Source organism: Ranitomeya variabilis, chromosome 2 (genome assembly GCF_051348905.1).
Source record: "Ranitomeya variabilis isolate aRanVar5 chromosome 2, aRanVar5.hap1, whole genome shotgun sequence".
Classification (NCBI taxonomy): Eukaryota; Metazoa; Chordata; class Amphibia; order Anura; family Dendrobatidae; genus Ranitomeya; species Ranitomeya variabilis.
In genome coordinates this window covers 719,087,273-719,231,451 of record NC_135233.1, presented here as the reverse complement: position 1 = coordinate 719,231,451, position 144,179 = coordinate 719,087,273, and the positions used below count along the sequence as shown (strand labels likewise).

The window sequence follows — 144,179 nt, the reverse complement described above, 5'->3', positions numbered from 1 at the left end:
TTGGACCTTTTATTTCAACACTTTCCTTCCACTCAACTTTCCATTGATATGCTAGTATACAGCACTCTGTGAACAGCCAGCTTCTTTAGCAATTACCTTTTGTGGCTTACCCTCCTTGTGGAGTGCGTCAATCACTGCTTTCTGGACATCTGTCAAGACAGCAGTCTTTTCCATGATTGTGGAGCCTACTGAAACAACTAAGAGACCTTTTTAAATGCTTAGGAAGCCTTTGCAGGTGTTTATGTGAATTATTCTAATTTACTGAGATAATGACTTTTGGGTTTTCATTGGCTGTAAGCCATAATTATCATCATTAACAGAAATAAAAACTTGAAACAGATCACTCTGTTTGTAATGACTCTATATAATATATGTATTTCACTTTCTGTACTGAAGAACTGAAATTTACTTTTGTAATATTCTAATTTTGTGAGAAGCACCTGTATATAGGTTTTGTGTTTATTTATAAAAAAAATATCAGGAATTTGACAAAAATTTGAAAAATTAGCAATTTTCAAACTTTTAAAGATTGTCCCTTTAATCCAGATATTCATACCACACAGAAAAAAACATTAATAAATAACATTTCCGTCATGCCTTCTTTACATAAGCACAAGTTGTAAAATGTTGTTTCATTTTGTCAACATTTTAAAAGATTTAAAAATGTAGCAGCATTTTTTCATTTTTTTTTCAAGGAAATGTACAAAGCTTATTTTTTTAGGGGCCAATTCAGTTTTGAAATGATTTTGGGGGTCCAATATATTTGAATTCCCCAAAGTGATGCCATTTTAAAAACAGGACCCCTCAATTTACTCAAAATTGCTTTCAGGTAGTTTATTAGCCCTTCAGGTGCTTTTCAGGAATTAATGCAAAAGTGACATAACAGGATTGAAGAAATGTATTTTTACCATCTAAGTGTTTCTCACTTTTGAACAGACCACTATAGGTAGAAGACTTTAAGTCCATTATTTGGCCGTGAATTGCCATTGCAAGCATCAGGACCACACAATGAAGATCTCAGGTGCTGATAGGGTTAAAGAGGGAGCCACCATACTCTGTTAACCATCTAGATGCTGTAGTCACTATTTACAGCAGTATTTAAGGGGTTAAACGGCCATGGTCGGTGTCAACACTGATCATGGTTGATGCAGCAAGTTGTCAGCTATAGTGTACAGGTGACAGCTGGTGGATTGTCCCCCTTTGGGGGATGGTATTCTCTTATATCGCAGGTCAGTTTTAAGTAGTATTGGTGGTCATTAAGGGGTTAATAAAAAGAGGCCCAAGTGATATTATTACTTTGATGAAAGTCAGAAGGAACAATATCAGTACTAGACCCCCACCCTCCTATCTGTGGAAAAGGAGGCACTAAGAATTTCAGTCTTAATCCATCCCTGGGTACATTACACTCTTGATGGCTTTTAAGGCTAGGTTTACATTTATCCTGTGCTCTATGCTGAGCACTCAAGTCGGGGTTTCCACTTAAATCCCCTAAAAGCATGATTCAGACAAAACCCCCAAAGTAACCATCGGTTTAATGATTTAAATGGAGACACATTGGACTCCGTCTCGCTTCTGTTTCAGTGGTTTCCGTCTTTATAGGTATATTTTTATTGCACAAAATGTGGTTGATCACTGCTATGTGCACGCCTATGATGGGACACGACCGGAACAGTAGCCAGTTGAATGAATTACTTTGTCAGGAGTTTCATCTCAACCATGTGTTTTGAGGGATTTGCATAAAACCCCTAACAAGTGCTCAATGCAGAGCACAGGATATAAGTGAATCGAGTCTCAGACCTTCTTCACAAGTACGTTTTTTATGTCCGTATAAGGTCCTTTTTTTAAGAGGCCGCAAATATGGACATACTCACATCAATTGTGTTCAATGGTGGTGCGCACATGTGAGGTTTTTCACATGGACAGTGTGTCCATGTGAAAAACCCTCAGACATGTCAGGTCTTTTTTGCGCAGCACTAACAAAATGCGTGCTGCACAAGCGCACACTGATGACTTGTGGATGACATCCGTGTATCCTCAGCGTGACACGTACCGGTGCCTGGGAAGAAGCGGTAAAGTTTGCACTGATTCCTAGCGCCAGCCGGCTGATGAAGGCTTCTCTCTTCATTGTCTCCTGCTAGCACTGATACAGTGCCTTGCGAAAGTATTCAGCCCCCTGGAACTTTCCAACCTTTTCCCACATATCATGCTTAAAACATAAATATACCAAATGTAAATTTTTGGTGAAGAATCAACAAGAAGTGGAACACAATTGTGAAGTTGAACTAAATTTATTGGTTATTTAAAATTTTTGTGGAAATTCAAAAACTGAAAATATTATTCGGTCACTAACTTAATACTTTGTCGCGCCACCTTTTGCTGCGATTACAGCTGCAAGTCACTTGGGGCATGTCTCTATCAGTTTTGTACATCGAGAGACTGAAATTCTTGCCCATTCTTCCTTGGCAAACAGCTCGAGCTCAGTCAGGTTTGATGGAGATCGTTTGTGAACAGCAGTTTTCAGCTCTTTCCACAGATTCTTGATTGGATTGAGGTCTGGACTTTGACTTGGCCAAATCTAACACCTGGATACATTTATTTGTGAACCATTCGATTGTAGATTTTGCTTTATGTTTGGGATCATTGTCTTCTTGGAAGACAAATCTCCGTCCCAGTTTGAGGTCTTTTGCAGACTCCAACAGGTTTTCTTCAAGAATGGTCCTGTATTTGGCTCCATCCATCTTTCAATCAATTTTAACCATCTTCCCTGTCCCTGCTGAAGAAAAGCAGGCCCAAACCATGAAGCTGCCACCACCATGTTTGACAGTGGGGATGGTGTGTTCAGGGTGATGAGCTGTGTTGCCTTTACGCCAAACATATTGTTTGGCATTGTTGCCAAAAAGTTCGATTTTGGTTTCATCTGACCAGAGCACCTTCTTCCACATGTTTGGTGTGTCTCCCAGGTGGCTTGTTGCAAACTGCAAATGACACTTTTTATGGATATCTTTGAGAAATGGCTTTCTTCTTGCCACTCTTCCATAAAGGCCAGATTTGTGCAGTGTATGACTGATTGTTGTGCTATGGACAGACTGTCCCACCTCAGCTGTAGATCTCTGCAGTTCATCCAGAGTGATCATGGCCTCTTGGCTGCATCTCTGATCAGTCCTCTCCTTGTTTGAGATGGAAGTTTAGTGGGACGACCGGGTCTTGGTAGATTTGCAGTGGTATGATACTCCTTCCATTTCAATATGATCGCTTGCACAGTGCTCCTTGGGATGTTTAAAGTTTTCAAAATAATTTTGTATCCAAATCTGGCTTTAAACTTCTCCACAACAATATCACGGACCTGCTTGTTGTGTTCCTTGGTCTTCATGATGCTCTCTGTGCTTCAAACAGAACCCTGAGACTATCACAGAGCAGGTGCATTTATACGGAGACTAGATTACACACAGGTGGATTATATTTATCATCATTATGCATTTAGGACAACATTGGATTAGGGTTGAGCGACTTACTTTTTTGGGGTCGAGTCGGGTTTTGCGAAACCCAACTTTGTCAAAAGTCGAGTCGAGTGAAATCGGCCGATCTTCTTGAAAAGTCGGGGTCGTTGTTCAGCCGAAACACGAAACCCAATGCAAGTCAATGGGGAAGCATAGTCGGCAGTGAGTGGGGGACAGGAAAACACCTACAGTGCCTATTTTAATGCCAAAAACATCAATTCCTGTTACTTAAGCTTGTCAATCTTAATTTAGCTTGCAATAATAGGTAGCCATTGAAAATTGGGGGGTCATTTGGCTAAAGTTGTGGGGGGTAGGGCTGGTTCAAGTTTTTAGTGGGCCCAGGAAACGTGGACTACGTCACGGCGGTGGAGCAGTTAGAGGTAAGTATTGCATCGTTGCAAGTGCTGTGATCCTGAGCAAGCAGGGGGTCCCGCTCGTTCGCATTGGCACTGGCACAGGGCCCCTCACAGTACGGCGGTGTGTTTGCACGGCGGGGGCGCCTCCCACCGGCAGCGACACTTTTGCGTACTATGAGGGGCCCTGTGCCAGTGACGTCGCCAACGAGTGGGCCCCCCCACCTGATGAAGGAACCTGCACTTTCACCTGCACCTTCCTCTTTGTCCCTGTGTAAGGTGGTATAGTATGCGGGAACAGGAACCAGACTTTCAACAGGGTCAGATTCTGGCTGTGTAGAGTGCAAGGGGAATGTAGTGGTCTGGGTCAATGTACCAGCGGGCTAATCTAGCAGTGGCTGGGCAATGGGCAGGATGAGGAGGAAACACAGATCTAGGCCCAAATAATAAAAGTGGCCTAAATGCAGTTCAAAATTGGTAACAGGACTAACCAGGCGGCATTGCTTTGTTCAGTGGAGGACAACTGTAATGAGAGGCTGACACAGTGAGTAGGGCCAAATAAGTAACTAGGCTAAATGCAGTTCTAAATTGATAACAGTAGGAAACAGGCGGCACTGCTTTGTTCAGTGGAGGAGAACACCAAGCAGCGGCAGACACCGTTACTAGGCCCCAACCCAAGTAGTAGGGCAACTGCAGTGTTACATTTAAAAATACTTAATGAGAGCCTGAAGGTTGAAGCTCAGCTTTTTCAGTGGAGGACAGCGTGATTTAGTGGCGCAGACAGACAAAGGTAGTATGTGTTAACTAAAAAAGTTGGCTCTATGCAGTATTAAATTGGTTACAGGGGTACACAGGCAGCATTGGTGTGGTCAGTGGAGGACAATTGGAAGGAGGGACCGCAGACAGACTTCCTAGGCCTAAAATAATAAAATAGGCTCTATGCAGCTTAAATTTGGTAACAGGGGTACACAGGCAGCATTGGTGTGGTCAGTGGAGGACAATTGGAAGGAGGGACCGCAGACAGACTTCCTAGGCCTAAAATAATAAAATAGGCTCTATGCAGCTTAAATTTGGCAACAGGGGTACACAGGCAGCATTGGTGTGGTTAGTGGAGGACAATTGGAAGGAGGGACCGCAGACAGACTTCCTAGGCCTAAAATAATAAAATAGGCTCTATGCAGTAGTAGGGCAACTGCAGTGTTACATTTAAAAATACTTAATGAGAGCCTGAAGGTTGAAGCTCAGCTTTTTCAGTGGAGGACAGCGTGATTTAGTGGCGCAGACAGACAAAGGTAGTATGTGTTAACTAAAAAAGTTGGCTCTATGCAGTTTTAAATTGGTAACAGGGGTACACAGGCAGCATTGGTGTGGTCAGCGGAGGACAATTGGAAGGAGTGTCTGACACAGTACGTACTCCGAGTCCCAAAACATAAATTGATGTTAATGTATCTGGAGCGCCCCCACACCGCCGCAGGGCCGAGGGGTACCCGGAGCCGGGCCTCTAGTTCTCAGTCTCAGGGTTGTCACGGTGGCTAGACCCGGTCCGTGGCCCTGTCCGTCAGTGGGGGACGTCCGGTGTAGTAGGTGGTAGTAATGGTAGCGATGTAGCGGTGCGGTTGTGGGGTGTAAGTCACGGTAAATAACGAGGACACCAGGTTGCAGTCTCTTTACCTCTTTACTGGAGATCTCTGAGTCCTCAGTCCAGAATACGGTTCACCAGGCTGCGCAAGTCCGGCCGGTCCAATGGCACCTCCAGAGTTCTCCTCTCAGGTGGAAATCTGTGCCTTCCTTCTAGCGCTATGTGTTGTAGTCCTTCCCTGCTGTGCTCACGGAAAGTAACCCCACAACGGTTGTGTCTGTTTCTTAAGTTCCCTCACAACTCGATTTGATGTTCCTCTGTAATTCACCCCTTCCCTGTATTCAGGTTGGAATGGCACCCGTTTGTCAGGTAGGACTGGAGTTCTTCCGGGACCCTAGAGTCGCCCCTCTCCCGCAATTGCCCCCCAAGACTTCATAGGTGATATGTGGTAGACAGCCCGCCTGAGACCGACTGTCCTGCCGCTGTTTGGAGTATGGCTTGAAGCTGTATTCTAATCCACTCCCTCGGCGTTCCGGCCACCGGTATTGCGCCTCAGCAAGGTGCTGCCTCTTTCAACAAAACCCCTGCTGGTATTCTCCTTCTGCTTGATCTCGTTTCTCACTCAGCACAATCTATCTCGCTTCTAGTCCTTTCTTGAGTCCCGCCGCTTCCAGGAGCCTGCGCGGACCCGTTACGTTCTTTCCATGCCAAGCCTCTGCCAGGATCCCACCCCTGGCAGAGACCCTACAGTCTCTCCCTTCACAACACCCTCTGCCACAGGGTGTTGCTCCGTTCAATCCCGTCAGCGTTCTCTCTCTAACTTCCTGCCTGACCCCCAGTTTACCCACTATGGTGGGGAGTGGCCTAATGAATAGCACCCTTAGCTCCCCCCGGAGGCCCTGCTGTGAAACATATTGGTGTCTGTGATACCTGATTGGAGGAACTCCTTCGGTGCCATCGAACGTACCATGGCTCCCCTTAGTGGCGGAGCCACAGTACTGCAACGACCAGGACTCTGGGGCGCTGCACTCCCCCCTGGTTAAACACAGTACTCCGGGACTGGGAAGAAAAACAACAATACAGATTAGCAAACAGACATACAATTTTGTTGAGTGCAAAACAATAAGTATACTTGAACAAGCTTCCCTTTATGGGAGGTGAGGACACTTTTAACGTTACAAACATAGTCAACATTATAAATTACAGGCTATACATAACTCCTGTTACCCAACCGGGTATTCTACTTAGTGCAAACTCTGGAACAATAAATTAACATTGCCTTGAAGAAACACACACTCTTAGTTTACCAAAGGCCTTCCTATAATCACATTACAGGGTAAGATAACTTCACATTCTCCTACTTTGAACCTGCAGGACCGCCTGTCCCTATGGCACCAGACCTACTGCCAGGGGCGTAACGACCGCGGTCGCAGCGGTCGCCATTGCGACCGGGCCCCGCAGGTCAGGGGCCCCGGGCCGGCAGGTCAGGGCAGGGCCGGGCTGGACATCGGGCACTTCTGGCAAATGCCAGAAGAGCCGATGCCAGTAGTGGGCCGCTGCACTGTTTCCCCCCCCCCCCCGCCGCCGCCGCCGCCGCCGCCGCCGCATTTAACTATACCGGCGTCTATGACACCGGTATAGTTCAATGCAATGATGGAGGAGAGCGTCACCTGACACTCCCTCTCCCATCATTCCCCGCTCTGCCTCTGACAGTAAACTGCGGGTGCGCGATGACGTCATATCATCGCGCACCTGCAGTGTCCTGGGCAGACTGCAGCCACCAGGAGCAGCGCGGGCAAAAGGAAAGGTGAGGAGAGTTTTTTTTTTCTTTTTCACCGGACTGTGGGGCCATTATCGGGGGGGGGGGAGATGAGATGCGGGCTGTGCTCTATATACCCCTGTGCTGGCTGTGCTCTATATACCCCTGTGCGGGCTGTGCTCTATATACCCCTGTGCGGGCTCTGCTGTATATACCCCTGTGCGGGCTCTGCTGTATATACCCCTGTGCGGGCTGTGCTCTATATACCCCTGTGCGGGCTGTGCTCTATATACCCCTGTGCTGGCTGTGCTGCATATACCCCTGTGCGGGCTCTGCTGTATATACCCCTGTGCGGGCTCTGCTGTATATACCCCTGTGCGGGCTGTGCTGTATATACCCCTGTGCGGGCTGTGCTCTATATACCCCTGTGCGGGCTGTGCTCTATATACCCCTGTGCTGGCTGTGCTCTATATACCCCTGTGCCGGCTGTGCTGTATATACCCCTGTGCCGGCTGTGCTGTATATACCCCTGTGCGGGCTTTGCTGTATATACCCCTGTGCGGGCTCTGCTGTATATACCCCTGTGCGGGCTTTGCTGTATATACCCCTGTGCGGGCTGTGCTGTATATACCCCTGTGCGGGCTGTGCTGTATATACCCCTGTGCGGGCTGTGCTCTATATACCCCTGTGCTGGCTGTACTGTATATACCCCTGTGCGGGCTCTGCTGTATATACCCCTGTGCGGGCTGTGCTGTATATACCCCTGTGCGGGCTGTGCTGTATATACCCCTGTGTGGGCTGTGCTGGATATACCCCTGTGCGGGCTGTGCTGTATATACCCCTGTGCGGGCTGTGCTGTATATACCCCTGTGCGGGCTGTGCTGTATATACCCCTGTGCGGGCTGTGCTGTATATACCCCTGTGCGGGCTGTGCTGTATATACCCCTGTGCGGGCTGTGCTGTATTTACCCCTGTGCGGGCTGTGCTGTATATACCACTGTGCGGGCTGTGCTGTATATACCACTGTGCGGGCTGTGCTGTACATACCACTGTGCGGGCTGTGCTGGATATACCACTGTGCGGGCTGTGCTGGATATACCACTGTGCGGGCTGTGCTGGATATACCACTGTGCGGGCTGTGCTGGATATACCACTGTGCGGGCTGTGCTGGATATACCACTGTGTGGGCTGTGCTGGATATACCACTGTGCGGGCTGTGCTGGCACCCAACACCATGTTGCAGTGCAGGAGATTCCTGCAACAGTCCGAGGCGTATCTAGGGGAAGGGGGTGGGGGGGCGTCACGGAGGTAGGGGGGGGGGCCCCATTTGGAAGTTCGCACCGGGGCCCATAACTTTGTAGTTACGCCACTGCCTACTGCCTCTCCTTTCTTTTACAGGACCGCCCCGTTCAGCCAGGGCCTACTGCCTTTCGCTACTATACATAGTATAGACATAACATTCCTTTCATTTAAAGAACTCTGAGCCCGCTCTACTCGGCTCCTTTAAGGACTCACTCTCTAACCCCTACGGGTTCACTTTCTGTCCTTAGTAACAAAGTAACTTTCTATGGGGACGCAGGGTTGACCTTCTATCCTCACCTTCATCATTACTTCCTTACTTTCAGCTATGCAGATCTCTACATCTACCCCTACGGGCTCTCTGCACCTTTCAAAACATTATTCAGGTTTCACATTTCAAACAAATTGAACACATTTAACTTTTCATGGAAAACAGTTACATTCTTTTCAAGCATCATTATAGCTTTACTGTTCTGCAACAGTATCTCTCTCAAGTTCAATTCTTCACATCCCCTTTAAGAGGGGACCAAGTCTTTCTGAGGTAGCTCGTTCTCTCAGCCTACCAGTCCATGCAAAGGTTCCAGCATTGATATCTTCGCAAAGTGTCTTTGGCTAAAACCAGTAGGAAAAGTATCTTCGCAAAGTGTCTTTGGCTAAAACCAGTAGGAAACACCTTTAAGAAGGTGCAAACTATTTACATGAACGTTCGAATCATGCACAGTCCATGATTACTGCAGTTTGTATAACTTTGTGCAAAAACTTCAGAAAAAGGAAAACAAACAAAGGGGATCCCGGGTCAACAGAGGGATCCATTAACCCTGGGCGGGTTTAGCAGCAACAGGAACAAAAGAACAATAAAGTAGCAACTATTTACATTTTCATCAACATTGAAATCTTACTCTTCTTTCAGAAGTTTCCATGAGGCGCCACCTGGCGGGCGGACCCCTGCAATTCAGGTTTCAGGTCCACTCCCGCAGCCAGATACACCCCATGGGTTCGGGTCTGTTGCACGACCAGGTCGTGCGCGGCGATAAAGGTCTGTGTCCCCACTTCTCTTCGTGCTGGTACATCAGGGACATTGATCACCCGAAGAGGAACTTCTTTAGCCACTACGGTGGTTGCGGCGATCGGGCGGCAGATCGCAAGTTCTGTGGTTGGGCAGGTGGAGGCGACCAGGGTGGTTACAGGTCGGTCACACGGTGGCACTTTGGCTACAGGGGCTGGTTTCTCTTTCTTGTAGACGTTCAGGGCGAACCACCCCTTTTCCCCAAAATGCCGGGTGTAAGTAACACTGTCCCCCGGATAGAGGTCTCGATCGGGGTGACCCTCTCTCAGGTGTGACTCGACATCCCGTCGGTTAACAAAGACCTCCGCGTATAGCCCCGGTTCTTTAATGAAGCCCCAGCCTCCTTGGAGTTTAAAGACAGTGACGATGCCCTGCCTGCGCGGGGCCTGGTGAGTGGTGGGGTCCTTACGGGCCCGGTCCTTGACCGCCAAATCTTTTCGATGGTAGGCCTCCCGTTTAGCCTGATGTGCTTTCTCTTCCTCTCGCCACCGCTGTTCTAGCTGGATCTGGTATTCTTCCCAGCTTAGGGCCTGTACCATTTCTCCCTTCTGGGTCTCCACCCCGGGGAACCCCATGAGATTGGATCCAGGGTTCACCCAGCGGCACACCGTGCGCTCCGCGCTGACCTCACACGGCAAGGGAGTAGGGGTGATTGGGGCTCGCATACGGTGTTCCATGCCCGTGGCTTCCTCCCATGGTAACAGGCGCTGAAGTCTATGGGTCCCCGGGAGAGGTGGTGCTGCTACGGGACCCACTAACACACCCTCTGCTGGTGGGGCAGGATCGGCGGACTCACCCACTGGTACGATTCCACTTTCCGCAACAGGTCCCGCTGGTTCTTCCGATGTCCGGAAATCCGCTGCCGGCACCACCTGATGCGGGGCCTGGACTCTTACATTCAATTGGAGGAGCTGGTTATATAAATCCTCCATCTCGGCTTTCAGGAATTTGGTGCTATCCACAGAGGACAGGCTGCTGGGCTCGTCCGGGTAGTCAGGGGAGACTTCCACTTCAACCCCGCTGTCGGGTTCGGAGCTGCTGGCCATAGCGTCCTCCACGTGGGTCGCTTCCTGGTCTTTTTCCCGCTCTCTCCTGCGTGAACAGTTTCGTTTTCTCTGCCTCCGCCCCCCATTAAGGATTAGGAGGCGGATCTCCGCTGCTGACGGACACGTCCTCACTGCACAGAAATATTTAGACTGGGCGGCCATTATTCTTCGCGCTCTCCAGCTCGTCTACGCCCACTCCACGCCCCTCTTCTCTTCCGGCGCTCTCCTCAGCGCTGCAATGGCGGCGGATTTTGGCGGCAAATGGCGCAGCACACAGTCTTGCAATAAAGTACAGTCCAAGCACAGTAAATCACAGTTCCAAGGCACACATGACCCGATTCTTCAGGCTTAAGTAGATCCTGTTCGTGACGCCAAGTTTGGAGCGCCCCCACACCGCCGCAGGGCCGAGGGGTACCCGGAGCCGGGCCTCTAGTTCTCAGTCTCAGGGTTGTCACGGTGGCTAGACCCGGTCCGTGGCCCTGTCCGTCAGTGGGGGACGTCCGGTGTAGTAGGTGGTAGTAATGGTAGCGATGTAGCGGTGCGGTTGTGGGGTGTAAGTCACAGTAAATAACGAGGACACCAGGTTGCAGTCTCTTTACCTCTTTACTGGAGATCTCTGAGTCCTCAGTCCAGAATACGGTTCACCAGGCTGCGCAAGTCCGGCCGGTCCAATGGCACCTCCAGAGTTCTCCTCTCAGGTGGAAATCTGTGCCTTCCTTCTAGCGCTATGTGTTGTAGTCCTTCCCTGCTGTGCTCACGGAAAGTAACCCCACAACGGTTGTGTCTGTTTCTTAAGTTCCCTCACAACTCGATTTGATGTTCCTCTGTAATCCACCCCTTCCCTGTATTCAGGTTGGAATGGCACCCGTTTGTCAGGTAGGCCTGGAGTTCTTCCGGGACCCTAGAGTCGCCCCTCTCCCGCAATTGCCCCCCAAGACTTCATAGGTGATATGTGGTAGACAGCCCGCCTGAGACCGACTGTCCTGCCGCTGTTTGGAGTATGGCTTGAAGCTGTATTCTAATCCACTCCCTCGGCGTTCCGGCCACCGGTATTGCGCCTCAGCAAGGTGCTGCCTCTTTCAACAAAACCCCTGCTGGTATTCTCCTTCTGCTTGATCTCGTTTCTCACTCAGCACAATCTGCCTCGCTTCTAGTCCTTTCTTGAGTCCCGCCGCTTCCAGGAGCCTGCGCGGACCCGTTACGTTCTTTCCATGCCAAGCCTCTGCCAGGATCCCACCCCTGGCAGAGACCCTACATTCTCTCCCTTCACAACACCCTCTGCCACAGGGTGTTGCTCCGTTCAATCCCGTCAGCGTTCTCTCTCTAACTTCCTGCCTGACCCCCAGTTTACCCACTATGGTGGGGAGTGGCCTAATGAATAGCACCCTTAGCTCCCCCCGGAGGCCCTGCTGTGAAACATATTGGTGTCTGTGATACCTGATTGGAGGAACTCCTTCGGTGCCATCGAACGTACCATGGCTCCCCTTAGTGGCGGAGCCACAGTACTGCAACGACCAGGACTCTGGGGCGCTGCATATCCCAAACAAAACCAAAACCAAAAAATAAAAGGGTGGCATACTTAGGTACAGGGGTGTGCTCCTATGCTGACTTTCAGACATTGTAATTAGGCGCTAAGTATTTACTGGTGTAAATGTAGGACAGGGCCCCTGACTATTTTAACTAGCATCATACATGTCAACAAATTGTTATTGTCTGTGCCAGGCATGGAAGGATTTCAGCGCATAGACTAAACAGTGGTGGAGCAGCGAGAGATTTTTGCAAGTGGTAGAGCACTGTTTGACCTTGGGGGGGACACTCTCTCCTGGCCGGCGGTACAAGCCCAGGGCCCCTCATGTTACAACGGTGTGTCTGACGTTGGGTGCGCGCCACCACCGCCAGAGACACTTCATTGTACTATGAGGGACCCAGCGCCAGTGCAGTCAACCAAAAGTGGGTACACGCACCTCTTCAGACAAACGGCACTCTGACGGGTGCTTGCTCCAAGTGGCGACACCACGGCCCCGTGGGGGGAGTTACGCCATTTAGGGAGGTGTAAACATGTCGTATGCTGGACAAACAGCAGCTGCAAATTAAGAGATTGGAACAGTCAGTAACACCAGTCCCAAAGCAAGACCTTTTTACAGGAAAGCTAGGTGTCAGCCGGGAAAGATGGGGCAAAATAATTTGAAATCCATGAGTGGTTCATTTTAATGAAGGTTAGATCATCAACATTTTGGGTAGCCAGACGAGTCCTTTTTTCGGTCAGTATTGAACCAGCAGCACTGAATACTCTTTCTGATAGCACACTAGCTGCTGGGCAAGCAAGCTCCTGCAATGCATATTCAGCCAATTCAGGCCAGGTGTCTATTTTGGATGCCCAGTAATCAAAGGGGAATGACGGTTGAGGGAGAACATCGGTAATGGAGGAAAAATAGTTAGTAACCATACTGGACAAATGTTGTCTCCTGTCACTTTGAATGGATGCTGCTGTACCTGTCGTGTCTGCGGTCATTGCAAAATCACTCCACAACCTGGTCAGAAAACCACTCTGTCCTACGCCACTTCTGATTTGTGCACCTCTAACACCTCTGCCCTGTTGCCCCCTGCAGCTCGTGTGAGAACCATCACCGGCGCTGTGTGCTGGGAATGCCTGAATCAAACGGTCTACAAGAGTAGCTTGTTTGGTTGCCAATATCTGTTCGAGGTTCTCATGTGGCATGATATTTTGCAATTTGCCTTTATAGCGAGGATCAATGAGGCAGGCCAACCAGTAATCGTCATCTGTCATCATTTTTATAATGCGTGGGTCCCTTTTGAGGATACGCAAGGCATAATAATAATAATAATCTTTATTTTTATAGCGCCAACATATTCCGCAGCGCTTTACAGTCCGCCATGTGGGCCAATGTTCCAGTTGTCAAGTCAGTGCATATGCTGGGTTGAGGAGCACTTTCTGGCAAATCAACATCACTTGTCTCCCTCAAAAACCCTGAACCCGGCCTTGCACCGCCAGCAGTTTCTATTGCCCCCTGAGAAGCTTCCTCATCCAAAAAAATAGTCATCCCCATCATCCTCCTCGTCCTCCTCCTCTTCGCCCACCACCTCGTCCTGTAGACTTCCCTGAGCAGACAATGGCTGACTTTCATCAAGGCTTCCCTCCTCCTCGGCTGCAGACGCCTGTTCCTTTATGTGCGTCAAACTTTGCATCAGCAGACGCATTAGGGGGATGCTCATGCTTATTACGGCGTTGTCTGCACTAACCAGCCGTGTGCATTCCTCAAAACACTGAAGGACTTGAAACAGGTCTTGGAGCTTCGACCACTGCACAGCTGACAACTCCATGTCTGCCATCCAACTGCCTGCCCGTGTATGTGTATCCTCCCACAAATACATAACAGCACGCCTCTGTTCACACAGTCTATGAAGCATGTGCAGTGTGGAGTTCCACCTTGTTGCAACGTCGATGATTAGGCGATGCTGGGGAAGGTTCAAAGACAGCTGATGGTTCTGCATACGGCTGGAGTGTACGGGCGTATGGCGGATGTGAGAGCAAAGTCTGCGCACTTTGAGCAGCAGGCCGGGTAACCCCGGATAACTTTTCAGGAAGCACTGCACCACCAGGTTTAAGGTGTGAGCCAGGCAAGGAATGTGTTTCAGTTGTGAAAGGGCTATGGCAGCCATAAAATTCCTTCCATTATCACTCACTACCTTGCCTGCTTCAAGATGTACAGTGCCCAGCCGTGACCGAGTTTCTTGCTGCAAGAACTCGGACAGAACTTCCACGGTGTGTCTGTTGTCGCCCAAACACTTCATTGCCAATACAGCCTGCTGACGCTTGCCACTAGTTGTTCCATAATTGGACACCTCGTGTGCAACAGTGGCAGCTGCGGATGGAGTGGTCATGCGACTGAGGTCTGTGGACGAGCTCTCGCTTCTGCTGGAGGATGAGGAGGAGGAGGGGGGACGAACGCTTACAGCCAACTGTTTCCTAGACCGTGGGCTAGGCAGAACTGTCCCAATATTACTGTCCCCTGTGGACCCTGCATCCACCACATTAACCCAGTGTGCCGTGATGGAGACGTAACGCCCCTGGCCATGCCTACTGGTCCATGCATCTGTTGTGAGGTGCACCTTTCTACTCACAGATTGCCTGAGCGCATGGACAATGCGGTCTTTTACATGCTGGTGGAGGGCTGGGATGGCTTTTCTCGAAAAGAAGTGTCGACTGGGTAGCTTGTAGCGTGGTACAGCGTAGTCCATCAGGGCTTTGAAAGCTTCGGTTTCAACTAACCGGTAGGGCATCATCTCTAACGAGATTAGTCTAGCAATGTGGGCGTTCAAACCCTGTGTACGCGGATGCGAGGATGAGTACTTCCTTTTCCTAAAGAGAGTCTCATGTAGGGTGAGCCGGACTGGAGAGCTGCATACGGTGGAACTAGCGGGGGTGCCGGTGGACATGGGTGACAGAGAGGGTTGGTGATGGTATTCTTGATGGTGCCCTACATACAGTTTTTCCGACCACGAACCTGGTGATTCCCTGACTGCTTTGGCCTTGCGACGAAATAGGGGTGTTGGCAGGGAGCACGGTTGTTTGTTGTGTGTATCTGTGGTTGTTTTTCATGGTTTTAAGGATATTTATTAAAAGTTGTGTTTTATCTGGTATATCTTTTAGTATGAAGGTCGCTTGTTTACAGTCTGGATTTTCCTGACCTTTAGCAAATAATTAGCTTTGGTCTTGCGACGAAACCGCAACATTACCTGCAGGTGGTGTGGTAAACGGTGGGCTTACAGTGAGGGAAGGGATGTCGCCTTGCTGACTAGCTTCATTGTGAGAGGGTGCTACAACGTTAAGGGACGTTTGGTAGTTTGGTAGTTTGTCCAGGCTTGCAAGTGCATGGTGGTTAAATGTCTATGCATGCAACTTGTATTTAAATTTTTAACATTCTGACCTCTGCTGAAGGTCCTTGAGCATTTCGTACAGATGACTTTGCGCTGATCATTGGGATCTTGGTTAAAAAAATTCCAGACTGCACTCTTCCTATCGGATACCTTTTCAGGCATTGCACACTGAGCTACTTTAACCTGATGGCCACCCTGTCCTACAACTGGTTTTGGTTTTGCCACACGTTTTGGGCCAGATACGGGCCTGCCAGATGGAACCTGTTGCGATGTTGATGCCTGCTGCGGTTCCTCCTCCTCTTCAGAGCTACTGCCGCCTGCACCCTGTTCCCCCAATGGCTGCCAATTGGGGTCAACAACTGGGTCATCTATGACCTCCTCTTCTATGTTCTGTGCACCTTCCTCTGGGTCACCGTGTAAGACGGTGCTATAGCGTTCATGACGGGGCTCCATAGTCTCATCGGGGTCAGATTCTGGATCAGTACCCTGCGAGGGCAATGTTCTGATCTGAGTCAAAGGAACAGCATAATAATCTGGCTGTGGCTGTGCATCTGTGCACTCCATGTCCGATTCATCTTGTAATGGGCATGGCCTGTTAACAATTTCCCTTTCTAACCCAGGCACGGTATGTGTAAAGAGCTCCATGGAGTAACCAGTTGTGTCGCCTGACGCATCCTTCACTGTTGTTCTGGGTGAAGGACACAAGGAAGCGACTTGTTCCTGACCGGGAGCATCCACTGACGACGCACTGCTCTGACATTTGGCACTTTCCGAGGAGGAGGCGAAAGAGCTAGAGGCAGAGTCAGCAATGAAAGCCAATACTTGTTCCTGCTGCTCCGGCTTCAAAACCGGTTTTCCTACTCCCAGAAAAGGGAGCCTTCGAGGCCTTGTGCAGCCAGACGATGACGCTGGGTCAACAACTCGAGACTTAGGGGCTATACTGCTTTTCCCACGACCACCTGATGCTCCACGACCACCACCACTACCATCATTACCAGCTGCCAATGACCGCCCACGGCCACGACCTCTTCCACCAGACTTCCTCATTCTTGGAAAAATGTAACCAAACCAACAACCGTTATGTGGTTCTGTAAAACCAGGTACAAGGTGTGCGTGAACTTGTTGGGAATGTAAATCTCCCTTTTTTATGTGTGGGAGAATGCAGTGAAAAATGAGGCCCACTGTATTACACTAGGCAGTTTGATTGGCAGAAAGAGGCTGGCAGATATGGCACTAACAGGATTGACGCAGATAAAAACACTGGCAATAGAAATGTCCCTCTTTGTGTGTGGGAGAATGCAGTGAAAAATCAGGCCCACTGTATTACACAACAACACAGTTTGATTAGCAGAAAGAGGCTGGCAGATATGGCACTAACAGGATTGACGCAGATAAAAACAATGGTAATAGAAATGTCCCTCTTTATGTGTGGGAGAATGCAGGGAAAAATCAGGCCCACTATATCACGGTATAGTTCCTGTGGCACAAAATGACTGACAGATACCACAGACAGCACTCGCACACATGCACAGGTTTGACAAGATTATTCTCCCTTTATTTTAATTTTTTGGGGGGATATGTGAGACAAGTGATTTAATCTGGCCCACTGTTACACAGTAGGTTTTCTGTGGCAGAAAAAAAATAAATAAATGCCACACACAGGACTGGCACTAATGCAGATTTGCCAGTCTTAATCTCCCCCTTTTTTTTTTGTTTTATGGGAGAATTAGGAAGAAATCAGGCACATTGTTATACAGTAGGTTTTCTGTGGCAGAAAGTGGCTTGAAGAGATATAACAAAAAAAAACAAAAAAAGTACTACAATTACTATCTCCCTACAGTAATCTCAGAAAAGTGTGGCAGGCAGCAATAAAAAGGAGTGCTGCACACAAAAGTCAAAAGTGTGGACAAACAAACAAGATAGCTGTGCAGAAAGGAAGGAGCAACAGGATTTGTGCTTTGAAAAAAGCAGTTGGTTTGCACAGCGGCGTACACACAGCAACGCAGCTATCAGGGAGCCTTATAACCTACAGAGCTGATGAAGAGAAATCTAGCCTCCACTGTCCCTGCAAAGAAAAGGTGGTGTTGGAAAGTGGAAATCGCTACAGCACAAGCGGTTTTGGGGTCAATTTACCCTGCCTAACGCTATCCTTGCTTCTGACGAAGCGACAGCATCCTCTCCCTACGCTCTGATCAGCAGCAGTAAGATGGCGGTCGGCGGGAATGCCCCTTTATAGCCCCTGTGACGCCGCAGAAAGCAAGCCAATCACTGCAATGCCCTTCTCTAAGATGGGGGGGACCAGGACCTATGTCATCACGCTGCCCACACTCTGCGTGCACCTTCATTGGCTGAAAAATGGCGCTTCAAGCGTCATATGAAACGCGACTTTGGCGCGAAGATCGTGTACTGCATGGCCGATCCCACGCTGGGATTGGGTTTCATGAAACCCGACTTTGCCAAAAGTCGGCGAGTTATGAAAATGACCGATCCGTTTTGCTCAACCCTACATTGGATCATTCAGAGATCCACAATGAACTTCTGGAGTGAGTTTGCTGCACTGAAAGTAAAGGGGCCGAATAATATTGCACGCCGCACTTTTCAGTTTTTGAATTTCCACAAAAATTTTAAATAACCAATAAATTTTGTTCAACTTCACAATTGTGTTCCACTTGTTGTTGATTCTTCACCAAAAATGTACATTTGGTATCTTTATGTTTGAAGCATGATATGTGGGAAAAGGTCGAAAAGTTCCAGGAGGCCGAATACTTTCGCAAGACACTATCAGTACGACCAGGAGACAATGTTGGGAGTTGTATTCGGCAGCAGCTGTGTAACTCCTGTGTAAAATAAATTATTAAATTAAAAAAACAATGTGGGCTCTTGCACAATTCTCAGATCAAGTAGAGGGAAAGCCCACGGCTGAGGGCTGATGTTAGTAACCTGGGACAAGGACAATAACCCATAAGGTTCCCAGGCTATTAACAGCTCACAGCTGTTTGCTAAGCCTTTCCTGGTGAATCTATGGGGGACCCCAGAAAAAAAATGACATACGGTCCCCCTATGAATTCAAACCAGCAAAGGCTAAATAGACACCTCTATAAGACGCCTCTCCACTACTAACCACCTAATCATATTGTAAAAAAGACACAGCCAGACTAAAGTCTTTTATTTGAGATAAAAATCAACACCCTGATACTGATGTCACTCTCCATAAGGAGAAACAATACCCCTTAGACCCCAGTCCAGAGCCTCTCACCTAGCCAAATCAGTTCTCATGCTTCGCACTGACGAGGGCCAACAGCCCGAAACACCGTGTCTGCGAATTGAGATACTGATTTGGCTTTTATCCTAAGTTATATTGCACGACTCGTTAGAGGGTTGATTGTGACTTGTAGGATCGCTACTTTCAACAGGTGGCGCTATAGAGTCAAGTCCTCTTTTTCTCAGAAGAGGCAATTTGCATATTTAATTTCCCAGAGGAGCATTGTACGGCAAATAAGCCTCCTTACCTTGACAAGCCAGAGATAGTATGTCACTCTCCATAAGGAGAAATGATACCCCTTAGACCCCAGTCCAGAGCCTCTCACCTAGGCAAATCAGTTCTCATGCTTCGCACTGACGAGGGCCAACAGCCCGAAACACCATGTCTGCGAATTGAGATACTGATTTGGCTTTTATCCTAAGTCATATTGCACGACTCGTTAGAGGGTTGATTGTGACTTGTAGGATCGCTACTTCCAACAGGTGGCGCTATAGAGTCAAGTCCTCTTTTTCTCAGAAGAGGCAATTTGCACACCCTGATATAGACATTTATTTAAAAATAACAAATACAATTATACTCACCATGCGCCTATTCCATTGAAACCCCTATCCACTGTAAAGTAGAAAATAATAAGCAAAAATACTCAACTTACGCCTAATCCACCAATGCCCGAGTCCCCTGTAAAAAAAAAACTAAAAGTCCGAAGTGCAGATAAGCCATACTGTTCCACTCCGTGGAGAGAGAGAGAGACCCTAGAATGGAAGATGTGCATGATTTGAATGGAGAATGCATGATTCGGAGGCCGGATTCATGATTTCACATCTCAGTTTCATACATTTTTCTCCGGATCAGTCGCTGGGCTTTTTTTGCCGGACAGAACAAAATGTTCCTCTGTACATTTTCTCCGTCCACTGGAAAAAGCTTTTTTGACAGATCCAGCAAAAATCAGATGAAACGTTTGGCCATGAGGCACAATCCAGCGCTGATACAACTCTATGAGAAAAAAAACATATCCGTTTTTTTCTCAAATTGCCGGATTGTGCCTGACGGCAAAAACCTGATGTGTGAAAGTAGCCTAACTCTTCCAGTATTATCACTTGCATAATTAAACCTTGACTCTGTGCCTGCAGGGATTATTCTTGGGCAATAAATTGTCTACTTACTTTCTTTTTCTTGCAGCTCATATAGAGTTGTTTCTTTGTGGATTATCCCCATCTTTATGAGACTATGATTACACATGATTGTGTACTATTTATAGCACTTTATAGCTGTGATTGGTTTACATGCGATTTCAGCTCCATCCACTATGTGGTGCTACTACTCTAGATATTTGAAAACCGAAGAAATAGAGTAGTGGATAGTGGCTTACGGGTGGTGAATAGTGGCGATAGGCAGCTCGTCTAACGCGGTGTCTTCTGCTAGTTAGATAGAAGCAATCGCCCCCGTGTGTCTGGAAAGCCACTATCCACTATGGACGTTTATCTACCATTCTTTATGCAAGCTTATTTATCTATGCTATGGTGTGTTGCAGATATGAATATACAGAGCCCTACATATTACTAGACAGACTACTGGTAAGACACTTTCTATCAGTATGCATTATCACTTTATTAAATTTGTGGGTTACTTAAAATGTCACTTACTTTTAGACCACCTGATCCAGCTGAACCCGGACTATTAATCACATACTATCATTATTTTAGATACTGTTTATCAATCAATATGATACCTAAGGGTGTCCCCCCCACCCCTTTTTTCCACCTTCACTATTTATTTAACAAAAAAAAAAAAAATGTTCCAAAATCGTGCTGATGTAAAGTAGACATGTGGGAAATGTTATTTATTAACTGTTTTGTGTGATATAACTTTCTTATTTAAGGGCATAAAAATTAAAAGTTTAAAAATTTGCGAAATTTTCGCCAAATTTCCATTTTTTTCACAAATAAATGCAAGTCATATCGAAGAAATTTTACTGCTATAATAACGTACTGTATGTCACAAGAAAACAGTCTTAGGCCGGCGTCACACTAGCGAGTTTTACGGACGTATGAGCGCATAAACTACGTCCGTAAAATACGCATAACACACGGCCCAATGATTCCCTATGTCCCAGCTCCTATCAGCCGTATTTTACTGATCTGTATTATACGGTCTTGTACGGCCATAGAAAATCGCAGCATGCTACGTTTGTCACCGTATTGCGCAAAAAAAAATAAATAAATAAATAAATAGCCAATGAAAGTCTATGGGGGCGATAAAAATACGGATTCCACATGGACCAGCAGTGTGACTTGCGAGAAATACGCACCGGTGTTAGTGAAAAGCCGGTAATTCAATTGACGGCTTTTCATTTCTCCTTCCCAAACCCGACAGGATATGAGACATGGTTTACATACAGTAAACCATCTCATATCGCCTTTTTTTTTTGCATATTCCACACTACTAATGTTAGTAGTGTGTATGTGCAAAATTTGGGCGCTGTAGCTGCTAAAATAAAGGGTTAAAAGGCTGAAAAAATTGGCGTGGGCTCCTTGGAAAAGTTCCCACGCTCGAGTTCATATGAGGACATCCAGCAGAGGGCGCATCACCGCAACTCAAGGTAAGTACAGATCATCCTGCTTTCCTTTCAGAACCCGGGGTTTACAGGCACTAGAGAGTGCTTTATCACAGCTCCTGGCTGTAAAATGATTTAACCCCTTCAGTTGGATTTACTTCGTGGGACGTGACAGATCATCTGAAGGTATGTATATTGTTGGTTTATTATTGTTCAGAGCGAGGGTCTTTAGGTGGATTGAGAGAGCAATAAAATATTAAAACAACCTGTGGTGTTTATTTCATTAAAATACTTTTTAATAATGTGTGTGTGTTTTTTTTAACCATTTCATACAATTTGATTAATAATGGATAGGTGTCATAATTGACGCCTCTCCATTATTAATCTGGCTTAATGTCACCTTACAATAGCAAGGTGACATTAACCCTTCATTACCCCATATCCCACCACTACAGGTGAGTGGGAAGAGAGTGGCCAAGTGCCAGAATAGGCGCATCTTCCAGATGTGCCTTTTCTGGGGTGGCTTGGGGCAGATGTTTGTAGCCAGGGGGGGCCAATAACCATGGACCCTCTCTAGGCTATTAATATCTGCCCTCAGTCACTGGCTTTACCACTCTGGCGGAGAAAATTGCGCGGGAGCCCACACCAATTTTTTCCACCATTTAACCCTTTATTTTAGCAGCTACAGTGCCCAAATTTTGCACATACACACTACTAACATTAGTAGTGTGGAATATGCAAAAAAAAGGGGATATGAGATGGTTTACTGTATGTAAACCATGTCTCATATCCTGTCGGGTTTGGGAAGGAGAAATAAAAAGCCGGCAATTGAATTACCGGCTTTTCACATATATCGCGCTGAATTAAATATAAACACAGAATATATATATGTATATGTGTCTCAATGACATATATATATACTGTATATATGTTGTAACGAACATTTGAGCACATAAATCCATTAGATGTCGGTTTTGCAAGCCTGCGAGAAAATATCGCAGTACGGATGCCATACGGATTACATACGGAGGATGCCATACGCAAAATACGCTGACACACCCTGCCTACAGATGACATACGGATCACTATTTTGGGAACATTTCTCCGCATTACGGCCATAAAAAATGGACCGTATTGTCTTACGCTGAGTGTGACGCCGGCCTAAGAATCATCAGGGTCCATTGAAGCATTCCAGAGTTATTGTATCATAAAGTGACAGTGATCAGCATTGTTAAAACTGGCCCGGTCACAAAGGCAAAAACAGGCTCTGCCACAAAAGGGTTAAATAAAAGCCTTCCACCCTTTTTCATCCTTTTATTCTCAAAAGGTAAAAAGAAATAAGTTATACTCACCTTTCCACCAATAATCCATTGATGTCCATGTCCCACTGTAAAAGACAAAAAACAATAAAACACCATATTTCTCACCTGTCCAGTTATAATTCATCGATGCTCATATCCCACTGTAAAAGACAAAAAATAATAAAATATCATATTCTTCACCTGTCCAACGGTAATCTATTAATTGTCATGTCCCACAATGATAGAGATGATTTGGAGAACTGTCACATCAGTGATGCGACTGCATTACGCTTCTGCAGTGTGTAGTGCTGACATGAGAAAGGTCGCTGGAGTTCATAGCTGATGAACCCTGGTCACCTCACCACTCGCTGTGTGAGAATTTTCACAGTGTGAGACTTTATTCTTTCTGCTATATATTTAGAATATGACTATATTGTTAGTAATGAATAGGTGTCTTATAGACGACTCTCCATTTCTAACCCGTGGGCTTGATGTCAGCTGACATTGCAAAGCTGACATCAACCCCACAAATATTAGCCCACATGCCACCTCACCAAGGCAAATGGGAAGGGTAAGGCAAAGTGCCAGAATTGGTGTATCTAATATATGCGCCTTTTCTGGGACAGCTGTGCGCTGCTATTTGCAAGTCTTTGAGAATATCAGCCTGCAGTTGTCTGATTTAGCTTGTCTAGTTGTCAAAAATGTGGGGACCCCACAATGTTTTTTAAATTATTTATATATTTAAAAAATACAGTTTGGGGACACCTCTATTTTAGATAGCTAGCCAATATGAAGATGACAGCTGAGAAGTGCAGCCAGCAGCTGTCAGTTTAACCTGGATTGGTTATCAAAAATAGAGGGAAACCCACACCATTTTTTATGTATTTATTGCACAGGCACCAGCTGATGAAAACTCTCATTAGTATCAGTATCTGACCTTTTCACTGCTAGTCACAGCTGCTGGCTCACATGCAGTCATCTGACAGCATGGGAACCGTAGCTCTCTTAACGGCGGTATCCTTATTATCGCCGATCAGAGCATGTGTTTCCCGCATATCATCACACAGATGACCTCATGGGATAACAATGGATGTTCAGGCCTCCCATTCATCTAAATGGGGTCCGGGTTCGGGTTTGATTTTGGGTACCATTCTGGTCATGGAACCGAACTATATTTAACTGTTTGGCCAAACCCCAACATTCACGGGTTCACCCATCATTAGTACAGTGGGGAAAAAAAGTATTTGGTTAGCCACCAATTGTGCAAGTTCTCCCACTTAAAAAGATGAGAGAGGCCTGGTGCAGGGCTACAATTTTGTTTCTGGTGTCCTTTGACAGCTCTTTGGTCTTCACCATAGTGGAGTTTTGAGTGTGACTGTATGAGGTTGTGGACAGGTGTCTTTTATACTGATAACAAGTTCAAACAGGTGCCATTACTACAGTTAATGAGTGGAGGACAGGGGAGCCTCTTAAAGAATAAGTTACAGGTCTGTGAGAGCCAGAATTCTTGCATGTTTTCAGGTGGCCAAATAATTATTTTCCACCTAAATGTGCAAAATAAATCTTACCAAATCAGACAAGGTGATTTTCTGGATTTGTTTTCTCATTTTGACTCTCATAGTTGTGGTCTACTTATGAAGTCAATTACAGGCGTCTCATCTTTTTAAGTGGGAGAACTTGCACAATTGGTGGCTGACTAAATACTTTTTTTCCCCCACTGTAAGAATAAGATGGTCTTTTTAGGATACAGCTTGCAATGCATTTAGTATGACTTAAGGTACCTTCACACTAAGCGACTTTACAACGATAACGATAGCGATCCGTGACGTTGCAGCGTCCTGGATAGCGATATCGTTGTGTTTGACACGCAACAGTGATCAGGATCCCGCTGTGAGATCGCTGGTCATTGCTGAAAGTCCAGAACTTTATTTCGTCGCTGGATCTCCCGCTGACATCTCTGGATCGGTGTGTGTGACACCGATCCAACGATGTCTTCACTGGTAACCAGGGTAAACATCGGGTTACTAAGCGCAGGGCCGCGCTTAGTAACCCGATGTTTACCCTGGTTACCATTGTAAAAGTAAAAAAAAAAAACACTACATACTCACATTCCGGTGTCCGGCGTCCGCTTCCCTGCACTCCTCCTGCATCCTGTGTAAGTGCCGGCCGTAAAGCAGAGCGGTGACGTCACCGCTCTGCTCTGTGGGAGATGCCGGAGATGTTCGGCGCTGACACAGGATGCAGGAGGAGTGCAGGGAAGCGGACGCCGGGCACCGGAATGTGAGTATGTGTTTTTATTTTTTACTTTTACAATGGTAACCAGGGTAAACATCGGGTTACTAAGCGTGGCCCTGCGCTTAGTAACCCGATGTTTACCCTGGTTACCAGGGGACTTCGGCATCGTTGGTTGCTGGAGAGCCGTCTGTGTGACAGCTCTCCAGCGACCACACAACGACTAAACAGCGACGCTGCAGCGATCGGCATCGTTGTCTGTATCGCTGCAGCGTCGCTTAGTGTGAAGGTACCTTAAGGACTAATGTCACGGGGCAATAATGGGAAAACAGGAGATGAGGAATCTGGGCCCCTGTACTGCCCCTCAGGCTAGGGGGAGCCCTGTATTTCCTTAACTTTGGGGAACCCTTGAAGGCAGGGAGGCCCAAGTCACCGACCTGTCCCTATCTCCTGGTAAACCCTGAGTTAAACCCCCAACCCAGGATGTGAACAATGTAATCCGCACCACAAAGCAAATAAACAGGATGACACAATATGAGAGAGAGGGGAGCACAGTACCAAAAGGGAATGCACAAACAACAAAGGGACAAGGTAACAAAATCTCAGCACTTAGCTTTTGCACACAGCTGCTAAACTCCATACCACAGATTGCACAGCAGCAGGACTCCAAACACCAGACTTGGCTGACACCAGGGAGCTGCTCCTGCTAAGTTGGTCTCCAGAAAGGACCTGTATCACCAACAGTCAGCTGATGCACCAGGTGACCATTTAAAGGATGTGGGAGTGGTCAGTAGCAACATCAGCAGACCCAGCAACACTGCAGTAACTCCAGGTTGACAGCGGAGAAAAACAGCATTTAACCCCCAATGGCCTGAAAGGAAAAAAGTTTTAATGTGTGTGGAAGCAGAGCTGCCAGTGCCACAAATCCAAAAATGGATTGTGACAACTCCATTGTTTATTTGTCTTTGTCATAAGTAGAGATGAGCGAATTTGATCAAGTTCCTGCTTACTCGGCAAGCTATTGGTCGATATTTTGGCCAAAATATGCAAGCTCGCAATCCACGTCAAGGATCCCCCACACTTGCGAGTCCTATCACTAAACTAATAGCAAAGCCACAAAAAAGGACTAAAATCCTTCCAAAAGTAAAAAAAAAAAAACAGGAGAAAAGAAGCAGAACCTCTTACCTGCCCAGGTCTTTGAACAAATGCACTACAGGATGCAGCCAGCCCATATAGCAAGATGTTGGCAACACAGGTGCAAAATACTAAATAGACAGCCACTCACCACATATCCATTCATGGAGGGGGTGACTGCTTAGTATACATTTGCACAATAAAGGCCTTTATAGGACACTGTTCACATAAAGGAAATGCATAGTGTCTGGTTCTCAGCCTATTAGTCACGCCCCTACTATTCGATTAAGCGGGCTGGCCAGCACTCTCTCAATGCATCCCAGTGTGAACACCCCTGTATACAAGACCAAATGTACTGGGCTTTGCTGCACCCTGAAAAATATAGTGCATATACTTTTTTTCCCCCACTGTATTTCTGTGACCAGCTTTTCTGTCAATAAACGAGGGGTGCCAACAATTTTGACCATGTGTGTACAACATCCAATTCCAGTGGGTTGTGATGTTGCAAACCAGGTAGTGTCTGGCAAAGCATTTTTTTTTGTTGTTGTTGCAAAGCCAGAAGGGCATTCTCGGTGAGATTGGATGGAGAGCATCTGTGAACAGCAATTTTCAAGTCTTGCCACAGATTCTCAATAGGATTTAGGTCTGGACTTTGACTTGGCCATTCAAACACATGAAAATGCTTTAATCTAAACCCTTCTATTTTAACCCTGGCAGTATGTTTAGGGTTTTCTAGAAGATGAACCTACATGCCAGTCTCTAACAGGTTTTCCTCCAGGATTGCCCTTTATTTGGTTACATCCATCTTCGCATATACTCTGATCAGTTTCCCTGTTCCTGTTGAAGAAAAACATCCCCACAGCATGATGCTTCCACCAGCATGTTTGATGGTGGAGATGGTGTTTCTTGGTGATGTGCAGTGTTAGTTTTCCACCACACATTGTGTTTTGCATTTAAGCTAAAAAGTTCTACTTTGGTCTCATCTGACCAGAGCACCATCTTCCACATGCTAGCTGTGCCCTCTACATGGCTTTTTGCAAAATGCAAACGTGACTTCATATGGCTTACTTTCAAAAATGTCTTTCTTCATGCCACTCTTTTCCATAGAAGCAAAATTTGTGGAGCATATGACTAATAGCTGTCCATGTGGCCATGTGCCTTTACAAAATAGGATGGGCCGCAAAATTTTTGTAGAATCACATCCAGGGCCGGACTGGGACTAAAATTCAGCCCTGGCATTTGAAGTTACACAGGCCCACTTGTCGCATGGTGACTGTATAATATCTTTGTACACTTGTAGGTTACAAGAAGTGAGGGGAGTGTAACACGACTATATGACATATAATTACAGCTGTATCCAGCATTACAGCTCAGCCCCCATAGAATGTAATACAGCACAGCCCCCATAGAATGTAATACAGCACAGCCCCCATAGAATGTAATGCAGTCAGCCCCCATAGAATGTAATGCAGCCAGCCCCCATAGAATGTAATACAGCCAGCCCCATAGAATGTAATACAGCCAGCCCCCCTAGAATGTAATGCAGCACAGCCCCATAGAATGTAATGCAGCACAGCCCCCATAGAATGTAATGCAGCACAGCCCCATACAATGTAATGCAGCACAGCCCCATAGAATGTAATGCAGCACAGCCCCATAGAATGTAATGCAGCACAGCCCCATAGAATGTAATGCAGCCAGCCCCCATAGAATGTAATGCAGCCAGCCCCCATAGAATGTAATGCAGCCCAGCCCCATAGAATGTAATGCAGCACAGCCCCATAGAATGTAATGCAGCACAGCCCCATGGAATGTAATGCGGCCCCCAATAGCCCCACAATCCAGTTATCACTCATTGATATAGATTATATATATATATATATATATATATATATATATATATATATATATATATATATATATTAAAGACACTCTACTCACCTTTCCTCTTGCCCCACGCTGCTCCTGGCTCCGGTCTCAGCAGCTGCAGTCTGCCCGGCCACACAGCAGGTGCGCGATGATATGATGTCATTGCGCATCTGTAGTGTCAGAGGCAGAGCGGGGAATGATGGGAGAGGGAGAGTCAGCAAATGCTCTCTCCTCCATCATTGCATTCAACTGTCACGGCGTGTACGACGCCGGTATAGTTGAATGTGGGGCGGGGAGTGTGCCAACAGCGGGGGGAGTGTGCCGACAGCGGCACACTCAAGCGGCCCACTACTGCCACCGGCCCTTCTGGCATTTGCCAGAACTGCCCGATGGCCAGTCCGGCCCTGATCACATCCCAGTTGCAAGCACATGCTAGTGGCCTCTGTACTCAGGAGGCAGGGCCGGTGTTAATGGCAGGCAGACAAGGCCTACCTGCTCCTTTGGCCTTTCGCAGCTAACTCTCCAACGCATGAAGATGGAAACTCCCTCAACTTGGTCTTCTCCCGGCTTTGCTCAGTGGATGATTTCACAAACTCCCCTCTTCCACTCTCTGACCACAACCTTCTTTCATTCTCTATCAAGAACTGCCATCCCACTCATGTCACCCCTACTTTCCACATATAGAGAAATATACAGGCCATTAACACCCAGAAACTTATGAAGAACTTGCAGTTATCATTGATCCCTATCTCATCCTTCTCATGTCCTGATTCTGCACTGAAGCATTACAATGAAACACTGCAAAGTGCCCTGGATGAAGCTGCACCTCCTATACATAAAACAACACAGCATAGAAGGTGACAACCCTAGCACATGCTACAAACATGTTTCCTGCAGCGGTGCTCCAGGTACGCCAAACATCTATGGAGAAAATCCAATCTCCCCAAAGAGTTCATCCATTATATAAGTTTATGCTTAAAACATACAAGACTGCCCTTCACCTCTCCAAACAAACCTATTTCAACACCCTCATCACATCACTATCCAATAACCCGAAATGTCTCTTTGACACGTTTCATTCCCTACTCAACCAAAGAGTGCAGGCCCCAACCACGGATCTCTGCGCTGACGATCTGACCAATTATTTCAAAGAAAAAATTGACCATTTCTGACAGGAAATTATCTCCCAATCTCCTCATACCATGCACTGTCCTCCCTCCCCCACTGCATCTAGCTCATTCTCTGACTTTGAACCAGTCACAGAAGAAAAAGTATTCAGGCTTCTTGCATCTTTCCGCCTGACCACTTGCACCAATGGCCTCATTCCGTCACATCTCCTCCAGTCCCTTTCCCCTGCTGTCACCGCTCACCTAGCAAAAATATTCAACCTCTCTCTTCTGGTATCTTTCCCTCCTAATTTAAGCATGTCATCATACATCCATTACTTAAAAAGCCATCACTCAACCAAAATTATGCCGCTAACTAAAGACCTGTCTCTAATCTTCCCTTCATCTCTAAACCCCTGGAACGTCTGGTCCACTCCCATATTATCCGCTATCTCTCAGATAACTCTCTTCTTGACCCTCTACAATCCAGTTTTTGCTCTTTACACTCTACTGAAACTGCCCTTACTAAAGTCTCTAATGATCTACTAACAGCTAAATCTAATGGTCACTGCTCCCTGCTAATTCTCTTGAATCTCTCTGCAGCATTCGACACTGTAGATCATCAGCTCCATCGGCCTTAAGGACACTGTTCTCTCCTGGTTCTCTTCCTATCTCTCTCACCGCTCCTTCACTCTATCTTTTGATAGCTCAGCACCACCCTACATCTCCTCCCTCGTCTCAGTCTTCCACCATATCGGTGCCCTCAGTTATGCTAATGCCCTGAGATTAACATCCTTAATAATCAGGACCTCCCACTCCCATCTCCAAGACTTTTCACGTGCTGCGCCAATTCTTTGGAATGCACTACCCAGGTTAATACGATTAATCCCCAATCCACACAGTTTTAAGCTTGCCCTAAAAACTCATTTGTTCAGACTGGCCTACCGTCTCAACGCATTAACCTAACTATCCCTGTGTTGCCTATTCAAAATATTTTACCATAACCAGGTTCCTTGCATCATTTAATAGCCCTCTGTGTCTGTCCTGTTACAGACTAAGGGCTCATTTCCACATGCGAGTCACACGTCCGTATCTCGCATGTGCAAACCAAGCTCTGGCGCCGGCGCTTTGGAGCGGAGCGTGCAGCTCCATGTGTTCCTATGCGGCCGCACGCTCCTCTCTGGAGTGCCGGCTCCACAGCTTGGTTTCCACATGCGAGATACGGACGTGTGACTCGCATGTGGAAATGAGCCCTTAGGCTGATAACTGGATCATGCAGCATTACATGAACACCCGATTCTTACGCTTTGGCTGGTCCGAACAACGAAAGTAATTATTACCATCCACCTCTCGTGTCTCCCCTTTTTCCTTATAGTTTGTAAACTTGCCAGCAGGGCCCTGATTCCTCTTGGTATCTGTTTTGATCTATGTGTTTATTGTTATGCTGTAATGTCTATTGTATGTATAAGTCCCCTTTAAAATGTAAAGTGCTGCGGAATATGTTAGAGCTATAGAAATAAAATTATTATTATTATTATTATTAGTAGTGCCCCCACTACACCAGGTGCAACCAGCTAGTGACGTGTCACTAACAGCGGCAGACCATGCGACCGGTATGGACCCGTTAGTCAGGGGGGCCCGGCGCATTCAACTGTATCGGTGTGCGTATGTGTCTAATCTTAGACTACTGGAGCAATAAAACAGGCTCAAAAATTCATTTTAAACAGCATGCATGGTTTCATAGGTAAACACTTGTATTTAATTTTCAGAATTAAGATTTATCTTAAAAAATGGTGTCTCAAAACAGAGGGATTGCACTTTTCATTTACAAACAGAAAAAAACTTTGAATTCAGATTTTGGATTTAGTTGCAATATCTGCAATGACTGGTTAAATACTACCCTTGTTTGCTGTTACTGTGTGAAAACAAAATTAAGCAGCTATTACAGTACTGTTACTGTAATATATCACATATGTATTTATTCACAAACACACACTGAGTAATGATGATGAGACTGCTACAACAGTAACTATACATCATTTTAATCTTGGATTTTTATTCATAAACTAAGACTATCATCCTCATTTTAAATCTGGTACATCAGCAAGGACGTAGTATACCACATTCGCATTAGACCTTTATCTATCCTCATCACTTGCATGCGCCGAGCACTCTTATCCCTACACAGAACAGGCATAAAAATGGTTTTCTTTGGCTGGCACCTGTTTTATACTGCCTGTGATAATCCCTGATTGGCTATAGTATACTATGTGATCAAATTTCTGCATGGCACTATAGGGAAGCTTATGGCGCCTTGCCAGACACCATTAGTCTGTTCCCTGAGTTTGCAGCACAGAATTTTTTTTTTTATGATCCTTGCTAATCAAATATTGTTCAAATTAGTATGGAACTGCCGATTTCATTAAATTAAACTACGTCCTATTTTGAATACATTTTAGTTGACAAAGAAAAAACTATGTAAGTACTTCCATCCACTATTGCTTTGTACTCGGTGGACGTGATGTAGCTAAAACTATGGGTACCTTCTGTCATCTGAGATTCATGAATAAACTGCTTTTCCTTGCCTGCATTGCACAAATCTACACAGCATTTATTGTGCGCCTCCCTCAGGGGTCAGCTTTGCTCTTCACTAGTGATGAGCGAACATGCTCGCCACTACTCGGTACTTGCCCGAGTATCACTATGCTCAGTGTACTCGGCGAGCACCGAGTATTTCCAGGATTATTCAGCGGGAGCTCGGGTCTCCACTCTGCAATTCTGGCGCTCTTTAAAGCGCCAAAGACAAAGCAGGGATTGTCAGCATTGCACTGTAATGCCGTGGCCATCTTTGTTGTGGTATAACAGTGATTGGCTGGCCGCACAGTGTTATCAGGTCTATATGAGACCTCACGCCGCCCTGCTCGCCGCATTCTGCTCTGGACTTAGCAAGTGAACGAAGAGCTGCTACTGAGATAGGGTTAGAATCTTGCTTTTAATAGATAGTGTAGATCTGCAACTATTCAGTCCACAACTCCTGAGAAACCAACTGTCCTTTTTAGGGTTAATTCGGGGGTCCTGAGATTGCAGCGCTAGGTAGGCAGGGGAGTCTATGTGCGCATAACCACATAAGTGCAAGGCCTGCAGGCACTGCATGTGAGTAAAGAGCTCTCACTGCATACCTCCTAAAGCTCCATTAGGCTACTTTCACACTAGCGTCGGGAACAACCCGTCGCTGCGCGTCGGGCCGACGTTCCCGACGCTAGTGTGGTCTCCGCCGCACAACGGGGGCAGCGGATGCATATTTCCCACGCATCCGCTGCCCCATTGTGATGTGCGGGGAAGTGCGGGGAGGTGGGGGCGGAGTTCCGACTGCGCATGCGCGGTCGGAAAAAGCGGACCGTCGGGAGCAAAAAACGTTACATGTAACGTTTTTTTCTCCCGACGGACCGCTACCATACGCCCAAACGCCGCCAAACGCATTCACCGTTTGGAAATGCGTCGCAAATGCGTCGCAAATGCGTCGCTAATGTTACTCTATGACGAAACAACGTATCCAGCAAAAACTTTTGCTGGATGCGGCGTTTCGCAAAAACGACGCATTTGCGACGTATTGCAGTTAACGCTAGTGTGAAAGTAGCCTAACTGTCTGCTGCTGCTGCTTATTTAATATATATCTAGCTGCAGTTTTCTGTGGCTTTTTTTTTCGGCACCTGATACCAGCTCCTTTTAGTCTAAAGCAATCCATAGCCCCCTTATTTTAACATTTATTTGCTTGTTCACGTTGCCTACTATGGCCAGGTTATTGAAATCTAAGAACGTGCAAATCTACCATTTTTTTTGGTCCCAGACATCAGATGTGAGTGGGCCAAAAAATCTTTTTTTGTGTGTCATAGCCAACTTGTTGACACAAGTTAGTTGTGCCAAAAACATCAAGGCGACATTTAGATCAGTCTGTTATCTGAGGCTGACGGCTGGTGTATCTGTGGTTGAAAAATTGCAGTTTCACAGGCATAAGTTGCATTGTTTTGCCTGCTAGCCTTGTTCCACTTTTTTTCTTAAAAAAAAAATCTCCAAAAACCCCCCAAAAATGTATACAGTCTGTTATGTCAGGCTGAGGCCTGTTGTATCTGTGGTGAAAAAATTGTAGCTTCGCAGGCATATGTCGCATAGTTCTGTCTGCTAGCCTTGCCCCACTCTTTTTTTTTTTTAAATAAAAAAATTCTCCAAAAATTCCCCAAAAATTTCATACAGTCTGTTATGTCAGGCTGAGGCCTGTTGTATCTGTGGTGGAAAAATCGTAGCTTCGCGGGCATAAGTTTCATAGTTCTGTCTGCTAGCCTTGTTCTACTCATTTTTAATTTTTTGGTAAAATTTCACATACAAGAGAAAAAAAATTATGCAGTCTTTTATCTGTTGCTGCCTGGTGTGTCTGTGGTGGAAAAAAAAAATTCTCCAAAACCAAAAAAAAGTCTGTTATGTCAGGCTGAGGCCTGTTATATCTGTGGTGGAAAAATCGTAGTTTTGCAGGCATATGTATCATAGTTCTGTGTGCAAGCCTTGTTCTCCTTTTTTTTTTATTTCAAAAATTCACCCCAAAAAAACAATATATATTTTATACAGTCTGTTATGTCCGGCTGAGGCCTGGTGTATCTGTAGTGTTTGAAAAGTCGTAGCTTCGCAGGTAAACGTTTCATAGTTCTGTCTGCTAGCCATGCTCCACTCTTTTTTTTATTTTAAAAATTCTCCAAAACTCCCCACAAAATGTATACAGTCTGTTATGTCAGGCTGAGGCCTTGTGTATCTGTGGCGGAAAAATCGTAGCTTCGCAGGCATCAGTTTCATAGTTCTGTCTGCTAGCCTTGTTCCATTCTTTTTTTTATTTTAAAAACTCTCGAAACCCCCCCAAAAATTTATACAGTCTGTTATGGCAAGCTGAGGCCTTGTGTATCTGTGGTGGAAAAATAGTAGCTTCGCAGACATAAGTTTCATAGTTCTGTCTGCTAGCTAGAGGATGAGGCCATGGACAAGCTGAAAGTGGGCCATAACAAAGACCCACATCTTCTCGCTCGACCTTCCTGTCCCAGTTTCTAGGGGATCGCAGCACACCACTATTGAAGCCAGAACAGTGTGAAGCGATTGTTGGTTGGATAGCGGATAATGCTTCCAGTCACTTAGCCACCACCACCACCATGTCTTCCACACGGTCAAGTCTGAGTAGCCATGGGTGTGGACTGGATATTCCTCATCCTGATCCCCCTTCCTCCCACCATGCCGAGTTCCCTGAGACAACTGATCCCACACTTGGACACTCCGAAGAGCTGTTCAGTTTTCTCTTTCAAGATTCTGGATTTTCGGCCGGTCAACTTGAAGTGGGGCCAGATGAGATCACATGTAGCGATGCCTAAAGCTTTGACCAGCCACAGTCACACAAAGGCGGTGGTGGGAAAGTGTCACAAGAGGTGAACGATGATGAGACAGAATTGCCAGAAAGTCAGGAGGAGGAGCAAGGTGTGGATGTGGAAGACGAGGTGGTGAATGACATAGTGACTGACCCAACCTGGCAGGAGGACATGCAGAGTGAGGACAGCAGCACACATGGGGAAGGAGGCATATCACCCCAACAGGCAGGAAGAAGCAGTGTGGTGGCCACAGACAGAAGGCGTGCATCCGTTCCCCGTACACCAACATGAGGGAAGTTGCCATTCCAACTGTTAGATCTTACTGAGTCTGGTTATTTTTTAAAGACTCTGCCAATAACCCCAAACAGGCCATTTGCAGCACCGGCCATGCCCGCATCAGCAGGAGTAGCAAAACTACCAGCCTGACCACCACCAGCATGATTAGGCACATGGCAGCAAAGCACCCGACTCTGTGGGCCAAACTCCAGGCTCCAAGAACACTGTCTGCAGGTGTCACCACAGCTTCTTCCACTGTTTTGCGTAGAGGCCAATCCCCAGTCCTCCGTGCATGTGAAGATACCTCTAGCCCTGCACCTGTTGTTGCCCACAGTCAAGAAGCACCATCATCAAGCCCATCCATGTCCTTGTCTCAGCACAGCTTTCAGTTGTCTATACTCTAGTCATTGGAAAGCAAGCAGCAAGCGGAAATATCCAGCCAATGCCCCACAGGCCACAGTACTAAATTCTAACATTTGTCTTCTGCTTGCACTCGAAATGTTGCCTTTTAGGCTAGTAGAGATGGAAGCTTTCCGCAAACTGATGGCGGCGGCTGTCCCAAGGTACTCGGTCCCCAGTCACCACTATTTCTCCCGGTGTGCCATACCACCATTACACCAGCATGTGTCCCACAACATTACCCATGCCCTCAACAATGCTGTAACTGGGAAAGTCCACCTAAACACGGACACGTGCTTGTGGGCAGGGTACATCTCACTGATGGCACACTGGGTTAACATAGTGGAAGCCGGGACCCAGTCAGACCTTGGGATGGACCATTTGCTCCCCACGCCGAGGGTTGCGTGCCCTACGTCAATCAGGGTTGCCCCCACAGTCTACAGCTTCTGCACCTCCTCCTCCTCCTCAGCCTCCATCTCTGAAATAAACACATCAGTTAGAAGCTGGAAGCACTGCAGCACTGCCTCAGCCAAGCGGCAACAAGCTGTGCTGAAGCTAAACTGCATAGGTGACAAACCGCACAACGCAGAAGAATTGTGGACAGTGCTGAAAGAGCAGTCAGATATTTGGATGACACCGCTGAACTTACTGCCAGGCATGGTCATGTCTGACAATGGCCGGAACCTGGTGGCAGCTTTGAGGCAAGGTGAGCTTACACATGTACCTTGCCTGGCCCATGTGCTTAACCTTGTGGTTCAATATTTTATGAAAAGCTACCCGGCACTGCTGGATCTGTTAGTGAAAGTACGCCGTCTGTCTGCCCATTTTAGAAAGTCAGCTACAGCTTCAGCCGCCCTTGCCGTGCTTCAGCAGCGTTTGCAGGTTCCGGCTCACCGACTGGTGTGTGATGTCCCCACGCATTGGAACTCTGCGCTGCATATGTTGGAACGGATTTGTGAGCAGAAGAGAGCAGTTGTTGACTACCAACATCAACAAGGCCATCGATATTCAGTTCAGACTCCACACATAAGACCTCAGGAGTGGACATGGATGTCAGACATATGTACCATCCTACAAAACTTTGAGGACTGCACCAAGATGGTGAGTGGTGAGGACACCATAATTAGTGTCACCATTCCGCTTCTCAGCATTCTGAAAACCTCTCTGCTCACAATTAAAGAGGATGCATTACAGGCAGAGAACGAGGACATGGACCAAGGAACCTTACAGGGGGATTACACTCAGCCCAGCCTCATGTCTTCCCAACATGGATTGGTAGGCAATGAGGAGGAGGAAGAACAGGAGCTACTTTCATGCGCTATAGATGGTACTACAAGCACAGCTGTCATACAGTCTGTTCAGCGGGGATGGCATGAGGACAGGGAGGATGAGGATGAGGACAGCATGGTCAGTCGTCCTGCTGTTGAGGACACGGAAGTCTTGCCTGTTAGCAGTCTGGCACACATGGCTAACTTTATGTTGCGCTGCGTTTCACGTGACCCTCGCATTCTAAAAATTTTTGGTGACACACATTACTGGTTGGTGACACTTTTAGACCCATGCTACATGGAGAACTTTCAATCTCTTCTGCCAGAGGCAGAGAGGTGTACTAAAATGTTGCCGTACCAGAGGGCCCTTGTAGCGGAATTACTTAAAAAATTCCCATGTGAGAATGCTGGCAGCAGACATCAGAGTTTGGTGTACAACCAAGGAGTCCAAGCGAGAGAGACAGAAGTACAATCCAGCTCAGGCAGGGGAACAATGGCAAAGTTCTGGGACAGTTTTCTCTGACCCTCCCATCCTGCTGGCACAGAGGCAAGGGGTGCTGTCACAAGAAGTGCAATGTTTGGGAAGATGCTGAGGGAGTATCTTGCAGATCATACAAATGTCCTCCGTGATTCCTCTGTGCGTTTTAATTATTGGGTATCCAGGCTGGACAAGTGGCATAAACGGGCTCTCTACACCCTGGAGGTCCTGGCCTGCCCTGCTGCTAGCGTCCTGTCAGAGCGGGTTTTTAGTGCTGCTGGTGGAATTATAACAGATAAGGGCATCCGCCTGTCAACTGTAAATGCTGACAGGCTGACTCTTATAAAAATGAACAAGGGCTGGATTGGACAAGATTTCTGTACACCACCAAGTGAAAACAGCGAAACATAACCTGTAATATATTGTCTTTTTGGTGCATTGTCATGCACCTCTCGCCAACCACACATGGCTATCCGCTTCCTGGTTTCATCTGTTTGGTGTTATCCTCCTCCTTATTCTCATCCTCATCATCCACTTCCAGTACAACACCAGAGGGAACGTATTCCGTGATGCAAAAGTCACCCAATTTTTTTGCAAGGGTGTTTTTCAGATGCCCGTTACTAATTAGAATCCAAAATAAACTCCCCCAGGGGGAACTGTCATCAAAATGAGATGTACGTACAGGCAGTCCAATTTTTGCCAAGCCTGTCTATGATGTCCATAAAAGATTTTTTAAAAAGGTACCCCCCATGGTGAAATGTTTCTCAGCCCATGCTCTTCGTGTATGGTCGTTACAAGCCTAGTAGACCCGCTCCTTATCATTGGGCCTAGTTTTTAATTGTGCTAGTTGGGCAGGGGAGTCTATGTGCACATATCCACATAACTGCAAGGCTTGAAGGCACTGTATGTGAGTGTATAGATCTCCCTGCATACATCAAAAGGCTCATTACTGTCTGCTGCTGCGTATTTTATATATACCTAGCTGCAGTTATCCGTGACATTTTTTGTTTAAGATTATGCCTGCTTATTTTGTTATAAAGCAATCCATAGCACCCTTTTTCCTACATTTATTTGCTTGGTCATGCTGCAGACTACAGCCAGGCCATTGCAATACAGGAGCGTGAAAATATAATTTTTTGCCTATTTTGGGGGGGCCCAGGCTTCAAATGTGAGTGGGCCTAACAATCTGTCCTTTTTTTGGGGGTACTATCTAATATAAAAAAAAACTTTAGCTGGCCCAAAACAAATTAGCTACAGTTGTTATATTTATCACTGTGTGTTGTACGCCACACGCATCACATATCATTGCGCTAAATATCTTAATATTTTAGTACTCCAATTTTATTTTTGAGTGTTATAGCCAACTTTTTGACAAAATTTTGGTGTGCCTAAAAAAAGGGACACATTTTGATCAGTGTTATCTCTGGCTGACGCCTGGTGTATCAGTGGTGTCAAAATCCATGCTTTGCGGGCATACGTTGCATTCTTCTTCTGTCTGCTACCTTTGGTCTACTCAGTATTTATTGTTTTCAAAAATTAAAACAAAAAAAATTATACAGTCTGTTATCTCTGCCACACGCCTGGTGTATCTGTGGTGTAAAAATCTTCTGTTTGCAGGCATATGCTGCATTGTTCCGTCTGCTAGTCTTGGTGCACTCAGCATTTATTGTTTTCCCCAAAAAAATGAAAGAAAATGTACACAGTCTGTTATGTCAGGCTGAGGCCTGGTGTATCTGTGGTGAAAAAACCGTAGCTTCGCAGGCATAAGTTGCATAGTTCTGTCTGCTAGCCTCGTTCAACTCATTTTTATGTTTGTTTGTTTTTTTTAAAAATCAGAAAACAACAAAGAAAAAATTATATAGTCTGTTATGTCACCCTGAAGCCTGGTGTATCTGTGGTGGAAAAATTGTAGCTTCGCAGGCATAAGTTGCATAGTTCTGTCTGTTTGCCTTGTTCTACTCTTTTTTTCAAAAATTCACCAAAACCCCCCAAAAAAGCCCTCAACTTCAACCAACACTGCCCGGTTCATCTTAATGCGCATTTGCTCTGTGATCTTGAACAGGTTCTGCAGAAGAGCATTCACCGCGTCCTAATTTCTCCAGGTGTAAAAGAACAGCCAATTATTCATATCTCGGCGGCTGATCAGGACGGGACCCCTCTGCTCTCGCAACCAATCAGCAAACTGTGGATTATATTCAGCAGATTTATCTTTTTGCATGATTTATTTCTGGAGATGCGATTCTCCCTTCGAACTGTAGCAGTTCAGTATCGAAATTCAGCCCCTGTCACGTAGCTCTTTTTGAACGCTCTCATCCTTATGTATGTAGTTCATGAATTTCCCAACTTGCCGCTCCCTTTGTTCTGGTGGTAAGCAGGTGTGAACGGATAGGTCTTTCATGATGTTGAAGTCGTTTCTCATTCTGTCGGTCAGACCTGTTAGGTTACAGAACTCTGGCACCAGTATGATGGCTCCGTCTGTGGCTCCCGGCTACGGCCTCCGGGGGGATGTTCACGATTAGCAGCTGGATCATGTCTTTCACTTGTTCATTGTATTGGTTCTTATAGTAGTCCACAAAGCTGATCTCACTTCCATCTGCCTTCTTGAAGGTGGACGCTGTAGTCATGTTCCAGGCGATCTTGTCTATATGGTAGGTTTTTGTGTTGGACTTGGTGAGGAAGAACAGGCAGATCAGCTCCTTGCAGCAGGCTTCCTGAGCCTCTGAGGGCCACATGAGTAGAGGTTGCTCCTGATGTCGTGCACAGTCTCGTTCCTGAGGACTTTATGACTGACATCAATGCTCATCACGACGCTGGACTCGTAATGGAGGATGAAGGTGGAAAACCCAGAGCAGATGGTGAGTTGGTGGGCTCTGATTTCGGTGGCGTCGCTCGGGTTGTAATAGTTGCGTCCTATCTGCTTCATGTCCATTACCTTCAAGAGTCTTCGCAAAATGATGTTATAAAAATGGAAGCAGGTGGGCGAGGTCTATGGAAGCTCGTTGGTCAAGGTGATTGTTATCCACATGTTCTCTCCATTTAGAGTTTGGCTGAACACCTCAGTGACCTTATTCAGTCTTTTTGGTAAAAACAGCATGGTTCCATCAAACGCCAGTGCCTTCCTGATGGTTTCTTCATGCTGGTACTGGAGGCCATACCACAAATGCTTGGTCTCCATGGCGGGGTTGAAGTCACCGTGATACTGGTACAGGGCCCGCTGTGGTCTGGACACCAGCTTCATGTGGTTGGTCACAAGAGCAATCTTGGTTCCAGAGGCGCCAGCTTTTGATATTTGGGAGTGTTCGATAGTCTGCCAGGAAGTCAAGCCTATGGCCCCTCCATTCCCCAATAGACACTTCTGCAAGTCCAGCTGATACCTGCAGAACCTTGAGAGATGGTCTTTCTGCTGCCGGCGGACCTCTCTGGCGCCCTCTTCCGACGAGCAAAGCTCGGGTGCTGGCTGCTGAGATCTGACTGCTGGCCGGGGTCCTTGGGGCTGCTGTACCTGTCCAGGTGGTCTTTGTGGGGCCTGCTCCAGCACACGAGCTCGGCCGCAGGCCCGGGATCTTGCTCGTCAGCTCATCTTTTACTTCGTACACAAACCAGGCACTAGTGTGTATTGTGCCTAGTTTTTAATGAGGCCTTTATCAATGTTTCCTCATTCTCCACCACTAGATCACCATGGTGAACATGTTGTAGGCTGGTAGAGCCATTCAATTTTTGGGCAAGGGTGTCTATGATACTACCCATAAATAATTTTTTAAAGCTGTAACCCCCATGGGGAAATGTTTTGTCTGCCCATACACTTAGTGTATGGGCATTACAAGTCTAGGAGACTTGCTCCTTTAAATTGGGCCTAGTATTTAATGAAGCCTTCCTCCACCTCTCATCATTTTCCACCACTAGATCACCAGGGTTCACATGTTCCGTGCTGCTACAGACAGTCAATTTTTTGGCAAGGGTGTCTGTGATGCCCATTAAATATTTTTTTTTAAATTTACCCCATGGGGAAATGTTTGTCAGCCCATACACTTAGTGGGTATTACGAGTAAAGGAGACCTGCTCCTTTGTAATGGGACAGATGTATTATGAGTCCCTCCTCCATGTTTCTTCCAAGGGGGATTGGGGTGCGTGCAAATTTGAGTCAAGGCGGCCCTTGAATTCAATGCATAAGGAAACAGTGTAGCAGGACCAACTGAAGAATGCGAAGTGGGTTTTCCTGTAGCCATCCAGTACCAGTGGTTCAAAAGCTTATTGGGGTTCATATGACTTGATAGCAGGGTAGGCCTTTTCAGGTAATATATAAGAAAACAGTATGGCAGGACCAACTGAAGAATATGACGTGGGTTTTCCTGTGGCCATCCAGTACCAGTGATTCAAAGGCTTATTGGGGTGCATATGACTAGATAGCAGGGCAGGCCTTGCAGGTAATACAAAAGAAAACTGTATGGCAGGACCAACTGAAGAATGTGAAGTGGGTTTTCCTGTGGCCATCCAGTACCTGGGTTCAAAGGCTTTTTGGGGTGCATACGGCTTGATAGCAGGGCAGGCCTTGCAGGTAATACATAATAAAACAGTATGGCAGGACCAACTGAAGAATGTGAAGTGGGGTTTCCTGTGGCCATCCAGTACCTGGATTGAAAAGCTTATTGGGGTGCATATAACTTGATTGCAGAGCAGGCCTTGTATTTAATGCAACGTTTTTTCAGGAAGCCCTCCTGTACTTCTCATGAAAGGGGTATTGGGGTGCGTTGTAATTGTTGGCAGCCCAGTCACTCACTTCATAGGCAATAACAGCATAGAAGACCCACGGTTTAATAATGGCCCTTTAAGAATATGAATTCCGCCTGATGCCCCTCTAAAAATAGGCTTTGAGACATTAAGAGTCCCTCTTTCATAAATGAAACAAGATGTGTCTCCTTATGTGTCACACACTACATGGCCAGCTAGGGTTGCTAAATGTTACTATGACATTTCCCAGTGAATGCATTTGTATTGGTTGAAAGCAATATTAAAGTTGAAAAACGCATAAAAAACGCTGTGTGTGAACATAGTCCAAGTGGTGGAGGAACATTTTGGTCTGGGGTTAATTATTTTGCCTTATATTCAAGTGATTACCCTGGAAAGGATGCACCTTAAAATATTTCCGAGCAAAATCCATTTTGGATTTGTTTTTGTATGTTGTTTTGTGCACCAAATAATAAAATGGCGTGAAACTCTGACAACATTGCTTACAGCTGTGACCTAGGAGTCAGAAATGCTTCCAGGGGCAATCCCCATGATGATCCCATGTCATTTGAGCAGTGTTTCCATCATTTTCAGATGTTTTTAGACCTTAAAAGGAACCCCGGGGGGAATCACGGTAAAAATACTCAAGTTTCCCATATACATACATTGGGCTCATTGTTCGAGTTGAGTACCCGAGTATTCCAATTTGCTCGACCTGAGCAACAAGCACCCGAGCATGTCTTTTGATCATTCCCCATGATCTGGCACAGCGATTTAACTGTCCTTAAAATTAGAAAAAATAACCTTTTCATCAATACATCACACTTTTTTAAGAGCTTTGGATTCATCTATACATGCATGGAGCCAGCACAGTAGAGTGGGGACTAGTGTTGAGCATTCCGATGCTGCAAGTATCGGGTATCGGCCGATACTTGCTGTATCGGAATTCCGATACCGGGATTCCGATACTCTTGTGGTATCGGGTATCGGGTATCGGAACAACATTAATGTTAAAATGTGTAAAATAGAGAATTAAAATAAAAAATATCGCTATACTCACCTGTCCGACGCAGCCGGGACCTCAGCGCAGGAACCGGCAGCGTTGTTTGTTTAAAATTCCCGCTTTTACATGGTTACGCGAAGTCCCGGCTTGTGATTGGTCAGGGCGGCCATGTTGCCGGGCCGCGGACCAATCACAGCAAGCCGTGACGAAAATACGTCACGGCTTGCTGTGATTGGTCCGCGTCCCGGCAACATGGCCGCCATTAACCAATCACAAGCCGTGACGTCACGGGAGGCTGGAAACGCGCTCATTTTAAAAAGGGCGCGTGTCCAGCCTCCCGTGACGTCACGGCTTGTGATTGGTTGCGTCGCGGTCAACCAATCACAAGCCGGGAGGCTGGACACGCGCCCATTTCAAAATGAGCGCGTCCAGCCTCCCGGCTTGTGATTGGTTGATCGCGGCGCAACCAATCACAAGCCGTGACGTCACGGGAGGCTGGACACGCGCCCATTTCAAAATGAGCGCGTCCAGCCTCCCGGCTTGTGATTGGTTGATCGTGGCGCAACCAATCACAAGCCGTGACGTCACGGGAGGCTGGACACGCGCCCATTTCAAAATGAGCGCGTCCAGCCTCCCGGCTTGTGATTGGTTGATCGCGGCGCAACCAATCACAAGCCGTGACATCACGGGAGGCTGGACACGCGCCCATTTTAAAATGAGCGCGTGTCCAGCCTCCCGTGACGTCCCGGCTTGTGATTGGTCAGGGCGGCCATATTGCCGGGACGCGGACCAATCACAGCAAGCCGTGACGTAATTTCGTCACGGCTTGCTGTGATTGGTCCGCGTCCCGGCAACATGGCCGACCTGACCAATCACAAGCCGGGAATTCACGTAACCAAGTAATAGCGCGATTTTTAAACAAACAACGCTGCCGGTTCCCTCGCTGAAGTCCCGGCTGCGTCGGACAGGTGAGTATAGCAATATTTTTTATTTTAATTCTTTCTTTTACACATTTATATGGTTCCCAGGGCCTGAAGGAGAGTTTCCTCTCCTTCAGACCCTGGGAACCATCAGGGATACCGTCCGATACTTGAGTCCCATTGACTTGTATTGGTATCGGGTATCGGTATCGGATTGGATCCGATATTTTGCCGGTATCGGCCGATACTTTCCGATACCGATACTTTCAAGTATCGGACGGTATCGCTCAACACTAGTGGGGACTATGCATGCTCATTCCCTGTAGGAAACAGAATGTCCCTAAATGGCACACTACTCATAACGTCCTGTATAGCTGAGCATGTAATTAGCACGCATGAGACATCACCATCACAGCAATGAGAAAACATGACATCACTGATCAAATATCCCATGGTGAAATCACAAAATAGGGGGACTTATGACAATGTAAGTAAATTAATTACACCTACAAAGAGAGGCACCACATGCAGATAATAGAAAAGTAATGGTTATTAATGACAAAAACAAGACCAAACATGGTCATAAAAAGCCAAAACAGGCAAAGGTGAGAAACAACAGACACAGAAAAAAAGATGGACAAACCTGGAAGTTAATAATTAGTGATGAGCGAACACTAAAATGTTCGGGTGCTCGTTGTTCGAGTCGAACATCTCCCGATGTTCGAGTGTTCGTTTCGAATAACGAACCCCATTGTAGTCAATGGGAGACTCGAACATTTTTCAGCGGGACCAAAGCTCTGCACAGGGAAGGTCGCCTAAAAACCTGGGAAGCTCAGAAAATGATGGAAACAACACTGGAATGGACAGGAAACAGCAGGGGCAGCATGCATAGTTGCCTCTGAGGCTGCCCAAATGCACCATTACGCCAAATTATGGCCAACAGCTTTGTGGTGACAGAGTGACCCACTTTGATGAGGTAGCAGGTGAAACACACCGAAATTGAGCCTGACACAGCATGGCAGCTATGGGCACGGCATGCGGAGGCAGCATCAGGCCGGAGAGCGGCACAGTGACGGACCCTTGAGGAGGCGGCAGCAGCATCATTCCTTACACATTGAGGCCACAGAGTGGCACAATTACATAGTTTGGAGGTAGCGAAGACCCAGCATGTGGAGGCGTCAGCACGGAGAGTGGCACGGTGACGGACCCTTGAGGAGGCGGCAGCAGCATCATTCCTTAATCCTTACACATTGAGGCCACAGAGTGGCACAATTACATAGTTTGGAGGTAGCGAAGACCCAGCATGTGGAGGCGTCAGCACGGAGAGTGGCACGGTGACGGACCCTTGAGGAGGCGGCAGCAGCATCATTCCTTTCACATTGAGGCCACAGAGTGGCACATTTACATAGTTTGGAGGTAGCAAAGACCCAGCATGTGGAGGCGTCAGCACGGAGAGTGGCACGGTGACGGACCCTTGAGGAGGCGGCAGCAGCATCATTCCTTACACATTGAGGCCACAGAGTGGCACAATTACATAGTTTGGAGGTAGCGAAGACCCAGCATGTGGAGGCGTCAGCAGCGTCAGCACGGAGAGTGGCACGGTGACATGACAGACTTCAGTTTGAGCTGCTTTAACACGGTGGCGAGTGGAAATCTGTAGAAATCCATGCTTTATTCATCTTGATAAGCGTCAGCCTGTCAGCGCTGTCAGTTGACAGGCGTGTACGCTTATCGGTGATGATGCCACCAGCTGCACTGAAGACCCGCTCTGACAACACGCTAGCGGCAGGGCAAGCCAGCACCTCCAAGGCGTACAGTGCCAGTTCTGGCCACGTGTCCAGCTTTGAAACCCAGTAGTTGTATGGAGCAGAGTGATCATGCAGGACGTTGGTATGGTCACCTAGGTAGTCCTTCACCATCTTTCTGTAAATCTCGCCTCTACTCTGTCTAGACTGTGGATTGGTGGCATACTCTTGCATGGGTGACATAAAACTGGCAAAGGCCTTGGAGATTGATCCTCTGCCAGCGCTTGACAAGCTGCCTGCTCCCCTCCTCTCCCTCGCTTGTTGGCCCTCAGAACCACGTCCTCTGCCGCTAGCGGTGTCAGATGGGAAGGCTATTTTCAGCTTGTGCACCAGGGCCAGTTGGTATTGATGCAGTCTCATACTCCTTTCCTCTATAGGAATTAGAGTGGAAAAGTTGTGCTTGTACCGGGGGTCCAAGAGGGTGAACACCCAGTAATCGCTGGTGGAAAATATTTTTCTCACGCGAGGGTCACGGGAAAGGCAGCCTAACATGAAGTCAGCCATGTGCGCCAGAGTCCCAACACGTAAGAATTCCCCCTCCGCAACAGGCCGACTCTCCATTTCCTCCTCCTCCTCCTCCTCCAACTCCTCCTCCTCAGCCCAAACACGCTGAACTGAGAAGAGGGAATGGGTACCGTCTTCAGTCTCGCCCACAGTCTCCTCCTCTTCATCCTCATCTTCCTCCTCCCCCTCCTCAGTTACACTCTGAGAAACAGACTGGCTGGTGTTCTGGCTCTCAGTCAACTCTTCTTCCCCCATCTCCTGTGACAATCGATGCGCCTCAGACTTCATGCTGAGCAATGATTTTTTCAGCAGACAAAGCAGCGGGATGGTGACGCTGATTATGGCGTCATCCCCGCTGACCATCAGTGTTGACTCGTCAAAGTGGCTTAACACCTTACATATATCAGACATCCACGTCCACTCCTCATTGTAGATTTGAGGAAGCTGACTAACTTGACTACCGGTTCTGGTGGAAGTGGTCATCTGACAGTCTACAATGGCTCTGCGCTGCTGGTAAACCCTGTTTAACATGTGTAGGGTGGAATTCCATCTCGTTGGCACGTCGCACAACAGTCGGTGAGCTGGCAGTTGTAAGCGCCGTTGCACTGCCCTCAGGGTGGCAGCATCAGTGGTGGATTTGCGGAAATGGGCACAGATGCGTCTCACCTTGGTGAGCAAATCTGACAGATTGGGGTAGGTCTTGAGGAACCGCTGAACCACCAGATTGAACACGTGGGCAAGGCATGGAACGTGTGTGAGTCTGCCCAGTTGCAGAGCCGCCACCAGATTACGCCCGTTGTCACACACGACCATGCCTGCTTTCAGGTTCAGCGGCGCCAGCCAAAGATCCGTCTGAGCCGTCATGCCCTGTAACAGCTCCTGGGCAGTGTGCCTCTTGTCACCTAAGCTCAGCAGTTTTAGCACCGCCTGCTGGCGCTTGCCCACTGCGGTCCTGCTGCGACTGCAGCTGCCGACTGAAGGTGGCGTGTCCACGGATGGAAATTTACAAGTGGTGTTTGTGGAGGAGGAGGAGGAGGAGGAGGAGGAGGGGGGAGAAGTATAGTAATCCTGGGAAACAGTCACCGAGGTAGGCCCCGCAATCCTGGGTGTGGGCAACACATGAGCTGACCCCGGTTCAGACTCTGTCCCAGCCTCAACCAAATTAATCCAATGTGCCGTCAGGGAGATATAGTGTCCCTGCCCCCCAGCACTGGTCCACGTGTCCGTGGTTAAGTGGACCTTTTCTGTAACCGCGTTGGTCAGGGCACGGTTGATGTTCTGAGACACGTGCTGGTGTAGTGCTGGGACGGCACATCGAGAAAAATAGTGGTGGCTTGGGATGGAGTAGCGAGGGGCAGCCACCGCCATCAGGTTGCGGAATGCCTCCGTCTCCACCAGCCTGTAGGGCAGCATCTCCAAACTCAGGAGTTTGGAGACGTGGACATTTAAGGCCTGTGCATGTGGGTGGGTGGAGGCATATTTGCGCTTGCGCTCAAATGTTTCATGCAAAGACAGCTGAACACTGCGCTGGGACACATTGGTGGATTGTGGGGGGGATGGTGAAGGTGCAGGGGTGGTTGCATGGCGGGAGTCGCTGGTGCCGGGCTCCTGGGCTGGGGAGTTACTGGCAGAGCCAGCATGTGACACAGGGGAAGGAGCAGCGGTGCGACCAGAAGGAGGTGAACGGCCTTGATTCCAATGAGTTGGGTGTTTAGCACTCATATGCCTGCGCATGCTGGTAGTGCTTAGGTTGCTAGTGGTGGCTCCCCTACTGAGCTTGGTGTGGCACAGGTTGCACAACACAGTCCGTCGGTCCTCCTCACTTTCTTTAAAGAAGCTCCAGACTTTAGAACACCGAGGCCTCGACCAAACTGGTTCACTTGTTGAACCTCTGTCTGATGAAATTACTCTGGCCCTGCCTCTCCCTCTGGTCGCACGTCTACCTCTTGCAACGTTTTCTGATGTTACACTTGCCTCCCCCTCCGAAGCACTCTCTTGACTAGGCCTAACAACCCAGCTGGGGTCAGTCACCTCATCATCCACCGGCTCCTCCTCCTCCCATTCATCAGCCTGCTCCCCCCTGGGAATTACTGCACTGACAAGCACCTCACTGTCTGACACCCGTGTCTCATCCTCAGACACCTCTCCACAGACTATTTGTAAATCCCCACTTTCATCACCCACAGACTGGGAAAGCTCTCTATTTTGGGCATCGGGACAGACCCACTGGTCAGGTTGCTGCTCAGCAGTGCTTTGTGAATCTAGGAAGGGTTGGGAAAACAGTTCCTGGGAGTATGCAGGATTTGAATCACTAATTTCCAAGGAGGGGCCAGGCTGGGCGGGAGGAGGTTGAGCTGAAAGATCCTGAGGTCCACTCCCTTGGCTAGCGTTGGTGGACTGCGTGGAAGACTGGGCGGTGGATAAACTACTGGATGCATTATCCGCTATCCAGTTGATCACCTGTTCGCACTGCTGGGGATCCAATAGGGGTGTGCCACGTGACACTGTAAATTGGGACAGGAAGCTAGAAAAGGGTACTCTGCGGCGTTCCAGTGCTCCATCAGAAGCAGGTACTGTGTCACCCTGCCCAGGACTACGGCCTCTGCCTGCAACCTCACTTTGACGCCCACGACCACGTCCTCGTCCTCGTCCCTTACCCCTGGGGTTCACCATTGTAAAGGTTATGCTAGAAAAGCTAGTTATGAAGGTGAAATACACTCTATTTGTCCAAACAGAGGATATATTGCGTGTTGCAAAAAGGACTATTCGGTAAAGAGCGTATTTTATGCAACCAAACCTTGGTTTACAGCAAACTGATGTGTATCAGTAACAGATATAAAACTGTGTTTTATATTTGTGGTATTTCTTCAGATCAAATACCCCTTCTTTATGTAACTATTAGATATGGCGTGCACAAAACTGGCCACAGGCCTAGTCACTAAATACAGAGCGTATTTTTGAACCACAAAACTTGGGTACCAGTAACAGATATAAAACTGTGTTTATATTTGTGGTATTTCTTCACATCAAATACCCTTTATTTCTTTAACTATTAGATATGGCGTGCACAAATCTGGCAACAGGCCTAGTCACTAAATACAGAGCGTATTTTTGAACCACAAAACTTGGGTACCAGTAACAGATATAAAACTGTGTTTATATTTGTGGTATTTCTTCACATCAAATACCCTTTATTTCTTTAACTATTAGATATGGCGTGCACAAATCTGGCAACAGGCCTAGTCACTAAATACAGAGCGTATTTTTGAACCACAAAACTTGGGTACCAGTAACAGATATAAAACTGTGTTTATATTTGTGGTATTTCTTCACATCAAATACCCTTTATTTCTTTAACTATTAGATATGGCGTGCACAAATCTGGCAACAGGCCTAGTCACTAAATACAGAGCGTATTTTTGAACCACAAAACTTGGGTACCAGTAACAGATATAAAACTGTGTTTATATTTGTGGTATTTCTTCACATCAAATACCCTTTATTTCTTTAACTATTAGATATGGCGTGCACAAATCTGGCAACAGGCCTAGTCACTAAATACAGAGCGTATTTTTGAACCACAAAACTTGGGTACCAGTAACAGATATAAAACTGTGTTTATATTTGTGGTATTTCTTCACATCAAATACCCTTTATTTCTTTAACTATTAGGCCGGCGTCACACTGGCGAGTTTTACGGACGTAAGAGCGCAGAAACTACGTCCGTAAAACTCGCATAACATACGGCACAATTATTCTCAATGGGGCTGCTCCTATTAGCCGTATATTACGGTTCAGTATTATACGGCTTTCTACGGCCGTACAAAATCGCAGCATGCTGCGTTTGTCAGCGTACTGCGCAAAAAAATCGCCAATGAAAGTCTATGGGGGCGTGAAAAATACGGATTCCACACTGACCAGCAGTGTGACTTGCGAGAAATACGCAGCGGTGTTAGTGAAAAGTCGGTAATTCAATTGCCGGCTTTTAATTTCTCCTGCACAAACCCGACAGGATATGAGACATGGTTTACATACAGTAAACCATCTCATATCCCCTTTTTTTTTGCATATTCCACATTACTAATGTTAGTAGTGTGTATGTGCAAAATTTCAGCGCTGTAGCTGCTGAAATAAAGGGTTAAATGGCGGAAAAAATTGGCGTGGGCTCCCGCGCAATTTTCTCCGCCAGAATGGTAAAGCCAGTGACTGAGGGCAGATATTAATAGCCAGGAGAGGGTCCATGGTTATTGGCCCCCCGTGGCTAAAAACATCTGCCCCCAGCCACCCCAGAAAAGGCACATCTGGAAGATGCGCCAATTCTGGCACTTGGCCACTCTCTTCCCACTCCCTGTAGCGGTGGGATATGGGGTAATGAAGGGTTAATGCCACCTTGCTATTGGAAGGTGACATTAAGCCAGATTAATAATGGAGAGGCGTCAATTATGACACCTATCCATTATTAATCCAATTGTAGGAAAGGGTTAAAAAACACACACACACATGATTTAAAAGTATTTTAATGACAAAAACACAGCGGTTGTTGTAATAATTTATTGTACTCTCAGTCCATCAGGAACACCCTCGCTTGGAAAAATAATAAACGCACAAGATACATACCTTCTGCTGTCAGATCAGGTCCCACGAAGTAATCCATCTGAAGGGGTTAACTAATATTACAGGCAGAGCTGCGATAATCCACTCGCTCTGCCTGTAATCCCCGGGTGCTGAAAGGAAAGCAGTGATCTATACTTACATTCAGTTGCGGTGATGCGCCCCTGCTGGATGTTCTCATGAACTGCAGCCTGGGAACTTTTTCCCACGCTACAGGTCATATGAGGACATCCACCAGGGGGCGCATCACCGCGAATGAATGAAATGTAGGTCAATGACCTACATTTCCTTCAGTCGCGGTGATGCGCCCCCTGGTGGATGTCCTCATATGACCTGTAGCGTGGGAAAAAGTTCCCAGGCTGCAGTTCATGAGAACATCCAGCAGGGGCGCATCACCGCAACTGAATGTAAGTATAGATCACTGCTTTCCTTTCAGCACCCGGGGATTACAGGTACGAGCGAGCGGTTTATCGCAGCTCTGCCTGTAATATTAGTTAACCCCTTCAGATGGATTACTTCGTGGGACCTGATCTGACAGCAGAAGGTATGTATCTTGTGCGTTTATTATTTTTCCAAGCGAGGGTGTTCCTGATGGACTGAGAGTACAATAAATTATTACAACAACCGCTGTGTTTTTTTCATTAAAATACTTTTAAATCATGTGTGTGTGTGTTTTTTAACCCTTTCCTACAATTGGATTAATAATGGATAGGTGTCATAATTGACGCCTCTCCTTTATTAATCTGGCTTAATGTCACCTTCCAATAGCAAGGTGGCATTAACCCTTCATTACCCCATATCCCACCGCTACAGGGAGTGGGAAGAGAGTGGCCAAGTGCCAGAATAGGCGCATCTTCCAGATGTGCCTTTTCTGGGGTGGCTGGGGGCAGATGTTTTTAGCCACGGGGGGGCCAATAACCAAGGACCCTCTCCTGGCTATTAATATCTGCCCTCAGTCACTGGCTTTACCATTCTGGCGGAGAAAATTGCGCGGGAGCCCACGCCAATTTTTTCCGCCATTTAACCCTTTATTTCAGCAGCTACAGCGCTGAAATTTTGCACATACACACTACTAACATTAGTAGTGTGGAATATGCAAAAAAAATGGGGATATGAGATGGTTTACTGTATGTAAACCATGTCTCATATCCTGTCGGGTTTGTGCAGGAGAAATGAGAAGCCGGCAATTGAATTACCGGCTTTTAACACATATCGCGCTGAATGAAATCTAAATACAGAATATATATATATGTGTCTCAATGACATATATATATATATATATACTGTATATATGTTTTCCCGAACATTTGAGCACATAAATCCATTAGATGTCGGTTTTGCAAGCCTGCGCGAAAATCTCGCAGTACGGATGCCATACGGATTACATACGGAGGATGCCATGCGCAAAATACGCTGACACACCCTGACTACGGATCACTATTTTGGGAACATTTCACCGTATTTCGGCCGTATTACGGCCGTAAAATACGGACCGTATTGTCTTAGGCTACTTTCACACTAGCGTCGGGAACAACCCGTCGCTGCGCGTCGGGCCGACGTTCCCGACGCTAGTGTGGTCTCCGCCGCACAACGGGGGCAGCGGATGCATATTTCCCACGCATCCGCTGCCCCATTGTGATGTGCGGGGAAGTGCGGGGAGGTGGGGGCGGAGTTCCGACTGCGCATGCGCGGTCGGAAAAAGCGGGCCGTCGGGAGCAAAAAACGTTACATGTAACGTTTTTTTCTCCCGACGGACCGCTACCATACGCCCAAACGCCGCCAAACGCATTCACCGTTTGGAAATGCGTCGCAAATGCGTCGCAAATGCGTCGCTAATGTTACTCTATGACGAAACAACGTATCCAGCAAAAACTTTTGCTGGATGCGGCGTTTCGCAAAAACGACGCATTTGCGACGTATTGCAGTTAACGCTAGTGTGAAAGTAGCCTTACGCCGAGTGTGACGCCGGCCTCAGATATGGCGTGCACAAATCTGGCAACAGGCCTAGTCACTAAATACAGAGCGTATTTTTGAACCACAAAACTTGGGTACCAGTAACAGATATAAAACTGTGTTTATATTTGTGGTATTTCTTCACATCAAATACCCTTTATTTCTTTAACTATTAGATATGGCATGCTATAAAAATGCAATTTTTATCTAATGCGGTTTTTTAGACACACAAAACCTTGGATTAGAATGTAGGGTATTCTATACTATATATATATACTATATATGTGGCAGAATTGCGTATTCTGTACACTGCGCTTATGTGTACGCTAAACAAATATTTTTGGGCCAGGTGTGGTATATCTGTATCACTCAAAAATGCATTTTTATATCTTATGCGGTTTTATTTTTAGGCCGCAAATATTTCCTTTTTTAATTTATTAATTATTGTTATTAATTAATATTATTATTATTAAATGAGGTGACAGCGTGTGCTGTACCACTCTACGGAGTCTGAGGCACTACAAGTCCCAGACAGCAGCACAAATGAGGTTACAGCGTGTGCTGGAGTCTGAGGCACTACAAGTCCCAGACAGCAGCACAAATGAGGTTACAGCGTGTGCTGGAGTCTGAGGCACTACAAGTCCCAGACAGCAGCACAAATGAGGTTACAGACAGCGTGTGCTGGAGGCTAAATGGAGTCTGAGGAACATCCAGCAGCCGATATTCTAATAGTGCGGCGTTCGCCCAAAATGGCGGACGCCGCACTATAAAGCCCAGCCTAATGCACACACGATCCCTGCCTAATGCCTAATGCCTATAAAGATTGACTTGGAGACTGAGATTGAGACTTGGCACTGAGACAGTGAGTGCGCAGCTAAGATGGCGGCCGCTGCACTCCTGGTCCCAGCTGCCACACAGCTAGCCAGCAAATACAAGAGAGGACTAGTAGTAGTAAACGTAGATTAGCCCTGACAAGGGCTGTTGATTTCTGCACCCTGCCTGCCTGATTAATTCTGGTCTTTGTCCCTGCTCTAGTCCCTATCAATTCCCAGTCCCCCCAGCACGTCTGTCCCTATGCTCTTTCACACTGCAAATGGCTGAAAGCGCCGAACATAATGAAAGCAGTCTATTGGCTGGTCAGGTCACCTGATCTGGCCAGCCACTCACTGCTCTCGTCTTGTACATGTCCCTACGTCATGCTAGTAGCTTAGAAGGCTCACCTAACATGATTGGCTCCTTGAAAAACCGCCAAAAATGAGAAAAACAAAAACGAGATTTCACTCGAGTACCGCGAGATGTTCGGCCGAATACCGAACACCTTCGAACGCCCTAATGTCCGATCGAACACCAGGTTCGAGTGAACACGTTCGCTCATCACTATTAATAATATAATATAAATACCAGTGTATAAATATAACTCTCATTGAGGTAAAAAAAAGTGATAGGATTCAAGAAAAAAGACACAAGATGGCGCCTATCAATTTATTCTTAGCCAGTGAGAGAGCATGTCCTGGACATTGAAGGTGCTAAGGACATTAATGATATTTCAACACTAAAGCCTATTCCATGTCATTTCAGGGAAGCACACAACTGTGACCCCACTAGTTTAAAGTTTAAGGCACTGGCGTAGCTAGAGCTTTTGCCGCCCGGGGCTGATTCTGAGTTTGGCGCCCCCCCCCCCATTGCCGTCACTCAACGCCGGGCGGCAGCACTGTTTACCCATGAAATCCGGTGTGTTGTGAATTTGGATTCTGGGCTCCCCCGGTGGCTACTGGTGGAATTGAACTTGTGTCATCATCTTCCCTGTTCACCTGTTCTCATCAGATCTGGGTGTCGCTATATAACCTGGCTTCTCTGTTAGTTGCTTGCCGGTCAACAATGTTATCAGAAGCCTCTCTGTGCTTGTTCCTGCTCCCAGACATCAACTAGATAAGTTGGACTTTTGTCCATGTTTGTTTTTGTTTTTTGGTTCCAGTTCACAGCTGCAGTTTCGTTACTGTGTCTGGAAAGCTCTTGTTGATCAGGAATTGCCACTCTGGTATTATGAGTTAATGCCAGAGTTCTAAAGTAATTTCTGGATGGTGTTTTGTTAGGGTTTTCTGCTGACCATGAAAGTGTTCTTTCTGTCTTCTGCTATCTAGAAAGCGGACCTCAAATTTGCTAAAACTATTTTCCTGCTGCGTTTGTTATTTCTTCTAAAATCACCGCCAATATATGTGGGGGGCCTCTGTCTCCTTTTTGGGTATTTCTCTAGAGGTGAGCCAGGTCTTATATTTCCCTCTGCTAGCATTATTTAGTTCTCCGGCCGGCGCTGGGCATATAGGGATAAAAAGTAGGACATGCTACCTGGCTACTTCTAGTTGTGCGGTAGGTTTAGTTCATGGTCAGTACAGTTCCCATCTTCCAAGAGCTTGTTCATATGTAGGCTTATGCAATGTTCTCTGGCCATGGAGATCATGACAGTTTGACCGGCCCACTAAAGGGTTAAAATCCTTGGCTGAGAAAGGAGAGAAATAAGAAGTCTGCTGAGAGTTTTTTTTTTTTTTTTTTTTGTGCTCTTAATTGGATCACTTGCCAGTCTGTCTATGCTGCAGTCTTTCTTTTTTTTCTCTCTCCTTCTAATCTTTGAATGGCTCTGTGTTCACCTGTTTATAATGGATCTTCAGAGTGTAACTGCAGGTTTGAATAATCTCACCACGAAAGTACAAAATTTGCAAGATTTTATTGTTCATGCTCCGGTATCTGAGCCGAGAATTCCTTTGCCGGAATTTTTCTCGGGGAATAGATATGGTTTTCAGAATTTTAGAAATAATTGCAAGTTATTTTTGTCCCTGAAATCTCGTTCTGCCGGAGACCCTGCACAGCAGGTTGGGATTGTGATTTCCTTGCTCCGCGGCGACCCTCAAGACTGGGCTTTTTCATTGGCACCAGGGGATCCTGCGTTGCGCAATGTGGATGCGTTTTTTCTGGCCTTGGGGTTGCTTTATGAGGAGCCTCATTTGGAACTTCAGGCAGAAAAAACTTTGATGTCCCTATCTCAGGGGCAAGATGAAGCTGAAATTTACTGCCAAAGATTCCGTAAATGGTCTGTGCTTACTCAGTGGAATGAGTGTGCCCTGGTGGCTACTTTCAGAGAGGGTCTCTCTGATGCCATTAAGGATGTTATGGTGGGGTTTCCTGTGCCTGCGGGTCTGAATGAGTCCATGACAATGGCTATTCAGATCGATAGACGTTTGCGGGAGCGCAAACCAGTGCACCATCTGGCGGTGTCCACTGAGAAGACGCCAGACAGTATGCAGTGTGATAGAATTCTGTCCAGAAGCGAGCGGCAGAATTTTAGACGGAAAAATGGGTTGTGTTTCTATTGTGGGGATTCTACTCATGTTATATCAGCATGCTCTAAGCGTACTAAAAAGCTTGATAAATCTGTTTCCATTGGCACTTTACAGTCTAAATTTATTTTGTCTGTGACCCTGATTTGCTCTTTGTCATCTATTACCACGGACGCCTATATCGACTCTGGCGCCGCTTTGAGTCTTATGGATTGGTCCTTTGCCAATCGTTGTGGGTATGATTTAGAGCCTTTGGAGACTCTTATTCCTCTGAAGGGGATTGACTCCACCCCATTGGCTAATAATAAACCACAATACTGGACACAAGTAACTATGCGTATTAATCCGGATCACCAGGAGATTATTCGTTTTCTGGTGCTGTATAATCTACATGATGATTTGGTGCTAGGATTGCCATGGCTGCAGTCTCACAACCCAGTCCTTGACTGGAGAGCTATGTCTGTGTTGAGCTGGGGATGTAAGGGGACTCATGGGGACGTACCTTTGGTTTCCATTTCATCATCTATTCCCTCTGAAATCCCTGAGTTCCTGTCTGATTATCGTGACGTCTTTGAAGAACCCAAGCTGGGTTCACTACCTCCGCACCGCGAGTGCGATTGTGCTATAGATTTAATCCCGGGTAGTAAATACCCAAAGGGTCGTTTATTTAACCTGTCTGTGCCTGAACATGCTGCTATGCGTGAATATATAAAGGAGTCCTTGGAAAAGGGACATATTCGTCCATCGTCATCTCCCTTAGGAGCCGGTTTTTTCTTTGTGTCAAAAAAGGACGGATCTTTGAGACCATGTATTGATTATCGGCTTTTGAATAAAATCACGGTTAAATATCAATACCCATTGCCGTTGCTGACTGATTTGTTTGCTCGCATAAAGGGGGCCAAGTGGTTCTCTAAGATTGATCTCCGCGGGGCGTATAATTTGGTGCGGATCAGGCAGGGGGATGAGTGGAAAACCGCATTTAATACGCCCGAGGGCCACTTTGAGTATTTGGTGATGCCTTTTGGTCTTTCTAATGCCCCTTCAGTCTTCCAGTCCTTTATGCATGATATTTTCCGCGAGTATTTGGATAAATTTATGATAGTGTATCTGGATGACATTCTGATTTTTTCGGATGACTGGGACTCTCATGTCCAGCAAGTCAGGAGGGTTTTTCAGGTTTTGCGGTCTAATTCTTTGTGTGTGAAGGGTTCTAAGTGCGTTTTTGGGGTTCAGAGAATTTCCTTTTTGGGATATATTTTTTCTCCCTCTTCCATTGAGATGGATCCTGTCAAGGTTCAAGCTATTTGTGATTGGACGCAGCCCTCTTCTCTTAAAAGTCTTCAGAAATTTTTGGGCTTTGCCAACTTTTATCGTCGATTTATTGCTGGTTTTTCGGATGTCGTTAAGCCATTGACCGATTTGACTAGACAGGGTGCTGATGTTGCTAATTGGTCCCCTGATGCTGTGGAGGCCTTTCAGGAGCTTAAGCGCCGTTTTTCTTCTGCCCCTGTGTTGCGTCAGCCTGATGTGGCTCTTCCTTTTCAGGTGGAGGTCGACGCTTCTGAGATCAGAGCTGGGGCAGTGTTGTCGCAGAAAAGTTCTGACTGCTCCGTGATGAGGCCTTGTGCCTTCTTTTCCCGTAAATTTTCGCCCGCTGAGCGGAATTATGATGTTGGGAATCGGGAGCTTTTGGCCATGAAGTGGGCGTTTGAGGAGTGGCGCCATTGGCTTGAGGGGGCCAGACATCAGGTGGTGGTATTGACTGACCACAAAAATTTGATTTATCTTGAGACCGCCAGGCGCCTGAATCCTAGACAGGCGCGCTGGTCATTATTTTTTTCTCGGTTTAATTTTGTGGTGTCATACCTACCGGGTTCTAAGAATGTTAAGGCGGATGCCCTTTCTAGGAGTTTTGAGCCTGACTCACCCGGCAACTCTGAGCCCACAGGTATCCTTAAGGATGGAGTTATTTTGTCAGCCGTTTCTCCAGACCTGCGGCGGGCCTTGCAGGAGTTTCAGGCGGATAGACCGGATCGTTGTCCGCCTGATAGACTGTTTGTTCCTGATGATTGGACCAGCAGAGTCATCTCTGAGGTGCATTCTTCTGCATTGGCAGGTCATCCTGGAATTTTTGGTACCAGGGATTTGGTGGCAAGATCCTTCTGGTGGCCTTCCCTGTCACGAGATGTGCGAGGCTTTGTGCAGTCTTGTGACGTTTGTGCTCGGGCCAAGTCTTGTTGTTCTCGGGCTAGTGGATTATTGTTGCCCTTGCCTATTCCTAAGAGGCCTTGGACGCACATCTCGATGGATTTTATTTCAGATCTGCCTGTTTCCCAGAAGATGTCTGTCATCTGGGTGGTGTGTGACCGTTTTTCTAAGATGGTCCATTTGGTTCCCCTGCCCAAATTGCCTTCTTCTTCCGAGTTGGTTCCCCTGTTTTTTCAAAATGTTGTTCGTTTGCATGGTATTCCTGAGAATATCGTTTCTGACAGAGGAACCCAATTTGTGTCTAGATTTTGGCGGGCATTCTGTGCTAGGATGGGCATAGATTTGTCTTTTTCGTCTGCTTTTCACCCTCAGACTAATGGTCAGACCGAGCGGACTAATCAGACCCTGGAGACATATCTGAGGTGTTTTGTGTCTGCTGACCAGGATGATTGGGTTGCTTTTTTGCCATTGGCGGAGTTCGCCCTCAATAATCGGGCCAGCTCTGCCACTTTGGTGTCCCCGTTTTTCTGTAATTCGGGGTTCCATCCTTGATTTTCCTCCGGTCAGGTGGAATCCTCGGATTGTCCTGGAGTGGATGCTGTGGTGGAGAGATTGCATCATATCTGGGGGCAGGTGATGGACAATTTGAAGTTGTCCCAGGAGAAGACTCAGCTTTTTGCCAACCGTCACCGTCGTGTTGGTCCTCGGCTTTGTGTTGGAGATTTGGTGTGGTTGTCTTCTCGTTTTGTCCCTATGAGGGTCTCTTCTCCTAAGTTTAAGCCTCGGTTCATCGGTCCGTATAAAATATTGGAGATTCTTAACCCTGTTTCCTTCCGTTTAGACCTCCCTGCATCCTTTTCTATTCATAACGTTTTTCATCGGTCGTTATTGCGCAGGTATGAGGCACCGGTTGTGCCTTCCGTTGAGCCTCCTGCTCCGGTGTTGGTTGAGGGTGAGTTGGAGTACGTTGTGGAGAAAATCCTAGACTCCCGTGTTTCCAGACGGAGACTCCAGTATCTGGTCAAGTGGAAGGGATACGGCCAGGAGGATAATTCTTGGGTCACTGCATCTGATGTTCATGCCTCCGATCTGGTGCGTGCCTTTCATAGGGCCCATCCTGATCGCCCTGGTGGTTCTGGTGAGGGTTCGGTGCCCCCTCCTTGAGGGGGGGGTACTGTTGTGAATTTGGATTCTGGGCTCCCCCGGTGGCTACTGGTGGAATTGAACTTGTGTCATCATCTTCCCTGTTCACCTGTTCTCATCAGATCTGGGTGTCGCTATATAACCTGGCTTCTCTGTTAGTTGCTTGCCGGTCAACAATGTTATCAGAAGCCTCTCTGTGCTTGTTCCTGCTCCCAGACATCAACTAGATAAGTTGGACTTTTGTCCATGTTTGTTTTTGTTTTTTGGTTCCAGTTCACAGCTGCAGTTTCGTTACTGTGTCTGGAAAGCTCTTGTTGATCAGGAATTGCCACTCTGGTATTATGAGTTAATGCCAGAGTTCTAAAGTAATTTCTGGATGGTGTTTTGTTAGGGTTTTCTGCTGACCATGAAAGTGTTCTTTCTGTCTTCTGCTATCTAGAAAGCGGACCTCAAATTTGCTAAAACTATTTTCCTGCTGCGTTTGTTATTTCTTCTAAAATCACCGCCAATATATGTGGGGGGCCTCTGTCTCCTTTTTGGGTATTTCTCTAGAGGTGAGCCAGGTCTTATATTTCCCTCTGCTAGCATTATTTAGTTCTCCGGCCGGCGCTGGGCATATAGGGATAAAAAGTAGGACATGCTACCTGGCTACTTCTAGTTGTGCGGTAGGTTTAGTTCATGGTCAGTACAGTTCCCATCTTCCAAGAGCTTGTTCATATGTAGGCTTATGCAATGTTCTCTGGCCATGGAGATCATGACACCGGTGCCTGCGCTGTGTATCGCTGTTTGGTGCAGGCGCAGAGAGCTCTGGCCGTCTGACGTCACAGCCAGGCTTGCAGACTGCGCCTGTGCGGCCACCCACCTTGGTAATCCCAGCCCCACAGTGTGTTATGCATTATGCAGAGTGCGGGGCTGGGATTCAGAAGCAGGGCGGCCGCACAGGCGCAGTGTCCAGCATTGCCCCCAGTGTGTCCAGCAATCTGCCCCAGTGTCCAGCATTGCCCCCAGTGTGTCCAGCAATCTGCCCCAGTGTCCAGCATTGCCCCCAGTGTGTCCAGCAATCTGCCCCAGTGTCCAGCATTGCCCCCAGTGTCCAGCATTGCCCCCAGTGTCCAGCATTGCCCCCAGTGTCCAGCATTGCCCCCAGTGTGTCCAGCAATCTGCCCCAGTGTCCAGCATTGCCCCCAGTGTGTCCATCAATCTGCCCCAGTGTCCAGCATTGCCCCCAGTGTGTCCAGCAATCTGCCCCAGTGTCCAGCATTGCCCCCAGTGTCCAGAATTGCCCCCAGTGTGTCCAGCAATCTGCCCCAGTGTTCAGCATTGTCCCCAGTGTGTCCAGCAATCTGCCCCAGTGTCCAGCATTGCCCCCAGTGTGTCCAGCAATCTGCCCCAGTGTCCAGCATTGCCCCCAGTGTGTCCAGCAACCTGCCCCAGTGTCCAGCATTGCCCCCAGTGTCCAGAATTGCCCCCAGTGTCCAGCATTGCCCCCAGTGTGTCCAGCAATCTGCCCCAGTGTCCAGCATTGCCCCCAGTGTGTCCAGCAATCTGCCCCAGTGTGTCCAGCATTGCCCCCAGTGTGTCCAGCAATCTGCCCCAGTGTCCAGCATTGCCCCCAGTGTGTCCAGCAATCTGCCCCAGTGTCCAGCATTGCCCCCAGTGTGTCCAGCAATCTGCCCCAGTGTCCAGAATTTCCCCCAGTGTCCAGCATTGCCCCCAGTGTGTCCAGCAATCTGCCCCAGTGTCCAGCAATCTGCCCCAGTGTCCCGCATTGCCCCCAGTGTGTCCAGCAATCTGCCCCAGTGTCCAGCATTGCCCCAAGTGTGTCCAGCAATCTGCCCCAGTGTCCAGCATTGCCCCCAGTGTCCAGAATTGCCTCCAGTGTCCAGCATTGCCCCCAGTGTGTCCATCAATCTGCCCCAGTGTGTCCAGCATTGCCCCCAGTGTGTCCAGCAATCTGCCCCAGTGTTCAGCATTGCCCCGTGTGTCCAGCAATCTGCCCCAGTGTCCAGCATTGCCCCCAGTGTGTCCAGCAATCTACCCCAGTGTCCAGCATTGCCTCCAGTGTGTCCAGCAATCTGCCCCAGTGTCCAGCATTGCCCCCAGTGTCCAGAATTGCCCCCAGTGTCCAGAATTGCCCCCAGTGTGTCCAGCAATCTGCCCCAGTGTCCAGCATTGCCCCCAGTGTGTCCAGCAATCTGCCCCAGTGTCCAGCATTGCCCCCAGTGTGTCCAGCAATCCGCCCCAGTGTCCAGCATTGCCCCCAGTGGGTCCAGCAATCTGCCCCAGTGTCCAGCATTGCCCCCAGTGTGTCCAGCATTGCCCCCAGTGTGTCCAGCATCGTCCCCAGTGCGTCCAGCATTGCCCCAGTGTGTCTCCAGCATATTACCCCCAGTCTGTCTCCAGCATATTGCCCCCAGTCTGTCTCCAGCATATTGCCCCCAGTGTGTCTCCAGCATATTGCCCCCAGTGTGTCTCCAGCATATTGCCCCCAGTCTGTCTCCAGCATATTGCCCCCAGTCTGTCTCCAGCATATTACCCCCAGTCTGTCTCCAGCATATTGCCCCCAGTGTGTCTCCAGCATATTACCCCCAGTCTGTCTCCAGCATATTGCCCCCAGTCTGTCTCCAGCATATTACCCCCAGTCTGTCTCCAGCATATTGCCCCCAGTCTGTCTCCAGCATATTGCCCCCAGTCTGTCTCCAGCATATTGCCCCCAGTCTGTCTCCAGCATATTACCCCCAGTGTGTCTCCAGCATATTGCCCCCAGTGTGTCTCCAGCATATTGCCCCCAGTCTGTCTCCAGCATATTACCCCCAGTCTGTCTCCAGCATATTGCCCCCAGTCTGTCTCCAGCATATTGCCCCCAGTCTGTCTCCAGCATATTACCCCCAGTCTGTCTCCAGCATATTGCCCCCAGTCTGTCTGAGTCAGACATAAAGAAAAAAAAAAAAAAAAAGTAAAATCCTCACCTCTCCCGTTCCCAGCGCAGGTCCCGTGCACTCAGCGTCTCTCCGGCTCTGCAACGCTCAGGACAGAGAGGCTGAGCGCGCAGTGATGACGTCATTGCACCCTCTGCCCTGAGACGTCGCAGAGTCAGAGGGCGCTGAAGACGCTGCAGCTGCCGCAGGAACCAGGAGAGGTGAGTATTAAAGGGGGGCCCAATGCCAGCGCTGGCACCGGGAGGGGGGGGGGCCTGGTCGTGGCGGCGGTCGGCGCCGCCCGAAGATTTAAAGGGCCCGCGTCTCTCTTTTCTTTTTTTTTTTTTCTTCCTCCTCCTCTCTGGGTCGGAGCCGCCCCCGGCATTATGCCGCCCGGGGCGGCCCGCCCTCCCCCCGCACCCCCCGCACCCCCCTTCCTACGCCACTGGTTTAAGGGCATTGCTAGGGTCTTTATAGGGCCACGGGGGGGGGTAATTGGAAACGTTTATTGGCACAGAGGGAAACTAAATGGATTTTTAAATTGAATACAATATCTCCGTTTGGATTAAATGAACATAATAGTTTCCAGCCTTTTTTGTAACAGTAGGTGCATAGTAATTTTGCTCATCCATCTCTTCTGTTTTATTCCAATGTCTGGTTTGATTTTATTGGTATTAAACTCAGTTTTACCTTGTGTCTGAGCTGTTTTTAGTCGTTGGTTTTAATCTTTCTTTGTTTTTATGTTTTGTTTTTTAGGTTGTGGCCTTTACTCTTGCTGTCTACTACCGCCGTTTTTTTACAGAATGATGTGTTTCCTTCGGCTTACTTATTTCCCAATTTTATTTCACATTGTTGTTACTTTGTACACTTCACATATTGATATATTTGGCCCCCCATTTTTGCAGGGGTTTTCTTATCAGTGCAGTAACAATTAATGTGTTTTATTATCATTATTATTATTATATATTTTTACATTTATTTTATATGGATATATGTGTCCGTGTGTTATGTGTGTGTATGTATATATATATATATATATATATGTGTATTTTCATATTTATATGTGTTCACTGTATTGTTTATGTGCAGCATGTTTTTTCTCTTGTGGTAATCTTTGATCAATGCGTCACTGTTGCCTAGACACCGTTTTGCCTGGGATCTGCATTGATTCACATTTGGGTTGTTTCCCTTTTAATACCTTGCACTATGCACTTTATTTTTTTCATTTTTTAGTAATCCCCGTGTCGTCATGGGGTTCTTATCTTTATTGTTCATCTTGCTTTCTAATTATATGTTGTTTATGTTTGTCAGCTATTGTCTGCATTTACTATTTTCTAGTTTCTTCTTTTTTCACTTCGGCAGCTCCCGCTACGTGCGTTGGTGTTGCCTGGATACCTACCTCCCGTGGCCTCGCCCACTGGTCTCCAGCCTGCTGTACGGCAGGCATACGTCACTAACTTGGTTTGCAGCCGGTCACCCGGAAGTGTTCCCTTTGGAGCGCTTACAGCACTTCTCACACGGCACGCTTTATTTTGGTATTCACTTGGTATTTTATTTGTCTTGCTCCATGCGTTCTCCTTGCATGTATATTTGTCATATTTTATTTTTATTTGGATGCATCCCTTTCGTTTTTATGTCATCTCCATGCCAGCGGTTCTTACGTGACTTCCGTTTTACCCTAGTGCAAGCGTTCGGAATCCACAGCTGTGTGTTATCTAAATGGCCATCTGTTTTATATAAAAAGGTACCTTTTCCAACGTCTATCCACTCCCAGACAAACCATTTCATTGCGAAACGCGCGTCGGGTGTGGTGGACTCCTGGACTCTCTCCACTGTTTTTGGTAAATGTATGTTCTTTTAAGTATTGTATTATACATGGATTTAAGATGGTTGTATTTGGACATTGTGCATGTCGGTATGTTTGGCACATTTAGCCTTATTTATTAATATTTGATACATGCTTGTCCTTTCTGTATGTAGTTATTTATACATTCATTCTCTTTTTAGCATAAAAGCTATAGCACTGGCTAGGAATAAATTGATAGGTGCCATCTTGTGTCTTTTTTCTTGAATCCTATCACTTTTTTTACCTCAATGAGATCTATATTTATACACTGGTATCTATACATATGAGGCATCGTGATTACTCGCTAATCACCCCCTGCACAGTAGCTCCACCCCCCACATCACCACATATAATCCTGCCCCCCACCCCATTACCACACACAATCCCGCCCCACCACATTACCACACACAATCCCACCCCCCACAAATCCCGCCCCCCACCACATCACCACACATAATCCCACCCCCACCACATCACCACACATAATCCTGCCCCTTCAACACATCATCACACATAATCCCGCCCCCCAACATATCACCACACAATCCCACCCCCAACACATCACCACACATAATCCTGCCCCCCACCCCATTACCACACACAATCTGCACCACATCACCACACACAATCCCGCTCCCCACAAATCCCACCCCCCACCACATCACCACACATAATCCTGCCCCCCACCACATCACCACACATAATCCCGCTACCCCACCACATTACTACACACAATCCTACCCCCCACCACATTACCACAGATAATCCTGCCCCCCACCATATAACCACACATAATCCTGCCCCCACCACATTACCACACATAATCTCGCCCCCCACCACATTACCACACATAAACCCGCCCCCCCACCACATCACCACACATAATCCCGCCCTCCCACATCACCACACATAATCCCGCTACCCCACCACATTACTACACACAATCCTGCCCCCCACCACATTACCACAGATAATCCCACCCCCACCACATAACCACACATAATGCCGCCCCCACCACATTACCACACATAATCTCGCCCCCTCACCACATCACCACACATAATCCCACCACCCCACCACATTACTACACATAATCCCACCCCCGACCACATTATTACACATAATCCCACCACCCCACCACATTACTACACAAAATCCCACCCCCCACCACAATACCACACATAATCCCGCCCCCACCACATTACCACCCATAATCCCGCCCCCCCACCACATTATTACAGATAATCCTGCCCCCCACCACATTACCACATATAATCCAGCCCCTCCACCACATTACCACACATAATCCCGCCCCCACCACATCACCACACATAATCCAGCCCCCCACATTATCACACATAATCCCACCCACCCACCACATTACCACACATAATCCCGCGCCCACCACATTACCACACATAATCCCGCCCCCACCACATTACCACACATAATCTCGCCCCCCCACCACATTACCACAATAATCCCGCCCCCCCACCACATCACCACACATAATCCTGCCCCCCTACATCGCCACACATAATCCCGTTACCCCACCACATTACTACACACAATCCTGCCCCCCACCACATTACCACAGATAATCCCGCCCCCCACCACATAACCACACATAATCTTGCCCCCACCACATTACCACACATAATCTCGCCCCCCCACCACATCACCACACATAATCCCACCACCCCACCACATTACTACACATAATCCCACCCCCGACCACATTATTACACATAATCCCACCACCCCACCACATTACTACACATAATCCCACCCCCCACCACATTACCACACATAATCCCGCCCCCACCACATTACCACCCATAATCCCGCCCCCCACCACATTATTACAGATAATCCTGCCCCACCACATTACCACATATAATCCAGCCCCTCCACCGCATTACCACACATAATCCCGCCCCCACCACATCACCACACATAATCCAGCCCCCCCACATTATCACACATAATCCCGCCCACCCACCACATTACCACACATAATCCCGCGCCCACCACACATATTCCCGCCCCCCACCACATCACCACACATAATCCCGCCCCACCACCACATCGCCACACATAATCCCACCCCCCACCACATCACCACACATAATCCTGCGCCCCAACACATCACCACACAAAATCTCGCCCCCCCAACACATTCACACATAATCCCGCCCCCACACTCCGTCACAACACATAATCCCGCTTCCCCACCCCATCACCACACATAATCCTGCCCCCATCACATCACAACACATAATCCTGCCCCCCCACCACATCACCACACATAATCCCGCCCACCCACCCCATTACCACACATAATCCCGCCCCCCACCACATCACCACACATAATCCCGCCCCCCCACCACACATAATCCCGCCCCCAACACATCACCACACTACTGTTATTAACTTCATTTTAAGTTAAATTACCACCTGCGTAAGCGCTGTTGAATGTTGTAATTATTTACTTTAGTTTAATCACCAGCAGCGTTAATTAGATAGCAATGAGCGTGCCGAGCGTTAGCTGGCTGGAAACATCTAGTTTATATTATATTATTAACTTCCAGGTTTGTCCATCTTTTTTTCTGTGTCTGTTGTTTCTCACCTATGCCTGTTTTGGCTTTTTATGACCATGTTTGGTCTTGTTTTTGTCATTAATAAACATTACTTTTATATTATCTGCGTGTGGTGCCTCTCTTTGTAGGTGTATTTATATTGGTTGGCTAACCATTTAGGATATATTATAGGTGTTGTAATGTAAGTAAATTGCAAAGTAGTTATCTTAGACAACCCCTTCAATTCACGCCCTAAAGTTAAAAATTTATAAACATTACTACTTCCAACACAATTAAAGTAGTATAAGGACAAGTATGAATATTAGGTTTATTGTACATTGTACACAAGTCCCTCATACCTTCATACAACCTCTGTGTTATATGCAGCCAGAATATGGAATCCACTGATTTCTAGTTATAACACATGGTAATTTTACATACGGTAATTATAGAAAGTAAACTTTTTTTGAGGGATGATATAAAACACGCTGAACTACATTATCACATTTGATATATTCCTCACTGTCATGTTCTTAACTGTTTTTCCACCTCCACAACAGTTGGACAATTAACCTCTTCATCACGAGGCCTGTTTTCACTTTCCTGATATGGCCATTTTTATTCAATTCTGAGCAGTGTCATTCTATCAGGTTAAAACTCTGGAACAGTTTAACATATCCCAGTGATTCTGAGTGTTTTTTTCATGACATATTGTACTTCATATTAGTAGTAAAATTAGTTTGATATAATTTGTGTTTATTTATGAAAATATTGAAAATTTGACAAAAAATTTGAAAATTTAGCAATAGTGATGAGCGAATATACTCGTTACTTGAGATTTCTTGAGCATGTTCGGGTGTCCTCCGAGTATATTTTAGTGCTTGGAGATTTAGTTTTTCTTGCCACAGCTGAATGATTTACATCTGTTAGCAAGCATAAGTACATGTTGGGGTTGCCTGGTTGCTAGTGAATCCCCACATGTACTTATCCTGGCTAACAGATGTAATTCATTCAGCTGCGGCAAGAAAAACTAAATCTCCGAGCACTAAAAAATACTGACAGGACACCCGAGTGTGCTCAAGAAATCTCGAGTAAAGAGTATATTCGATCATCACTATTTAGCAATTGATATGTTATGCCCTTAAACTGGACAGATATGTGGCACCCCAGGAGTCCGGTTGTCACAGTGGCATTGCCTCCCTCACAGGGATTAATGTCATGCCTGGAAGCAAAGAGGGGTCCCCTTACCAGGTGTCAGTAGGAGTGAAGTAGAGCAGAACCTGGGGAGTGGAGCTGTGATTAAACTCGCCCCAGAGCTGAGCACTAGAAACCGGATATCGGAGTCCGTGGTTGCGTGGGTACTGAAGTCCCGGCAGCTAAATCTGGAGGACAGAGGACTGCAGGTCTCCTGGCCCGATATAATACCCGGCGGCAAAGCAGCATACCAGAGCCTGGAGCTGACACAAAGGAGTGGCACCTGTGATAGACTCGAGCTGCCTGCCATGCAGGCAACGGTTAGTTTTTTTTAAAAAAAGAGATAGACAGTAAGCAGCAGGAGGGTGAGCTGTTAGGCAGCAAGGAAAAAGGGAGGACAGCGCAGAAGGAAGGCCTCTGTACCTACCTGGCCAGATGTATCCAAAAATTGCTTCCAGGCTGCCGGGCTCTCCATTACAATCTGTTACCAGTACCCCGGTCTGTACTATCAACCATCAAGTAAAGGAAAAGAAAACTACAGCCCTTGTGTCATTCAATGATCTCGTGCACCCTGAGTCCGGCACCACAAGGTACAGGAAGTCTGACATAATAGGACCGGTAGCCCTGGGGCCCCGCTCCACATGTGGGGAACAGAACCATCCCAGCTGCAACACCATCAGCCCCAGCGGTCTCCTTTAGCAATGTCGGCTATCCATTGCCGAACACCACAGGTGGCATCACGTTAAATCCCATATACATATTCCCCATTTTACGGCACAGCTAGGGCCACGGAGTCGGGATACGGCCCCGTGATTTCCCCAGAGAACTGTCCGACCCAGTGCCGAGTACCCTACAGCCCTGGTGGGTGTGTCATTTATACCACACAAAATAATTAATAAATAACATTTAACATGTTTACTTTACATCAGCATTATTTTTTAAATATATTTTTCCTTTAGAAAATTAGAAGGCTTAAAAGTTTATCAGCAATTTATTTTTCTTCCAACAAAATTTAGAAATCTATTTTTTTAGGGACCATATCACATATGAAGTGATTTTGAGTACTTTATTTGACAATGTCCAAAAGTGAAATCATTTTAAAACTGCTCGCTCAAAGTGCTCAAACTCATTTTAAGTTTATCAACCTGTTAGGTGCTTCCTAGGAATTAACGGAATGTAAAACCAAAAAATGAAAATGTTAATTTTTCCAACAAAAATGTCAATTTAGACCCAAATTCTTATTTTCACAAAGGTAACAGCAGAAAATGGACCACCCAATTTGTTTAGCAAATAGTACACCGATAGCCCATATGTGGTGGAAAACTACTGTTTGGGTACATGTCAAGGCTTGGAAGGGTAGAAACACCATTTGACTTTTGGAGTGCAAAATTGGCTGGCATATGAGCCATGTTTCATTTGTAGAAGCCGTGTTGTGCCTAAACCGTAGAGACTTCATAAGATTGACCCTATTTTGGAAAGTACACACCTCATGGAATTTATCTAGAGGTGTGATGAGCATCTTGAATCTGCAAGTGCTTCACAGAATTTCATAACATTCAGGCATGAAAATTGAAATTAAGCTTTTTCAGCTACAAAAATTTTGCTTTAGCCCCCACATTTTTCATTTTCATAAGGGTAGTGTAACAATGGTGACCAGGGGAGGGTAGTCAGTGCCGGGTTCTTAAAGTGCGTACAGAAATAGAGTCCACTGAGCCAACTGTCAGCAAGCACTCCCCTGGTCCCTTGCACCTAGACTGTTGGGACCAACACAATCTTCCTTTTGATGTACCTTGTTCTTGCTCCAGTCACAGCAGTCCAGGAAATAAAAGATCCAGGAAAGCAGCAGCTTTCCAATGGGGAAAATAACTTTTATTGGATGGTGGTAAAATAGGAAGAAGACTTGAGCAAAATACTGTTTTTCCTGCTCTGTCCCTGTCACACTCTCCAAATGCACCCACAGCACCTGAAGCAGCCAAAGTTCAGGGAAATTCCATTTTCCGGGATTAACCCTTCAGAAGCGTGGGAGCCTTCGGGTGTCCTGAGGCCCATATTGCAGTCCTTAGCCTTTTTTAGGGTATGTTTCCACCGTTCGGAAGCTCTGTGGTTTGGATGCAGAAGACACCCGGCTCCGCCCAAAGCACCGCCCCCTGTTGTACGCGTGGTGATTCCGGATGTGCTCATTGAACACATGTGAAATCACTGCATTGTATTCATAGACCTGGTTATTTATCTTGCGGAGATGGAGCGTCTCCGCAAGATAAATAGACATGCTGCGGTCGGTAAAGACGCGCCGCATGTCTGGATACGCAGTGCCGCCAGATGCGGCCCTGTACCCATAGTGGAGACGGGATTTCATAAAATCCCCTCCACTATGCTGTAACATCTGGACACTGCAGATTGGATGCTGTGGCTGTACGCAGCAAAACTGAATGTTTCCTGACCATGGAAACATAGCCTTAGTCCGTAGTTCTTGGGAATCCAGGGCAACAGCTCACCCTGGTCCTGGAGGCCTGGCAGTGCCGTGTCCATGTACATCTGCCCTCTCCAACGTCTCAGGCAGTTCTGGAGGGAAACAGCAGTTTCCTGTGACCTGACTGCAGCTGGCCCAGCCTCTTGTTAACTGTTGCTGTCCCTAACTAGACAGTCTTAAGGGGCAACATACATATTACAATACAAATCCAGCAGGCACATTACTTTACATTAAGAACAAACACAGCTCAACATAATAAGGCATAAAACATATATACATAGGAAGTGCGCAGAGGTCACACGGCAGAAAGAGATGACGCAACTGAGGGGACCGGCCACCTCCTTACAGTAGCAGGAAGAAATGGGCTGTAAAATTTGCTATGCAATTTCTCCTGAGTTCGCGGATACCCCATGTGTGGTGGCAAACTATAGCCACATATATATCTGGCATTGAGGCTCCGGGGGGCCCCTGCAGGGTGGCTAATAATGAGGGCAATCTGGCCTGTTTATCCAGCATCGAGGCTCCGTGGGACCCCTGGCCAGATTGCCCTCATGTGCGGTGGGCAGGGAGAGATCCCTGCAGCTCCACTGCCTACAAGAGAAAATGGCAGTGGAGCTGCAGTGGTCTGTCTTGCATCTTGGCCGCACTTCCCGTCTCTCACAGCAGTCCGCAGCGCGTCTGGATGATGTCATGAGCATAGTGGCTGACGGCTATGCGAGATAGAGGAAGCTGCCAGCGAAGTTGATGCTGCGGGAGAGCGTGAGGAGAGCTGAGAGGTGCTGTGTGTGTCAGCGAAGGTGATGCTGCGAGAAAGAGTGCGGAGAGGTGAGAGGTGCTGTGTGTGTGAGTGTATGTGTGACAGCGAAGGTGATGCTGTGGGAGAGTGTGCAGAGAGGTGAAAGGGGCTGTGTGTGTATGTGTAGGAGAGGGGAATGATGAGGGTGATTGTGGAGAAGGCAATGATGGGGTGGTGGGTGATTAAGAAATGATGGAGGTGGTCGAAAGGGCAAGAAAGGGGGAAAGGGCAATGATGGGGTGATAAGGGAGGAGAAAATGATGGAGGTGGTGAAATGGGCAATGATGGAGGTGGTGGGGAAAAGGCAATGATGTAGGTGGTGGAATGAACAATGGTGGGGGAGAAAGCAATGATAAATGTGGTGGAAAGGGCAATGATAGGGGTGCTGGGGAGAAGGCAATGATGGAGTAGGGGGGAGGACAATAATGGGATGCAGGGGGAAGAGGATAATGAGGGGTGTGGGGGATTGGGAAGGAAGGAAGGGGGATTTAAAATGGATTTAGGAACAGGGGGAGGTGGAGGAAGATGTAATTATTGCTTATCATGTTTAAAGGTGTTAGGGTGGTCTCAATCAGACCATAGAGTATATTGGATGGTTGCCAAATTATGAGGACGCTTGAGCGGATGATGAATTCACACAGAGACAGATTGTATCTGCATAAAGAATCATAACCAATTTATTCAACAGCTGATATTATATACCCTTTCAGATTAGGGCATTCACATTAGTGCTGTGTGCAAACTATTGATTGTCTAAAAACACGTCATATGGAAAAATACCCTTCATGTGGAAAAGTAGATAATTAGTATGATTGAGGTTGATAATGCCCATTAATCATTACTATGATAGTTCCCATCACCAACACCGTTATTAACTATTCCCTTAAGCAATATAGTGTTTATCAGTAGTTTCAGTCACGTACATAGTTTCTGGAAGAATACAGTGATTCAGCAAGAGAGGTGAAATATAAGTCATATAGAGATACATATCTGTGTAGATAAAGCTATGAGGGTCCCTGAATACCCTATCAAAGGAAACCTGTCACCTGTTTTGGAAGCTATAAGATGCAGCCACTGCCTTTCAGGGCTTATCTACAACATTCTATAATGCTGCAGATAAGCCCCCAGTCCGACCTGAAAAATAAGAAAAGCAAGTTTATTATACTCACCCAAGGGGGCGGTCCGGTCCCATTGGTGTCACAGGTCCAGGCCCGGCGCCTCCCATCTTCTTGTGATTCTGCCCTGCTGTTGCTTCATGGCTCCCCAGCATCACGCTTCTGCGCAGGCATACTTCTGTGAAGGGTTAAACTAAGAAAAACTAAAGCAGGCTTCATTTTGTCCTTTTCGACTCCATCTTGCTGTTTTAAGATAAATTTTGTTACTAGATAAAGTTCACAGCTGTTATGAGACCTTGATTGTTTCAACCACCTGGACAGGACATGAGACTGAGGGTGTATTGTTCTACGAGACTTTGACGTACAGACTGTTCCTGCATTCTTATAGGTTAAGAACTGTTAGCGTGTTCTTATGCTGATTGTTTGAAGTATAATTTTTATTCTTATGAAAAGTGATACACAATAAACGGGGGCCAGAGATCTGCTCGATCCCCCCAAACAGAGACACACGTCTCCGACTGGTCATTTTCAGTTGCCGGCAACACCCTGTAGATTAATTTGGAAATCACTAGGTCAACCGTGAAAGGTCACTTTAGATCCTCCCTCACACCTTCTCTGACCTGTTGAGAGCAGAGCAAAGGACTGCAGTGTGCTGGCACTGGACCTCTCTGACCTTTCCTGGCACCTGCACACTGCAGTACTTTGCTCTGCCCTCAACAGGGTAGATAAGTACGCCTGTGCAGGAGAGCGATGCCGGGATCGATGATGAAGCAGGAGGGCGGCAGCGCAAGAAGATGGGAGGCACCGGATCTGGACCTATGACACCCATCGTACCAGACCGCACCCCCGGCTAAGTATAATAATCTACATTTAGAATGCTGTAGATAAGCCCTGAAAGGCAGTGGCCGCATCTTATAGCAGCCAAAACAGGTGACAGGTTCCTTTTAACACAGTCCCTTAGTATATAGTGTACTCACTTATTATGTATAGCATGGTCCGTTAGTATATAGTTTACTCACTTATTATGTATAGCACCATCCCTCAGTATATAGTGTAGTCACTTTTTATGTATAGCACAGTCCCTTAGTAAATAGTGTGCTCAATTATTATGTATAACACCATCCTGAGTTACGGTTTCTGCTTTTATCATATATAACACCATCCCTTATTACATACCATTTTCTCTAGGTATATATGGTGCCATCCCTTATTTTATAGCTTCCTCTGCTTTTTATGTACAGTGTTGTCTCTTACATAGTGCATTCTTGCTATTTTGTTATTCACAGTGCCCTCTTTTATTACATAGTCCGCTCTCTTGTTAGATATAAAATGACTGCTGATGGAGGAGCCGGTGACCAGACTACCAATCCATTATCTTCTCCATTAGAAAATAAGCTTTCCCATGCTCCATCAGCCATTACTGCATTATACAGCTAACAAGACAGGACGGTATGTACTAAAAAACAGAAAATTTTTGTTTCTCCAGCGATCAGTCCAATGGTAGAGTAAAATATACCTTTTATTTATCCATTAAAAAGTTCATTTCTTCTGTTATAATATTGCATACATTAAAACCCTTATGGATGACATGTTTCGACACCACATGTGTCTTCCTCCAGGTCCCAATCCATTTTCCGTGCGAACTGTAACCACAGGTTGGATGTATTCCTGATTCTTCAAAGCGGTAAGCTGGCTTTGCCAAAAACTCTTTTATATATATATATATATATATATATATATATATATATATATATATATATACAGTAGAGACCAAACGTTAATGACTATGAAAATTGTACATTCACAATGTGTATCCACCAGACTTCTGCACAACACAACTGATAGTCCCAACCCCATTTTTAAGGCAAGAAATCCCACCTGTTAAACCTGAGAGGGCACACCTGTCAAGTGAAAACCATTTCTGGTGACTACCTCTTGAAGCTCATCAAGAGAATGCCAAGAGGGTGCAAAGCAGTCATCAAAGCAAAAGGTGGCTACTTTGAAGAACCTAGAATATAAGACATAATTTCAGTGGTTTCACACTTTTTTCTTAAGTATATAATTCCACATGTGTTAATTCATAGTTTTGATGCCTTCAGTGTGAATGTACAATTTGCATAGTCATGAAAATACAGAAAAATCTGTAAATGAGAAGGTGTGTCCAAACTTTTGGTCTGTACTGTATATATATATATATATATATATATATATATATATATATATATATATAATGTATATGCTGTGTCTAGATAAGAAAGGGTTGTTTTTTTTCTATTTTAGTGGCAGGTACAATGTAGAATATTTTGAACTCCATAGGTAAGGAGATTACAAATATTTACTGTATACACTTACTGGTTCTGTGCCTGGCATCTCTTGATACAGTGACACGAGTGACATTATTGACACGCATTTAGCCTTCAGGGATTAAGCAGATTCAGATTTATAGCTGTACATTTACCTAATACTTACTTTTATAGCATGCAAACAAATCCTCGAGACAATAAAATCAATGTGAAAGAGATAACAGGAGAGATGAACTTTCTGACTGTACTGTCTGCAATGTTCAGAAGATGCAACAGATACCAAAATATTCAATAGCCATTATGACGTTTCTGTAGTTCTGCTATTTGTACATATAACCTTTTATGCATATGCTATCTTAATCTGGAATCATTAGAAACCACATCTGAACACAGGAGCAGCTGTTCCCATAACAAAGAGAATTAACTTGAGCAAGGTACATCTGGTTCACCCAGCTTGTTAGCAGTTGACATACTACTAAAGTTCAAGTTGTCTATGTACTAAGCTGAATTCACATCCGGAAGCCGGAGCATGAACCACAGACATGGCATTGTATGGACTGTCTATTTCCATTGGGATACTGATCGGTGGATTACACTGCTGTCTGATTCCTGATGATTTTGTAGGAGCTAGAGCCCACGGTGATATTATTATTGGTGGTCTTTTTGCAGTACATGGTAAGATGATCAATTCCTCAAAGGGATACCCCCAAAAGCCGGCTATCCAGAGCTGTGAAGGGTGAGTGTTCTAAAAAGAAAATCAATCAATAAATTAATTAATTATGAATATAACATACATAAAATTATGAAAATTGAATTTAAAAGTATAAGCTGGGTTATATTTTTTCTTATTGTAGTTGATTTAGTTTTATGACTCTAGGAAACAATTTAGTGTTCAATTATATACAACTTTTATTAAATTATATTTTTATATTTTATTGACTGCCCACGTGAATTTTGTCATGTTGATGGTTTTTTTTAGATTTTTCTTCTTGCTCTTTTTGCACCTAAAGAACATCACATTACAATAACAGAAATCCACCGTATTGTATTTTTTTTCTATAGTTATTTCCCTACAAATATGACTTGAGTTATTCCTTTGATAACTTCCTCCTCGATTAATTATTCTGGTTGGTGGTTGGCAGTGACTAAATAAGGAAGTAGGTAAAAATGATTTAGCCATGTCATTGTTTTCAGTTAGTACTAATTGCTAATTTCAAAGATTGTCTGCATTGGATTATATTTGGAACCCTGGATTCTGAAGGACATACACAATATCAGTCATAATATAGTACCTACACTTGACAGGTTCCTATGAAATGCGGGTATAAATGTAAGATTTTGCTTATGTACTGGTAAACATTATTTATGTAGACTTATGCATAGAATCTAGTCAACTCACTTTGTCTGCTAATTTATATAAAACTATGAAAATATTTTTTTATTTTTTTGCCAACTGATTTGACTAACAATAACTGAACCAACCAATATTTTAACATCAGTCTTTCATCATTAAAAAAAAATAAAGAAACTTCTGGATCATATCAAACACAGATCATTTGGTATTGAATAGAATCGCCAAAAGTGGTATTCCCCTGTAACTGGGGCTTCAATAATTACCAGAAGCTCCATATCTATTTTTCTGGGCAGTGCCAGTCTAGAACTTGAAGGATAGCTCTGGCATTGAAAGCTCACAGGCTCACTTGCTATAAAGTGAATGTAAAATATGTCCTACACTTGTGGGTCATGGCTGATCGGAATGTATATCACATTTACAAAACACAAATGTTTAGTCACTAAATGATCAGTCACTAATAAAAGAAATATCCAAGTATAATCACCATACTGCAGCTGAATAAAAATTAAAATATCACATCATAAAAATGAATATATGATCTCCTTGTTATCTCAGTGATGAAGTTGTTTTGCTATAAAATAACAGATATCACTTCTAAACTGGTACTCTGTATACCTTGGAAGATGGCCGGCGGACAGGTCCTTGAGGGGAGATATGTGTCATTGCGGTTATTAGCTGCGGTGATGTGAGCTCGGAAGCATGCTCCAGCACATATAGTGCTGAGATAGTTCTTAGGCCATTCCAGGGCTGGATTTTACGAGCAGCCATAAGAGATGGCTGAGAATGACTGCTCACGTATCCTGACTGCATTGGCGTGGTTTAGCAAATAATTTGGAGACAGAGTGTCTTATTCAATGTCTGGACCTGGATGTGTGGATCTCTTGTGTGTTGGACTGTTCAAAGACCTAAAGAATAAGACACTCTCCTGAGCATGTGAACAAGCTGTATCTTATGGACTTTTTACTTTGTGTTTTCACCTTGTACCTCGTGCGAGGCCGGCGGTCTCCTCCCCAACTTCAGGTGATGACTCGTATGCCAGGAAGATGGTAAGAAGAGCATTGCAAAAGAAGACCCTGCAGGATGATGTTGAGGTGTTCTTCATGGTTTTTGAGAGGATGGCGGAGCGGGAGAAATTGCCTCTGGAGCATTGGGTGAGGTTCTGGTGCCATATTTAACAGGTGAATCACAGAAGGCCTATTATGACCTGGCCTTGCAGGATGCAGCGGGTGCACCACTGGGCCTATTGTGGTGACAAACTTCTCTGGTTCCAAATGTTTGACATCCTACTCTTGGTCCAAAAATGGTTACAACCTTCCTCCCCAGCACAAATGGTGAAGAGGATAATCAATGACAGGTTCATACATTCCCTTCCAAGGCCGCTGCAATCTTGGTTGAAAGGGAGATCCCCGGAATGCCGATGAACTGGTGGGTCTGATAAAAAAGGTACCAGGAGATCGAGAGCTCCTTGAGGAAGCAAGGGGACTTAGCATCTCCATATTGGGATTCCCAAAGGGGGGTGGACACCCAAAAGAGAGGAACTTCAGCCACATCTGGGGGGCCTCCAAGAGCCCAGGAGGTGACTGAGTTATTGTCCAAGGCCCATCCCATAGTGTAATTTATTGGAGTTGTCATATTCCAGGACACATAGCCGCCCATTGCCCCATGACTACAGAGACAATAGACTGCAGCGTAGGATGCCGCTGCTCGTATTTTGCATATCCTGCCTGCAGTGCTGTTCCTCAACCAAGGAAGGGGCCGCAGGCATATCCCGTATCAGTGAACGGAGTGCAAGTGATTGGCCTGTTGGACTCCGGTAGTTTGGTAACCCTAGAGAGGGCCACAATACCTCATAGGCTGATTCCTGGGAAGATGGTGGTCATCCGCTGTATCCATGGGGACATTAAGAACTACTCTGTGGCTCGAGTTGTCATAGATACAAAATGTGGTACTGAGTCCCATGTGGTGGGTGTAGTCAAGGACCTGATGCACCCTATTCGCAGGCTACGTGCACACGCTGCGGATTTTGCTGCAGATCCGCAGCTGATTTGACGCTGCGGATCCGCAGCAGTCTTCCATATGGTGTACAGTACAATGTATCCCTATGGAAAACAAAATCCGCAGTGCACACGATGCAGAAAAATCCGCGCAGATTCTCTGCGGAAAAAAAGAAGGAGCATGTCACTTCTTTCTGCGGATTTCAACTTGCACCAATAGGAAAGTGCAGTTGAAAACCCGCAGAGGAATCCGCAGAAGAAACCGCAGAAAAATCCGCAGTGAAAACCGCAGTGGTTTTGCACTGCGGATTTTCCAAATCTGCTGCGGAAAAATCCGCAGCAGAATCCACAGCGTGTGCACGTAGCCAAATAGGGAGGGACTTTACGTTATTTTGGGACTTATGGAGGAAAGGGAGTAGGCCTGGTTGAGCGGACAAAAGCCAGGTCCCTGCCAATTCATTAATCCACACTGAAACACCTGCACTATGCACTTTATATTTCATTGTTGATGAATAGCCTTCTACATGCATATTCAGATAGCATTAAGGCTATGTGCACACATTGTGGATTAGGCTTAGGAATTTCTGGTGCGGATTCTGTCTCTCCTGGCAGAAAACGCACCTGCGTTTTTTTGTGCAGTTCCACAGTGTTTTTTGTGCGTTTTTGCTGCGGTTTTCTTGCGGATTTGCTGCGGTTTTTACCTCTGCGGTTTTCTATAATGGAGTGGGTACAAAAACGCTGCAGATTCACAAAAAAGAAGTGACATGCTACTTCTTTTAAACCGCAGCGTTTCCGCAGCGGATTTTCCGCAAAGTGTGCACAGCATTTTTTTTTCTCATTGATTTACATTGTACTGTAAATCAATTGCGGATCTGCAGCGTTTCTGCACCTCAAAAAACACTGCGGATCCGCAGCAAGTCCGCAACGTGTGCACATACCCTAATACATCACTGGATTGTTTCATTTGAGTGCTAAAACAAATCTTTCATTAGAACTTATAATGGAATATTATTTGTGCATATTAGTATGATTACTTTTTATGACTTACTTCCATGCTCATGTACCTCTTCATGTTCCATAAGCTTGATATACAGTGTGTCGGTAAAGTCATGGTGCACTTCTGACCAGTCACTGGAAAGCAACAAAAAAAGATAGAAAGTAAAATCTGCTCCAAATAAAAGAAAAACTCTCCCAGTTTCATACCTATTTAATGCAGTTCGATGTGGGCTCCATTTGTTGCCCTACATAGATCCAAACGATAGTGAAGTTCTTGCCACACATGGGTAGGGATGTCTGGTGTAACAGAGTGAATAACATCTGTGATTCTCTGTTTTATGGAAGGTCGCCTCATTGCTAAACACAATCTTCTGCAAAAATCTTGCATCATTGTTGATCTCCTGAAGCATATCTGTGGCAAATGCGCATCATTTGGGTCTATCCGCTGGTTTGACAGTGTGCAACAGCCGCAATTTGTACCAGGTGAAACAGAGACATTTCTTTAACACCTTATGACCTGTGGTCTTGCTTAGGTGTAATTGTCGAGCACACGCATGCACAGATTTTTTAGGGCTCCTTAGGTAGCTATCCCGTATAGCCTCTACAGACTCGTCACTGACTGATGGCCTACCAGAACAGGGTTTCTCCACCAAAGTGACGGTTTCCTTCAACTGCTCATTTCACTGAGTAATGTTATTCCTATGTGGTGATGCTTCGTTATAAACGTGCCGATATTCACGCAGCACTTTGGTCATGGATTCGAATTTAGCGAGCCACAGAACACACTGAACTTTCCTCTATACCGTCCACATCTCGACTGTCATGGAAAACCACACAGCTGGCATAAGCTTGTGGTTGCATGATGTCACAGACCTGGCAATGTATTAATCAGAGTTCAGTTTATCAGGGGTTAATCTGACTGGGGGCTCAGCAACAGCTTAAATGAGTTTGTGTAGTTTGATTATTTCTTGTTACCTCTCCTCATGAACAGGTCTGATATGATTGAGCCAGAGAAAGGGCGCCAAAATGTAAACTATAAATAGATCCTGTGACTGGTCAAAAGTGCACCATGACTTTACGGACACACTGTATTTTTAATTCAGTTTTTTTATTTTTTATAAACTAAATAAAGATCTGTATTTTATCTTTACACATTGCAATATATCGTCTGGCCTCATTACATCACTTGAGGACGTGTGTACATATGTTCTAGAAATAGACGTTTTTGCCTTGAAAATGTTATAAGATTGGGTTAATTTAGTGTCAGACCATGCCCCACTGACATGGATGAGGGAAACGAAAGGGAATAATGCCCGAGTGACCAGGTGGTTCTAGCACTTCAGGATTTTAACTTCCATGTGGTGCATAGGCCAGGGAAACTGCATGGCAATGCTTGCTCTGTCGAGAGCCCCCTGTTTGTTGGCAGAAGGTGCAAAGCCCCACTGCTTTGGGCAGAGGAGGGGTATGTAAGATGACTGCCAGATGGGTCCTTAAGGGGAGATATGTGTCATCGCGGTTATTAGCTGCAGTGATGTGAGCTCTGAAGCATGTTCCAGCACATATAGTGCTGAGAGTGTTCTTAGGCCATTCCAGGGATAGGTTTTACGAGCAGTCATAAGAAAAGGCTGGGAATGACTGCTCACTAGTATTGAGTAGGGTTGAGCGACCTTTACTTTTATAGGATCGGGTCGGGTTTCACGAAACCCGACTTTTTCAAAAGTCGGGTCGAGTGAAATCGGCCGATCCTATAAAAAAGTCGGGGTCGGGGTCGGCCGAAACTCGAAACCCAATGCAGTGCATTGGGTTTCCAATGGTTCCCAGGGTCTGAAGGAGCGGAAACTCTCCTTCAGGCCCTGGGATCCATATTTAAGTGTAAAATAAAGAATTAAAATAAAAAATATCGCTATACTTACACTCTGACGGGCCCTGGTACTAACCGGGAACCTTCCTTCCTTAGAATCAGCCTTCCAAGACCTTGCGGTGACGTCGCGGTGACGTCGCGGCTTGTGATTGGTCGCGCGGCCCCCATGTGACCGCTCGCGCGACCAATCACAAGCCGCGACGTCACCGTGACGTCACCGAAGGCCCTGGAAGGGCTGAGTCTTAGGAAGGAAGGCTGCCGGAACGAAGCCGAGGGTGAGTATATTCCTATTAGGTATATAGTCACCCTCGGACACGCCCTGCTTCTTTCCGACAGCCTTCCTTCCTAAGAATCAGCCCTTCCAGGGCCTTCGGTGACGTCACGGTGACGTCGCGGCTTGTGATTGGTCGCGCGAGCGGTCACATGGGGGCCGCGCGACCAATCACAAGCCGCGACGTTACCGCGACGTCACCGCAAGGTCCTGGAAGGCTGATTCTAAGGAAGGAAGGTTCCCGGTTAGTACCAGGGCCCGTCAGAGGGTAAGTATGGCAATATTTTTTATTTTAATTCTTTATTTTACACTTAAATCTGAATTCCGATACCAATTCCCGATATCTTAAACATATCGGGAATCAGTATCGGAATTCCGATTCCAGATTCAGAAGATCGCCGACCTCATGGCCGACCCCACACAGGGGTCGGCGACTTCTGAAAATTGCCGACCCGTTTCGCTCAACCCTAGTGTTGAGCATTCAGATACCGCAAGTATCAGGTATCGGCCGATACTTGCGGGTATCGGAATTCCGATACCGAGAACCGATACTTTTGTGATATCGGGAATCGGTATCGGGATTAATATCAATGTGTAAAATAAAGAATTAAAATAAAAAATAGGGATATACTCACCTCTCCGACGCAGCCTGGACCTTACCGAGGGAACCGGCAGCCTTCTTTGCTTAAAATGCGCGCTTTTACTGCCTTCCGTGACGTCACGGCTTCTGATTGGTTGCGTGCCGCCCATGTGACCGCGACGTGACCAATCACAACAAGCCGTGACGTAAATTCAGGTCCTGAATGCCTAATTCTAGGCATTCAGGATTTGAAAATTACGTCACGGCTTGTGATTGGTCGCGTGCCGCCCATGTGACCGCGACGCGACCAATCACAACAAGCCATGACGTAATTTCAGGTCCTGAATGCCTAATTCTAGACATTCAGGATTTGAAAATTACGTCACGGCTTGTGATTGGTCGCGTCGCGGTCACATGGGCGGCACGCGACCAATCACAAGCCGTGACGTAATTTTCAAATCCTGAATGCCTAGAATTAGGCATTCAGGACCTGAAATTACGTCACGGTTTGTTGTGATTGGTCTCATCCAGTGTCTGGACCTGGAGATGAGTGAATCTCCTGTGTGTTGGTCTGTGCTAAGACCCAAAGAACTAGACACTATCCTGAGTGGGCAGACCCACTGTATTGTATGGACTTTTTATTTTGTGTTTTCATGTTGTGCCAGAAAAGGCTGTTTTTTTGTTTGCTATCCTGTGCAGTTTATGAAGGTTGAATAAACTTGACTGGGCGTTTCAGCAATACTGCTCCGTGTGCTGACCTCAACAGCAGCTGAATGAGTACAAATCCCTACAACCCGGTAAGGGTATACTGAATAGTTAATTCCAGTGACTCACCAGTGATGTTATCTCTGATTGGAGTCATTATATTTACCTTTTTCTTATCAATTTGGCTTAGTCCACCATAACTTCTTCCATCCACAACTCATCTCTTAAAAAAGTAATGCACAGATATATTTGTCATTGCTTATCCGGCATCCTCTTTACTTTTTTATACCAATGCACAATCAATACTCTCATGACCATCTAAAGAACCCTAGTCCAGGGCTTGTCACACTTTTTTCTTGTGGCCTTCACCAGAAAGACCATGGTGACACTTATTCCTCACAGTCTGTTGTGGAAGACTGCACCAAAATTAAAATTATTGCTAAATGTACTTTCATTTGCCTCTTAAACTCTGTGTAATGCTAAAATTACTAGGTTGTGGTCAGACAGGGGGAGGGGTGAGTTAGTGAGATTAGTAAAGGAGCAGACGCGGCGTGTGGCCATCTTCGTGAGTGGCCTCAGAGGATCATTGAGTGAGGCCAAAGAAGGCAGTCAGTGATAAAAGTTTAGAGGCAGCTGAGGTGGAAGTGTCAATGGGGATATTGAGATCACCCATAATGATAGTGGGGATGTCAGCAGAGAGGAAATGTAGTAGCCAGGTATATTTCTGAATATACCATATTTTTCGAACTATAAGACGCACTGGACCATGAAACGTACCTAGGTTTTCGAGGAGGAAATTAGAAGAAAAAAAATTGAAGCAAAAAATGTGGTCAATTCTACAGTATATTAACATCCCCTATCCTGGTATATATGGTCCCTTCATCCCCATCCTAATATGCATGCCCCCCTCATCCCTATCATGGCATGCATGGACCCCTCATTCCTACCCTGGTATGCATGCCCCCTCATCCATATCCTGGTATGCATGGCCCCCATCCCATCCTGATATGCATGGCCTTATCCCCATCCTGGTATACATGGTCCCCTCATCCCCATCCTGGTATGCATAACCTCCTCATCCCTATCCTGGTTTGCATGGCCTCCTCAACCCTATCCTGGTATGCATGGACTCTCAACACTATCCCGGTATGCATGGCCCTCTCATCCCTAGCCTTGTAGGCATGTCCCCCTTATACTTATTCTAGTAGGCATGGTCCCCCTCATTCCTATCCTGGTATGCAGGGCCCCCATCACCATCCTGGTGTGCATGGCCCCATCCTTATCCTGGTATGATTGTCCCACATTCCCATCCTGGTATGCAGGCTCCCATCTCCGTCCTGGTATGATTGACCCCCATCCCAATCCTGGTATGCATGGCCCATCAGAATCACATTAAAAAACATAAACCATTATACTTACATTCCTTCGCTCCCTCGCAACGTCTTGTTTCGATGTCAGAAGCTGCTTTATGCTTGTAAGCAGAGAATGGCAGTGACGTCATGCGCTGCTTACAAGCTGAAGGACAACTGCCGGGATACTTAGACCTGGACTATGTGTGTGGAGAGCAGTGAATATTCATTGCTCTTTAACAGCGCACACAGTGTCATCTGCAGCTGCCGGCTTCATGCACCTGCTGGGCATTCACATGTACCCGCTACTAAAGGGAATTCCACACCTATGGGAGTGGAGAGCCGTGAATATTTATTCCCTTAAATAGCGGGCAAACGGAACGCCTGGCAGCTGCAGGAAGCCGGCTGCTGAGGCTAACAAAGTGTCCGCTATTTAAAAAGAAATTAATATTCACTGCTGTCCAGAGCTAATAGCAGGGGCCTTCCAATGGGGTTTACCAAGGGATGTGGGAGCGGGTAGAGGGACGAGCTCCACCGTCCAACCGCTGCACGGGAGGAACATGGCTAGAATGACTGTATGTACCGAGGGGCAGCAATGGACCTGGTGTGTAAGTTATAGGCAATCAGTCCTGCAGAAGAGGCATATGTGAAAGGGACAATGCATCCTGCACCAGGGGCGTACATAGAAATCATGGGGCCCCATAGCAGAAATTCTAATTGGGGCCCCCCTAAAAAAAAAATATTTGGCTGGGTCACATAATATCTCACGTCTTTGCTGCCTTTACAAAGTAATTTTTCTCCTATTGAAGCCCCTAGATTCCTCTTTCTTTCTTTCATTGCCCCCATAAAGTGTGATCAGTGGCAGATTATAATGAGGCCAATCTGGGCAGTAGCCCAGGGCCCAGTGGTGTGGGGGGGCCCTGGGCAACTGCTCAGATTGACCGATGCCATCAGGGCATTACTGCCCTGACTGGCGTATGGGCCCGGTGGGCAGAGGGGGCCCACATCGGGCCCTGTCTCATCTGTTCACTGGGCCCCTACCGGTGCGGTGGCAGTTTAACGCTATTGACGTGTGGGCGCGCCTGCACATCAATAGTTAACAGCCGCCAGCCAATTGGAGGCTGGCAGCTGACATCAGCTGCAGCGCGCACGTCGCCAGCGTCTGATGTCATTGTCAGTCGCCGGCGAGTGCGCGCTGCTGGAGGGAGCTTCGCCAAAGAAGCACGGACAGGTGAGGAGAACTCGTTTTGTTTTGTTTTTTTATTGCGAACGGCAATCCGGAGGGCCCAGGCCAGAATGCTGAACACACTGGGGGCAGAGATGCTGGACACACTGGGGGCAATATGCTGGACACGCTGGGGGCAATATGCTGGACACACTGGGGGCAGGATGCAGGACACACTGGGGGCAATATGCTGGAGACACTGGGGGCAATATGCTGGACACACTGGGGCAGGATGCTGGACACACTGGGGGCAGAATGCTGGACACATTGGGGGCAGAGATGCTGGATATTGGGGGCAGAGATGCTGGACATTGGGGGCAGAGATGCTGGACATTGGGGGCAGGATGCTGGACACACTGGGGGCAGGATGCTGGACACATTGGGGGCAGAGATGCTGGACACTGGGGGCAGAGATGCTGGACATTGGGGGCAGAGATGCTGGACACATTGGGGGCAGAGATGCTTGACATTGGGGGCAGAGGTGCTGGACATTGGGGGCAGGATGCTAGACACAGTGGGGGCAGGATGCTGGAGACACTGGGGCAGATTGCTGGACAAACTGGGGGCAATATGCTGGAGACACTGGGGCAGATTAATGGACACATTGGGGGCAATATGCTGGACACAGTGGGGCAGGATGCTGGACACATCGGGGGCAGAGATGCTGGACACTGGGGGCAGGATGCTGGACACTGGGGGCAGAGATGCTGGACACTGGGGGCAGAGATGCTGGACACTGAGGGCAGAGATGCTGGACACTAGAGGCAGAGATGCTGGACACATTGGGGGCAGAGATGCTGGACACTGGGGCCGATTGCTGGACACACTAGGGCAATATGCTGGAGACACTGGGGCAGATTGCTTGACACACTGGGGGCAATATGCTGGACACACTGGGGCAGGATGCTGGACACACTGGGGGCAGAATGCTGGACATATTGGGGGCAGAGATGCTGGATATTGGGGGCAGAGATGCTGGACATTGGGGGCAGAGATGCTGGACATTGGGGGCAGGATGCTGGACACACTGGGGGCAGGATGCTGGACACACTGGGGGCAGGATGCTGGACACATTGGGGGCAGAGATGCTGGACACTGGGGGCAGAGATGCTGGACACTGGGGGCAGAGATGCTGGACACAGTGGGGGCAGGATGCTGGAGACACTGGGGCAGATTGCTGGACACACTGGGGGCAATATGCTGGAGACACTGGGGCAGATTGCTGGACACACTGGGGGCAATATGCTGGACACACTGGGGCAGGATGCTGGACACATTGGGGCAGGATTCTGGACACATTGGGGACAGAGATGCTGGACATTGGGGGCAGAGATGCTGGACATTGGTGGCAGAGATGCTGGACATTGGGGGCAGAGATGCTGGACATTGGGGGCAGGATGCTGGAGACAGATGGGGCAGGATTGGAGACATGGGCAGAATGTAGATACTGGGCATGATTGGAGACATGGGGCAGAATTAACGACATGGGGCAGGATTGGAGACACACTGGGGGCAATATGCTGGAGACACTGGGGCAGATTGCTGGACACACTGGGGGCAATATGCTGGAGACACTGGGGCCGATTGCTGGACACACTGGGGCAATATGCTGGAGACACTGGGGCAGATTGCATGACACACTGGGGGCAATATGCTGGACACACTGGGGCAGGATGCTGGACACACTGGGGGCAGAATGCTGGACACATTGGGGGCAGAGATGCTGGATATTGGGGGCAGAGATGCTGGACATTGGGGGAAGAGATGCTGGACTTTGGGGGCAGGATGCTGGACACACTGGGGGCAGGATGCTGGACACATTGGGGGCAGAGATGCTGGACACTGGGGCAGAGATGCTGGACATTGGGGGCAGAGATGCTGGACACTGGGGGCAGAGATGCTGGACACTGGGGGCAGAGATGCTGGACACAGTGGGGGCAGGATGCTGGAGACACTGGGGCAGATTGCTGGACACACTGGGGGCAATATGCTGGAGACACGGGCAGATTGCTGGACACACTGGGGGCCATATGCTGGACACACTGGGGCAGGATGCTGGACACATTGGGGGCAGGATTCTGGACACATTGGGGACAGAGATGCTGGACATTGGGGGCAGAGATGCTGGACATTGGGGGCAGGATGCTGGACACACTGGGGGCAGGATGCTGGACACATTGGGGGCAGAGATGCTGGACACTGGGGGCAGAGATGCTGGACACTGGGGGCAGAGATGCTGGACATTGGGGGCAGAGATGCTGGACACTGGGGGCAGAGATGCTGGACACTGGGGGGCAGAGATGCTGGACACTGGGGGCAGAGATGCTGGACACTGGGGGCAGAGATGCTGGACACTGGGGGCAGAGATGCTGGACACTGGGGGGCAGAGATGCTGGACACTGGGGGCAGAGATGCTGGACACTGGGGGCAGAGATGCTGGACACTGGGGGCAGAGATGCTGGACACTAGAGGAAGAGATGCTGGACACATTGGGGGCAGAGATGCTGGACACTGGGGGCAGAGATGCTGGACAGAATGGGGACAGGACTGGAGACAGATGGGGCAGGATTGGAGACATGGTCAGAATGTAGATATGGGGCAAGATTGGAGACACGGGGCAGAATGAAAGACATGGGGCAGGATTGGAGACAGATTGCGCAGGATCATGGGGCAGGATGGATACGATGGAGACTGATGGGGCAGGATGGGGAGATCATATGGGGCAGAATGTATACTCATGAGGACAAGATGGGAGAACATATGGCTGGAGCCAGGAATAAGATACACGGGGTCAGGATGGGGGATATTATTATTACCATAGGGGCTAATTAAGGGATATTATTATGGCAGTGATGTATTTATTTTATTTTTTGATGACACTGTTTTAAATGGGGGGGCGATCCTGTTGCTGTGTAGAGTGACACTATGTTGCCTCTTTTTCTTCATGTGGTGTAATGAAGAAGTTGGGAAAAATTAAGTAATGTGTTCTGCAAGCGGAGCTCGAGATAACTGTGTTATTTCCTGCAGAGACGAGTCCTGGCTGGATGAAGTGATGGCGGTCTGTGCTGGATGAAAGATGAAGGACTTCACCTAGAGATGTCACTGGTGAGTCAGTATTACCTATACACTGACACTATACACTGTATACTATATACAGAGGTCCTGTGTACAATGTCATCGGTGATCACTGTATTACCTCTATACACACACTGCATACTAAGTACAGATCTCCTGTGAATACTGGCACTCATGGTGATAGTATTGGTTTTTTTTTTCTTCTTCCTAACTGAAGGGTAAATTGACTAGATCAATGGATGTTGACAGGTTACAGTTTCACACAACAACTATTTTTCTGGAATAATCTGGTTCAGGTATATGATGACCTCGTCACATGACCCCGTCACATGACCCCGTCACATGACCCCATCACATGACCCCGTCACATGACTGGGGGCCCACAGTGTCTGAACAGCCTGGGGCCCTGGCTACCCTTAAGTGTGATGCCAACAAAAGTGTCCCAAAACCACTGTGATCCCCCCACAGTGAATTACTCCACAGGACCCTCCACACACACAGCATGATGACCCTACTGTACTCCCCGTCAACTACTCCGGCACAGTATGATTCCCAACTGTGACCCCCACACAACCATCCATGTAGTATAATGGACCCACATACAGTTTAATGGCCCCTACATCTCTTCACACTGTATAATGGCCCCCAACACAGCCCTCAAATCGCCCTCCGAAAAGTATAAAGGTTTCCTCATAGCCTTCATTATTAAACCACAGAAAAAATTCAAAAAGCAACTTACCATGGCCATCTAATACTATGCATAAGCTGGGTGTGGAGAACTTCCCAAGATGGAGATGCCGGCAGTGCCTTCATAGCCCTCCAAGTATTATCATGTCCCCACAGAGCCCTACAAATATAATGGTTTCATGTAGTATAATTGGCTCCATATATTATAATGCACCCCCATAGCCCTCCATATAGTATAATGCAACCCCATAGAAAATGCACCCTATAATTCTACATATATTATAATGCACCCCCATAGTCCTCCATATATTACAATGCACCCCATAATCCTCCATATATTATAAGGCAACCCCAGAGTCCTCCATATATTATAATGCACCATCCATAGCTCTCCAAATACTATAATGCATCCCCCATAGAACTCCATATACTATAATGCATCCCCCATAGCCCTCTATATACTATAATGAATCCCCCATAGCCCTCCATATACTATAATGCATCCCCCATAGCCCTCCATATAATATACAGCACCCCATGTACAATACAGCACCATCCCCATATACAGCACAGCACCCCTATATGCAGCACAGCACCCCTATATACAATACAGCACAGCACACCCATATGCAGCACAGCACCCCCATATACAGCACTCCTATATACAATGCAGCACCCCTATATACAATACAGCACAGCATCCCCATATACAGCACAGCATCCCCACATACAGCATAGTACCCCCATATACAGCACAGCACCGCTATATACAATACAGCACAGCACTGCCATATACAGCACCCTCCCTATACAGCACCCCCATATTCAGCACCGAACCCCCCAATATACAGCACCCCACTTATACAGCTCAGAACCCCCATATACAGCACAGCACCCCCATATACAGCACAGCACCCCTTTATACAATACAGCACAGCACCGCCATATTCAGCACCGCCATATACAGCACCCCCATATACAGCACAGAACCCCTATATACAACACAGAACCCCTGTATACAGCACAGCATCCCTCATATACAGCACTCCCCATATACAGCACAGAACCCCCATATACAGCACAGCCTCCCCATATACAATACAGCACAGCACCGCCATATACAGCACAGCACCCCCAAATACAGCACATCACCCTCATATACAGCACAGCACTCCTATATACAATACAGCACCCCCATATACAGCACAGCACCCCCAAATACATCACAGCACCCCATTTACAGCACAGCACCCCCATATACAGCACAGCACCCCCCAAATACAGCACCCCCATATACAGCACCCCCATATACAGCACAGCACTCCCATTAAAAAGCACAGCACCTCCCATATTCAGCACCCCTATATACAATACAGCACAGGACCACCATATATAGCACAGGACCCCCATATACAGCACAGGACCCCCATATACAACACAGGACCCCTCATATACAGAACAGGATCCCTCATATACAGAACAGCACCCCCACATACAGCACCTCCCACATAGAGAACTGTTGTGAACTGTATTTCTTGGCTCCCTCTTGTGATCACTAGCGGTATGACACTTGGATTGTCTTTCTCCAGGTTGGTACCCACCTGGTTCGTTAGGCCTTGGGTGTTCCTATTTAGACTTCCTGGAAACTCAGTCTAGTGCCTGGAATCGATGTAGTCAGTCTATGTCTGTTTGCTCCTGTCTCCTGGTCTCCTGCTTTTTGCAAGATAAGCTAAGTCCTGCTTTCCTATTTTTGTTTATTCGCATTACTGCTATTTTGTTCCAGCTTGTTACAATGTGATTCCTGATTTTTGCTGGAAGCTCTAGGGGGCTGATATTCTCCCCCCACACCGTTAGTCGGTGCGGGGGTTCTTGGATATTCAGCGTGGATATTTTTGTAGGGTTTTTGCTGACCGCATAAGTCCTCTTCCTATTTTCTGCTATTAATTAGTGGGCCTCACTTTGCTATATCTAGTTCATACTTATGTTTGTCTTTTCTTCTTACCTCACCGTTATTATTTGTTGGGGGCTTGTATAACTTTGGGGTCCTTTCTCTTGAGGCAAGTGAGGTCTTATTTCCTCTGAAAGGGTTAGTTAGTTCTCCGGCTGGTGCGAGACGTCTAGAATCAACGTAGGTACGTTCCCCGGCTACTTTTAGTTGTTGTGCTAGGATCAGATATACGGTCAGCCAAGTTACCACCTCCCTATGAGCTAGATTTTGTGTTTGCGGACTTAGCTGGAACTTCTGCGATCCTCTACCACTAGGATCACAACAGAGAACCCCCACATACAACACCCAGCTCATACAGCACCCACCACATACAGCACAGCACCCCCATATACACCACAGCACCCCCTATATACAGCATAGCACCCCCATATACAGCACCTGGAGTCTGATGAACACAGACCCAGTCACTTGATGCAGAGAGGTAGAATGACTCACAGATGGACCAATCATTCACACTCCCTGGCTGGAGGGGGCAGATGCAGAGGAGGCAGAGTCAATTGCTGCTGTATTAAATGTGAAAGTGCAAGCAGGCAGCCTCCTCCCTCCCAAGTCCCGACCACAGCTTGCTCTTCTGACTCACTGACAACACAAAGCAATGCACGCAGGAGCAGGGCACCAAGTTATCTGACTGCAGGGGGTGGCACCGCGCTGCTGCCCCCTGTCTTCATGGACTTACTGCCGCCTGAGGCAAAGGGCTCAACTAGCCTCATTATAGATGCACCCCTAGCCATCGTATAGTAATAGTAAATCTATTGTGCTATATTACTACAAAAAGGCACAACGGATAGCACTATTACTATATGAAATTATCCTCTGTGATTCTGCATGTTAACATTGCCCCCATTATGACTCCATAAAGGTAGTGTCTCCTTCATGCACCCATACAGTAGTAATTACCCTGGCTCCATTAATTCTCCAATAGAATTGGCAGTAAAAAAAAAAATTTTAACTGAAACTGATCTCACCCAATTCCCTTTCCAAGCCATGAAGGGGAGACAGCTAACATGTGGACGAAGGTGCTTGGGCCAGATGAGACCAAAGTAGAACCTTTTGGGCTAAAAACAAAATCCTGTGTGGTGATAAACTAACAAGGCACATTACCTTGAACAACCATCCTCATGTTAAACCTGTTGATGGCAGCATCATGCTGTGGGGATGATTTTCTTCATCAGGGACAGGGAAGCTGGTCAGAGTTGATGAGATGATGAATTGAGCTAAATACAAACCAATGCTGGAGGAAAAACCTGTTGAAGGCTGCAAAAGACTTGAGACTGGGACATAATGTTGCTTTCCCGCAGAACAACAACCCTAAACATACTGCAATAGCTACAATGGAATGGCTTACATCAAATCATATTCATGAGTTTGAATGGCCCAATCAAAGTTCAGACGCAAACACCATTTAGAATCTGTGGCAACACTTGAAAATTGCTGTTCACAGATGCTCTCCATCCAATCTCTCGGAGCTAGGGCTATTTTGCAAAGAAGAATGGGCAAATGTTAACTTCTAGATGTGCAAAACTGATAGAGACATACCCCAAAACATTTGAAGTAGTAATTGCAGCAAAAGGTGACGCTACAAAGTATTGATACAGAAAGCCATAATCATCAACATTAACAGAAGTAAACACTTGAAATAGATCACTCTGACTCTATATAATATACGAGTTTTTATCGAAGAACTGAAATAAATGAACTTTGTCCTGTCCCGATGAACGTTTCACCGGTATACCGGCTTTTTCTAAGAATCTGACATTCCAAGACCTAGACTGGAGGTAAGTGAGCAGCTGAATCCACCCAGCTCTTTCTGCTGCTCGGAAAAACTGGACCCATAATCCAGGCCCATTATCACACCTCTCAGCACTATGTGTGCTGGAGCCTGCTTCTCCGAGTCCTACATCACCAAGACTCGGCACCGCGGGAAGTCACACGTCCCATTCACAACCTGTTACCTTACAATACAGTATATATACATATCTATAGTAAAGGAACTGACTTTCTTGGGACATTATAACCATTACAGATTACTATATTGTAAAAGGAGATGGGTGCCAGTAAAGTCGACATTACTTTATATATGTACTCCCATTGTCAGTATCTCTCAAAGTAAGTTTGGTTCAAGTGTAAGCCACATCTTCTACACTTACTTTGGTCATGCAATGATCACATGCAATTGACTTTTACATTTTTTTTCTGTTTTTACAGATTTGAGATGCAAGGATTCTTACAATTGCTCTCCATGGCTCACGCTATAGAGATGGTAAATAATGTATCACTGATACCTGGTATAAAACTTGGATATGAAATTTATGACACTTGCTCAGAAACTACATTGGCTATGGCAGCAACATTACGTTTCCTGTCTACATACAACACTTCTGTGGAGCAGCTGGCATTCAAATGTAATTACTCTAATTATATGCCCAAGGTAAAAGCCGTCATCGGAGATAGCTATTCGGAAGTTTCAATTGCAGTTGCAAGGTTGCTGAATACTCAACTTATCCCACAGGTAAAGATTTGACCATTATGTCTTATGCTTGAGATTTTTACTAGCTAGTTTTGACTGTTTTGCCTCTACAGCATTTTTCACACTCTTTGCCATTACACGAGACTTTACTTTTTTCTTTCTGCATTGACTTCCCTCGCCACTTGAAGCCTTGCATTCTTTCACTAGTCTATTAATGTAATAATAATCTTTATTTTTATATAGCGCTAACATATTCCGCAGCGCTTTACAGGTTGCACACATTATCATCGCTGTCCCCGATGGGGCGCACAATCTAAATTCCCTATCAGTATGTCTTTGGAATGTAGGTTTTTCTCTAGAGATTCCGGGAGTCTCAAAAATCTCTTCCTCTTTGACTGCAGCTCTACCCTGCTTCCAAATTATGGGCTGCCCAGTCTTCTTCACTGTGCTCTTCACTTCTCCTGTGTTAACACGGGGTGGTGCACCTTCCTTTCAACGCTTATAGTTTGCAGTTCCTACCAACTAGCATAGACTTAAAACTTGTCTGGGGCCATTATCACCTTTCGGAAAGGTGTTAATAGAAAGTAATACTGTTAAAATATTACCCAAATGGTACTGCACACATCACTTGCATAATTCTAGCTTATGGAGCAAATAAATAATAGAACCATGAAACCTCCAAATGGCATCATTACCAAAGTATGATGCACTGTAAATTTATAATAAGAAAGTATATTGGCAGATTTCCTTTTTGTTCATTATATAAGTATAAATTAATATGTTTCAAATTTTATGAAGCAACTTCTTTGACAAAAAAAAGTTTCGCTATACAAATGATGTTTTTTTCAGCATGTGCATTTATTTCTTCAATGCTAACTTAGATTAAAGGGAACCTGTCACTCCCAAAATCAAAGATGAGCTAAGCCCACCATCATCAGGGGCTTATCTACAGCATTCTGTAATGCTGTAGATAAGCCCCCGATGTATCCTGAAATATGAGAAAAAGAGGTTAGCTTATACTCACCCAAGGGCAGTCCTATTTCTGTTCTGTTCCGATGGGCGTCGTGGTCCGGCCCGGGACCTCCCATCTTCTTACAATGACGTCCTCTTCTTGTCTTCACCCTGCGGCTCCGGCGCAGGCGTACTTTGCCCTGTTGAGGGCTGAGCAAAGTACTGCAGTGCGCAGGGAAAGGTCAGAGTGGCCCAGCGCCTGCGTACTGCAGTATTTTGCTCTGCCCTCAACAAGGCAAACAAAGTACGCCTGCGGCGGAGCGGCAGCGTGAAGACAAGAAGAATACATCATCGTAAGAAGATGGGAGGCGTTGGACCGGACCGCGATGCCCACCGCAGCGGGACCGCCTCTGGGTGAGTATAATCTAACCTCTTTTTCTCATCTTTCAGGATACATCGGGGGCTTATCTACAGCATTACAGAATGCTGTAAATAAGCCCCTGATGCCGCATTCAATTTGACCAATGATATAAAATGAGTCAGTGCTCATCTGTGAATTTTTCCTCCGCTCTAATCAGACTAGAAAAAAATTGCAACATGCTGTGATTGGATGTGAAAATCGGATTGCACTCGCCAATGCAAGTCCATGGGTGCGATAAAAAAAATCAGATAACACACAGACCATACTTGCGCTGTACGATTTTTACGCACATATCTCAAAGGAAATTAGACATTATATCAGCCAAGTACATTAAATTCACAGCCCGATCCATCAGAATAGAATGGATAGATGTCCTGTATATATTAAATGTCACAAACCCCCTGCATATAATAAACTGGCAAGTGCCTTTCAGGTGGCACTAAAGGATGTTTAGCCTTATTTAGTCAAATAAATAATACAAAAAAAACAACATTGGGTCCCCCTTATTTTTTTATAACAAGTCAAGGTAAAGCAGACAGCTAGGGGCTTATATTAAGAGGCTGGGAAGGTTAGCTGGCATCAAGCCCAGGGGCTAGTAATGGAGAGGCATCTATCAGATATCCTCATTACTAACCCAGTAAGTTAAAAGAAAAAAATACGTATACAAAAATTTCATTTTAAAAAGCACCCTTCAACTCTAGCCCTGTTTCACGAATTTATTAAAAAAAAATATCTAGTGCATGGATTCTGACATACTCCACTGAAACCAAAGTTGTCCATAAATAAGAACCTGAAAGACGTAAAAAGAGAGGTAAAGAAATATAAAGAAGAAAATCACTCCCTCACTCACGAATTTGTAATCCATGGCGTTCTCATGTCATCCACCGATTCTGTAGTGCAACCTATGGAGCGCCATTCTGAGATTGACTTCTCATAGGTTCCTCACGGTGATGTCTTACGAACGATGACATTACTGAGTTACTGATGTTATCGCTCGTGAGACCTTGTCCCTTGTGAACATGGATTTCTCCAGAATCCATGAATCTTTTTATAGTATTGTTTACTGTAGATGGAATGATATTCAAATTTTTTCTAATTGTACTTGGAGGATTATTTTTCTGAAATTGTTCCACCAATTTATACATAGCTGCTCATATATTGGTGAACCTCTGACCATCTTTGCTTCTGAGATATTCTGCCAATCTAACATGCTCTGTACAGTCATGCTGATTAAGTAAAAATTGACACTCCAGCAATTTTTCATTAGTACCTCTTCCAGCTTATTTATTTTAACCCTGTCCCACTTTTTTTTTAGATGTGTAGCTACCATTAATTTCTAAATAACTTTTGTTTTTAATTCAGATATATGTTCTCTCTTCTGCTGTAAATAAAATATGGTTATCAGATATTTCCTTCATTGCATTTTTGTTTTATTTACATTTTACACAGCGTCCCAAAATTTTTTGGAATTGTGGCTATATATACAGCCATATGATAAGTCCAATATTGGTGGATTGCTCTAAAATGTATAAAAATTAAAATTTGCAATGCTTTTGCCCATTTAGAAATTTGATCTAGACAGTTCTGTAATATTACACTGTTTAGCTTAGTTTTTATTATTCTACAAAAATGTTGTCATTAGTAAAGACTGACACTTCCCTCTCATCCCATCTCATCTCATCCAAAGGGTTACATTAATAAAGAGAATAAAAATAATTGTAACTAACTTTGATCCCTGCATTACCCCACTGTTGACTCTATCCCATTTAGAGAATGTACCCTTTACAACGACTCTTTGTTTCTAGAGATAAATGAACCCAAACTTAAAAGTTCAGGGTTTGTCCCAGACATTTAGTGTTTGAGTAGGGTTGAGCGAAACAGATCGTCACTTTTCAAAAGTCGCCGACTTTTAGCAAAGTCGGGTTTCGTGAAACCCGACCCGATCCCACTCTGGGATCGGGTCGGCGGTACACGATCTTAGCTCCAAAGTCGGGTTTCGTTATATATATATACATATATATATATATATATATATATATATATATATATATATATATATGTCATAGAGAGACACATATATATATATATATATATATTTATATTTACTTCAGCGCGATAATGTTGAAAACCCGGTAAATCAATTGCCAGCTTTTCATTTCTCCTGCCTAAACCCGACAGGATATTGAGACATGGTTTACATACAGTAAACCATCTCATATCCCCTTTTTCTTTGCATATTCCACACTACTAATGTTAGTAGTGTGTATGTGCAAAATTTCGGCGCTGTAGCTATTAAATTTAAGGGTTAAATCGCGGAAAAAATTGGCGTGGGCTCCCGCGCAATTTTCTCCGCCAGAGTGGTACAGCCAGTGACTGACGGCAGATATTAATAGCCAGGAGAGGGTCCATGGTTATTGGCCCCCCCGTGGCTAAAAACATCTGCCCCCAGCCACCCCAGAAAAGGCACATCTGGAAGATGCGCCAATTCTGGCACTTGGCCTCTCTCTTCCCACTCCCGTGTAGCGGTGGGATATGGGGTAATGAAGGGTTAATGCCACCTTGCTATTGTAAGGTGACATTAAGCCAGATTAATAATGGAGAGGCGTCAATTATGACACATATCCATTATTAATCCAATTGTTTGAAAGGGTTAAAAAACACACACACACATGATTAAAAAGTATTTTAATGAAATAAACACACCGGTTGTTTTAATATTTTATTGCGCTCTCAATCCATTTGAAGACCCTCGCTTGGCAAAATAATAAACCCACAATATACATACCCTCTGATGAACTGTCACGTCCCACGAGGTAATCCATCTGAAGGGGTTAAAATATTTTACAGGCAGGAGCCCTGCTAATGCAGCTGTGCTCGTGTCTGTAAGCCCCGGCGAATGAAGGAAATGTAGGTCAATGACCTATAGTTACCTTCAGTCGCGGTGATGCGCCCCCTGGTGGATGTCCTCATATGACCTGGAGCGTGGGAAAAAGTTCCCAGGCTGCAGTTCATGAGGACATCCAGCAGGGGGCGCATCACCGCGACTGAAGGTAACTATAGGTCATTGACCTACATTTCCTTCATTCGCGGTGATGGAGGGATGTTTGGTGTGTGATGGCAGCTGAACCTTCTCACAGGGCACCGGTACACATTTGGCAGTTCACCTTTGTAAAGCATTTTGTGACTATCGTACAAGTCCATGATTCCGGTCTCTCTTCGTTTAGAGTTAATGACCAGTAAATGGCTGGGTCTCTCACTGATTTCAATCTGCTTTCACACTACATTAGAGAAGTGCATGAGACCATGCCTACTTTGAGCCTCTGTGACAGGCCGTTATGCTCCCATCTACTGGGTCTACACCTGGGCATCACCGAATCTGACCTCCACTAACAAACACTCAGCATATTAACATTATGTAATGGCAACCTGTAATGGGGTAAAAGGAGGTGCAGTGATAATGAAGAGAGAGGCAAACATAAACTGCCTTGCTGCAGATCCCCAACACACACCTACTATGTGCTATTCTGCAGGACGGCTACATTAATATCCAGAGCAGGTATAGATTCTGCAGTTCGCAACCATGACCCACAGAAGATAAAATGGGCTGCAGCAGAAAAAAGTCTGAAATGCATCACCGCGACTGAAGGTTGACCTACATTTCCTTCATTCGCGGTGATGCGCCCCCTGCTGGATGTCCTCATGAACTGCAGCCTGGGAACTTTTTCCTACGCTCCAGGTCATATGAGGACATCCACCAGGGGGCGCATCACCGCGACTGAAGGTAACTATAGGTCATTGACCTACATTTCCTTCATTCGCCGGGGCTTACAGACACGAGCACAGCTGCATTAGCAGGGCTCCTGCCTGTAAAATATTTTAACCCCTTCAGATGGATTACCTCGTGGGACGTGACAGTTCATCAGAGGGTATGTATATTGTGGGTTTATTATTTTGCCAAGTGAGGGTCTTCAAATGGATTGAGAGAGCAATAAAATATTAAAACAACCGGTGTGTTTATTTCATTAAAATACTTTTTAATCATGTGTGTGTGTGTTTTTTAACCCTTTCAAACAATTGGATTAATAATGGATAGGTGTCATAATTGACGCCTCTCCATTATTAATCTGGCTTAATGTCACCTTACAATAGCAAGGTGGCATTAACCCTTCATTACCCCATATCCCACCACTACACGGGAGTGGGAAGAGAGTGGCCAAGTGCCAGAATTGGCGCATCTTCCAGATGTGCCTTTTCTGGGGTGGCTGGGGGCAGATGTTTTTAGTCACGGGGGGGGGGGCAATAACCATGGACCCTCTCCTGGCTATTAATATCTGCCGTCAGTCACTGGCTTTACCACTCTGGCGGAGAAAATTGCGCGGGAGCCCACGCCAATTTTTTCCGCGATTTAACCCTTAAATTTAATAGCTACAGCGCCGAAATTTTGCACATACACACTACTAACATTAGTAGTGTGGAATATGCAAAAAAAGGGGGATATGACATGGTTTACTGTATGCAAACCACGTCTCATATCATGTCGGGTTTAGGCAGGAGAAATGAAAAGCCGGCAATTGAATTACCGGCTTTTCAACATTATCGCGCTGAAGCAAATATTAAAAAAGTATGCTTCCCCATTGAAATGCATTGGGTTTCGTGTTTTGGCCGATCCCCGACCCCGAACTTTCAATAAGATCGGCCGATTTCACTCGACCCGACTTTTGAGAAAGTCGGGTTTCGTGAAACCCGACTCGATCTCAAAAAATGAAAAGTCGCTCAACCCTAGTGTTCAGTGCTAAATGCTGAACACAGACTTCCCCCAGAAGTCCATTGCAATGTTTAGAGCTATGGGGGAAGTCAATTGAAGAGAGAGAGAGATTTTCCAGCTCAAAAGTTTAGGTCCCATTGTTTTCAATGGGGTTCATGTTCTGGTACATTTCTGGTACGCCAACCGAACTTTCGAAAAAGTTTGGGTCGTGTACCAAAACCCGAACTTCAATGGGTGCTCTCATCCCTATTTGTTTCCTGATGATTAGCCAATTCCTTTACCCACCTGCATATACAGCTCTGGCAAAAATTAAGAGACCACTGCACAGTTTTATAAAAATCAGCTTCTTTACATGTTTGACAGCCATTCCATTCCAGTGTTAGTTGAATTCCAACCAGAGTACACATCATTCTACTTAATGCGTTTCGGATTAGGAGATCACCTGAACCAAATCTTATTTAACGAAGGAAAGTATGAAAAACACTGTTGTGGTGTTCACAATCCTCTTGCAATAGGACAAGCTGGATGGCAAAACAAGTGCTAGTAATATCCCAAAAGTAATAGGAATGAAAAAATAACTTTTAACCATGCCAAAGGAGTTGAAAAGAAAAGTCTTGAGTGAGGAAAAGAAGGGCTCTATTCAGGCTTTACTAGCAGAGGGACACAGTGAGCGTCATGTTGCCTCCATCCTTAAAAATTCTAAGATGCAGTCTATTACAACAAGGTCAAGCAGCAGAAATTGGGCACAACAAATCTATAGACTGGCAGAGGGCAAAAACGACTATCCACTGACCAGGATGACAGTCATCTTATTCAAATGTCACTCAGGAACTGAAGGATGAAATCAAGTGAGCTACCAAAGGCAAATGGCAGCTGGGGTGAAGTGCAGGGCAAGAACAGTTCATAACAGACTCCTAGAGGCAGGACTCAAGTCATGTAAAGCTAGAAAAAAGCCTTTCATCAATGAGAAGCAAAGGAGAGCCAGGCTGGTTTGCCAAAGGCCATTAGAATTGGACCATAGAGGACTGGAGTAAGGTAATCTTTTCTGATGAGTCTAATTTTCAGCTTTGCCCAACACCTGGTCATCTAATGGTTAGACGGAGACCTGAAGAGGTGTACAAGACGCAGTGTCTTGCACTCACTGTGAAACTTGGTGGAGGATCGGTGATGATCTGGAAATGCTTCAGCAAGGCTGGAATTGGGCAGCTTAATCTTTGTGAAGGACGTATGAATCAAGCCCCATACAAGGTTTTCCTGGAAAAACAGTTGATTCCTTCTGCTCAGGCAATGTTCCCCAACTCTGAGAACTGGTTTTTCCAGCAGGACAATGCTCCATGCCACACAGCTAGGTCAACCAAGGTGTGGAAGAAGGACCAACAAATCCCTGTCATGGCCAGCCCAATCTCCAGACCTGAACCCCATTGAAAACCTCTGAAATGTAATCAACAGGAAGATGGATAGTCTCAAGCCATCAAACAAAGAAGACTTGCTTACACTTTTGTACCAGGAGTGGCATAAGGTTACCCAAAAGTAGTGTGAAAGACTGGAAGCATGAAAGCTGTGATTAAAACTCATGGTTATTCCACAAAATATTGATTTCTGAACTTTTCCACAGTTAAAATAAAAAATAAAAATTAGTATTGTTGTTTCTAAATGATTATGAACTTGTTTTTTTTTTTTGCATTATTTGAGGTCGCTGAGCCTACATCAAAGCCGTGACATGTCAGCTGTTTTGTACAACTGATATGTGCTCGCATTAGCGTCGGGTGGAATCGCAATCCACTCACTGCTATTAACTAGTTAAATGCCACTGTCAAACTCTGACAGCGGCATTTAACAAGCGCTTCCGGCCATCGGGCGGGAAATTCGCGCACCGCTGACACCCGTCATGTGATCAGGGGTCGTCGGTGCATTGGCATAACAACCAGAGATCTCCTGAAGATCTATATGGTTGTTGATGCCAGACTGCCACCCTGTGGTCGGCGCTCATAGCAATCCAGTAAATCTACTACATAGGAGCGATCTGAGCATCGCTCCTATGTAGCAGAGCCGATCAGGCTATGCCAGCTTCTAGCCTCCCATGAGGCTATTAAAGCATGGCAAAAGTAAAAAAATGTTTTAAAAAATATGAAAAAAATATATAAAAGTTTAAATCACCCCCCTTTCAAAATAAAACACTAAAAAATAAAATCAAACTTACACATATTTGGTATCGCCACATTCAGAATCGCCCGATCTATCAATAAAAAAAAAAAGAAATAATCTGATCGCTAAACGGCGTAGCGAGAAAAAAATTCAAAATGCCAGAATTATGTAATGACCTGGAGAATCATAATGGCAGGTCAGTTTTAGCATTTAGTAAACCTAGCAAAAAAGCCAAACAAAAAACAAGCATGAGATTGCACTTTTTTTGCAATTTCACCACACTTGGAATTTTTTTTACCGATTTCCAGTACAGGACATGGTAAAACAAATGATGTCGTTCAAAAGTACAACTCGTCCTGCAAAAAACAAGCCGTCACATGGCCATATTGACGGAAAAAAAAAAAAACTGTTCTGACAGATTTGAGCTACTCTTTTACTACACGAACACCTATTCCTTTGAATACGTACCAAGTGATACATTTCCCCTGTCATGGTTCTGAAAGGATAAATGCCTTGCAGACCTCAGCATTTCCTGGCCAAATTAGCAGTTTTTTTCTTTAATGAGACAACTTTTTTAACCACTTCACGCCGCAGCCCTTTTTCGCTTTTGCATTTTCGCTTCCCAGAGCCATAACTTTTTTATTTTTCCATCAATATGGCCAAGTAAGGGCTTGTTTTTTTGCAGAACGAGTTGTACTTTTGAAAGACACCATTGGTTTTACCATGTCGTGTATTAAAAATCAAGAAAATTCCAAGTGTGGTGAAATTGCAAAAAAGTGCAATCCCACACTTGTTTTTGTTTGGCTATTTTACTAGGGTCACTAAATGCTAAAACTGTCCTGCCATTATGATTCTCCAGGTCATTACGAGTTCATAGACACCAAATATTTCTAGGTTCTTTCTTATTGAAGTGGTGAAAACAAATCCAAACTTTGTTAAAAAAAATACAATTTGCGCCATTTTCCAATACCCATAGCGTCTCTACTTCTCGTGATCTTGAGTTGGGTGAGGGCTTATTTTTTGCGTGCCGAGCTGTTCTCTTTAATGATACCATTTTGGTGCAGATACAATCTTTTAATCGCCCGTTACTGCATTTTAATGCAATGTTGTGGTGACCAAAAAAATGTAATTCTGGCGTTTTGACTTTTTTTCTCACTACACCATTTAGCGATCAGGTTAATCCTTTTTTTATTGATAGATTAGGCGATTCTGAATGTGTTGATACCAAATAGATGTATGTTTGAATTTTTTTCTTGTTTTATTTTGAAAGGGGAAAAAGGGGGGTGATTTGAACTTTTATATATTTTTTATATTTTTAAAAACATTTTTTTACTTTTGGCATGCTTCAATAGTCTCCATGGGAGACTAGAAGCTGCCATAACTCGATTGGCTCAACTACATACAGGCGATGATCAGATCACCTGTATGTAGCAGAATTACTCACTTGCTATGAGCGCCGACCACCAAGCAGTGCTCCCAGCAAGCCTTCAGTGACAACCACAGATGTCTCCAGGAGCCCTCTGGTTGTCATTCTAACCCACCGGTGACCCCCAGATCACGTGACGGGGGTCACCGGTGGGCGGATTTCCGGAGGTATTGCCACAAGCGCATGTTAAATGCTGCTGTCAGCATTTGACAGCAGCATTTAATGGGTTAGTAGCCGCGGGAGGATTGCAGTTCCACCCGCGGCTGTTCCAGGCACATGTCAGCTGTTCAAAACAGCTGAAATTTGCCAGGAAAGATGTGGGCTCACAGCGGGAGCCCACATCAAAGGGAGAGTCTCACATCGGCATACTATTAAGCCCAATGTCGGAAGGGGGTTAAAGGTCAACTACATTTTATGTCAGTGATAAAAGATTTCAATAACTTTGTTCATTAAACGCATTGTGTGTTTACTTAGGTTCTCTTTGTGTTATATTACATATCAATATTAACTTTGCTTAAAGAACAGATACTATTCATTGTAAGAGATAAACAAGAAAAGACACCTTGGAGACTAATATTGGCAAATATTATTCCTCAGCGAAGTATAGAACAACTCAACCAGAATTAATCTGATACATGTGTATGTTACAGAACAATATGCTGTGAGCTAAAAATGAAAATTGTTTCCTGGAATAAATGAAAACCTTACTACTTAGTTTTGTCTTGCCCTAGTTAAAGGGAACCTGTCACCTGAATTTGGCAGGACCAGTTTGGGGTCATATGGGCGAGGTTTTCGGGTGTTTGATTCACCCTTTCCTTACCCGCTGGCTGCATGCTGGCCGCAATATTGGATTGAAGTTCAGTCTCTGTCCTCCGGAGTACACGCCAGCTCAAGGCAATATTGCCTTACGCAGGCGTGTACTATGGAGGACAGAGAATGAACTTCAATCCAATATTGCGGCCAGCATGGAGCCAGCGGGTAAGGAAAGGGTGAATCAAACACCCGAAAACCCCGCCCATATGACCCAAAACTGGTCCCGCCAAATTCAGGTGACAGGTTCCCTTTAAATCTTTGAATTAAAAGGACTTTAAAATTGACCTTTCACCACATTTTATGTTCTAAGCTGGCAACATCATGATAAAGTAGCTGAAGATCTAAATAAAACATATTGTTTGTTTTCTTAATTTCTCATTCTGTTGTGGAGATATTAAATTGTGGAGATCTTAAATTAAAAATTTACATTTGAAACCAGAAGTTTACATACACTGTATAAAAAGACACATATGCATTTTTTTTCTCAATATCTGAAATGAAATCAGAATAAATGTTTCCCATTTCAGGTCAATTAGGATTACCATTATTATTCATATTTGCAAAAGGAAAGACTAATGAGAGAGAGAATGTTTTAAGGCACTTTTATTACTTACTGCAAAGTTAAAAGTGTACATACATTTCATTAGTATTTGGTACCATCGCCGTCTGTAGTGCAGCAGAGTTGGTGAAGTGCGACAGATTGGCAGGGACCACAGAAAGTTCATCATAAACAGTCTTTATTTTCTGACTCACATACAGGAGTGATATCCTCCGGATCGCAGCCGGGTTTCCACAAATACAGTTCGTATTCAAAACCTGTTGCCGTGGACAATGGCACCGCCATGTCTCTTAGGTGCGTCAGCCACATTGAAGTCCCTGGCTCTGTGTTAGCTCCACACCTGGGTTGCATATAGGCTCCTGCTCTGCAGCTTGCAATCTCAAAACTCTGCCACCCCCAAGGTGAAAATGACAAATGGAAATGGAATTGTGGCCATAGAGCCATTTTATAAACCCAGAGTGGAGAGAGGGATTCACCCCACCACTAAACCTGCAAATCCCTCTAAAAATAAAAGCCCTTGATGGGTTTTCATAAAAATCTGACTGTGTCAACTACTTGGACCCAATCCACTCTTTTATTTTACCTTGTGATTCACAGGCATTTTGCTGTGAACACAAGGAGCTGCTCACAGAAAAAAAAACCACTTGCTCTATAAAAGCTAATTCTTTATTAAATACAAAATACCGGTGCACTAAACAATACCATCACCAAAAAATACAACAATACTTAAAATAGAAACGGCCCAGGATAGTGCCTTACCCTACTTCTAGACCTCAAAACATCCCTGCCTGACAGCGAAGGTTGGCACCCTATATCCTGCGCAGGTATTTATAGTTTCTACTCCATATACATTTTTTCTGTGAGTGTTTTTTTGGAACACAAGGAGCTCTAGCGGGTTTGACACATATCAACCCTCGCATATGATCCTCCTTACTGCCTCACACCGTCATACGGAGAAGTAAAGATCATGCCCAGGGGTGGGATTCAAATTTTTAACAACAGGTCCTCTAAGTCGCCGGAATTTTGGCCACGCCCATTTTCAATAACCCCGCCCATACTAATAAGCCACGCCCAGTGGCACGATTCATATTTTTGGGAGCAGTTTGTCTCCCTTAATGACAAGAATACGTTATGTATGCATGGGTGGCTCAGGCACTGGCTCATCTCCCATCCCCCCCCCCGTATGCGTGGCCCATCGCCGGCGCGGCTCCCCAGTCCCATCTTGTATCATGGCTCCCCGTCCACCGCGGACCTCCTACATGCTCGCCGCCGGCTCCCTTCATCCTCCCTGGCTGCCTGCCTGGAATGATTCATGATTCATCCCGCCGCCCCCCCCCCCCATGCGTGGCTCATCGCCGGCTCCCCGACGCTCCCAGTCCCATCTTGTATCATTCATGGGCATGGCTCCCCGTCCTGGCCGTCCACCGCAGACCTCCTCCTCCCCGCCGGCTCCCCCGTCCTCCCTGGCTGGAATGATTCATACTCACCTGAGTCACCTCACAGGCTCACACACCGCGTAGCAGAGGAACGGAATCCTCCACCTCGCTCTGTCCCTGCGCAGCACTGCACCGTCCTCCTCGTCCTGTGTGAGCGCCGCGGTCAGGTGGTAACGGTCATTTAAGATGATGAATATTCATGAATATTCATCACCTTAATGAGGCGGCACCATGTGACCGCTCACACAGGGCGAGCTGCAGTCGTGCAGTCGCTGAGAGCTAGTGATGGGCAGTCCGGCTCTTTTTGGTGATCCGGCTCTTTCGGCTCCGCTCACTATAAAGAGCCGGCTCTTTTGGCTCGTGAACCGGCTCTTTTTTAAATAAAACTAGATTTTACTCTGTCATCGTTCCCACTCTTTGCCTGTAAAGTGACAGCCTCATGATACACCTGTGTAAGTATCTAGTGAAGCAGTAAAGACTGTTTTTTAGCGTTGCTGTTTCCGCAGATTGTTGGCTCTTGTGAACAGAGCCCGCGCTACTTGGTTGTAGTCCTAAGGCCGGGTTCACACTGCGTTAGCAGCAGCCCGCTCAGCACATATGCTAACTGGCTGCTGTTAACGCAAGTGCCGACGTTACATCGCGCTAGCGCAGATAGAGCATCTTCTAGCTCTATCTGCGCTAGCAGTGACGGACCCGGAAACGCTGCAGCCCGCGGCTCCGGGTCCGTCACTCAATGATGGCATATCCCTAGCGCTCACCCATTGTGGGTGTGCGCTACTGATGCGTCCGACAATGGAGTCAATGGTGGCCGTAACAGACTGCGTTACACCGCGTTTATGCCGCTGTGTAACGTAGTCCGTCTAACAGACGCCACTAACGCAATGTGAACCCAGCCTAACCTGTATTACTTTGTAATATGTGCCGTTTTTTGTACACGTCCTTTCTGAATTAGCAAGTGCTGTGCTATATGTTGGTGCTGTATAAGATTGTAATTCATAAAAATAAAGGCATGCTGCAAGCACTGTGCTAAGGCTACTTTCACACTAGTGTCGGTACGGGGCCATTGCTATGCGTCGGCCCGATGTACTGACGCACGTTGTGAAAGAAATGAACAACGTGGGCAGCGGATGCAGTTTTTCAATGCATCCGTTGCCCATTGTAAGGTCTGGGGAGGAGGGGGCGCAGTCGAAAATGGCAGATGTGACGCACAAAAAAAGTTACATGGAACTTTTTTTGTGCCGACGGTCCACCAAAACACAACGCATCCGTCGCACGATGGATGCGACGTGTGGCCTTACATCGCAATGCGTCGCTAATAAAAGTCTATGGAGAAAAAACGCATCGTGCAGATAATTCTGCAGGATGCGTTTTTTCTCCAAAACAACGCATTGCAACGTACACCAAACAACGCTAGTGTGAAAGTAGCCTTACACGCACACTGTATACACACACTGTACACACACTACACACACATACACTGTGTACATACGCAATGTATACACTGTACACACACAAACACACACACACACGCTGTGCAAAGCATACGGAATAGTAAACTCAGTTTATTTCAACACAACGTGGAACAGAAATGTATAATTGCTACTATACCATCAACTCCTGCTGGTGGTGCACAGCACTACAAATCCCAGCAAGTCAAACAGAATATGGCACTGCAACCCTAGTTACATACCAACTTTATTAACAGTTAAGTTACAGTAAATATGATTGAGGTAGTATTACAGATAGAACAAGTTTAAAGAGATTGTCCATGACTAACATTGATGGCCTGGCCTTAGGGTACCGTTACACTAAATGATTTACCAACGATCACGACCAGCGATACGACCTGGCCGTGATCGTTGGTAAGTCGTTGTATGGTCGCTGGAGAGCTGTCACACAGACAGCTCTCCAGCGACCAACAATGCCGAAGTCCCCAGGTAACCAGGGTAAACATCGGGTTACTAAGCGCAGGGCTGCGGTTAGTAACCCGATGTTTACCCTGGTTACCATTGTAAATGTAAAAAAAACCAAATACTACATACTTACATTCTGATGTCTGTCATGTCCCCCGCCGGCGGCTTCCCGCACTGACTGTCAGTGCCGGCCGTAAAGCACAGCACAGCAGTGACGTCACCGCTGTGCTCTGCTTTTACTTTACGGCCGGCGCTCACAGTCAGTGCGGGAAGCAGACACCGGGGGACGTGACAGACATCAGAAGGTGAGTGTTTTTTTTTTTTTTTACATTTACAATGGCAACCAGGGTAAACATCGGGTTACTAAGCGCGGCCCTGCGCTTAGTAACCCGATGTTTACCCTGGTTACAAGTGAACACATCGCTGGATCGGTGTCACACATGCCGATCCAGCGATGACAGCGGGAGATCCAGCGACGAAAGAAAGTTTCAAACGATCTGCTACGACGTACGATTCTGATCGGTCCCTGATCGCTGCTGCGTGTCAGACACAGCGATATCGTATGGATATCGCTGGAACGTCACGGATCGTGCCGTCGTAGCGACCAAAGTGCCACTGTGAGACGGTACCCTTACTGTAGGTGATCAATGTGGCGAGACGCTGCAGAGAAGCGAGTGCAGCCCCAGCCTCCTGTGATGCCACGTGTGAGACCACCTCAAATGAAACCGTGCACTCTGAACTACGCAAAACAAATCCCCCAAACTATACGGTGGAATTGCTTTCCCACCTTCATTTTACCTCACTGTGAACTTTTTTTTTCCTGGTTTTTCAGGACATTATATGGTAAAATGGGCTCATTCAGAACTAAAACTTGTCCTGCAAAAAAGAAAAACAAAACCCCAAGCCCTTACAAAGGCTCCTGAAAGGTGTGGCAGAAAAAGAACAATAGCTACAACATGAAGGGGTTAATCACCATGATTTGCAGATATTTTGGGTGCATTAAAAAGGTTGCAAAAGTGTAAAGACAAGAAGAGCTGCAGAGTGTCAGATAATTGGAGATGGCACAGAACTGCAGCCGTTATTAGAGGGAGCTGATAATAACAGCATGGCCACCTCTCCAGCACAAGCCTGGCCTGACGGGAGGCTACAGGCTGCACAGCTGCGGTACCTGTGTGAGGTGAATGCCCGGGTGCTGAGGGGAACAATACAGCGACACTTCAACCGCACCCGGCTGTGCCTTCCTAGGGACTGATTTTGTGATCACATCACTGGACTCACCGGCATTTCTTTACACTCCACAGACTCACATCTCCCTCTCTCCTGTCTGCTCCTCCCACATGAGTCACAGTCACACTCACTGAGCTCGCTGAATCTGATAGGCTGCAGGCGCCAGACAAGGAAGGAAAAAAAAAAAGAGTCGGTTCACTCACGCTGCAGAGCCGGCTCCCGGAACGCTGGCAGATAGAAATTTTAGTAAACGGCTGCCCCGTACCGGGTCGTACCGGCTGAATCCCACCCCTGATCATGCCCTTAGAGAAGGTCAAAACCAGAGATATTTGTGTAACTATGTGACTTTTGATTAACCAGGACACAGAGATCTCACTGCTGAAAATGACTGGTCAGGGAAAGGGGAGAAAGAGCTGTGTGTCATTACAAACAGCCTTGTATGTATCTCAGGTATCGGGGGTAAAAATGTGCCGTTATTGGGAATTGATGCAAAGTGTTGTATGTGACAAGCGCTGATCATACACTACAGGTCTCCTCTCACAGCATGACAGTGCTCCATAGGTTAGAAGGGGTTTGTGGATAATCTCCGCTCTGCCAACAGGATTTAAAAGATATATCCCAGTGTAGTAAAATGATTGGTTTATTTTGACGCATTTCAAAGTAGATCGCGGCCTGTGGCCGCGACCAATCAGCGATGCGGGATTTCCGTTACAGACAGGAAGACAGACAGACAAACAAACGGAAGTACCCCTTAGACAATTATATAGATAGATTATATTGTGTTGACCATATTCTCTTGATATTTGCATTTTTTATCCACTCTTTGCATATTTTTTTATATTATACTATATAATTGTCACTGGGGATCACGTCCATTTTCCAGCTGGTGATTCTAACCCCCCCCCCCCCCCCTTCCAAAAAAAATGTTTTATTTTTATGTTATCAATAAAGATATACCTTTTTACACTTTATACTATAGACTCTTGTATTCATTTTTTTGTCCTTTGTATGTATTCCATTGTATGTATATGCTTGAGTCAGGCAAGAAGAATTAGGCACAATTCCTCAACAGCAATGCATAGGATTAGCAATATTTTTTAGGAAGTGTTGGAAGGCCTTGTACAAAGCTGGTATTCTTTGTAAAGGTGGTGCAACAGTTTGAAAGGTCAACTACATTTCATGTCAGTGATAAAAGATTTCGATAACTTTGTTCATTAAACGCATTGTGTGATTACTTAGGTTCTCTTTGTGTTATATTACATACCAATATTAACTTTGCTTAAAGAACAGCTACTATTCATTGTAAGAGATAAACAACAAAAATCACCTGGGAGACTAATATTGGCAAATACTATTTCTCAGTGCAGTATAGAACAGCTCAACCAGAAATAATCTGCTACATGTGTATGTTATAGAAACATACAGTTGTGCTCAAAAGTTTACATACCCCGGCAGAATTTTTGCTTTCTTGGCCTTTTTTCAGAGAATATGAATGATAACACCAAAACTTTATCTCCACTCGTGGTTAGTGGCTGAGTGAAGCCATTTATTAATAAACTACTGTGTTTTCTCTTTTTAAATCATATTGACAGCCCAAAACATCCAAATGACCCTGATCAAAAGTTCATATACCCTGGTGATTTTGGCCTGATAACATGCACAAAAGTTGTCACAAATGGGTTTAAATGGCGACTAGATAGATAGTAGATAGATACTAGATAGTCAGATAGATGTTATTCAATTTACTTTAAGTCATTATTCATTAGTTTCTGTATCATATACTGCTTTCCCAAGACTGTGGGAATTCTACAGAATTATTGCACTAAATGTCATATTTGTGTGGAACAATCTGAGAATCCAGCAGCACTGAAAATAGTCACTAAATATAATTTTAATTTGGCAGTTCTGCTCATTTTAATCCAGCAGTGATATAAAACTAAATTATGCACAGACGATTAGACTAAGATTACAGTACCACACTGGGAGATAACCATTACTTTTTATTATTTTGAAAATTCATAACTATATTCCAAATAACCATAACATCCAGAAATATTGAATAAGATCATATTACAAACAAACAGATTAAATGTTATTTTATCAGTGAAAGCTTCTTGGTATTTATATAGCAAAATCATATTTGCAGAGTGATGGTTGGGGAAAAAAATTGTATATTGAGAAGGAGAAAAGTATGGTAATATGGCTCTTTCTTAATCAGTGATTTTTCTCATATGTAAAAAACAGTCTGTTTCATCAGTGTTTTTGGTCAGAAATCTCATCAGAGTTGGTCTGACTGGCAGTTTTTAACATCAGTTTCGTCAGCATTTCATCAGTTTATATAGTGGGAAAAAAATTGAGGGAGGTTTATAAAGCTTCTCCTATCAAACAGTCCTCGGAAAACAATTTTTTCACAACCTAATAGATGCGCTGATCAATATCAGAACAGTTTCTGTGTTTTGCTTTTGTGTGGATCATTAGGAAAATATGGGACATGTGAACTACCCTGTACACTATCATGAGTGCTATCAATGAAAAACACAGTTACTGCTAATATGAAATAAAAACCTACAGTTTGAAACAGCCCGTAACCCCTTCAGAACATACGTATATTTCCATCATATGTCGTGTCCCAAGGCTGTTAACCTAGTAAATCCTGCTGTCCGTCTCTGACAGTAACATTTAACATGCGCTGACAGGTGAGTGCGCCATTCCACACTCCCATCGACGTGCCCATGATGTGATCAATGGGTTGCTATGACAGCCGGGGGTCTGCTGATGACCAAGGTGCCTGTCATTAAGATCCTCTGTGAATGCCAGCCCATGCAGAAGCCCTGCTCTGTATAGCACGAGCAGTTGGATGATTGCAGCTTCAAGTCTCCTAAAGGGACTATTAAATACAATAAAAAAGTTTTAAAAAATATGTAAAAAATAAAAATTACAAAAGTTCATCACTCTTTTGCCCCATTGAAAATAAAACAATTACAAAATATGTGTATTTTTTTAACTTTTTTTATTACTACATTCAAAAATGTTTGATCTATCAAAATATTAAATAAATTAATCCAATTGGTAAACAGCTTGACAAAATGAAAATTAAAAATGCCAGACTTATGCATTTCTGGTGTAGCCCTGCAATAAAATGAAATAAGAAACTTCACCTCTGCCTCAAAATAGTATCAGTAAAAATGTCAGCTCAGGTTCCAAAAAAACAGCCCTCACTAAACTCCATATCCCCAAAAATGAAAACATTTTAGGTCTTGGAAAACGTCAACAAAAGCAAACTATTTTTTTCATACAAATTTCCAATTTTTTTTCACCACTTAAACAGAAAATAAAAGTTTGGTATCTGTGTAATCGTACTGACCTCGAGGTTGACCAGTCAGTTTTACCATACATTGAACATGGTAAATAAAAAACACAAAAAACAACAATCAAAATGCACTTTTTTTTTCAATTTTACAGCACTTTATTCCCATCTTCCAGTGTAATATATTGTAAACTCTATGGTGTTTTTACAACTTGTCCAACAAAAAACAAACTCTCATACGGCTATATTGAAAGAAAAAATTTAAAAAGTTGTGACTTGCTAAAAGGGTAGAAGAAAAAAAATGAAAATATCCCAGGGGCTTAAAGCGAACCTGTCACCAGGTTCGGCTGATATAAGATACCGCCGTCATATTTCATGGCGTATATACAGAATTCTATAATGCTGCATATAAGCGTTCAATCCAACCTGTAAGAGAAGATAAATAACTTTTACTATACTCACCTGCAGGGCGGTCCGGTCCGATGGACATCACTCTTCTTGGTCTGGCGCCTCCCATCTTATGATGCCGTCCTACTGCTTGCTTCGTGTGGATGACGCGTCTCTGCATTTTCCACACAATCTCCTCAGCATTGCGCTCCTGAGCAGGCTTACTTATGTGCCCTGTTGAGTGCAGTGCAAAGTACTGCTGTGCTCAGATGCCTGAAAAGGTCAGAGAGGCCCGGCACATGTGCACTGCAGTACTTTGCACTGCACTCAACAGGGCAGATAAGTACGCCTGTGCGGGAGCGTGGTGCTGATGAGACTGTGTGGATGACGCAGGGGCATATCACCCACACAAAGCAAGCAGAAGGACGGCGATCATAAGAAGATAGGAGGTGCCGGTCCCAGACCTGCGACACACATCGGACCAGACCACCCCGCAGGTGAGTATAATGAGTTATTTTCTTCTCTTACAGCTTGGGCTGGGGGCAGATATACAGCATTGTAGAATGCTGTATACAAGCCCTGAAAGGTGATAGCCGTATGTTATATCAGCCAAAACTGATGGCAGGTTACTTTTAAAGGGGGTTAAAGAAATTCTTTCATTTGATGATTGTTATTTTGTACAAAATAAAATCAAATATTTCTTTCCACAGATTAGCCATTCATCTTCTGCTGAAATACTGAGTGATAAATTTCGATTTCCTGCCTTCCTGAGGACAATACCAAATGATTCGTACCAAACTAAAGCCATGGCAAAACTCATTCATTTCTCTGGTTGGAATTGGATTGGACTTATAGTTATGGATGATGAATATGGGCGTTCAGCTCTAGAGCGCTTCGGCATCCATACTGATAAAATCAATGTCTGCATTGCTTTTAAAGAAATCATCCCTGCTTACCTGTCTGACAGCACATTAAAGACCCACATAGATGAAACCATCGACAAAATAATAAGTGAGCCCAGAGTTAACGTTATTGTCGTTTTTTTGAAATCTGCACTCTTAGTAAAGCTTTTTCAAAAAGTAATGGAGAAAAAAATACGAAAGACATGGATAGCTAGTGACAGCTGGTCAGTATCCAGTGAAATTAGCAGCATGCCAAACATTCAGGATATTGGACCAGTCATTGGATTTACATTCAAGAGTGGAGATACTACATCCTTTCAGGAATACATCATAAATCTAAATCAGCAAAAATTTGAGATGAATCGCCTGTTGGACCAATATGCAGTACTTTTGTCTGACTGTCCTAAGATTAAATACAACGAACTGTTTGGCTGCGTTACTAATTATTCCAAGGAGGTGATATTCAATAAAAAAAGGGTGGCATCCAAGTCTCTTAGACTTGATTTTCTTTCAGACACCATACATCCGGGGCTTCTCTACAGTACTCAACTGGCAGTGACTGCTATAGCACATGCAATTCGAAAGTTATGTTTGGATCGGAACTGCAAGAAAACAAATGCTTTTGCACCTTGGGAGGTATAGTAATATAGCAGGATGGGTAGAACTAGGAATCATGGCTTTCTGTTCATTCGATGTTAAAGCAAACAGCATGCTGGGATAAAACACTGAAAATTTGTAACATTTGTGCAACGTGAAGTTAAGCAAAGCTTCTACGACTTTTGGCTTTTTCATGCTTGTTCCGGCCAGATCCTCCAAAATGGGTGGAGCTGAGGTCAGACAAAGCCCAGTCATTTAATTCATTACCAGACATGGCATACTGTATGCCAGAAATCTTACTCAAGTCACTGACCGGAATACGATTTATGGCAAGGTGTACTCTACTTGTAAAATGAGCCTAATTAATTAAGTGGTGTGGGCATTAATAAATCAGGCTCCTCTTTATAAGCCAAGACCCTTCATTAAGACCCTTCATTGTACAAACACATTTATAATGAATTGGAACATTGTGTCTCTGCAAAAGACCACTATAGCTGTTTTTACACTGAAAGATAATCATTAACAAGTGTTAATAAAAATGCTCATTTCAGGTTTATTCTGCAGTGTAAACAGCTCATCAGGTGAAATGATCTTTTGCACTGCACAAAGAATCATCATTCTTAGTGCTGCATCATCCTGTGTAAACAGATCTCACACTGCCGAGAACTATGTAAGCCATTGCGCACTGAATATTCTACTATAGATCATTGAGGCCATATAATCTACTTTGGTCTGCTTATGTAAACCGGCTATGAAATAACAACCCATCGGTAAAGATTTACCAATCGTGCCACTGGTCTGTCCATGTAAGTAGAGAAAAAGATTATCCTAACAACAATAGCTTTTTGTGCTAGCTATTAGTGAGTGCAATTAAAGGGGTTTCCCCACAAACAAAGTTCATTTTAATTAATAGATTTTAGAATAATAGCTTCTACAATTTTATGTGTTAAGAAAAAATGTTCCCGTGCTGAGATAATCTTATAAATGTGTCCCTTCTGTGTGCTGTTTAATGGCTGTGTCTTACCATACAGGAACCTGGTGTGATCAAACCACATCTCCTGGTTGGCGGGGGGAAAGCAAAAGAGTATGAAGACATTACAGCAGGGTAGCTAGAAGGAATATAGAGCGCACATAGGGTCTTATCCGAGATAAAGGGAATATTTGTGAGAGATAGTATAAATTCACTCACCTATTATGGTTGTGTGAGACACAACCACTGCACTTAGCATGAAAGCCCCAATGTGATGATCCTTTGCTAGGTGAAGAGAATGGGGCATCAGACTGCGCTGCTCGCCTGTCAGGATAATGTACCAGAGAAGTCCAAGTAGATGTAATAGAGAATAGACTTTATTTCTATGCGTTTCGTGGTGATCACACCACTTCATCAGGACAATATAGACCAGTGTTCCCCAACTCCGGTCCTCAAGAGCCACCAACAGATCTCCTTAGTATTGCCCAGGCGATAATTGCATCAGCTGCACGGGCAATAATTCCATCACCTGTGCAATACTAAGGAAATCCTGAAAACATGACCTGTTGGTGGCTCTTGAGGACGGGAGTTGGGGAATACTGGTATAGACTGTCCTGAGGAAGTGGTGTGATTACCACGAAACGCGTAGAAATAAAGTCTATTCTCTATTACATCTACTTGGATTTCTCTGGTACATTATCCTGACAGGCGAGCAGCGCAGTCTGATGCCCCATTCTCTTTACCTAGCAAAGGGACATTACAGCAGATCACAGCTGATTCTTTCTGTGAGGTAAAATATCTCCTTGCCTGTTATAAAACACCTCACAGAAAGAATCAGCAGTGATACCCTGCTGTGATGCCTGTATACACTATTGCTTCCTCCCCTGCCCAGGAGATATGGTGCACTCCAGGTGGCGCTGTTGTACATGGAGATCCGTGGGCAGCTTGTAGCAGTCAGTATGGAGCACATGTAGTGGCAGTACGTCGGAGACTCACAGTTACACAGCACTGCTGGACGGTTGCCGAGTCATTGTGCTGCAGCAGATGCACTATATAAAGAGCGCAGGCGGAGCTCCGCACATTAGACATTGGCTCAGGACACGTTCACACCGGTATCTGCACACACTAGGGACAAGGACACCGATAGCGGCGCAGCCAGGACCCTGCTAGACACTGCAGTCACCCTGCACCTGCACAAGGGCAACCTGATGAACTGGGGATGGCTGAAGAAATGTGCGGTCAGCACCAGCGAGGAGTTGGGCAACTGTATAAGAACAACTCTACATAAATGGAGCCTGAAAGTTAGTCCACATCTAGGGCAGGAATCTCCAAATACACTGGAATGTGCCATGACCCTGGCACTGGAAACCATAAACCCTGAAGAGAAGGATGAAATGAAAGTGTCTGTAAAGCTGTTTATTTTGGGCAATGGCCTCTCGTCTATCAGACAAGCTGTAGACATGGCCTGTTCCACCCTCGCTGTTAATCAGTTGGATTCTGTGATCATGGCGCCACCTGCTTTGGAAGATGGATTAACACTTATCTTGAAACATTTGCAGCCTTACTGCAGGGAACTGGAAAGTCTGGTACAAGACAATAAAGTAGTTGCTAAAGGGAGACCAGATTTAAATAAAGGACTATTGGGACAGCTTTACCTCTGGACACAGATAAAGCCCAGTAGTAAACAAGTGAAACTAGCATCATGCTGCATCAGCGATTCCGAAGAAATCTTAAGTGAAGAAAGTTTTCAAGACACTCTTAAAGAAGGCATCCAAGGAGCCCAAGTGGATGGCTGGTCACCAGAATGGATCTTGCGCTAATCTGTCATTGTGACAACTGTTACACAGCACATAACAGGGTCACATTTATAAGAATAACTATACACGTAGAACTTGTGTGTCAATAACTGCCTTCTGGTCATCTGTCAGCAGTCCTCCCCATGATTGAGGAGCCTACTGAAACAGATTAAGGGACCTTTTTAAACACTTAGGAAGCCTTTACAGGTGTTTTTGTTAATTATTTTAATTTACTGAGATAATGACTTTTGGTTTTCATTGGCTGTAAACCGTAATCATCAACATTAACACAAATAAACACTTGAAATAGATCACTCTGTAATGACTCTATATAATACATGAATTTCACTTCTCGTAGTGAAGATCTGAAATAAATTAAGTTTTTGATCCTATTCTAATTTAGTGAGAAGCACTTTTACTAGAGGCATTGAATTCAGTAAGTGACATGTGCCTGTTATTGAATTCGGTGACATATACTTTGTCAAGGCCACACCAGTCCATATGAATCAGCCCCTGAAAGAAATGACATGCTGCAGATTTGAAAAAGTGCATTAAGGGTTAAAATACACAAAGAAAAAAAAAAGCAGCATGTACATGATATATTAGAAATATCATTAATTTTTCCTGGTACTGTAAAATGCAGCATTTTTTAAGCACTGAAAAATGCACTGAATAAATGCTGCAAATGCTCAACATTTTTACAAACCTGATAGTGAGTATCATTTCAATTTCTACTAGTTTAAGATTTTGGTTAACGTTAAAAGGACTGGACAACCTGTTATGAGGATTGTAAACTTTCTTTACACTGTTTTCAGTACTGCCACTTTTGAATATTAAGATTGATTTTTGTTTTTGTCTAAATTCTCCTATGTATTCATCCACTTTTACAGCTTTTACAGTCACTGAAAGATGTAAACTTTACCTACATGGGAAGAACTATTAATTTTGACTCCAATGGAGATGCCAATACTGGATATGATATACTGATCTGGAAATTGGTAGATGATGGAAAGATTAATTTCACTGTATTTGCTGAATATGATACCAATAAAGACCTCTTCATATTCATCAGCCAGGATAAACAGAAGGAGTTCAGTCTTTTGAAGGTAAAGTAAAAACCATAATTTTGAATATTACAGAATTTTGAAGAAAAAATGCTAAATTAACTCAAGTATTAAAGTGAAAAAATACGAATGTTATGACTATAGACATAAACCCAATTTTTATCAGCCGTGACTCGAAAGTTAGCTAATCCAAACATACATATTGTAAAACATGTGGCTGTAAAACCAGTCTGGCTGTGCTTCTCCTTGTAGGAAACTACAGCACTGGACTGAAGATCTCCAAGTCAATCTGGTTTAGGTACAATACAGGTCAGAAAATGCAGCTCTCACAAATATTATGTTGTCAGCTTTAGATCAGGTTCACAAGTTTAGTTAGTGCAATTTTTATGTGCTTGTATCTTAGTCAAAACCAGGATTGGATTCATAAGAGAGAAAATAGGGTCTAAGGGATAATTTCTCTCCTTGCGCAGAGTAGCGTGCCTGACGTGGTTTGTAAGGAGACTTATCGGCCTTGCAGTGCCCTGCTGGGAAACAAATATGCAATTTGCCTCTTCAGAGAAGAAAAGGACTTGAACTCTAGTGCCATTTGCAGGAAGTAGGAATCCTAAAAGTCAATGTCAACCCTTTAATGAGCATTGTCACATGACTTAGGATAAAAGCCAAATCAGAGTCTTTATTCATAAACACGTGTTTCGGGGTGTTTACTAGTGATGGGCGAGCACTAAAATACTCAGGCGCTCGTTGCTCGGTTTGAGCAAATTGGAATGCTCGAGTGCTCCAATCTAGCAAGAAACCCAATGTAAGTCTATGGGAAAACTGAGCATTTTTGCTGCGACACCCCCCCCCCCCCCCCCCCCCGAGGGTCCATTCAGGGTCTACAAACATTTGAAATTGATGGGAACAGTTCCCAAATGACACGGGAACATCATGGTAAAGCATTTCTGACTCCCAGGTCACAGCTGTGAACAATGTTATCAGAGTTTTACGACACTTTTACAGGTGCACAATATAACATACAAAAACTAAAGGTACCTTCACACTAAGCGACTTTGCAGCGAGAAAGACGACGATCCGTGACGTTGCAGCGTCCTGGATAGCGATCTCGTTGTGTTTGACACGCAGCAGCGATATTATTCTTTAACTACATAAATAGTAAGAAACTAAAAAATGATAGTGTTGGCCCCCTTAAAAATAGTCTGGGTGAAATGGTGGATGAGGATGAGGAAAAAGCCAATATGCTAAATGACTTTTTTTCATCAGTATTTACAAAAGAAAATCCCATGGCAGCCAATATGACTAGTGATAAAAATTCCCAATTAAATGTTACCTGCTTAACCCAGCAGGAAGTACGGCGGCGTCTAAAAATCACAAAAATTTACAAATCTCCGGGCCCGGATGGGATACACCCCCGAGTACTGCAGGAACTAAGTACAGTCATTGATAGACCGTTATTTTTAATCTTTAAAGAGTCCATAATAACAGGGTCTGTACCACAGGACTGGCGTATAGCAAATGTGGTGCCAATATTTAAAAAGGGGACAAAAACTGAACTCGGAAATTATAGGCCAGTAAGCTTAACCTCTACTGTGGGTAAAATCCTGGAGGGCATTCTAAGGGATGCTATACTGGAGTATCTGAAGAGGAATAACCTCATGACCCAGTATCAGCACGGGTTTACTAGGGACCGTTCATGTCAGACTAATTTGATCAGCTTCTATGAAGAGGTAAGTTCCGGACTGGACCAAGGGAGCCCAGTGGATGTAGTGTACATGGACTTTTCAAAAGCTTTTGATACGGTGCCACACAAAAGGTTGTTACATAAAATGAGAATAATGGGGATAGGGGAAAATATGTGCAAGTGGGTTGAGAGCTGGCTCAGGGATAGGAAACAAAGTGTGGTTATTAATGGAGCACACTTGGACTGGGTCGCGGTTAGTAGTGGGGTACCACAGGGGTCAGTATTGGGCCCTCTTCTTTTTAACATATTTATTAATGACCTTGTAGGGGGCATTCAGAGTAGAATTTCAATATTTGCAGATGACACTAAACTCTGCAGGGTAATCAATACAGAGGAGGACAATTTTATATTGCCGGATGATTTATGTAAACTAGAAGCTTGGGCTGATAAATGGCAAATGAGCTTTAATGGGGATAAATGTAAGGTCATGCAATTGGGTAGAAGTAATAAGATGTATAACTATGTGCTTAATCTAAAACTCTGGGTAAAACTGTCAATGAAAAGGACCTAGGTGTATGGGTGGATGACAAACTCATATTCAGTGGCCAGTGTCAGGCAGCTGCTACAAAGGCAAATAAAATAATGGGATGCATTAAAAGAGGCATAGATGCTCATGAGGAGAACATAATTTTACCTCTATACAAGTCACTAGTGCGACCACACTTAAAATACTGTGCACAGTTCTGGTCTCCGGTGTACAAGAAAGACATAGCTGAACTGGAGCGGGTGCAGAGAAGAGCAACCAAGGTTATTAGAGGACTGGGGGGTCTGCAATACCAAGATAGGTTATTACACTTGGGGCTATTTAGTTTGGAAAAACGAAGGCTAAGGGGTGATCTTATGTTAATATATAAATATATGAGGGGGCAGTACAAAGACCTTTCTGATGATCTTTTTAATCATAGACCGGTGACAGGGACAAGGGGGCATCCTCTACGTCTGGAGTAAAAAAGGTTTAAGCATAAAAACAGACGCGGATTCTTTACTGTAAGAGCAGTGAGACTATGGAACTCTCTGCCGTATGATGTTGTAATGAGTGATTCATTACTTAAATTTAAGAGGGGACTGGATGCCTTTCTGGAAAAGTATAATGTTACAGGTTATATATACTAGATTCCTCGATAAGGCGTTGGGCCAGGGAACTAGTCTGATTGCCGTATGTGGGGTCGGGAAGGAATTTTTTTCCCCATGGTGGAGCTTACTCTTACCACATGGGGTTTTTTGCCTTCCCCTGGATCAACATGTTAGGGCATGTTAGGTTAGGCTATGGGTTGAACTAGATGGACTTAAAGTCTTCCTTCAACCTTAATAACTATGTAACTATGTAACTATGGATAACGCTGTGATATCGCTGGTCGGAGCTAGAAGTCCAGAACTTTATTTCGTCGCTGATCACCCGCTGCCCATCGCTGGATCGGCGTGTGTGACGCCGATCCAGCGATGTGTTCACTTGTAACCAGGGTAAATATCGGGTTACTAAGCGCAGGGCTGCAGAGTGTAGGCAGTGTGATGACATAGGTCTCTGTCCCCACCATCTTAGACAAGGGCATGGCAGTGATTGGCTTGCTGTCTGTGGCGTCACAGGGGCTATAAAGGGGCGTGCACGCCGACCGCCATCTTACTTCTGCCGATCTGAGCATAGGGAGAGTTTGCTGCAGTTAGTCAGAAGCAGGGACACAGGGAGGAAATATAAACCCCCAAACCGCTTGTGCTGGAGCAATTTTCACTGTCCCACACCACCTTTTTGTGCAGGGACAGTGGAGGTCGTATTTTAGTACAGCAGCTGCATAGCTGTGTGCACGGTGCTGTGCAAACCAACTGCTTCTTTCAAAGCAAAAATCCTGTTGCTCCTTTCTGCACAGTTACCTGTCTTGTTTATTTGTCCACACCTTTTTGTTCTGAAGTCCTTTTTATTGCTGCCATACTTGTCCTGAGATCATTGTAGGGTCTAGGGAGTGTGTTATTGCAGTAATTTTTTTTTTTTTTTATAATAATTACAGCCACTTTCTGCCACATTCATAGTGTTGTGTTATACCACTGTGCCAGAGTTGTGGTTCAGTTTCTCCCCCCAAAAGTGAGATAGTAATTCTCACACAGTTTATATTCTGCAGTACTGCTAGTGTGTCATATATCAGGCAGCCACTTTCTGCCACGTTCATAGTGTTGTGTTATACCACTGGGCAACAGTTGTGGTTCAGTGTCTCCCCCCAAAAAATGAGGAAGTCTGGTGGAAGAGGCCGTGGGGGGGGGGTTGCCAGCTAGTACTGATGGTGGTGGTGGTGCTGCATCTGGTGGTAGTGGCAAAAGCACAGTAGCACCTAAGGCTGGAGGTGTTGAGCCTGCGTCATTGTCTGGCTACACTAGGCCTCGAAGGCTCCCTTACCTGGGAGTAGGAAAACAGCTTTTAAAGCCGGAGCAGCAGGAAAAAGTTTTGTCTTTCCTTGCTGACTCAGCCTCTTGCTCTTTCACCTCCTCTTCCCAAAGTTCAAAATCTAAGAGCAGCCAGTCGTCAGTGGATGCTTCCGGTCCGGAAAAAGACGTTTCCTTGTGTCCTTCTCCCAAACCAAAAGTGAAGGATGCGTCAGGTGACACTACAGGTTACTCCATGGAGCTCTTTACCCATACCGTGCCAGGGTTAGAAAGGGAAATTGTACACTGCCCATTACAAGAAGGATCGGACATGGAGTGCACTGATGCACAGCCACAGCTAGATTATGATGCTGTTCCAATGACTCAGATCACTACATTGACCTCGCAGTTTCCTGAGCCAGAATCTGACCCCGATGAGACTATGGTGCCCTGTCCCGAACGCTATAGCACCGGCTTACACGGTGACACTGAGGAAGGTGCACATGACATTGTGGAGGAGGAGGTGATAGATGACCCAGTTCTTGACCCAGATTGGCAGCCATTGGGGGAAGAGGGTGCTGCTGGCACTAGCTCACAAGCGGAGGAGGGTTATCCGCAGCAACACCAATCTACATCGCAACAGCTATCATCAGCCAGGCCCGTATCAGGCCCAAAACGTGTGACAAAAACAGTTTTGGGACAGCATGGCCAACCGCTGAAAGTTGCACAGCGTGCAATGCCTGAAAAGGAATTACATAGTAGGAAGAGTGCAGTGTGGCATTTTTTTGACCAAGATCCCAATGATCAGTCTAAAGTGATCTGTAAGAAATGCCCAAAGACCTTTAGCAGAGGGAAGATTCTTCAAAATTTAAATACAACATGCATGCGTAGACATTTAACCAGCATGCACTTGCAAGCCTGGACTAATTACCAAACGTCCTGTACCGTTGGTGCACCTGGTCAGAATGAAGGTAGTCAGCAACACTACATTGCTTCCCTCACTGTAAGCCCACCGGTTCGGACACCACCAGCAGCAAATGTGGAGGGATTGTCGCAAGGCCAAAGCAGGCAGGGAATCAGAAGGTTATTGGTAGGAAGCACTGTATGTAGGCCAACATCACCAACTGTCTCTCAATCCGCCATGTCCACCACCACCACCACCGCTAGTTCCACCATCTGCAGGTCTCCTGTCCAGCTCACCCTAGAAGAGACTCTTGTGAGGAAAAGAAAGTACTCATCCTCTCATCCGCGTACACAGGGTTTGAACGCCCACATTGCCAGATTAATCTCGTTAGAGATCATGCCCTACCGGTTGGTCGAAAGCAAAGTTTTCAAAGACCTGATGGCCTACGCAGTACCACGCTATGACCTACCCAGTCTCCACTTATTTGCGAGAAAAGCCATCCTAGCCCTCCACCAGCATGTCAAAGACCGCATTGTCCATGCACTGAGGCAGTCTGTCAGTGGAAAGGTGCACCTCACCACAGATGCATGGACCAGTAGGCATGGCCAGAGACGTTACGTGTCCATCACGGCACACTGGGTTAATGTGGTGGATGCAGGGTCCACAGGGGACAGCCATAGTGGGACAGTTCTGCCTAGCCCACTGTCTAGGAAACAGTTGGCAGTAGGCGTTCGACACCCCTCCTCCTCCTCCTCCAGAAGTGACAGCTCGTCCACAGAGTGCAGTCGCCTGGCAACTCCATCCGCAGCTTCCAGTGTTGCACACGAGGTGTCTCATTATGGAACAGCTAGTGGTAAGCGTCAGCAGGCTGTGTTGGAAATGAAGTGTTTGGGAGACAACAGACACACCAAGGAAGTACTGGCCGAGTTCTTGCAGCAAGAAAGTGAGTCATGGCTGGGCACTGTACATCTTGAGGCAGGCAAGGTAGTCAGTGATAACGGAAGAAATTTTATGGCTGCCATAGCCCTTTCACAACTTAAACACATACCTTGCTTGGCTCACACTTTGAACCTGGTGGTGCAGTTCTTCCTGAAAAATTATCCGGAGTTACCAGCCCTGCTCCTGAAGGTGCGAAAACTTTGTTCGCACATCCGCCGGTCGCCCGTACACTCCAGCCGTATGCTGAACCATCAGCGATCGCTAAATCTTCCACAGCAACGCCTAATTATAGATGTTGCAACAAGGTGGAACTCCACACTGCACATGGTTCAGAGGCTGTGTGAACAGAGGCGTGCTGTCATTTATTTGTGGGTGGATACGCATACACGGGCAGGCAGTTGGATGGCAGACATGGAGTTGTCTGGTGTGCAGTGGTCGAAGCTACAAGACCTCTGTCAAGTCCTTCAGTGTTTTGAGGAATGCACACGGCTGGTAAGTGCTGACGACGCCATCATAAGCATGAGCATCCCACTTATGCGTCTGCTGATGCAAAGTTTGACGCATATTAAGGAGCAGGCGTCTGCAGCCGAGGAGGAGGGAAGCCTTGATGACAGTCAGCCATGGTCTGGTCAGGGAACTGTCCAGGACGAGGTGGCGGATGAAGAGGATGAGGAGGAGGATGATGGGGCTGAATATGTATGGGAGGAGAGAGCTTCTCAGGGGGCAATAGAAACTGGTGCCGTTGCAAGGTCTGGTACAGGTTTCTTGCGGGACACTTGTGATGTAGATTTGCAAGAAAGTGCTCCTCAACCGAGCAGAAGCAGTGAATTGACACCTGGAACATTGGCCCACATGGCTGAGTATGCCTTGTGTATCCTAAAAAGGGACCCCCGCATTGTCAAAATGATGACCGATGACGAATACTGGTTAGCCTGCCTAATGGATCCACGCTACAAAGGGAAATTGCAAAATATCATGCCACATGAGAACCTAGAGCAAATATTGGCTACCAAACAAGCAACTCTTGTAGACCGTTTGGTTTTGGCATTCCCAGCACACAGCGGCGGTGATGGTCTCACACGAGCCGTAGGGGGCAACATGGCAGAGGTGCTAGCGGTGCAGAAATCCGAAGTGGCGTTGGACAGAGGGGTTTTATGACAAGGTTGTGGAGTGATTTTTCAATGACCGCTGATACGACAGGGGCAGCTGCATCGATTCAAAGTGACAGGAGACAGCATTTGTCCAGTATGGTTACAAACTACTTTTCCTCACTTATCGATGTTCTCCCTCACAGGTCATTCCCCTTTGATTACTGGGCATCTAAACTAGACACCTGGCCTGAATTGGCAGAATATGCATTACAGGAGCTCGCTTGCCCTGCTGCCAGTGTGCTATCAGAAAGAGTCTTCAGTGCTGCTGGTTCAATACTGACCGAAAAAAGGACACATCTGGCTACCCAAAATGTTGATGATCTAACCTTCATTAAAATGAACCAATCATGGATTTCACATTCTTTTGCCCCACCTTCCCCTAATGACACATAATTTTCCTTTAAAAAGGTCTTGCTTTTGGACTCCTCTTACTCACTGCTCCGATTCCTCCATTTGCTGCTGCTGAATGTCCACCATAGGCCATTTTTAACACCTCCCTAAATGGGCTGACTCCCCCCACGGGCCCGTGGTCAACACTTGGCGCCAGCACCCGTGCGAGTGCCGTTTGCCTGGACAGGCGGGTGTGCCCACTTTTGGCCGACGGCACTGGCACAGGGTCCCTCATCATACAATTAAGTGTCTCTGGCGGTGGGGATGCACACCCAATGTCAGACACACCATCGTAATATGAGGGGCCCTGGGCCAGTACCGCAGCCCACGAGAGAGTGTTCCCCCCAGCTCAAACAGTGCTCCACTGCTGTTTAGTCGGTGCTGTTAAATCCTTCAATGGCACTGCCAATACAAATTGAGAGATGATAGTAAATATATACAGGGACCATGCCCTCCATTTTGACCTGTGAATACTGTGCGCGAACTACCACTGTCTGGTACTCAGCAGAGGAACCCACCCCTGTACGTTGCTTTGCCACCTGTTTATTTACGAACATTTTCTTTGCAGACATTTAGCCAGCTTTACTATTTAGGCCAACGTACTGTGTCAGCCACTTATTCCAGTTGTCCTCCACTGAACAAAGCAGTGCCGCCAGTTTACTCCTGTTACCAGTTTAGAACTGCATTGAGCCAACTTTTTTATTTTAGGCCTAGTAAGTCTGTCTGCGCCACTCCTAGCAATCGTCCTCCGCTGACCAAACCAGTGCTGCCTGTGTACCCGTTACCCATTTTGAACTGCATTGAGCCAACTTTTTTATTTTAGGCCTAGTAAGTCTGTCTGCGCCACTCCTACTAATCGTCCTCCGCTGACCAAAACAATGCTGCCTGTGTACCCGTTAACCATTTTGAACTGCATTGAGCCTACTTTTTTATTTTAGGCCTAGTAAGTCTGTCTGCGCCACTCCTAGCAATCGTCCTCCGCTGACCAAACCAGTGCTGCCTGTGTACCCCTGTTACCCATTTTAAACTGCATTGAGCCAACTTTTTTATTTTAGGCCTACTAAGTCTGTCTGCGCCACTCCTAGCAATCGTCCTCCGCTGACCAAACCAGTGCTGCCTGTGTACCCGTTACCCATTTTAAACTGCATTGAGCCAACTTTTTTATTTTAGGCCTAGTAAGTCTGTCTGCGCCACTCCTACTAATCATCCTCCGCTGACCAAAACAATGCTGCCTGTGTACCCGTTACCCATTTTGAACTGCATTGAGCCAACTTTTTTATTTTAGGCCTAGTAAGTGTCTGCGCCACTCCTAGCAATCGTCCTCCGCTGACCAAACCAGTGCTGCCTGTGTACCCCTGTTACCCATTTTAAACTGCATTGAGCCAATTTTTTTATTTTAGGCCTAGTAAGTCTGTCTGCGCCACTCCTACTAATCGTCCTCCGCTGACCAAAACAATGCTGCCTGTGTACCCGTTACCCATTTTGAACTGCATTGAGCCAACTTTTTTATTTTAGGCCTAGTAAGTCTGTCTGCGCCACTTCTACTAATCGTCCTCCGCTGACCAAAACAATGCTGCCTGTGTACCCGTTAACCATTTTGAACTGCATTGAGCCTACTTTTTTATTTTAGGCCTAGTAAGTCTGTCTGCGCCATTCCTAGCAATCGTCCTCCGCTGACCAAACCAGTGCTGCCTGTGTACCCCTGTTACCCCTGTCTGTCTGGGCCACTCCAGTCCTGACAATCGTCCTCCGCTTAACAACACTCTGCCGCATGTGTACCCCAGTAACCAATTTTAAACTGCATTGAGCCAACTTTTTTAATTTAGGCCTACTACCTGTGTCTGTCTGAGCCACTCAATACAGCTGTCCTTCACTGCACAAAGCAGAGCCTCAATTTGCAGCCGATATCACATATTAAAGTGCATTTGGCCTACTAGTTTGGTTGGGCCTACTAACGGTGTCTGCCGCTCCTTGCTGTTCTCCTCCACTGAACAAAGCAGTGCTGCCTGTTTACTCCTGTTACCAATTTTGAACTGCATTTAGCCTACTTTATTCTTTGGGCCTATATCTGTGTTTCCTCCTCATCCTGCCCATTGCCCAGCCACTGCTAGATGAGTCTGCCGGTACATTGACCCAGACCACTACATTCCCCTTGCACTCTACATAGCCAGTATCTGACCCTGCAGAAAGTCTGGTTCCCCTTCCCGCATACTATACCACCTTACACGGGGACAAAGAGGAAGGTGCAGATGAAAGTGCAGGTTCCTTCAACAGGTGGGGGGGCATACTCGTTGGCGACGTCACTGGCACAGGGCCCCTCATAGTACGCAATAGTGTCTCTGCCGGTGGGAGGCGCCCCCGCCGTCAATCACTACACCGTATTTTGAGGGGCCCTGTGCCAGTGGCAATGCGAACGAGTGTGCCCCCCCTGCTTGCTCAGGATCACAGCACTTGCAAAGTGCACGCTGTGGAGGGGCTGCGTCCTGTGCTTCTCAGGTAAATCATTTATTATATTGTCTACCAATGGGTTCTACATTAGTATAGTAGCCTGAGTCTAGCCAGTTCAGAGATCTACAGCATGGACTTATCCTGATTATTTGTAATTATTGTTACTTCTCTGGTGATTGCATTTCCCTCTGCAGGGGTGCACTTCAGCGTTTCCAAACATGTGCTAAATGACATCAGCCTTGTTTTTCCTATGTCTCCTACCTTGTCAATTTTTTCTAAATAAAGTATTTTCTATATTTATATTACATCAATTGTTTTGGGTTTTTTTGATCGTTTGTTTGCTGCGGTTTTTTGGTTAAAGTTGAAATACTTACCTCTCCCTGCTCCACCGCCGTGACGTAGTCCGCGTTTCCTGGGCCCACGAAAAACTTGAACCAGCCCTACTCCCCCCACAACTGTTGCCAAATGACCCCCAAATTTTCAATGGCTAACTATTATTATAAGGTAAATTAAGATTGACAAGCTTAAGTAACAAGAATTGATGTTTTTGGCATTAAAATGGGCTCTGTTGGTGTTTTCCTGTCCTCCACTCACTGCCGACTTTGATTCTCCATTGACTTGCATTGGGTTTCGGGTTTCGGTCGGATCCCCAACTTTTCGCAATAATCGGCCGATTTCACCCGACCCGACTTTTGACAAAGTCGGGTTTCGCGAAACCCGACTCGATCCTGAAAAAGTAAAAGTCGCTCAACCCTAATGACCACATGCAACCAAAGTTCTCAGTATTCATTTGGTACTCCCATACTGTTTGCTTATGCATTGAATGCAATGCCTGCCATGCACCAAAGTTACATGCACCCCAATAAGCATTTGAACCCACCTACTGGATGGCCACAGGATAACCAAGTTCACATTATTCATTTGGTAGACCCATACTGTTTGCTTATGCATTGAATGCACGGCCTGCCCTGCACAAAAGTTACATGCACCCCAATAAGCCTTTGAATCCACGTACTGGATGGCCACAGGGAAACCAAGTTCACATTATTCCCCTACTGTTTGCTTATGCATTGAATGCAAAGCCTGCCCTGCACCAAAGTTACACGCACCCCAATAATCCTTTGAACCCACATACTGCATGGCCACATGAAACCAAAGTTCCCATTATTATGATTTTTTAAAGTCACCTAAAGTTTGCCCATAAAGTGAGTATAAGGCCTGCCAAAAATTTGCACCCACTCCAATCCCCAAAGGACGAAAAGTGGAGAATGGCCTCCGATATTATTTTCCCAGTTTAAAGGAGTGGGTCTCCTATACTTGTAATTCCCATACACTAAGTGTTTGGGCTGCCAAATATTTCCCCTGAGGGTGTGCACCTCAACATACTGTGTAAACATTTTTGGAAAGGGCATCATAAACACCCTTGAAAAAAATGACTTGGCTGTTGCATCACGGAACACGTTCACCCTGGTGATCTAGTGGTGTCAGAACAGACATGGAGGATGCCCTCCTATAAATCTTTTCCCAATTTAAAGAAGCGGGTCTCCTATACTCGTAATGCCCATACACTAAGTGTATGGGCTGACATACATTTTGCCCTGGGGGTACACATCAACATACTGTGTAAACATTTTTTTAAAGGGCATCAAAAACACCCTTTTACACGATAAGTTGACTTTTGCATCATGGACCACGGTCACCACGGTGATCTAGTGATCTAGTGTTGGTGGAAGATGAGGGTGAGCAGAAGGAGGAGGATAACACCAAATAGCCAAAATCAGGAAGTGTATACCCATATGTGGGTGTAAAGAGGAGAATGGGAATACACCTCCCAAAAAAAGAAACTGTATTGGATGTTATGTTTCGGTGTTATCATTCGGTGGTGTACAGAAGTCTGGCCCAATCCAGCCCTTGTTCATTTTTATAAGAGAATGCCTGCCAGCATTTTCCGTTGACAGGCGGATTTGCTTATCAGTTATAATTCCATCAGCGACACTAAAAACCCGCTTTGACAAAGCTCTAGAAGCAGGGCAGGCCAGGACCTCCAAGTTATAGAGAGCCAGTTCATGCCACGTTTCCAGCTTGGATAACCAATAATTAAGAGGAATCATGGATAATGTTGGTGCGGTCAGCAAGGTACTCCCTCAGCATCTTCCCAACCTTGCACTCCTTGTGAGAGTACACAGCGCCTCTGGGCCAGGGTGATGGGAGGGTCTGAGAAAACTCTCCCATAACTTTGCCAGTGTTCCACTTCCTCTGCTGGATTGGCGTTGTGTCTCTCTTGCCTGTACTCCTTGGTTATCCAACAAATTGTGACCTCTACCACCAGCGTTTTCAATTTTTGTAATAATTCCGCAACAAAGGCCCTCTGGTGCTGCAACATTTTAGAACACCTGTCTGCCTCTGGAAGAAGAGATTGAAAGTTGTCCTTGTAGCATGAGTCTATGTGTGAACATGACCTTGACCTTGAATTATTTGCTATCATGAAGATTATCAATATATATTTTTAAACATAAATTAATTATTATCAACTTTTTCTTTTCTTACAGAAGGTACGATCTCGATGTTCAGATGAATGTAAGCCCGGAGAAATGAAAAAAACATCAGCGAGTCAGCATACATGTTGTTATGAATGTGTTACATGCCCTGAAAATCATTATACCAGCATGTCAGGTACTATTGAAAAATACAAATTAGCAATTGATAAAGTAAGATATGAATTATTCAATATAAACCATCTGCAAATGATAATTAACTACCGATATTCACAAAATATTCACAATAATGCAGTAATAGAGTGTGCTGTATTGTCATAAACACATTTACTGTATATGGTGTTTAATTTACTTTATAAAAGCACAGAGACACTTTAAAGAAAACATATTGCAAACATGATGACACACGATTATCAATAATAGTGTATTTAAGACACATTACATTAGATAGGATAGTCTACAATTCAGGGGCCAGCATAAAGCCAGTGCAGCCCTTTCAAGGCAGTAATAATGAGAGCAATCTGGCCTGTTGCTCACACCCTGAGGCTCAATGGGGCCTTTGGCCAGATTGACCTCATCATGTGCGGCGTGCTGGGCAGGGAGCAATCCTATAGCTCTGCTGCCTACAAGAGAAATTGGCAGTGGAACATATCCTCAGCTTTCAGCTCAGTGCTTTCTCAGTGTAATTTATGAAGTTGTCAGCGATGAAGAAAGAAGCTATTCTGGAGGGCAATGGACAGAGGTGAGTGTGTGTTTTTTCTCAATATACTGGAGAGAGGACAATGATGGGGGTGGAAGAGAAGATAATGAGGAGGAGATAACAATAATTGATGTGGGGGAGAGGAAAATTATGGGACTGGGACAGAAGACAATGATGGGAGTCGGAGTGAGGACAATGATGGGAAAGGACAATGATGGGATGTGGAGGAAAAGAAAATGAGAGGGTGGGGGAGATTACAATAAGGGATGTGGGGAGAGGACAATAGTAGTGAGGGAAAGGACAATGATGGGAGTGGGGAAGAGGACAATGAGGGGGAGTGGGGAGAGGATAATGATGGGAGTGGGGAAAGGACAATGATGATAGTGGTGACAGGACAATGATGGGATGTGGAGAAGATAATGAGAAGGAGATAAAAATAATTGATGTGGGGGAGAGGAAAATGATGGGACTGGGGCAGAGGACAATTATGGGATGTGGAGTAGAGGAAAATGAGGGGATGGAGGAGATTGCAATAAGGGATGTGTGGGAGAGGACAATGATGGTAGTGGGGGAAATGACAATTATGGGACTGGGGAGAAGACAATGAGGGGTTTGGGGAGATAAAAATAATTGATGTGGGGGAGAGGAAAATGATAGGACAAGGGGCAGAGGACAATGATGAGATGTGGAGGAGAGGAAAATGATGGAGAGATTACAATAAGGGATGTGGGGGAAAGGACAATGATGGTAGTGGAGAAAAGGACAAAGGCAGTGAGGGAGAGGACAATGAGGGCAGTGGGGGAGAGGGCAATAAGTGGGGTGTGGAAGATGACAGTGAGGGATGTGAGGTAGAGGACAATGAGTGGGTGGGTATTGGGATGGGAGTAAGGGGGACTTATAATGGTGTGGTGAAGGAGGGTGCTAACTCCCTGATTGCATCCTCCTCCATCCTACAATTCATTATGAAACTATCAGGGACTTAAATTTTATTGGTGAGTGGAAAAGGAGGGGGTAAGGTGCATAGGACCCTTTGTAATGAATTGAAAGGTTGTGAGAAGACGCTGTCAGGGACTTATAATGAATTAGGATTAGACGGAGGATGTTAAGTTCTTGATAATGTCTTCTCCCAACCCCAAATTAATCCATGATGCTGTGAAGGACATAATGAGTGGTGGGGGGACACAGGACAGGGACTACTGCTAAGTGCACACATTCAGGATTTGCAGGTGAAAATTTTGCAGCATGTCCTAATGGCATGAAAAATGCAGTGTAAAATACCTTTTTTCCATGCTTTTATTGCGCATTTTCCCCTCTCATTAGTATTGGTGAAATACGCTGCAAGAATAGACATTATGCATATTTTAATCTGCTGCAAATCTGCAAGGAAAAATAAGTAACATGTGCAGAGACTTCAGGAATCTCAGTCACTTTGCTTGTACTGTAAAACCTTGCATATTTTCTGCAACAAAAATATAGCGTGTGCACATAGCCTTAAAGTTAATTGGGGAGAGCCACAGATCAGAGACTGAATAATTTATATTTATTGGGTGGTGAAGATTATATTTAATGGGGGGCCTAGTGCTGCTTATCATTTTATTTTTTACTTGGTGCGTGGCTAGTAGCATGTTAATGGTGGAGTACATAGCTGTAGTCAGGGGCAGAGTGCCATTGTTATTTTAAGTGTTGCGGTTATCATTGTAACAAGACTATGTCTGGACGTTGTGGCTGGGAGATGTCAGCATGATGGTCTGGCCAGACGGAGAAGAAACAGCAGAAAATTACTCTAATCAGATGAGAAGTCAGTGGTAAGCACCTGGATGTGAATATTATTCTGTATCTGTACTGTATGACTTGGAGTGATAATGTTATTTTTAAAATCCCACCATAATATGCAAATTAAATGTTAAAAAAAACAGACAATGTGATTTTCTGGATTTTTTTTTCTCAGTTTGTCTCCCATAGTTGAGGTCTACCTATGATGTAAATTACAGACGCCTCTCATTTTTTTAAGTGGTGGAACTTGCACTATTGCTGACTGACTAAATACTTTTTTGCCCCACTGTATATATACACTATATATATATATATACATATATATATATATACAGTATATACACACACACACATATACACTCACCGGCCACTTTATTAGGTACACCATGCTAGTAACGGGTTGGACCCCTTTTGCCTTCAGAACTGCCTCAATTCTTCGTGGCATAGATTCAACAAGGTGCTGGAAGCATTCCTCAGAGATTTTGGTCCATATTGACATGATGGCATCACACAGTTGCCGCAGATTTGTCGCCTGCACATCCCAAAGATGCTCCATACAAGGCAGGATGGATCCATGCTTTCATGTTGTTTACGCCAAATTCTGACCCTACCATCCGAATGTCGCAGCAGAAATCGAGACTCATCAGACCAAGCAACGTTTTTCCAATCTTCTACTGTCCAATTTCGATGAGCTTGTACAAATTGTAGCCTCAGTTTCCTGTTCTTAGCTGAAAGGAGTGGTACCCGGTGTGGTCTTCTGCTGCTGTAGCCCATCTGCCTCAAAGTTCGACGCACTGTGCATTCAGAGATGCTCTTAGGCCTACCTTGGTTGTAACGGGTGGCGATTTGAGTCACTGTTGCCTTTCTATCAGCTCAAACCAGTCTGCCCATTCTCCTCTGACCTCTGGCATCAACAAGGCATTTCCGCCCACAGAACTGCCGCTCACTGGATTTTTTTTCTTTTTCGGACCATTCTCTGTAAACCCTAGAGATGGTTGTGCGTGAAAATCCCAGTAGATCAGCAGTTTCTGAAATACTCAGACCAGCCCTTCTGGCACCAACAACCATGCCACGTTCAAAGGCACTCAAATCACCTTTCTTCCCCATACTGATGCTCGGTTTGAACTGCAGGAGATTGTCTTGACCATGTCTACATGCCTAAATGCACTGAGTTGCCGCCATGTGATTGGCTGATTAGAAATTAAGTGTTAACAAGAAGTTGGACAGGTGTACCTAATAAAGTGGCCGGTGAGTGTATATACAGTCATATGAAAAAGTTTGGGCACCCCTATTAATCTTAAGCTTAATGTTTTATAAAAATTGTTTTTTTGCAACAGCTATTTCAGTTTCATATATCTAATAACTGTTGGACACAGTAATGTTTCTGCCTTGAAATGAGGTTTATTGTACTAACAGAAAATGTGCAATCTGCATTCAAACAAAATTTGACAGGTGCATAAGTATGGGCACCCTTATCATTTTCTTGTTTTAAATACTCCTACCTACTTTTTACTGACTTACTAAAGCACTTTTTTTGGTTTTGTAACCTCATTGAGCTTTGAACTTCATAGCCAGGTGTATGCAATCATGAGAAAAGCTACTTAAAGTGGCCACTTGCAAGTTGTTCTCCTGTTTGAATCTCCTCTGAAGAGTGGCATCATGGGCTCCTCAACACAACTGTCAAATGATCTGAAAACAAAGATTATTCAACATAGTTGTTCAGGGGAAGGTTACAAAAAGCTGTCTCAGAGATTTAACCTGTCAATTTCCACTGTGAGGAACATAGTAAGGAAATGGAAGAACACAGGTACAGTTCATGTTAAGGCCAGAAGTGGCAGGCCAAGAAAAACATCAGAACGGCAGAGAAGAAGCATGGTGAGATCAGTCAAGGACAATCCTCAGACCATCTCCAGAGAGCTGCAGCATCAACTTGCTGCAGATGGTGTCACTGTTCATCAGTCAACTATACAACGCACTGTTTTTTTGCCACCATGCATAATGCCTTTTTATATTACCAAACAAATCAATCTTGGTTTCATGAGTCCACAGGACCTTCTTCCAAAAAGAAATTGGCTTCTCCAAATGTGCTTTTGCATACCTCAGCCGACTCTGTTTGTGGCGTGCTTGCAGAAACGGCTTCTTTCGCATCACTCTCCCATACAGCTTCTCCTTGTGCAAAGTGCGTTGTATAGTTGACCGATGCAAAGTGACACCATCTGCAGCAAGTTGATGCTGCAGATCTCTGGAGGTGGCCTGAGGATTGTCCTTGACTGATCTCACCATTCTTCTTCTCTGCCTTTCTGATGTTTTTCTTGGCCTGCCACTTCTGGCCTTAACAAGAACTGTACCTGTGTTCTTCCATTTCCTTACTATGTTCCTCACAGTGGAAATTGACAGGTTAAACCTCTGAGACAGCTTTTGTATCCTTCCCCTGAACAACTATGTTGAATAATCTTTGTTTTCAGATCATTTGACAGTTGTTTTGAGGAGCCCATGATGCCACTCTTCAGAGGAGATTCAAACAGGAGAACAACTTGCCAGTGGCCACTTTAAGTAGCTTTTCTCATGATTGCATACACCTAGCTATGAAGTTCAAAGCTCAATGAGGTTACAAAACCAAAAAAAGTGCTTTAGTAAGTCAGTAAAAAGTAGGTAGGAGTATTTAAAACAAGAAAATGATAAGGGTGCCCATACTTATGCACCTGTCAAACTTTGTTTGAATGCAGATTGCACATTTTCTGTTAGCACAATAAACCTCATTTCAAGGCAGAAACATTACTGTGTCCAACAGTTATTAGATATATGAAACTGAAATAGCTGTTGCAAAAAAAAAAACATTTTTATAAAACATTAAGCTTAAGATTAATAGGGGTGCCCAAACTTTTTCATATGACTGTATATAGTGTATGTGTGTGTATGTAGCTATATATACAGTTAGGTCCATATATATTTGGACAGAGACAACATTATTCTAATTTTGGTTCTAGACATTACCACAATAAATTTTAAACAAAATGATTCAGATGCAGTTGAAGTTCAGACTTTCAGCTTTCATTTGAGGGTATCCACATTAAAATTGGATGAAGGGTTTAGGAGTTTCAGCTCCTTAATATGTACCACCCTGTTTTTAAAGGGACCAAAAGTAATTGGACAGATTAAATAATTGTAAATAAAATGTTCATTTCTAGTACTTGGTTGAAAATCCTTTGTTGGCAATGACTGCCTTAAGTCTTGAACTCATGGACATCACCAGACGCTGTGTTTCCTCCTTTTTGATGCTCTGCCAGGCCTTCACTGCAGTGGTTTTCAGTTGCTGTTTGTTTATGGGCCTTTCTGTCTGAAGTTTAGTCTATAACAAGTGAAATGCATGCTCAATTGGGTTCAGATCAGGTGACTGACTTGGCCATTCAAGAATATTCCACTTCTTTGCTTTAATAAACTCCTGAGTTGCTTTGGCTTTATGTTTTGGGTCATTGTCCATCTGTAGTATGAAACGACAACCAACCAGTTTGGCTGCATTTGGCTGGATCTGAGCACACAGTATGGCTCTGAATATCTCAGAATTCATTCGGCTGCTTCTGTCCTGTGTCACATCATCAATAAACACTAGTGACCCAGTGCCACTGGCAGCCATGCATGCCCAAGCCATCACACTGCCTCCGCCGTGTTTTACAGATGATGTGGTATGCTTTGGATCATGAGCTGTACCACGCCTTCGCCATACTTTTCTCTTTCCATCATTCTGGTAGAGGTTGATCTTGGTTTCATCTGTCCAAAGAATGTTCTTCCAGAACTGTGCTGGCTTTTTTAGATGTTTTTTAGCAAAGTCCAGTCTAGCCGTTTTATTCTTGATGCTTATGAGTGGCTTGCACCGTGCAGTGAACCCTCTGTATTTACTTTCATGCAGTCTTCTCTTTATGGTAGATTTGGATATTGATACGCCTACCTCCTAGAGAGTGCTGTTCACTTGGTTGGCTGTTGTGAAGAGGTTTCTCTTCACCATGGAGATTATTCTGCGATCATCCACCGCTGTTGTCTTCCGTGGGCACCCAGGTCTTTTTGCATTGATGAGTTCACCAGTGCTTTCTTTCTTTCTCAGGATGTACCAAACTGTAGATCTTGCCACTCCTAATATTGTAGCAATTTTTCAGATGGGTTTTTTTCTGTTTTCGCAGCTTAAGGATGGCTTGTTTCACCTGCATGGAGAGCTCCTTTGACCGCATGTTTACTTCACAGCAAAACCTTCCAAATGCAAGCACCACACCTCAAATCAACTCCAGGCCTTTTATCTGCTTAATTCAGAATGACATAATGAAGGGATTGCCCACAACTGTCCATGAAATAGCCTTGGAGTCAGTTGTCCAATTACTTTTGGTCCCTTTAAAAACAGGGTGGCACATGTTAAGGAGCGGAAGCTCCTAAACCCTTCATCCAATTTTAATGTGGATACCCTCAAATGAAAGCTGAAAGTCTGAACTTCAACTGCATCTGAATTGTTTTGTTTAAAATTCATTGTGGTAATGTCTATAACCAAAATTAGAAAAAGGTTGTCTCTGTCCAAATATATATGGACCTAACTGTATATACAAGTGCTTATCACTAAATTAGAATATCATCAAAAAGTTAATTTATTTCAGTTCTTCAATACAAAAAGTTAAACTCGTATATTATATAGAGTAATTACAAACAGAGTGATCTTTTTCAAATGATTATTTTTGTTAATGTTGATGATTATGGCTTACAGCCAATGAAAACTCAAAAGTTAATATCTCAATAAATTAGAATAATTAACAAAAAAAAACACCTGCAAAGGCTTCCTAAGCATTTAAAAAGGTCCCTTAGTCTGTTTCAGTAGGCTCCACAATCATGGGGAAGAATGCTGACTTGACAGATGTCCAGAAGGCAGTCACTGACACACTCCACAAGGAGTGTAAGCCACAAAAGTTAATTGCTTAAGAAGCTGGCTGTTCACAGAGTGCTGTATAATAGCATATTAAGGGAAAGTTGAGTAGAAGGAAAAAGTGTGGTAGAAAAAGGAGCACAAGCAACTGGGATAACCCCACCCTTGAAAGGATTGTTAAGAAAAGGCCATTCAAAAATTTGAGGGAGATTCACAATGAGTGAATCTGCTGGAGTCATTGCTTCAAGAGCCACCCACACACAGACGTATCCAGGACATGGGCTACAAGTGTCGCATTCCTTGTGTCAAGCCACTCATGAACAATAGACAATGCCAGAAGCATCTTACCTGGGCCAATGAGAAAAAGAACTGGACTGTTCCTCAGTGGTCCAAGAAGTTGTTTGCAGATTAAAGTAAATTTTGTATTTCATTTGGAAATCTAGGTTCCAGAGTCTGGAGGAAGAGTGGAGAGGCACACAGTCCAAGCTGCTGGAGGTTTAGTGTGAAGTTTCCACTATCAGTGATGGTTTGGGGAGCCATGTCATCTGCTGGTCTAAATCCACTGTGTTTTATCAAGACCAAAGTCAGCGCAGCAATCTACCAGGCTTTCATTGGCTGTAAGCCATAATCATCAACAGTAACAGAAATAAACACTTTAAATAGATCACTCTTTGTAATGACTCTACATAATATGAGTTTCACTTTTTGTATTGAAGAACTGAAATAAATTAACTTTTTGATTATATTCTAATTTAGTGAGAAGCACCTGTATATATCTGTAGCTTTGTTGGTATAAAAGAATGAGGGCCCAGACACATTTCTTGCACATGGGCACCTTATTTGTTAAAACTACAACTTAGCCAGATCAGAACCAAATATCACAGATCATTACTTTTCTCTTCTGCATTTTCTGTAGCTCTTCAGTTAGCTATTCTGCATTATATTCAGTACTCACAGAGGACCAGGTCAAAAGTGGTCAGCTTTTTCTTTCGTTCTATTCCCACAGCTCTACTGTGCATTCCATTTTCCGTTTTATTAAGATCCGCCAGGCAATTCCAGATACATGGGAGTATTTATTTATTGCTACTTTTTCTTATTTTTACAAAGGCGGTGTGGCTCACAGGATCTTCTGGGGTTGTTTCTTTATACTGCCTTGAATTACTAGCCTGAGAGACCCACCCTTTGTAAAGTCCATAAAAATGTGCACCAAATGAAAAGGCCCATATCTCTGGAACCCTATGGCGGACTTAAAAAAGAAATGAAATACTCAGGGGAACAGCAAAAACAAAATGAGAAAAAAATGTGCCACTTTTAACCTGGTGACAGGTCCCAACCCATTACCTTCAAGACTCTAAATTAAAGTAGATGTCTTGGATGGTACCACCCTTTTGTTATATTTAGGCAAGCATATATATTGGAATTATACTTTTTGTTAAACATTTTGTGATATTTGTGCTTTGTTTTGTACTTTTTCTAGATATGGGCTATTGTGTCCAGTGTAATAACAAGACTCACTGGTCTCCAGTCAACAGTTCGGTATGTTTCTTGAAGAAAATTGAATTTTTTCGCTGGGATGATGGTTTGGCAATTATCCTCCTAATCATTTCTTTTTTTGGAATTTTCACTATTTTTGCCATAGCCATCCTGTTTGCCAAGAACTTTGATACACCAGTCGTCAAGGCAGCTGGAGGCATTCTATGCTATGTCATCCTCATTTCTATTCTTTTCAGTTTTGTGAGTGCCGTCTTCTTTATTGGTAAACCCGCTGAATATAAGTGCAAAGTGAGACAAACAATGTTTGGGATTAGTTTTACAATAGTGGTGGCATGTATTTTACTGAAATCAATTAAAATACTGCTGGCTTTTACATTTGAGCCAAGATTTCAGGGCATTTTAAAGTTCCTTCACAGACCATTTACTCTAGTTTTTGCCTGTAGTGGGATTCAGGTGATTATTTGCACTACTTGGTTGGTATTTTGGTCTCCCTATGTTAAAGAGAATTTCTCTCTTCCAAAAACAATCATATTAGAGTGTAATGAAGGCTCTACAGTAGCATTTGGTATAATGCTTGGATACATTGCTCTCTTAGCATTTGCAGGTTTTATTTTTGCGTTTAGAGGCAGAAAACTACCGGAAAACTACAATGAAGCTAAATTTATAACATTTGCTATGTTGATTTACTTCATTTCATGGATAACATTTATTCCCATTTACGCCACTACATTTGGCATATATCTACCAGCTGTTGAAATGATAGTAATACTTTTATCAAATTATGGCATCTTGTCATGTACATTTTTACCAAAGTGCTATATTATTTTATATAAACAAGACACCAATACAAAGTCTGCTTTCCTCAAAATGATTTACAAATATTCATCCAAAAGTGCCAGCACTCTTACAGTAAGTCAGGTTTCATCCAGTTCAGCCCCATTACCCGAGAGGCACGCCTCTATGCAAGACAGTCCAACAAGACCAAGTAAATCATCCGTGAGTTGTATCAGTAATAGCTTTTCATTTCATGAGATGCTTATGACAACAGATACACCTTCCACCAGAAACACAACCCTACCAAGAAAAAGACTTTCAAGCATCTGATGACCCTGTAATGAAATTTCCGGCCTTAGCACTAGAGTTCCTAAATAAGCCCAACATGAAATGGCTATCTAACTTTTATATTTGGTGGAGAAAGGTTGAACTTGATGACCCATGTAATTATGTAACTATGTTATACAAAGCTAAGCGTAGTAGAACTAGGGTTACTGATAACACTGTTACCTTTGCCAGATTATATAATTTATATTAAGTGACATAAGGGATAAATTAATTCAGTTATTTTATTACCTCCTGGTTTACGAAATATCAGTAATTGTCAAAAATTTAAAGAACTATTTCTTTACAATCTAAAATTGGAGATCAGTGAATATTTTCAATTGGAATTGAATCCTACTTCAGTTTTACAAAAATAAACATTTTCTGAAATGCAGCTTTTTGTAATTTTGTTTCTACACAGGTCCAACAAAATGACAGCCGCTTGCTACCATTTTTCAGAATCGTAAAGGACTATCAAAAAGTAAAAAAAAAGAATCCTTATACTCACCTTACCACTCACTTCACTATATTATCTGCTCGTCGCCTTCATCTAACTAGTTATTGTCACATTTTCTGATCACTGCTGAGTCAGGGTCATTGGATGTGTAACCTTTGAGACAACATTATTTTTTTCAATTTTCTTTCTATAAAATTACCAATCTATTAGATCACTAATGTTTATACAAAATGCTATTCGAGGGTGTTGTCCACTACTTGGACAACCCCTTTTTGAATTAAGTAGACCTCCCTTGTAAAATAAAAATAACATTCTCATCTCCCACACTGGCCCCATTCCAGCAATGTTGCTGTCTCACAGGGCTTGAGTAACTTTGTTATACCACGTGAGCCCAGCAACCGCTAATGAGCTGTAGCACTCTAACTTCTACTTGGCTGCAGGGCTCACGTGGCATAAAAAAGTCATAGGAGACCCAGCACTGACATTGCTGGAATGGCATCAGTAAATATCCAAGAATAACCCGGCACTCAAAAATTTGTGAAAAGCAGAAAATACAGTTTATTTTTATCCAGACATAGAACCAGTTTGTTGAACGTTTTCGGTCCCAGGTGGACCTTCTTCAGAACAGTTCAATTTATCTGGAATAATAGGATAATACGTATGGCCAGTAGGGAAGTCCCTCTGATAATATATTAGCTATCACCAACACTAAATGCAGTGTATAGACCTGGGGTGGGTAGTGCACTAAGGCGCTAAGGGGATCCGGTGGTCAGCACATGGTGAAGCTCCAGCGCTGTTGGCGTTCTATGTCGCCGAGAGGAAGCGCGCTGAAACTTCACCATGTGCTGTCCGAAAACGTTCAACAAACAAACTGGTTCTAGATAAAAATAAATTGTATTTTCTGCTTTTCACAAATTTTTGAGTGCCGGGTTATTCTTGGATATGTGCTATTGAGGGTTGGATACCCTACTCGAGCACCAAAACTCATACTTCCACAGAGTGCCGTGTTCATTTACTTTTACTTGGAATGGCATCAGTGTCAGATGTGAGTATATGTTTTTATTTTACAAGGGGAACTACTGCATTTAAAAGGGGGTTGTTCAGGTAGTACACAAGCCCTATAAATCAGATAGGTAGCTAAAGAAGATAGCACTGCGTTGAAGGGTACACATGTAATGACCCTCACGCAACTTCCTCCAATAATATAAAAAAAAGTTTTTAAAACAGGCAGCAGAACAAAAAGGTGGAGTATTTTATCCATCCACTTCAACATCTTGCTATCTTATTTAGTTTTCTGTCTAAAAAAAACTCCAAAAAATAAGCTCAGCACCCTAAAAACCATTGATGAAAAAATGGATTTTAATCAACCCATGAATTGTTTCAGCTCAAAATGGCAAAGCATTTTTTAAGACTTGAGAAAGGCACTGTCATTCTGATCTGAAAATTGTATGGGTAGATTAAAATAAATCAAAGTGCTTGGAATTTTTGTATGCAAGAAGTTTGCATACAAAAAAAGTGCTGCTTTTATTTTTCTTTCTCTCTTTATGTACAATCCCAATAATAAAAATATTAGACCATTGTTTAAAATTTTAAAAAGAACTAAAAACTAAAATGAAATGATTTGTAAATCTCTAATAGCCAAATTTTATTCACGACAAAACATAGAACACAGATCACAAGGTGAACATTAGACATTTTTCCATTTCATAAAAAAAAACTAATATAGAAATTGGGAAGAAAAAAAAGTTGGGACTGGGCCATGTCTACGATTGGTTAGCATACCCTCTTTTTCCAACAGTCAGTAAACATCTGGAAATGAGGAGACCGATTACTGGAGTTTTTGGAGAGGAAAGTTGTCCCATTCTTGTCTGATATAGGATTCCAGCTGCTCAGTTTTGGGTCTTTGCTGGATTTTTCATTCAACCCCTTTCTGACATTGGATGTAATATTCATGTGCCCTGCTCCTATTTGACTATGGACGGAATATTACATCATGGCAATGATGGCACACAGGGGTGCGCGGGTGATTGACGCTGGGTGTCAGCTGATTCTGACAGCTGACACCCACCACTAAGGCCCCCGAAATGCTGCAATCGAACACAATCACAATATTCTGGGAGCTTGCAGAGGGGTGACAGCCCCTCTGCCTTTGGATCGGACACACTGCAGCGTGACGCGGGGTCCCGATGGTTGCCATGGTGACCAGATCTTGTCACGATGACAACCGGGTCACCAGACCTAGCAAACTTGCTCATCATGCCCAGCGCATGATGAGCAAGTTTGCCTGTCAGTGAGAGCTGACAATTTCTGCAGCATGGAGATATTGCGTCATCTCCATGCTGTAGAAGCCATCAGCATGCAAAAAATGATTGTCCCATAGTGGGACAAAGTAAAAAAGTTAGAAAAAAGATTTAAAAAGTGTTTAAATAATTGTAAAAATATATTTAAAAAAATAATAATAATGATAATACAAAAATCTAAAGATTTTGTATCTCTAAATAAATATTTGAATGAAAAAAAAACAAACAATAAAAGTACACATATTTGGTATCGCTGCATCCGCAACGACCTGGCACATAAAACTGGCCCACTAGTTAAGCCCTTTAATGAACACAATAAAAAAAATAAAAAACAAGGCAAAAAACAATGCTTTATCATCATACCGCAAACAAACAAAAAGTGGAATAACACATGATTAAAAAAATGGATATAAATAAACATCATACCGCTGAAAACGTAATTTTGTCCTGCAAAAAAGAAGCCATCATAGAGCTCTATCATCAGAAAAATAAAAAAGTTGTAGCACTCACAATAAGATTATGCAAAAATAATATTTTTTTCTATAAAATAGTTTTTATTGTATAAAAGCGCCAAAACATAAAACAAAAATATAAATGAGGTATCATTGTAATCATACTGACCGAAAAATAAAGCTGCCTTATCAATTTTACCACACACGGAATAACATAAACAGCACCCCCAAAAGAAATTTTGGAATTGCTGTTTTTTGTTTGTTCTGCCTCACAAAAATCGGAATAGATAGCGTTCAAAAAATATAATGTGCTCGAAAATGCTACCAATAAAAATATCAACTCGTCCCTCAAAAAAACAAGCCATCACATGACTCTGTGGGCCAAAATATGGAACAATCATAGTTCTCAAAATGTGGTGATGCAAAAACAGTTTTTTGCAATAAAAAGCGTCTTTTAGTGTGTGAGAGCAGCCAAACATAAAAACCCAATATAAATGTGGTATCGCTGTAGTCGCACCGACCTGAAGACCAAAGTCACCTAATTACTTATACTGCACGAGGAACGGCGTAAAAATAAATAAAAGAATTCTTCACTTACTATTCATTTTTTCATTCCTCCTCCCAAAGATCACAGTAAGGCATGGTGCACATTTATCCTGCGCTCTGCATTGAGCACTTACACTAGGGTTTCCATGTAAATATCTGAAATACGTGATTCAGACAGAACCTCTGGCGAAAGATTCCCTATAATGAGGCAGATGGAGGCACTGTGGATGCTGTCTGGCCTGTGATCCAGCGGTGTTCGTCTTTTTAGGCATGCATAAGAGTGCCATTGGCCTCAGTTATGTGCACTTCTGAAAAGAAGGACACCACCGAACAAAGGCCAGCTGGAGTCCAGAGTAACTCTGCTGCCTTATTATAGTGAATGGATCCCTCGGGGGTTTCATCTGAATCACGTCACTCAGAGATTTAGGTAGAAACCCAAAAGTAAGTGCTCAGCCTAGAGCGCCAGATAAATGTGATCTCAAACATTATGTAAAATGTTCCCAAAAAAAGCTTCAACTCAATCCACATAAAAAACAAGTTCTCACTCAGACCCATTATCTGTTACCGGAAATAAAGGGGGCTTCCACGTCACT

At 45.1% G+C, this 144,179-nt stretch overlaps 1 protein-coding gene and 2 pseudogenes across 1 annotated transcript; 2 read left to right on the top strand and 1 right to left on the bottom strand.

Moving 5' to 3' along the window:
• Window positions 1-38,751: 38,751 nt before the first annotated feature.
• On the bottom strand, window positions 38,752-42,177 carry LOC143803934 (piwi-like protein 1 pseudogene; annotated as a pseudogene).
• Window positions 42,178-74,430: 32,253 nt separating this feature from the next.
• LOC143807689 (G-protein coupled receptor family C group 6 member A-like) lies at window positions 74,431-140,478 on the top strand. The gene is made up of 6 exons (XM_077289519.1): window positions 74,431-74,937; window positions 92,512-92,815; window positions 112,834-113,661; window positions 117,279-117,494; window positions 129,921-130,044; window positions 138,717-140,478. Exons 1-6 carry the CDS (start codon window positions 74,744-74,746, stop codon window positions 139,835-139,837), a joined length of 2,787 nt encoding a protein of 928 aa, XP_077145634.1. The 5' UTR covers window positions 74,431-74,743; the 3' UTR covers window positions 139,838-140,478.
• On the top strand, window positions 115,801-116,412 carry LOC143809863 (glutamate--cysteine ligase regulatory subunit pseudogene; annotated as a pseudogene).
• Window positions 140,479-144,179: the final 3,701 nt, after the last annotated feature.

Bases quoted from the DNA above. Each gene is read 5' to 3' on its own strand.
- LOC143807689 (XM_077289519.1), top strand. From the start codon at position 74,744: ATGGCATTGTATGGACTGTCTATTTCCATTGGGATACTGATCGGTGGA. The intron at 92,816-112,833 runs GTAAAGATTTGA...TTCTTTCCACAG, and splicing joins ATACTCAACTTATCCCACAG to ATTAGCCATTCATCTTCTGC. The intron at 130,045-138,716 runs GTACTATTGAAA...TACTTTTTCTAG, and splicing joins TCATTATACCAGCATGTCAG to ATATGGGCTATTGTGTCCAG.